The sequence below is a fragment of the Rhinolophus ferrumequinum genome, chromosome 25 (genome assembly GCF_004115265.2).
Source record: "Rhinolophus ferrumequinum isolate MPI-CBG mRhiFer1 chromosome 25, mRhiFer1_v1.p, whole genome shotgun sequence".
In the NCBI taxonomy this organism is placed as follows: domain Eukaryota; kingdom Metazoa; phylum Chordata; class Mammalia; order Chiroptera; family Rhinolophidae; genus Rhinolophus; species Rhinolophus ferrumequinum.
In genome coordinates, this window is record NC_046308.1 from 35677990 (window position 1) to 35822168 (window position 144179).

Here is a 144179-nt window from a genome sequence, read left to right on the forward strand (position 1 = left end):
CTGGCTCAGAGCTTTCCCTGGCACCCCTTCCATATACCTCCAGACTACAAAAATCCCACACTCCATATTCCCACTGTGTTTTTCCCATCCCTCTACTGCAATCCTTATCACAAGACAGGTACATACTACAGGAGTGTCACTTCCATATGTGTACTTCTGTCTCATGCAAGTTCCTTTGTGAATTCTTCTTGTTATTACATGAGGATAACATTGGTTTATATACTCTGAACTGCAAGAGAACTTAGAGGTGAATTATATCAGGTCCTTCATTTCTCAGATCAAAAAATTGTGACACATTTATTTATTCACATATTTATTCATTAATTGAATTCTAGCATGCTAAATATTTATTGAGAACTTATTATGTGGTTGTTTCTCGGTGCTGAATATGCACGCAAGAGTAAGACAGGAAAAGCCCCCACCATTCTAGGGCTAACAATCTTGGAATAGTGGTGAATAATGGCAGATAAATGAATGAAGAGTTAAATATAATAATTTCTGATAGTGATAATTGCTATGAACACATGACAAAACAATAGGATAGATAATGTCTGGGTGATTTTAGTTCTAGATGGTCAGAGGGCTCTCTAATATTACAGTATTTGAACTGAGATAAAACAATGAGAAGCTTCCAGCAACATGAAGTGAGAGAATAGCATTTCAGAAAGAGAGAATTGCAATTATATAGGCCTTGAGGACAGGAGCGGCTTGGCATGTTCTAGGAACAGCTCAAAGGTAGTGTGATAAGAGCATAGTGAGTGCAGGGGACAGTAGGTGTGGGGAGGAAAGACCAAGGTCAGATAACAGAGGACCTTGTTGACTATGATAAGAATTTTGATTCTCTGGTATCAAAATGCAAAGCCTCAAAAAGTTTTCTGTGAGGAGAATTAAGGAATCTCTAAGAATTTAAAAAAAAAAAAATAGGAAAAGATCATTCCTTACCCACGGTTACAAGTAGCCCTCAAAACCAGTTTGAAACATGTTCAATTTACCAAGCTTGTAATGACTTTAGTGAAAAATACCTTCAATTGCCAGACAGTCACAGATAGTCACTGAGGTAACCATGCTTCCATGGATGATGGGAACTCACTTTCATACCACCCTAAAACTTTTATACAGTCAGCACTTTCCCTGCTCAGCGAGAACATGCCTGGCTAGCATAACCCTCCCTTAATATAGTAAGCAGTAAATTCAACTTTGTCTTTTTATTTCAGATTGTGGATGTTGGACTCATCATCTTTGACAGTTCTGGAAGTTTCTCTCAGATTGTTTTGAAGACCTAGAATTTGTAACCAAGTAGGTCTTCATATAAGGTCATCAGACTTAAGTCTTTATATAAGGTACCTAGGACTATATATTTGTTTTAAGTAATTAACTTTGATTTAGAAGTAAACCAGTAAGTAAATAGACCCAGATCTTTGAGTAAGTCGGGGTTTCTCAACTTTGACATTATTGATGTTTTGGTGTGGCAGTTCTGGGAGGTTGTCCTGTGTACCACAGAATATTTAAAACTATCCTGGGCCTCTACCCAATAGATTACAGTAGCAACCCCAACCCAGATGTGACAAACGAAAAGATCTCAGGACATTGCCAAATGTCCCCTGGGGAGTAAAATTGTCCCCAATGTGAACTGCTGTTATAGGTTATTAGACCTTTTGTTTGGAGATATAATATTGGTAAATATTTTTTAATTAACCTGATTCTTTCCCCGTGGTTTGTATGTCATAAAGTCTTGTTGTTACATGGTGTTTCAGTTTGAATTATACTTTTTATTGTTGAATGTTAGAGTGTTTCATGGGAAATGTATGGAAGTATAAGCCTACGTCTCCAATCTAATACAAGTGGGTCCTGAGGGCCAGGGGCTAGGCATGAGGCCTGAAACATATTCATCAATAAACAATATTTCAAACTTTGCTTTGGTTCCTCCATTATGAGGGCACTCCTTGTCTTGCTAATTTGTGAAAGAAAATGATTAAAAGTCCATATTCAGGGTCAACAATTTTCAAGTTATTGACGGTGTGGCCCCCTCCTATCTTCTGTTTGGTTGAAGAACCCAAGACATCATTCACAAACACACATTGTTAATTGAGAATAGTGGTGTCTCTTTGTTTGTCAGGTTTTATTGATATCGGGGGTCAACAAACGTTTTCTGTAAAGGGCCAGGTAGTAAATAATTCAGGCTTTATGAACCATGTCATCTCTGGGACAAGTACTCAATTCTGCCTTTATAGCATGAAAACAGCTACAGACAATATATAAACAAATGATCTGGTTGTATTCCAATGAAACTTTATTTATCAACATAGGGGCAGATAAGATGTAGCCTGAGGGCAGTACTTTGCTGAGCTCTGGTCTATTAAAATCTTAACTCCCTCCTGGAAAAGCTTTTGACTCTCATATAAAGTTACACCATAATTTTTACTTTTATATTTTGTTGGTAAATGGCAAATAAAACAAAAACAAAATATAGACTTAATGTAACAATGGCCATTGAAGGGAAGTTTTGAAATGTTGAAATCATAAGCTTAGATGTTTACAAGGATTTCCAAAGATGTATGCATAAAAGTACAAAATATTCAGTTGTCAGCTTCTTAACTGGTATGCCAAGGTCTCAAAACTCTAACTCCAACATAGTCTGTCTCAAAGATGATATCACTTTGTTTAACCTGCCCTCATCACATCTCTTTATACAGAATGTGAAATTTTATTAGATTATTTTTGTTCTAGACTGTTTGTTTATTTCTTCTAGACAGTTCAGTTAATTATTACTCCCTCAAATGGAGAACATAGAAGACACAGGATTTAAATAAACCATATGTAGGAGAGAGTCCAAGATGGTGGATTAGGAAAACTGCTGCCTCTTATGATAACATCAAATTACAACTAAATTACAGAATAATCAACCATGAGAATCACCTGAAGGCTAGATGAACAGAACACCTGAAACTAAGGATATGAAGAAGAGGCCACATCGAGACTGGTAGGAGGGGTAGAGACACAAAATGGGATGACCCCAAACACGTAGGTAGCAGTTGAACACCAAGAGGGACACCTCTGTGATAGATGTCCCACTGAAGAGGGAGGGATCCCAGCCCCACACTGGGCTGGGAAAAGGAGTCCTCACATCTGGCAGTGAAAATCAGTAAGTACTCTGTCCATCTGTCCTGGTAAAATGGAAGGCAGCTGGAAAACCAGACATCAACTTAAAGGGACCACACACAGACACACTCACTTACAAACGCTCAACTGAACTCTGGGGGAGGGGCAGCAACTTGAGACTTGCCAGAGACATGTGGGGAAAGACTGATCTGTGTGGCTTCTGGGACAGCGATGTAGAGACAGCTGGTATTGTCCCGGTGAGGAGCCAGCCTCACAGGTAGCCTATAGGAAGGCACAATCTTTTCTATGTTGAACCCTCTCACAAAGGGCCAAATCTGAGACTGCATTGGTCTGGTAAAATCCGCATGTGTGCACCACTTTGATGATGCCTTGGATTCCCAAGGGTAAAGGAAATTTTGAAGGGGAAGACATTTTGATGACATTCAGGACATCAAGGATAATATGATAACAGCTCTGATGGCCATTCCAGAAAGAGTTCCAAAATAGCTTTAAAGGGTGGACAAGGCACTGGCATCGGTGCATAGCTTCCCAAGGGGAGTACTTCAAAGGTGACCATAGTGATATTCAGCAATGAGGTATGTAGCACTTTTTCTAGGATGAGTTTGCTAACCTAATTGTCAGAACTTGTATGTACCACATGTTCTTTATAAATCGTCTACCAAAAAGATCTTTGTTTTTTTTCCATGTCGTGGCTACCATGATAATGCTACAATGAACATAGGGGTACATATAGCTTTATGAGTAAATGTTTCCATATTTTTTGGGTAGATGCCCTGAAAAGGGATTATTGGGTTGTATGCTAATTCAATTCTTAATTTTTAAAGGAAACTCCATATTGCTTATTCCATAGTGGCTGCGCCAATTTACGTTCCCACAAATAGTGTATCAGGTTTGTTTGATTTTGGTTTTTTCCTCCACAACCTCTACAACCCTTGTTATTACTTGTCTTGTTGATAGTAGCCATTCTAACAGGTATAAGGTGGTATTTCATTGTGGTTTTGATTTGCATTTCCCTCAAAGCTAGTGAAGTTTAGCATTTTTTTCATGTATTTGTTGGCTGTTTGAATGTCTTTTTGGGAGAAGTGTCTGTTCAGGTCCTCTGCCCATTTTTTAATTGGATTGTTTTGTTTTGTTGTTGTTGTTGTTGAGTTACATGGGTTCTTTATATATTTTGGATATTATCCCCTTATCAGCAGTGTTGTTTGCAAATGTCTTCTCCCATTCGGGTGGTTACCTTTTTGTTTTGTTGATGGTTTCTTTTACTGTGCAGAAGATTTTTAGTTTGCTATAGTCCCATTCATTTATTTTTGCTTTTACTTCCCTTGGCTTTGAGGTCAAATATATAAAATCCTCTCCGAAGCCAAAGTCCATAAGTTTAGTAACCATGCTTTCTTCTATGCAATTTATTATTTCAGGTCTTACATTTAGATCTTTAATCCATTTTGAGTTAATTTTTGTATATGGTGACAGATAGCAGTCTAGCTTCATTCTTTTGCACACAACTTTCTAATACTCCCGGCACCATTTATTGAAGAGGCTTTCTTTTCTCCATTGTATATTTCTGCCTCCTTTGTAAAAACTATTATATCTGCCCATACACAAGGTCTGACAAGTAGGTTAGCGAACTCAGCCTAAGAAAAGTGCTACATACCTCATTGTTGAATAGCACTACGGTCACCTTTGAAGTACTCCCCTTTGGAAGCTATGCACTGATGCCTGTGCCTAGTCTACCCTTCAAGCAATTTTGGAACTCTTTCTGGAATGGCCATCAGAGCTGTCATCATATTACCCTTGATGTACTGAATGTCATCAAAATGTCTTCCTTTCAATATCTCCTTTATCTTTGGTAAAGAAAGAAGTCATTGGGGGCCAGATCAGGTAAGTAAGGAGGGTTAAAACCTCCTTACTCCTGACTAAAAACTCCCGCACAGACAGTGCTATATGAGCTGGTGCATTGTCCTGATGCAGGAGCCATGAATTGTTGGCAAAAAGTTCAGGTCGTCTAACTTTTTCACGCATCCTTTTCAACACTTCCAAATAGTAAATTTGGTTAACTGTTTGTCCAGTTGGTACAAATTCATAATGAATAATCCCTCTGATATCAAAAAAGGTGAGCAACTCCATTGCAAGAAGTTTGTGAACTTCATTGCCAGACCTCATATAGTCTTTCATTGTATTCTTGTATGATCTTTTGTATATCTGTAGCATCTGTTGTAATTTCTTTCATTTCCGATTTTGTTCGTTAGTGTCTTTTCTCTTTTTTTTCCTTAGTGAGTCTAGCCCACGTTTTGTCAATTTTATTGATCTTTTCAAAGAACCAGATCTTTCTTGCATTGATTATTTTTCTATTGCCCTTTACCCCTACATTTCACTTAATTCGGTTCTAATTTTTATTATTTCCTTCGTTCTGCTGGCTTTGGACTTTATTTGTTCTTTTTCTAGTTCATTTAGGTGCAATGTTAGGTTGTTTATTTGGTATTTTTCTTGTTTCTTGAGATAGCCCTGTCATGATGTAATTTTCCTTCTTATTACTGTTTTCACAGCATCCCAATAATTTTGATATGCTATATTTTTCATTCTCATTGTTTCTATGTATCTTTTTACCTCTCCTTTTATTTCTTTGACTCAGTCATTCTTTAGCAGCATGTTGTTTAATCTCCAAATATTTGTGGGGTTTTTGGCTTTATTTTTGCGGTTGATCTCCAATTTGAAAGCATTGTGGTCAGAGAATACGCTTGGTGTGACTTCAGTCTTAAATTTGTTACAACTATTTTTGTATCCCAACATGTGATCGATCTATTGTTGAGAATGTTCCATGTGCCCAAGAAAAGAATGTATAGTCTGGTGTTCTGAGATGAAATGCTCTGTAAATGTTAATTATGTCCATTTGGTTTAATATGTAATTTAAGGCTGATATATTCTTGTGGGTTTTCTGTTTGGATGATTTATCCATACCTTTCAATGCATTAATAGGTCTCCTACCAAAATTGTGTTTTTTTGAGTTTCTTCCTTTAGTTCTGTTAGTATGCTGTATAATGTTTTGGAGCTCCCTGATCGGGAGCATATTCATTGATTAGTGTTATGTCTTCTTGATGTATTGTCTTCTTTATCATTATAAAATGTCCATCTTTGTCTTATTACCTTTTCTATCTTGAAGTGTATTTCATCAGATATAAGTATGAATACACTTGTTTTTTTCTGGATGCCATTTGAGTGAAGTATCATTTTCCACCCTTTCACTTTGAGTCTATATTTGTCCTTGCAGCTGAGATGTATGTCTTCAAGGCAGCATATGGTTGGGTTTTGTTTTTTGATCCAGTCTGCAACTCTGTGCCTTTTTATTGGTGAGTTCAGTCTATTTACATTTATGGTGATTCTTGATATGTAAAGATTTCTGATAGCTATTTTATCTTTTGTTTTCTTGTAGTTCAGTGTCTGCACTGTTTCTTTGCCATTGTGTTTTTGTCTATTATTTTGTTTGGTGGTATTGTATAATTATTTTCCCTCTGTTTCCTCCATTTTTATGTTGTGTGTCTCAGTTCTGGACTTTTTTTTGAGGACTTATCATTAAATTTATATAAAGAAAAGTTTCACGTATACAGTAGTATCTTTTCTTCAGTATGTTTCTTACCTCCAATCAACTTTGCAAATTTAGATCTTTACCTCCTCTTTTCTAATGTTTTTGTTGTCACAAATTATCCCTATTTATTATGTGACTTTATTTCCAAGTAGCAGTAGCAAATTGTGTTTTTTCTTCTCTTGTTCTTTTTTATGTTTTTATCTCCTTTAACCTTTATGTTATATTTAAGTGTATAGTGGCATATTCTGATTAGGGATTGCCATTTTCTGCTTCTGTCTGTTAGTCATCTTACTTATAGTTTTATATCCTTTTGTCTTTTTGTTTCAGGTAGAATAACCTCTTTCATTATTTCCTGTAATGCATGCCTTGTGGTGGAAAATTCCCTCAGCTTCTATGTATCTGGAAAGGTCTTTATTACTCCTTTATATCTAAAGGATAACTTTGCTCAGTATTTTATTCTTGGCTTGTAATTTCTCTGTTTCAATCGTTTGAACAGTTGATTTTACTCCCTGCTAGCTTGTAATGTTTCTGCTGAAAAAAATCTGATGATAACCTAATGGGCTTTTCTTTGCAGGTTACTATCTTCTTTTCCCTGGCTGCTTTGAGAATTCTTTCTTTGTCATTGATTTTTGACCATTTCAATATAATGTGCCTCGGAGAAGACCTTTTTAGGATTCAGATAACTAAGTGTTCTCTTTGTGTCTTGAATTCGAGGATTGAATTCTTTCTATAGGTTTGGGAAGTTCTCACTGACTATTTGTTTGAATACACTGTCGGTGCTCTTCTTCCTCTCTTCTTCTTCTGGTATATCCATTATTCTTTGTTGTTGCTGTTGTTTTTTTTTTTTTTTTCAAGTTTATTGGGGTGACATTTGTTAGTAAAATTACATAGATTTCAGGTGTACAATTCTGTATTACATCATCTATAAATCACATTGTGTGTTCAACACCCAGAGTTAGTTCTCCTTCCATCACCATATATTTGATCCCCCTTAACCCTCATCTCCCACCCCCCTCTCCTGTTACCCTCTGGTAACCAATAAACTATGGTCTGTGTCTATGAGTTTATGTTTCTCATTTGTTTGTTTTGTTCTTTTGTTGTTTTTGATTTATATACCACATATCAGTGAAATCATATGGTTCTCTGCTTTTTCTGTCTGACTTATTTCGCTTAGCATTACACTCTCAAGATCCATCCATGTTGTCACAAATATTCTTATATCATCTTTCCTTACCGCCAAATAGTATTCCATTGTGTACATATACCACAACTTCTTTATCCATTCATCTATCAAAGGACATTTTGGTTGTTTCCATGTCTTGGCCACTGTAAATAAAGCTGCAATGAACATTGGAGCACACGTGTCTTTATGGATAAATGTTTTCAGATATTTTGGGTAGATACCCAGGAGAGAGATTGCTGGATCACATGGTAATTCTATTCGTAATTTTTTGAGGAAGCTCCACACTGCCTTCCATAGCGGCTGCACAAGTCTGCATTCCCACCAACAGTGTATGAGGGTTCCTTTTTCTTCACAGCCTCTACAACACTTGTTACTATTTGTCTTGTTGATGATAGCCATTCTGAATGGGGTGAGGTGATATCTCATTATGGTTTTTATTTGCATTTCTCTGATGATGAGTGATGTTGAGCATTTTTTCATATGTCTATTTGCCATTTGCATGTCCTCTTTGGAGAAATGTCTCTTCAGGTCGTCTGCCCATTTTTCAATTGGGTTGCTTGTGTTTTTGTTGTTGAGTTGCATGAGTTCCTTGTATATTTTGGATATTAACCCCTTATCAGAGGCACTGTTTACAAAAATCTTCTCCCATTCAGTTGGTTGCCTCTTTATTTTGTCGATGGTTTCTTTTGCTGTGCAGGAGATTTTAAGTTTCATATAGTCCCATTCATTTATTTTAGCTTTTACTTCCCTTGCCTTTGGAGTCAAATTCATAAAATGCTCTTTGAACCCAAGGTCCATAAGTTTAGTACCTATGTCTTCTTCCATGCAGTTTATTGTGTCAGGTCTTATGCTTAAGTCTTTGATCCATTTTGAATTAATTTTGGTACATGGTGACAGATAACAGTCCAGCTGCATTCCTTTGCACGTGGCTATCCAATTCTCCCAGCATCATTTACTGAAGAGGCTGTCTTTTCTCCATTATATGTTTTTTGCTTCTTTGTCAAAAATTATCTGTTCATATTTAGGTGGTTTTATTTCCAGGCTCTCAATTCTATTCCATTGGTCTATGTGTCTGTTTTTCTGCCAATACCATGCTGTTTTGATTATTGTACCCCTGTAGCACAAGCCAAAGTCAGGGAGGGTAATACCTCCAGTATTGTTCTTTTTTCTTAACATTGCTTTGGCTATTCGGGGTCTTTTGTTGTTCCAAACTAATCTGATGATTTTCTGTTCTATTTTTTTTAAAAAAACACCATTTGGATTTTGATGGGAATTGCATTAAATCTGTATATTGCTTTGGGTATGGCCATTTTAACTATGTTGATTCTTCCAATCCATGAACACGGAATGTCTTTCCATTTCTTTGTGTCTTCTTCAATTTCTTTCAAAAATGTCTTATAGTTTATAGCATATAGGTCTTTCACATCCTTGGCTAAGTTTATTCCAAGGTATTTTATTCTTTTTTTTCTGTAATTGCAAAAAAAAATTTTTTTGTATTTCTTTTTCCAAGATTTCATTGTTAGTACATAGGAATGCAATGGACTTTTGTACGTTGATTTTGTAGCCAGCAACTTTACTGTATTCGTTGATTGTTTCTAATAGCTTTTTGGTGGAGTCTTTAGGATTTTCTATATATAGCACCATGTCATCTGCAAAAGGTGATAATTTACCTTCTTCATTCCCAATTTGGATGCCTTTTATTTCTTTCTCTTGCCTGATTGCTCTGGCAAGGACTTCCAACACTATGTTGAAAAGGAGAGGTGATAGGGGACAGCCCTGTTGTGTTCCTGAACCTAGAGCAATGGGCTTCAGTTTTTCACCAATAATTATGAGATTAGCTGAGGGCTTGTCATATATGGCCTTTATTATGTTAAGGTATTTTCCTTCTATACCTATTTTATCAAGTGTTTTAATCATAAATGGATGTTGTATCTTGTCAAATGCTTTTTCTGCATCAATTGATATGATCATATGGTTTTTGTCCTTTATTTTGTTTATGTGATGTATCACATTGATGGATTTGCGGATGTTGAACCATCCTTGTGCCCCGGGATGAACCCCACTTGGTCGTGATGAATGATCTTTTTAGTGCATTGTTGTATTCGATTTGCTAGAGTTTTCTTTAGGATTTTTGCATCTGTATTCATCAGAGATATTGGTCTGTAGTTTTCTTTTTTTGTGTTGTCCTTACCAGGTTTTGGTATCAGGGTAATGTTGGCCACATAAAATGAGCTAGGGAGTACTGTCTTTTCTTCAATTTTATGGCTGATTTTATGTCCCAATATATGGTCTATCTTTGAGAATGTTCCATGTACACTAGAAAAGAATATATAGTCTGATGTTTTAGGATGAAGTGTTCTATATATGTCATTTATGTCCATTTCATCTAATGTGTCATTTAAGCCTGATATTTCGTTATTTATTTTCTGTTTGGATGATCTATCCATAGATGTCAATGATGTATTTAAGTCCCCTAGTATAATTGTGTTTTGGTCAATTTCTCCTTTTAGTTCTGTTATTAGTTGTTTGGTATATTTCGGTGCTCCCTGATTGGGAGTTCCCCAGCTTCTGTATGTCTGAAAGGTCTTTATTCCTTCTTCATATTTAAAGGATATCTTCGCTGGATATATTATTCTTGGCTCATAATTCTCTCTTTCAATAGTTTGAATATTTGGTTCCACTCCCTTCTGGCTTATAGAGTTTTGCTTTAAAATATTATGATAATCTAATGAGCTTCTTTTGTAGGTTATCGTCTTCTTTTCCCTGGCTGTCTTGAGGATTCTTTCTTTGTCGTTGATTTTAGACAGCTTCAATACAATGTGCCTTGGAAAAGGCCTGTTGGGATTGAGGTAATTAGGTGCTCTATTTGCTTCTTGGATTCAAGGATCCAGTTGTTTCCACAAGTTTGGGAAGTTCTCATTGAGGATTTTTTCGAATATATTCTCTGTTCCCTTCTCTCTTTCTTTTCCTTCTGTCATGGCCATTGTTCTTATATTGCTCTTCCTGATGGAGTCAGAAAGTTCTTGTAAAGTTCTTTCATTTCTTTTAAGTCTCAAGTCTCTTTCTTCTTCTATCCATGTGATTTCCAGGTTTCTATCTTTGATGTCGCTAATTCTTTACTCCATCTGGTCAACTCTACTACTTAAGCTGGCTATTTCAGTCTTCATTTCTTCTACTGAGTTCTTAATCCCCAGAAATTCTGTTTGGTTCTTTTTTAAAATTTCAACATCTTTCGTAAAACATTCATGTTATTCCTTGATTGTGGTTCTGAGTTCATTAAACTGCCTTTCTGTGTTTTCTTGCATCTCGTTGAGTTTTTTCAGACCTGCAATCTTGAATTCTCTGTCATTTAAGTCACATATTTCCATATCTTTAAGTTCCTTTTCTGGATACTTTTCACTTTCTTTCTGAGCTGTCTTGTTGCCTTGGTTATTCATGGCAGTTACTGATTTATTATTTTTCTTCCTAGACATCTACAGGAGTGCCTTCTGCAACAGGTTGATAGGAGGAGGTCTTTCTTTTGTTTTCCACTACTTGTTGGTATAATGTTTTATTTTCTCTCCTACTGCAGCCTTTTTTTTCTCTCTCACACGGTAGTGCTATGTTTTCTCTGCATTATTCCAGCTTCTCAAACAATGGGGGAATTCCCTGGGAGATGGGCTTCGCCTCCGTTAATAGTTCACCTGGGTCACAGGGTGCAGTGTCCATGTGGGTATGTGGAGAGCTTTTGAAGTTCCAAAGCTCTTCCTGTACCAGATTCAGAGCGCTTTGGTTTCAGCAGTTCTGTTTACTACTGCAGCGATCCTCTCAGACAGGTGGGGACAGGGATGGGGTGAGTTGTGAGAAGTGGCCCAGAACAATGGTGGCGCCCACCACCACAGCCAGTCCTGTTTCCACAGCTCCCTTCCCTTTGCCGGAACTAGTTGGGCTGCAAATATGTGTCTGAGGACCACAGTTCCTCAGACAAAAGAACCACAAATATTCTGTTCTTTTGATCTCACACTGCTAGTATTCCGCTTCTAGCACTAGGCAGGTGGGGGTGGGGCGAGGTCTGGGAGGGTATGGAGGGGCCAGCTAATCTCAGTGCCTAAGGCTTCCATTCTCTGCTCCACAGTAAGGGCTTAAACCACCATTTTCAGCCTTCTTCCCTCAGTCTTTTCTCTGAGGTCTCTGCCATGAGCATTGGGTTCAGCCTTGTTACATGCTGTCCCCTCAGCCCTGTGGACCATAAACAGAACCCTAGCAGTCCGAGTTCTTCCCTCTCCCGCAGCTCTGGTAGTTCAGGATGCAGCGAGGTCAGAGCACTGAGCTAAGTCTGCGTCCTGTGCCCGTGCGGCTCCATCCCCATAATTCTCCTTTCCCTCCTCCCCCGCTCACACGATTCGCCCATTTTAGGTGAATTAAGTAGTGGGTCTCATCGTCTTGCCTGTCTGCTGTGCAGGGAGTCCTTTGTGGAGTTATAGTTGTAGATTTGTTGTAGATTCCAGGGGAGATTTACAGAGGCTCACCTCACGCTGCCATTTTGATGATGTCTCTATATATCCATTATTGTTATACTGTTTTTTTTCTGATGGAGTCTGATAGTTCTTGTAAAGTTCTTTCTTTTTTTTTAACTCTTAAGTCTCTCTCTTCTCCCATTTACATCAAATCCATATTTCTCTCTTTGATATAACTCATTCTTTCCTCCATCTGATCAGCTCTATTTCCTAAACTTGCTATTTAATTCTACATCTCTTTTATTAAGTTTTAAGCTCCAGAATTTCTATTTGGTTAATTCTTTTTTTTTTTTTTTTTAATTTCAATCTCTTTGGTAAAATATTCATTTTGTTTGTTGCTATTTGTAAGTTCATTAAACTGCCTATCTGAGTTTTCTTTCATCTCATTGAATTTTTTCAAAACTGAAATCTTGAATTCTCTGTCATTTAAGTCACATATTTCCATGTCTTTAAGTGTGTTTCCTGGAGACTTTTCATTTTCTTTCTGAGATGCTTTGTTACCTTCTTTGTTCATGGTAATTGATGGATCATTTCTTCTCCTAGGCATCTACAGGATGAGTTCTGCAGCAGGTTGATATGAAGAGGCATTTCTTTTGTTTTCTAATAAGTGGCACTGGAACATTTTAGTTTCCCTTGTCCTGTTCCAGCTTCTCTGGGTGGAAGATTCCCTGGGGAGGTGGGTGTCTCCTCTGTGAGCAGGTCACCTTTGTCTCAGGGCACCATCCTTGTGGAATAATATGGTGGGTGATGGGGTTCTGAACCTTTGAAATCCCAGTGCTGCCCCTGCAGCCAAGTGTAGTGCTGCATTTCTGGAAAAGTTTTAGGTGACTTTACTGGAATCAGCTGGAAAGATGGGTGTGGGGTGTGTTGGGAGAAGGCACTGATGTGTTTGTGGCTTTGTTCTGTGCGTAATGGCAACTGCCAACCACAGCTGCCTCACCTCTATATCTCCACCCTTGTCACTGGTATTAGCCATAATGTTTGTCTGCTACTCAGTAACTGTCTATCCAATTCTCAGGGCTGTAGATACTATGCTCTGTAACCCAACATTGATTGGTACAGTTTTTTCCAGGGTCTGTTATTATCTCTGGGAGGGTGCAAGTAAACAAGCTATGGGACAAGGGTGGTGGCAGCCAGGCTCTGTGGCTTTGTTTTCTGCCTGGCAGTTAGGGCTGTCACACTTCTCTATTTGGTTTCTGTCCCATCACTGGGTTCAGACATATTATTTGCTGATCACTCAGCCAGGAATGCTCAGGGCCACAGAGAATACACTTGCAGCCTGAATTCTCATTTCTCCTGGGACCCACAGTGAACTTTGAGCTGCATCCATGGCAGTGAGCTCCAGACTGTGTCCTCGCATTTGTCTCTGCTCTTCTTCTTTCTCTCTTTCCCAATTCACCCACTTTCAGAAGTTTTAATCTGTGGATTTCTCAGGTGTGTTTGTGTGTTGCAAAGGAATTCTTCATTGAATTATAGCTGTTCAACTTGTTGTAACTTCAAGAGGAGAGATCAAGGGGAACTCCTCATACATCCATGTTTCTGACATCACTTTTATATATTGAATCCTTGCAGGGAGGCTTTAAATTGGTAACTGCTCCAGAATTCATGAGAAGACCTAATCCCAGACCTTGGCACATGTGCTCATCAAAATGATTTTAGACATAAACAATATTATTGTAAAATTTATATGAAAAATTAGAGTCATTATCATAGCTAAAACAATTTTAAAGTAAAAAAATAAAGTGAGAAGAGTCAGTGTACTCAATTTTAAGACATTATATAGCTATAGTAATCAAGACTGTATAGTATTGGTGAAGAGATAGAGACAAATAGAACAGATTAAAGCATCCAGAATTAGACTCACTTATATTAGTCCAACTGACTTTTGACAAAAGTGAAAAATTAATTCTATGAAAGAAAGAACCTTTCAACAAATGGTGCTTGAACAACTGAATATCCAAAAACAAAAACTAAAAAGACCCTCAACTTCTTGCCTATAGTAAAATTAACTCTGGATGTAGGGTAATTCTAGAGGTAGTTCAGCCACTAAATAATGACATCTTGGACTGCCCACATTCTTCTTTTCTGCATTGCCATTCTCAGAGGCTGCAGACACCTTCCTTCATGTTTGCAGTTTCCAGTGTCTCATCTAGGAGTGGCCCCATCTCTAATAAAGAAGAAGGGCATTTCCACTTTGGCAACCTTTTATCAAGGAATAAACACCGCAGAACTTCCCAGTAAGCTTTTAGCTCAGGTCCTATTGGTCAGCACACAGTGTTGTTCCAATGACGTATATGTAAGGGAGGCTTGGAATGGAATTTCTGGCATTTTTCTGCCTCTGTAGTAAGAGATACACTCTCCCTCAAAGGAAGGAAAGATGAATGTTTTTAGAGGGGAGAAGGTCATTTTGGGAAAGCCACCAGTCCTCACATTGAGGGCCTCAATATCCCCAGCCAGAGCCAGTTTTCAGTCTCCTCCTCTGTGCCTTTGCACATTCTGTTTTTTATATCTCCACTACCTTCCCCTTCAACACCCTTTTCATTCCTTGGCAAAATATTGCTTTTCGGTCTTGAAAGTTCTGCTGTCAACTTCTTCTATCCCTCAATTACAACAAGTTACTATATGAGGTTGAACTTATTGGGATGAATTATGTTAGTTTACATATAGTTTACTATATTATGAACTTCTTGATTTATGTCTTTATTACTGTATTCTCTATTTCTCTAAACTTTCTCCTTCTATCCCAGCACCTAGGACGGAAATTGCTAGTACGTGGCTTATAATCAATGCTTCTTACATTTTGATGAATAAATAATAAATGAATAAATGAGCAAGGAAACAGTTGCATAGGTTTAAAATATAACATAGATAACACTTATTTTCTTTGGGGGGTTTTGAAACACATGATGAAGAAGCATAGGATGATTGCCCTGTTAATAAACGGGGCAATAACTCCTTATTGGTTTGTTTGCATTCTCTCTGTTCAGAAGAAGAAAGTGATGCAGACTGGCTGATGATTTCCAGTAACTGAGTTATGTTTAATGTAGAGCAATGTAAGGGGTCTCACCTGTGTTTGTTAAAATATCACTGGAGGTTCTCAAAATTTGCACTGACAGTATTTTCACTTACATAATTTTATTTGAGACAGAGAGGTAGAATTTCACTAGGCTTCTATTTTACAGATTGTAATCTGATGCTCAGATTAAGAAACTGACCCCATATCACACACCTAACCAAGGACAAGCCTCAGACACCGGGGGTCATGTTCTTCAGGGAAGTTCTTCCTGCCAACAGGTGCCATTATTAAAGTTTAAAGGAAGTGTCCACATTTCTCCTCCCCAGAGATTGAAAAAGTATACAGACATGCACAAGATAAAGGAAAAAACTCACCTGAAGGCTGCACTTGGTGTGAAGGGCAGAAATTGCTGTCCCCCCTAACCCCCACCAGCTTCTCCTTGCCGTGTGAAAGTTTTGTAGAACCACTGCTCACCAAAAGGTTCTCAAGGATTGAGGATTGAGCAGGGCCTGGGGAGATGTCAGTATTTGCTACTGAGACCGGTTAGTTAGTATGTTGTTAGGTAAACAGGGAGGTCCCTGGTAGAATAAACAAAAGGCAGCCATATCCTGAAACTCCAAATCCTGGAATGTCTCCTTCACTCCAGGACAAAGACATGAGAACATGCCTTGAGGTTAATAAATTATCTCAAAATCCCTTTTGGCTGGACAAAGGAGCCAATCTGATAGATAGGAATGGGTTCATTAATCCCTTTAGGGTAGGCAAACAGGACAAACCTGATAGAATTTCATTAGAAGGTGGCAGCCCCCTTCCCCAAGCAGGCAAGGGAAGGTATAAAAGTAAAAAATTTTGCCTCACTCACTGGGCAACCCGGTAGGGATCCCCTCTCATTCTGAGAGCTGTGACTCTTTATTCTTTACTTTTAATAAACTATCCTCTTTTACAACTCCTCACCTCTCTTTGGTCCTTGCTTCCATTCATTGGTTTCACGAGACATGATCCTGGCATTCACTCGCAGAAAAAACTTCTACACCACTACCTTGTGAGGCACTGCACAAACATGCTCATTCAATTTAATCATTCAGTTTCACTGAGCACCAAGCCTCTTGGTCTGTGCTCAGAGAACTCCTATCTCCAGGGAGAAGGAATCTTTGTGCTGCGTTCAGTGGCAGGTATTCCTGTGTGTGTGTGTGTGTGTGTGTGTGTGTGTGTGTGAGACATTTCAACCTAGTTATGAATAACTAATGAATTGAATAAAAATTTTTGAAAAATTTAAATGCTGAAGTTCTGATATCTTCAGAAAATGTGTCCTGTAATCTTGTTATTAGAGAACCTACTGGGTTTTCTATTTATCTATATCCTGACGTATTATTACTGAGGGTCTAAATGCAGTGTTTTATGAGTTAATATCAGGACAGTGTTTTTAATTTTTCTTTTTTTTTAAAATAACATTTGTATTTAGACAAAATTTTTCTCAATCTTTGAGAATATTTACAAAGACTGAATTCTTGGGGTCAAAATTTCACCCCTAGCCTGTCAGAACTATTTACTTCTCTTAGTTTTAGTGCTGATTTGCTTTGGAATCCAGTGTTGTGTTGATATGTGAGAAGGAGGTCAGGAGAAAGTTTGGAAGGTGGGGGCTGAAATGGAAGGAGGCAATCTCATTATCACTTCCTTTTTGTTTTCTGTTTTCTTTTTACATAAATTACAGTCATTTATTTCTCACAGTTCTGGAGGCTGGGAAATTCAATGTCCAGTTGCCAGCTGATTCTGTTCCTGGAGGGACATTCTTCCTGATGGGCAGATAAATACTTTCTGGCTGTGTCCTTTGCAATGCAGAGAGAGGAGGCAAGCTCCTTTTTGTCTCTTATAAGGGCACTTTGGGGACAGAACCAGGAGTGCAGTTTCCAGGCTCTCAGCCTCATATGGAAAGGTGCTGCCTCAGGTAGTAAATGGCCATCAGCTGTGATTGGATGGCCTTCAGCTATGGCGAGTTGGCTGTCAGCTGTAACCAGTGAGCCATTGGGCACTAATATAACTGCTGTGGCTACGCTAGCAGCAAATGGAGGCTAGCAAGAAGATGGTGGCTGGCAAGCGTGGATTGCAGTTAGCACGGCGGAGTGCGGGTTGCGGATTGCAGAGAAGTGGAAGGCAGGTTGCGGATAGTGTGGCTCCTGCTTCCTGTGTCTCCAACCCAGCTGCCAGCGAGAATATAGTGGTTTGACTCCCTTATCTATGGCTCCATGGGTGTTTCTTTTTGACCTCACCATACCCTGCGTTCTTATATGGGGAGCGGGAGCTGAAATCCCACATGCCACCTGGCATGACAGGCACTCATCGTAAAGACCCCACCCTCATAACCTAATTACCCCCTAAACACCCTCACATCTAAATACCATAACTGGGGATTAGCGCTTCAACATAGAGTCTTCGGAGGACACAAATATCTGCGATACATGTTAATTAGCTTGATTGTAGTGATTATTTCACAATGTGTATGTATGTATATAAAGTCATCGAGTTACATACCTTAAATATATACAAGAAAAAAACACTTGAATAAAAAGCAAATTATTTTTGAACACTTAAATAGAAATAAAATGAACTGAAAAAAAGAAAGACAAAACATTTAAGCCTTCAAATTTAGTGCTGTATATTGAATGTTTGTGTCCACCTAAATCTTGCTATTTAGATCAGCTTCTGCACACTGTGTTGGTGGATCCATGGACTGTAATGTGAATTTTCTAGGAAAAAGTATGAGTGGGAATGAAAAGTTAGACCATTACCAGACTGGAATGTATTTGAGAAAGAAGTAGTGAAAACTGAAATCCTGACTAAATATCACCATTCTCCGTAAAGACATCAATTCTCAAAGAAACTTTGTGCTTATGGTCCACAAAAGACAAATGCACCTCCATGGGAACAGCATTACTTCAATAGTTTTATGGGGCCTTTTAAGCATGGAGTTCTGGAAAGATCTCTTCCCAGGAGTCAGTAAAAGCCTTACCTACAGTCAGGTGAAAATCTCAGAGATATGATTATGGATTCAGAATTGCCCAAGCACACAGAAACCACATATATAACACAGACACACACATACACACTTCATTTTCTTCACATAACTCATCATTAAACTCAAATTATTTTGTAAATTTACTGCTTTTATGGTCTCAGTCTCATTGTAGCATAGACTGTCTGGCTACTTATCAAGTCAGTGGTCTCTTTATTTTGGACAGAGATCTAGATGACATGACCCAGCCTCCTGCACAGTATAGGTGTGCTCACAGGAGAGATGTGAGTGGAAGTGATATGCATCATTGGCCTGAATCATATAAATTCCCCAATGAATGACCATCTGTGCTCTTTTTCTCCTTCTGTCATCTTTATACAATAATATACACAAGCAAGAATAAAAGTTAAAGTATGTAAATGAAGAATAAAACAGTCTTTATTCATAGACATCATGTTTGTTAATGTAGAAAATCACTGCATATCCATAAATACTACTAAAACTAATTAATGAGTTTAGCAAAGTTTCAGGACACACAAATCTACTGTATTTTTAAACACTAAAAGCTGAAAACAATATTTTAAATGTTGTGTATAGTAACATAAAAACTTAAGATTGGGTATAATGTCATAGAAATGGTGGCATGAGGTGAGCCTCTTGAAATCTCCCCTGGAATTTACAACAAATTGAACAACTATAATTCCACAAAGGACTCCTTACACAGCAGATAGGCAAGAATAAGAGGTACACAACATAAATCATCTAAAATTGGGCAAACTAGGCGAGCCGGGGAGAAGGGAAGTGGGAAGTGCAGAGACTTGGGCCTTGCTAGTGCAGGAGCAGACCAGAACTCCCTGCTCTGAGCTTCCTGCATTCCAGAGCTACTGCAGCCACAGGAGAGTGAAGAATTTGGACTGCTAGCACTCCCCTTATGGCCCACAGTTCTGCCTGAGGGATCAACATACAATACAGCTGAACCCAACACTGACAGCAGTGACCTCAGAACAAAGACTGAGAGAAGAAGGGTGAAAAGGGAGTTTTAAGTCCTCACTGCCAAGCAGAGGATGGAAGGCTTAGGATCAGAGCCTGGCTGATCCCTCCCACCCTCCCAGGTCTTGCCCCACCCCCACCTGCCCATTGCTAGAAGCAGAACAGTAGGAGTGTCAGATCAAAAGAACACAATATTTGCAGTTCTGAGAACTGTGGCCCATAGCCAAGGACGCACAGCCCAACTAGTTCCAGTGAACCAGAGGGAGGTCTGGGTGCAGGATGGGTAGTCTGGTGGTAGCCACCATTGCTCACAATGACCTCTAACAACTCACCCTGCCTCCACCCCCACCTATCTGGGTGGATCCCTGCAGGAGTAAACAAGATCACTGAAACACACAGGCCCTGAATGTGGTGCAGGAAGAGCTTCGGAACTTCAGAAGCTTTCCACATCCTCCAACAGAGGTAATACCCTGAGAACCAGGCAACCGGCTCACAGAGGAGAAGCCCACCTTCCAAGGGAATCCCCCCATTGTGTGATAAGGCAGAATAGTACAGAGAAAATATAACACTTCAGTGTGAGAGAGAATTAAAGGCTGCAGTTGAAAAGAAAACAAAACATTCTACAAATACCTATTAGAAAGAAAAGGAAAGACCTCTTCATACCAACCTGTTGCAGAAATCACTCCTGTAGATGCCTAGGAAGAGAAATAATAATTCACAAATTCCCATGAATAACCAAGGTAACAAGGCAGCTCAGAAAGAAAATGAAAAGTCTCTAGAAAATGAACTCAAAGACACAGGAAATATGTGACTTAAATTACAGAGATTTCAAGAAATTTTTGCAGTTCTGAAAAAACTCAATGAGATGCAAGAAAACATAGAAAGGCAGTTTAATGAACTCAGAAACATAATCAGAGAACAAAACGAACATTTTACCAAAGAGATTGAAACTTTAAAAAAGAACCAAATAGAATTTCTGGAGACTAAGAATTCAATAAAAGAAATGAAGAATGAAATAGCCAGCTAAGGTAATAGAGCTGAACAGATGGAGGAAAGAATCAGTGACATCAAAGATAGAAATATGGAAATGACAAAAATGGAAGAAGAGAGAGACTTCAGAGTTAAAAGAAATGAAAGAACTCTACAAGAACTTTCTGACTCCATCAGAAATAGCAATATAAGAATAATGGGCATACCATAAGGAGAAGAAAGGGAGAAGGGAACAGAGAGTATATCCAAACAAATAGTTGATGAGAACTTCCCAAACTTGTGGAAAGAACTGGATCCTCAAATCCAAGAAGCAAATAGAATACCTAATTACCTCAACCCCAACAGGTTGCTCCAAGGCACATTGTATTGAAGCTGTCAAAATTTAACGACAAATAAAGAATCCTCAAGGCAACTAGGGAAAAGATGACGGTAAACTACAAAGGAAAGCCCAATAGATTATCATCAGATTTTTCAGCAGAATCTCTACAAGACATGAGGGAGAGGAATGAAACATTCCAACTATTGAAAGAGAGAAATTATGAGCCAAGAATAATATATCCAGCAAAGATATCCTCTAGATATGAAGGAGGAATAAAGACCTTTCCAGACATACAGAAGCTGAGGGAATTTTCTAAAACACAACCTGCACTACAAGAAATACTGAAGGAGGTTATTCGACCTTAAACAAAAAAGCAAAAGAATACAAAACCATGAGTAATATTATGAACAGACAGGAGGAAGCAGGAAATGGCAACCCCTACACCAAATAAGACACTATACACTTAAACATAACATACAGGGTAAAGAAGAAGAAAACAACACTTAAAGAAAAAGAGGAAAAACACAATTTGCTACTGCAGTGCAGGAATCAACTCACAGCATAAATAGGGATAACTTGTGACAACAAAAACATAAAAGGGGGAAGAGTAAAGGTCTGAACAGACATAACGGAATGGAGAAAGTAAGCATGCTGAAAAAATTGGGATATTCTAAATATAAAACTTTCTTTTAAACTTAATGGTAAATGTTCAAAAAAAAAAAATCCAGAACTGAAATATATAAAATAATAAAAGAAAAAACAGATGGAAAAATCATAGAATACACCACACTGAAATAACAGACACCAACAAAAAGGCAAAGAAACAATGAAGACACAGTCCTAATAGAAAATCAAAGATAGAATGATAGGAAAGTCTCACATATAAATAATCACCCTAAATGTAAATGGACTGAACTCACCAATAAAAAGACACAAAGTAGCAGATTCGATCAAAAAACTAAACCCAACCATATGCTGTCTCCAAGAGACACAAATAAGCTACAAGGACAAATATAGACTCAAAGTGAAAAGGTGGAAATTGACACTCCCAGCAAATGGTATCCAGAGAACATCAGTGTAGCCATACTGATATAAGATAAAACAGACTTCAGGATAAAAAAGGTAACAAGAGACAAAGGTGGATATTTCATAAAGATAAAGGGGACTATACAACTAGAAGACATAACAGTCACCAAACATTCGAAGAGGATCTAATATCTGTCTTACTCTAACTCTTCCAAATAATTGAAGAGACAATACTTCCTAACTCATTTTATGAGGCCAACATCAACCTAATCCAAAACCTGGTAAGGATAACACACAAAAAGAAAATTATAGATCAATATCTCTGATGAATACAGATGCAAAAATCCTAACCAAATTCTAGCAAATCCAATGCAACAACGCATTGAAAAGATTATACATCACAACCAAGTTGGGTTCATCCCCGGGACACAAAGATGGTTCAACATACACAAATCAATAAATGTGATACACCACATGAACAAAATCATACGATTATGTCAATAGATGCAGAAAAAGCATTTGACAAACTACAACATCCATTTCTGATTAAAACACTTAATAAAATAGGTATAGAAGAAAAATACCTTAACACAATAAAGGCCATATAGGACAAACCCTCAACTAATATCATAATTAATGTTGAAAACTGAAGCCCTTTGCTCTACATTCAGGAACATGACAGGTCTGTCCCCTATCACTTCTGCTTTTCAACATAGTACTGGAAGTCCTAGCCAGAGCAATCAGGCAAGAAAAAGAAATAAAAGGATTCCAAATTGAGAATGAAGAAGTGAAATTGTCACTTTTTGCAGATGACATGATGCTATATATAGAAAACCCTAAAGACTCTACCAAAACCTATTAGAAACAATAAACCAATACAGTAAAGTTGCCAGCTACAAAATGAATGTGCAAAAGTCCACTGCATTCCTATATACTAAAAATGAAATCTCAAAAAAAGAAATAAAAGAAATATTTCTTTTTGCTATTGCAACAAAAAGAATAAAGTACCTAGGAATAAACAACCAAGGATATGAAAGACCTATATACTGAAAACTACAGGACATTTTCAAAAGAAATTGAAAAACACACAAAGAAATGGAAAGACATTCCATGTTAATGGATTGAAAGAATCAACATCATTAAAATGGCCATATTACCCAAAACAATATACAGATTTAATGCAATCCTCCTCAAAATCCCAATGGCATTTTTAAAAGAAGTAGAGCAAAACATCTTCAGATTTGTATGGAACCACAAAAGACACTGAATAGCAAAAGCAATCCAAGAAAAAAGAACAATGCTGGAGGTATCACAGTTCCTGACTCCAACTTATACTACAGGACAACAATAATCAAAATAGTATGGTATTGGCAGAAAAAACAGACACACAGAACAATGGAATGAAACTGAGAACCCAGAAATAAACCCTCACAAATATGGACAAATAATTTTCAATAAAGAAGCCAAAAACATACAACGGAGAAAGGACATCCTCTTCAACAAATGGTTCTGGGAGAATTGGAAAGCCACTTGCAAAAGACTGAAACTGGATTGCTATCTGTCGCCATGTACCAAAATTAATTCAAAATGGATCAAAGACTTAAGCATAAGACCTGACACAATAAACTGCATAGAAGAAAACATAGGTACTAAACTTATGGACATTGGGTTCAAAGAATATTTTATGAATTTGACTCCAAAGGCAAGGGAAGTAAAAGCTAAAATAGATGAATGGGACTGTATCAAACTTTAAAGCTTCTGCACAGCAAAAGAAACCATTGACAAAATAAAGAGGCAACCAATTGAATGGGAGAAGATTTTTGCAAACAGTGCGTCCAATAAGGGACTAATATCCAAAATATACAAGGAACTCATGCAACTCAACAACAAAAAAACAAACAACCCAATTGAAAAATGGGCAGACAATCTGAAGAGACATTTCTCCAAAGAGGACATACAAATGGCAAATAGACATATGAAAAAATGCTCAGCATCACTAATCATCAGAGAAATGCAAATAAAAACACAATGAGATATCACCTCACCCCAGTTAGAATGGCTATCATCAACAAGACAAATAGTAACAAGCGTTGGAGAGGCTGTGGAGAAAAGGAACCCTCATACACTGTTGGTGGGAATGCAGACTGATGCAACTTTTATGGAAGGCAATGTGGAGGTTCCTCAAAAAATTACGAATAGAACTACCGTATGACTCAGCAATCCCTCTCCTGGGTATCTACCAAAGAAATCTGAAAACATTTACACATAAAGACACATGTGCTCCAATGTTCATTGCAGATTTATTTACACTGGCCAAGACATAGAAATAACCAAAATGTCCTTCAATAGATGAGTGGATAAAGAAGTTGTGGTATATGTACACAATGGAATACTATTCAGCAGTAAGAAAAGATGAAACAGGACCATTTGTGACTACATGGATGGATCTTGAGATTATAATGCTAAGCGAAATAAGTCAGACAGGAAAAGCTGAGAACCATATGATTTCACTGATATGTGGTATATAAACCAAAAACAAGAAAAGAACAAGATAAACAAATGAGAAACAAAAACTCATAGACACAGACAATAGTTTAGTGTATACCAGAGAGTAAGGGGGGAAGGGGGAAGTAGATGAGGGTAAAGGGGATCAAATATATGATGATGGAAGGAGAACTGATTCTGTGTGGTGAACACTCAATGGGATTTATCGATGATGTAATACAGAATTGTTCACCTGAAATCTATGTAACTTTACTAATAATTGTCACCCCAGTAAACTTTAATTAAAAAAACAAAAATAAATAAAAAATAAAATAGTACAATAATAATGACATAATACTTTTAATAAATAATTTTCAACGACTAAGAAAAATAAAACTGAAAACTTTTACCCATAAAAACATATGTGTTCCAATGTTTATGCAATGTAATATATAGAAAATGTATTATAGAATTGAAACTTTGTTAACAGTTGTCACCCCAATAAACTTTAAAAAATACATAAGATACTTAGAAATAAATTTCATTCAAATATGAAAGATCTTTACACTAAAATCTCTACAAAGCTTTGCTTGGAGAAAATTAAGACAAACAAAATGGAGAAATATATAGGGAAACCAGCTCAGAGATGATGTAAATGCCTGATCACTGCACCATACACCTGAAGCTGAAGCTGAACAATAATGAATGTCAACTACAATTTTATATATATTCATAAGAAGTGGAGTACAACATTAGGAATAGAGACAGTGAAAATGTGATGGCTGTATGCAATGTCAGAGGGGTAGTAAATAGGGGCAGGGGGTTTATCACTCTGTGAGGGATATCATTGATAAATGTCTAACTATTACATTGTTTTGTACACCTGAAACTAATAATAATTTAAAAAAGCCCAACTTCCAAATATCATCACATTGGGGATTAGAGTTTCAACATATGAATTTTGGATTAACACAAACATTTAACATATGGCAGCAATAATATAAAAAATTCAATAATACATTATTTGCCTATAAAATGTCATGGATTAGGGATGTTAGAAACATGGAAGCATGAGGGGTTCCCCTTGATCTCTACCCTTGAAGTTACAAGTTGAACAGCTATAATTAAAAAATGGATTCCCTGTGTAACACACATAAATAAATAAATAAATAAATAAATAAATAAATAAATAAATAAATAAAACGGAGAAATATAACATGTCCATGAATTGGAAGAATCAATTTTGTTAAGCTGTCAAGTTTCCCCAAATCAACCAGAATTTGGATGCCACTTCAACCAAAATAGCAGCAATTCTTTTTTGTTATAGAACTAGAGAAGCTTATTACTAAATTTATAAAGAAATGCCGATATATCAAATACAGAGGGTGCCAAAAAGAAATGTATACACATTTTAAGAAAGGAAAAAAAAAAAAAAACTATTAAAATTGTAATACTTAATATATACTGTTAACAAAAGATGAATACAAGTCATATTTGACTTCTGCAATTGCAAGAGGTGATCAAAGTGGTTACCATCAGCATCCATACACTTCTGATTATGGCAAACTACTGCTTGAGCAACGTTGACCAAAGTGTCCACTTGTATACACATTTTTGGCATCTCTGGTATAGAACTAGAATAGCCAATACAAAAAACAAGGATCAAGTTGGCTAAATTGGCTACTTGACTTTAAAATTTATGTACTAATTTTTAATATACTACAACAATTAATAAGTTAAATTAGAATAGATGAATGGATCTATGGATCAGAATAGTATATCCAAAAACACACCTACACCTGGGTACCAAGGTAATTCAATGGGAAACAGTCTTTCCAAGAAATGGTACTGGATCAAATGAAGATCCTTTCAGAAAAAAAGCAAACATTTATCCCTATGTCATACAAATGTAGACAAGTAATTTGAGATGAATCACATACTGTGTTTCCTGAAAATAAGAGCTAACCAGACAGTCAGCTCTAATGCGTCTTTTGGAGCAAAAATTAATATAAGACCCGGTCTTATTTTACTATAATATAAGACCGGGTATAATATAATGTAATGTAATGTAATGCAATGCAATGCAATAATATAATATAATATAATATAATATAATATAATATAATATAATATAATACTGGGTCTTATATTAATTTTTGCTCCAAAAGATGCATTAGAGCTGATTGTCTGGCTAGGTCTTATTTTTGGGGAAACACGGCATCTAAATACAAACAATAATTTGGTTCCAGTCAAGATGGCAGAGTAGGTGAAAGCTGTACTGGCCTCCTCTCATGACCACATCAAAATTGCAACTAAAATACAGAATAACCATCATTGAGAATCGTCTGAAGTCTAGCTGAACATAAGTACTATAACTAAGGATATACAGAAGAAGCCACCTTGAGACTAGTAGGAGAGGCAGAGATGTGAATGGGTTGGTCCCATACCTGCATATGGTGGTTAATACTCAAGAGGAATATCTCAGCCATGATGGTCCTCCATGAGGAGCAAGGAGTCCCAGCCCTGCACCAGACTCCCCAGCTCAGGCTTCTAGTGCCAGGAAGAGAAGTCCGCATAACTCTGGCTTGAAAACCAGTGCAGATTGTGGCTGAATGAGATAGTGGGCAGCTGGAGTCCCAGGCATTCCTCTTAAAAGGCCTGCACATGGACTTGCTCGCTGATGGACTCACTCGCTCTGAGCTCCAGCACAGGGGCAACAGCTCAGAAGTTTCCAATGACATATGGGGAGGAACTTTGTTGTCTGGCTTCAAGTGAGGGCTGGAGGGGCAACTTTGTCCGGACAGATAAGGGCAGCCATCATATTTGAGTCTCCATCAACCTGGCTAACACCATTTGACCCATCCTGGTGACTCCCTGATACCTCACCCCACCCAACTTGCAGACAAACCCAAGCAACTTCCAGTGGCTTTTTCATAAAAATGTCATGTCTTAGCTCATGTAATGGACTGTCCTAAAATCTCTCAAAGATTTTCAAGCCCCAAGCAAGCAGCACTGGCCTTGGTATGATGTGTACCTCTTGCTAATCAGCCCCAAGACTGACATTAATAGTAGCTCTCCTTTGTTCACAGATTTGCCCCTTCCAGGCACCTCCAAGCCCAGAACTAGTGGCAACCATATTCAGATCACTTTGTAGCTCATACCAAGTGGCCCCAGGTAGAGTACAGGCAGTGGCTGACCTTGGACTGCAACAGCGTCCTTCTCAAGAGGCCCCAGGCCAAGATACTGCATGTTGGAAGTGGGGAGGCCAACAAAGGATGAAAATAATGCCTGCCTGAACAGAGTTGCCTTCTGCCCCTTCCTTGAAGCCAGACAACACTGTCAGCTGATTTCTCAACAGAAATGTTGCAGGCCAGAAGGGATTGGCACAAAATATTCAAAGTGATGAAAAGCAAGGATTTATAACCAAGATTACTCTACCCAGAAAAACTATCATTTAAAATTTAAGGAGAAAAAGAGCTTCTCAGACAAGAAAAAGCTACAGGATTTCATCACCACAAAACCAATATTACAAGAAATGTCAAAGGAACTTCTTTAAGAAAAAAGAAGGAACAAAAAAAGATAAAAATATTAGTAATAAAATGGCAATAGCTACATATCTATCAACAATCACTTTAAATGTAAATTGTAAATGCTCCAATCAAAAGACATAGGATGGCTGAATGGATGCGAAAACAAAATCCTTACATACTCCTTCCTACAAGAGACTCACTTCAGATAGAAAACCCAAAGAGACTGAAAGTAGAGGAAGGAAAAGTTATTTCTTGAAAAAAGAAAGAAAAAACTTACATAGGAATACTTATACCAGACAAAATAGACTTTAAAACAAAGGCTATAACAAGAAACAAAGAAGAACCCAGTAATCCCACTTCTGTGTATTTATCTGAAGAAACCCAAAATATTACTTAAAAGGGACATGTGCATCCATATGTTCATTGCAGCATTATTTGTAATAGCCAAGATATGGAGGCAAACTGGGTGTCCATAAATGGATGAATGGATAAAGAAGAGGTGGTACATATATCCAGTGGAATATTACTCAGCTATAGAAAAATGAAATCTTGTCATCTGCAACAACATGGATGAACCTCGAGGGTATTGTGCCAAGTGGAGTAAATAATACAGATAAAGACTAATGTCATATGATTTCACTTATATGTGCAAGCCTAGAGAACAGGATAAATGAATAAACAAAACAGAAACACGCTCATCAGTACAGAGAGCATTTTGATGGTTGGCAGATGGGGGGTTTGGGGGATGAGTGAAAGGGGAAGGGTATTAAGAGGTACAAATTGGCAGTTTTTTTAGAGTCATGGGGAATATAGTCAGTAGCATTATAATAACTATGTATGGTGTCAGACGGATACTGTACTTATTGGGGCAATCATTTCGTAAGTTATATAAATGTCTAATCATTGTGTTGTACACCTGAAATGAATATAATATATCATTTCAACTGTAATTAAAATATAAAAAAATATTTCAAATCTGTCATTAAAAAAATAAATACAAGCAATAATTTAACAAAATTTGTAGAATAAAACCTAGCAAAATATCCCTGGGAGCTTTGCATAAGTCAATATTTATTATCCAAGAACAACAACAATAAGAATAAAACAATTAATTTATAATGAAAGAACAATAAATGATAACTTGAATTTCATCAGAATTATAAACATCTGTTCTTCAATAAAAGACTGTTAAGAAAATGAAAAAACAACACTTGTTTCCAATATCTGTAAAAGGTCTTGTATCCAGAGTATAGAAAGAACTCCTACCAACTCAATAATAAACAGACAAAAACATTTTAATTGTCCAAAGATTTCTATACTTTAAAAGAAGAGATATTAATATTCATTAAGCATATAAAATGTAATCAATATCAATAATTAGGAAAATGCAAATTAAAACCAAAATGAGATACAACTTCAAACATACTACTAGCACGGTGAAAATTTAAAAGAATAAAAATAGTCAGTAATGAGGGTACAGGGCAACTGGAACTCTCATACTTTATTAGTGGAAATATAAAATGTCACATTTGTTTTTAACTGGCATTTTCTCAAATAGTTATACATCCATGTATCCTGTAATCTATTAATTCCTTTCCTACATATTTACCCGATAGAAATTAAGTCCTATTTCATATTTCAAAATGTTCATAGCAACTTTATTTAAAAATAGCCTTCACTGGAAACAACCTAAATTTCCATCAGCATGTGAAAAGATAAACTGTTATATATTCATAAAAGAATTCGTACTCAATAGTAAAAGGAATAGAGTCATAGGTAAATGCAACAACATGAATGAACTTCAGAAACAAGATAATGAGCAAACTATCTGCAGATATGTAAAGGACATACAGGGTGACTTCATTTATATGAATTTCTGAAACTGGCAAACAAGCTAAAGTGATAGAAATCAGAACTGTGCTCACCATTGAAAAATAAGAATAGGGTAAGGAAACACTGTGGTGTGATAGAAATGGTGGTGATTATTTGTATGTACACACATTTGCTAAATTTAATTGAACCCCATTGCTACAATCTGAACATGCTATCATCTGTAAACTATACTTCAAATTAAAAAAAAAAAAATGTGTTAAATAACCCAATGAGTGAACACACATTTTTTTTTAGTGGGTTTGAGTTTGCAAAATACTTTCACTAATAAAGTTTGAGTAGTGAATCTGAATCTGTTTAGTTCCTGAGTTATTTTAGAAACTTATTTCAAAAATATAAATCTGTTTGGTTCCTGATCTCAGTTAGTGAGATTTTGGACAATGCGAGTTTGGTTAGAGAGGTTTACCTGAATTTTAGTCCACTGGATCCTCATAATTGGTAAGACAATTATAGATGGTAATCCAAGACTTAGACACGTTAAGGGATTTGTCTCAAATCACAACTTAAAACTGGAAATTTCACTTCCAGTTGCCAGCCCTGTTGGAATAGCAGGAACTAGATTTACTTTGTCACTTAAGCTAAACCATTGGAAAATAGATAGAGCAATGATTGTCTGACATTGGATCCTAGGCACACAGGACAGTGATCCCTGTGGTTTTGGTCTGTTGTCTCTGAAAAGCAACTCAATATCTCCTTAAACACCGTGTTTCCCCGAAAATAAGACCTAGCTGGACAATCAGCTGTAATGTGTCTTTTGGAGCAAAAATTAATGTAAGATCCGGTATTATTATATTACATTACATTATATTTCATTATATTATATTATAGCATAGTATATTATATTATCTTAAAGACCGGGTCTTATGTTATAGTAAAAGAAGACCACGTCTTATATTAATTTTTGCTCCAAAAGACGCATTAGAGGTGATTGTCTGGCTAGGTCTTATTTTTGGGGAAACACGGCAGGATAGGACCATTTTGAGCTGATTCTGTGGTTACATTGTCAAAGAGATAAGGCGTGGTGACTGCAGAATCTGGCCACTTCTGAGTCATTCCCACTCATGCCTTCTTAGCCTCCCATTCCCCACTCTCACTTTAACACCTCAGTGTCCACCTCAGTTTAACACCTCAGGTTCTCCATCTCCCGGAAAACAAGACATTGTGAAGCTGGAATACAAAACTCATTCTGACTTCCTCATTAGCTCTCCATTATTGGAAAAAAGTCAGGAGACCTCCTGGGAGATATTTCCCTCTTTTCCAGTGTAATAGACTTCTAACGTCCTAACTTGCATGATATTGGAGGGAATGCAGGGCTGGGAAAGCTTTGGGCCACTGCTGCTTTTCTCATTCTACTATGAATCTTGGAGCAAAGACAGGCCTAGGTTTAGAAGTAATATTTGCTGTATCTGATAACAGGCAGGCAGGGCACTGGCCATCAGAGCAAAGCAGGTCATAGTGATGGAACATAGTCCTCTAGCTACTGCTCTGCCTGGCATTACTTCCCAGGAACAGAAAGTTCTGTGGGGCTCAGAGTAGGAGGCTGGTTGGTAACAAAGGTGTGTGTGTGTATGTGTGTGTGTGGGGTGTGTACTCAGTATAGCAGCTATTTAACAAATGAAACATGTCAATATTTTAAGGAACAATACTGCCATTCTAATGTCTGTTGCCTGAGTAACCAACCACACTGTACCTGGTTAGGGAGAGAATGGTATGAGTGGCGTTGAGAGGCTCTTTCCACGCCCCACTCAGAATACTGAGATGGGAAACTTGATCTTGTCCCAACCCTGTCAGCAGTTCCTAGGGTTGAGTGCTTGGAGGAGCAGGGGCTCTCTAGCTCTAGGCCAGTCGGGCATGGCTGTGCCTGCCCCCTGGTTTCTGGCCTGACCCTCTCAGACCTGTTGTCTGAACCTGGGGACAGAGAATTCTGGAGGGGCCAATGCCTGGCTGGTTAAGATGTGCTCAGCCTTTTAGCAAAGCTGCTTTCTCCCACCAGTTGCACCTCACTGTGAGGGGGAATGGACAAGCATTGGTCACTGAACAAGCTGCCCGGCCTGCAATCATGTCTGCTGAAAGCACAGACCTGGGGCTGGACCCCAGCAGCTCTTGTGTTATCCAGCACCACAAAGTACAGACTTGGGGCTGGGGCAGCCTAGAATGACCTCACTGCTCAGAGGTCCAGGCTCCAGAACACTTGCTTTCTTTTAGGCTATGAACGGTTTCCCACTGTGCTTTGTTGAAGTCTCCAAACCTGAAAGATGTGTCCTAGTAATGCTCTCTTGATCCAAAACCATTCTTGCATTATTCCAGGTTTTACTATAAGTGCAAGGAGGAAATAGTTCTAACTGGTTGTTGTGGCTATTTGATGGCTAAGTGACATCAATAACTGTTGTCATGCTCTAAAGATGAAAATGATTTCCAACTTTGTATGGACTTTAGTGTTTTCAAATCACCTTACTCAAACACTACTCTGATTATTCCCAACAATAATTCTAAGAACAACGCAATTCAATTTTCTCTATTTCTCAATTGAAGAAACAGATGCTTAGAAAGGTTAACAATTTGTCCCAGGTCATATGGTAGAAAATAAATGAATTGAGACTCAAATCCAAGCCTTCTCATTTAAAATCCCATGTTTACCAGGCTCTTGCACCCAAAGTAGAAGTTAATCTTTCCTTTCCAGGGCTTTGAAATGACCCAGAAGACAGAGGGAATAGCAGGGAGGATTAAAAGTGAGTGTGAGAATCAGAAGACTGTTGGTAACTAGGCCTCATCCCAGGCAGTGCTCTTTCTCTTTGAGGTGACACATGCATCCCCATTCAGCTGTAACCCTTCCCCCACCCCCAATAGTCTTCATGGAGCTCCATGAGCCTATGCCATGAAAGTATTATACTAACTCTGAAATGCTCTGGAGACATGTAGTCTTGTGGAATTGTTGTTCATGCATGCCCACTGACAAGAGTCTTTCTTTCTTTGAAGCAGAAATCAGTTACGATGGAAAAAACACCAGTGTCTTCTAATAGGTTTTTCCTCCCTTTAAAATTAAGAGAAAATTCAAGGGCTGCAAAACTACTGAGCTGTCAGTTTTCCTAGCATATCTTGTTTCCAGCCCAAAGTATCTGTATTAACATTTTTATAAATGTCCAATATTTGCATTATTTGTGTTAAACCAGTGGAGGGTCTTACCTCACTTCCCCATATACACATACATCTTTCAAACACAATAGGATCTGAATTATATTTACAAGAACACAAAATTATATCAACAAGAACACAAAATTAGACATGAATTTAGTGACTCTTATAGATAACTGGAAGATGGGTTTTCCTCCTTCGGAAATAGATATGACACTCACTTAGAAGCTTGGTACACACTTTGGAGATAAGGGAGATACTTCCACTAGTATTTTGTCTCTGTTGTCATTCCAGTCTTCACTTTCGCAAACTCAACCTGAAAATTCATTCTTTAGTTTGTCCTTCCAATGGTAATCAATAACCTCTATGCCCCTGGCACTGCTCGGGATAAAATAATCTCTGAATTCAAAATTATCACAGACTCTTGGCAGGTAAAACAATGACAATATAGCTATGGTTTTCAACTGGGGGTGATTTTGCCTCCCTGGAAACATTCTTGGTTGTTGAAACTCAGGGGGTGCTGCTGTCATCTAGTGGACAGAAATGGGTGCTGCTAAACATTCTACGATGCACTGGACAGCCCCCACCGCATAGAATTGTCTGAGGCTGTCAGCTGGGCAAAGGTAGAGAAGCCTGATAATACTGTGTGGTCAGTGCTATAGCAGGGGTAAGTCAAGAGTGCTAGTGTGAAAACACAGAGAACAGACATTAAATTTCATTCAATGGGTCAAGGAGGGTGGGCTTCCTGGAAGAAGAGGAAGACTAAAGAGGGAGATCTTCCCATTCTTCATCCTCTAGTAATTTACAAGCCAGCAATGGTGTCTTATAGCACCATCTGTATCCTGTTCATCTTATTTGTTCTTTTAAAAAGCAGAAAAACAAAACTCAAGGACCCTAGGCCAAACCTTTTCCCAAGAAGTAACTTTGGCAAGTTTCTCTCACTATTGGCCATCATCTTTGATCCCTTCCTCTTATTGTTTTCTCACTTTCTTCCCTGAGTCACATCCTGCCTCTCTGAGCTTCTCTCCCCAGACTGTGCCTTGGCTTGTTTCTAAGGTCCACTGTTCCACACAAGCACGTCCACTTCGAGACTTCTATGAGGTATTGGACCTTTTTAATTACCAGGATGGTCAGCACTGTTCACACGGACACAACCTATTGGCTACATCAGCTCTGATGAAATAATCCAGTCCATTCATACTTGTTTTCTAATTGATGAGGGTTCTAGCTGAAAGCATGGCTATGGAACCCCAGAGCAGGTCACTCACTCCTTGTCTTCTCACTTTACTTGGTCTCATCACCTCAAATTGCAGTTTTGTTTTTCTCTGTCTCTTTTCCATTAGAATGTGAGCTTCTTGAGGCAGAGACTGTATTCCATTTCTCCCTGTGTCCACAGCACAGATCTTGGTCACAGACATTGCTTAATAGATGCTTATGAATAACTTAAGAAGAGAAGGTGGGAAAGAGGGCCGGAGGGAGATAGGAGACTGGTACAACACTTATCTTTAAGATCAGTTGAAGAGCCTACCTCTGCTGAGCCCTTGGTGGGTTGTTGTCGTGCGGGGCAGCCTGCGGGGTCGCTGGTCCCACTCCCCACACAAGAACGCAGGACATGGTGAGGCCAAAAAGGAACACCCACGGAGCCATAGGTAGGGGAGTCATACCACTATACTCTCACTGGCAGCTGGGTTGGAGACACAGGAACCAGGGGCACCACAATTCTCAACCCTCACTGTGCTGCTTGCAGGCTCAGCCACCATCTTCTTGCTAGCCCCCATTTGCTAGTCTAGCAACGGCAGTTATATTAGTGCCCAATGGCTCACTGGTTACAGCTGAAGGCCAACTAGCCACAGCTGATGGCCATTTGATCACAGTCGACGGCCATTTACTACCTGAGCCAGCACCTTTCTATGTGAGGCCGAGAGCCTGAAAACTGCTTTTTGGGGCTCTGTCCCCACAGTTGTCCTAGCCATGCTGCACTTATGATCTCAGAGCATCTTCTAGAACAGGGGCTGAGGGGTGGAGGAGGACAGGGTGATATGGGAATAACATCTGACCTCTTCTGCTTGGTCTTCTGAAACTTTCTGTTCACTCCTCCATTCCTATTACAGAATTGCTCTGTTTCCATATCTATAGCATTTCTATTATAATACAATTTATCTGCTGACACATCAGTTCTCCTGCTAGAATGTGTAACTAACAATTGTCACCCCAATAAACTTTAATTAAAAAATAAAAAATAAAAGATAAAAATTCTGAAAAAAAAAAGAAAAGAATCTCCAAGCCCAGTATTATTTGTGGCACATTATAAGTCCTCAAGAATATGATGTCTTGGTGGTGTTAAAGAAAGAAATAAAAAGTGGAAATTTTACGCAGTCCAATCATTCAATAATTCTGCTCACAATCTCACGTGTTAATCGAGTAGGAATATAACTCTATTCAGAAATAATTACAGAGCTCATACCATGTACTATTTTTTTTTCTTTTTTATTGTGGCAAAATATACATAACACAAAACTTACTATTTCAACAATTTTCTGTGCACAATTCAGGGACATTAAGTACATTCACATTGTGGCACAGTCATCACCACTATTTATTTCCAGAACATTTTCTTCATCCCAAACTGAAACTTTGTTCCCACTAAACAAGAATTTCCCTTTCTCTTCCCCCAACCATCAATCAACTTTCTGTCTATATGTATTTGACCACTATAGATGCTTCATCTACCTCTTGTAAGTGTAATAATACAGTATTTGCCCTTTTGTGTGTAGTTTATTTCATTTAGCAGAAGTTTTCAAGGTTCATCCATGTTGTTTCAGGTATCAAAATTCAATTTCTTTTTTTAAGATTGAATAATATTTTTTACATGTACATACCATATTTTTTTATCCATTCATTTGTCAGTGAACATTTGTGTTGTTACTACTTTTCTATTGTGAATGATGCTGCTATGAACATTGGTATACAAACATCTGTTGAACTTCCTGCTTTCAATTCTTTAGGGTATATACCCAGAAGTGGGGTTGCTGGATCATATAGTAATTCTATGGTTAATGTTTTGAGGAACTGCCATACTACTTTCACAGTGGTTACATCATTGTACTTTCCCAGTAGCAATACACAAGGACTCCAATTTCTTCACATCCATGCCAATGCCTATTTTCTGTTTGCTTTTATATTTTAAAATAGTGTTGTTGTTTTTGTTTTTTTTACAATAGTCATCCTATCTCATAGCAGTTTTGATTTACGTTTTCCTGATGATTTGTAATGTTGAGCAACTTTTCACATGCTTTTTGGCCATTTGCATATCTTTTTTGGAGATACATCTCTTCAAGTCATTTGACCATTTTTGAATTGTGATATTTGTTTGTTTTTGAGTTGTAGGTGTTCTTTACATATTTTGGATAGTAATCCCTTAGCAGGTACATAATTTGCAAATATTTTCTCTCATTCTGAGAGTTGCCTTTTCACCCTCTCTATAATGTTCTTTGATGTACAAAAGTTCTCAGTTTTGATAAAGTCCAGTTTATTTTTTTCTTTTGTTGTGCTTTTGGTGTGATATCCAAAAAATCATTGCTTAATCGAACATTGTGAAGCTTTTCCTCTATATGTGTTTCTAAGTGTTTTATTGCGTTCCCTCATTTATTTAGATCTTTGATACTATCCAATCTTTAAGAAACTCATGAGAGAGTGATGGAAGCAGGTATGTAAAATACTCAATGGAAAGTGAGAAGGTGGTTTCATAGTGGCTAGTGACATAGGTATGGAATCACACAGATTCTGAGCAATTTAATTAATCAAAAGTCTCAGCTTCTTTATCTTAAAGTAGGAATGTTTTTCTTTGCTTCATAATGGGTATGGACAAGGGAGTGGAGGACAGAAAAGACCAAAGTGGTGGAATCTCCCCACCACTGAAGCTCCCCTCCAGTGAATACCCATGAAACTGACACACACGATACTCACTACGGAACACAGAATAGGGGCACATGTGTTATCGGCTCCATTTTACAGAGGAGAAAAGAACTGATGAAGAGAAATGAAGGGGTTGGTGATTACAAAGGCAGCACCCAGGTGTCCTAGAACCCAGGGCCCTTTCTATCACCCCAAGATCTAAAGCATTATGGGGCACCAGCAGAATTGCTGTGTATTTTAGGGGCTGGCAGATAAGCTGGACCTGGATAAAGCCTGGCCGAAGGGCACCTCAAAAATTAAAGGATATTGGGGTTCCCTTGTTGGCCAGCGGAGAGAAGGGAAAACTGAGCTGGGACAGCACAGAGACTCAGGGAGGAGAAAGGAGGAAAACGGTGCCCCAAAGAAACTGGGCAATAGGATCTAGTGCAGGAGCAAGGCAGAAGCTTCCAGAAAGGAGGGTACTCCAGGCAAAGCCTCTTTCTGAAGCTGGCCAGGGCCCTGAACCTACCCTAGAAGCTAAAGACCACCCACCTGGGCACAGCCCGGTGAATCCTCTCACCTGCAAAGGGCTTTGTCAAGAAATAAAGGGCTTTGTCAAGAAGATTTCTATTCATTCATCCAACATATGTTCATGAAATGCCAACTCTGGCCAGACAGAGACTGGCCCAATAACTGTGGCAGATGACAGCTGCCTGTACAAGGGGTGGAGGAGGCTGTGTTCCTCAACACAGCTGACCTCAGTGGACCCCAGCACCTCAGGGCTGGCAGTGGAAGCAGTGAGCCAGTGGGAGGTGTGCTGGGCCAGCCCTCCCCAGGGATTCAGAGGGCATCTTCAAGGACACAGCTTTGGGGCCAGTTCCCAGGCCTTCCTAATTCCTCAATAACCTGCACCTCAGCCAAATGCTGGCTGGGGTCCTGATGACACGGAGTCCAGAGGGAAAGTGAGCACGTCCTAGGTCTTCCCTGGGCCCAGCCTTCCCAATTCTCATAGTTTACTGTGCTGCAGAGAAATGAAAACCTAAAACTCAGTTATTTTTTTCCCTAATACTCAAGAGGAGGAGGAAGTAAAAAAAAATATATAGCAATGCATAATTAGGGAGTCACTGAGATTCTGTCTAAGCTAATGAATAAATAAACCCTTGACAATTTTCCCCAAATGCTGTTGACAGGATAATTAGACCTAATATTTTAATTTCAATGCTTTGGATGCATTTGGCTTTTGTTAATGAGATGTAAATATGCATTGCAGCATTCCAGGTTTGTTTGTTGCAGAGCAGCTAAACTGTCAGTGTCTAAAATGTTAGTCTTTTATTTATTTTTATTGATATATTGCCCTACATACTAAAGAAAATAAAGTTGAGGAGGAGTTATTTTGTTGTTACTTGGTTTGGTGTTATTGTTTACTTTTCTTTTTCTCATTGTCCTTGGGGAAATAAGAGGAAATCTGTTACTTTCAATGAGGCCCAAAGTCTTGGTGTATAAGGCAGTGGGAAGGAGCTCAGGGCTGCCGGAAGCTTCTCTCACCAGCTAACATGCCACTTTCCTCATTTACTAGCTTATGTGAATAATTTTCACCCAGCACCCTAAGAACAAGAGGAATTAGACCTGGACTAGGCTGTCTATCTAGAAAGGAGGATGGATTCAGATGAAAGAGCCCAGTGAGAAGACAATGACAGTAGCAAGGATGGGTTCTCTGAGAGCAGGCTGCACCCAGCAGGGGAAACGAGGATGGTGGGTGAGGGTGTCCAATACCTCCTACCTCTCCAGGCACACAACACAGAGTAAGGTGTAGAAGCAACAGAAGGGTCAGGGTAGAAAGAGCCCCAATTTTGAGTCAGCAGTCAGAGATTATGGCTTCAGCCAGCAGAAACTTTCTGATCCTGGCTTTCTAGTCTGCAAACTGATGAAAGACTTTACACCTAACTCATTGTGAAGGTCAAACAGTTCATGTCCATGGGGTACAATCATAGATGTCAGTGCTATCTAATGGGGGGATCATTCTTTTTGAAAAGGTGACCTGCCACTGCCAAGTTAAGGGAGCTCTGAGTCAAGGAATTCCCCAGGTCTCAGTGAATGTGAGAAGGGCTCTGTCTTCTACATGGTCACCTGGTGGGGAAGGTGGATTTCAGAGGCTGGGAACTATAGATCCAGAAAGAAACTCTGATCTGTCACTAAAACCCCAGAATAAAGAAGTGGCAATAATGATGTGATTCAGCCCTGAGTTGGCACATCACCTGAGTAGGAAACATCGCTCTTCCTCCTGTGTTTCTCCTTTACTTGACTACCACATTCACATTTCTGACACCAGAGGTATGTTTTCTTTTCCCAACACCAAGCAAGTCTCTGACACCAGCTGGGTGTCCTACAATTTAACTCGATTCTGACACTATCTACCAGGAGTTAGCATCAGATCCAGGTAGATAGTGACAGGTTAAGCCTTCAGTCCCATAAGACCTCCTTACTTTCCCTCCCTTCAGAGGCCAATAACAAATCCAGGTTGTCACCTGTGTCTCTGACCAATTGGCTGTAAATTGGAGATTTCCAGGACTGGCCTCCTACTAGGGTTTGATTAACTTGCTAGGGCGGCTCACAGAACCCAGGAAAACAGTTTACTTACTGTTTACCAGTTTATTATAAAAAGGTACAGATGAACATTCACATGAAGAAATACCTAAGGCAAAGTCCAGGAAGGCATCTGTCCCCGTGGAGTTGTGTTACTTCACCCTCCCAGTATGTGGATGTATCCACCAACCTATAAGCTTTCCAAACCACATACTGTTAGGATTTTTATGGAGGCTTCATCATGTAAGCATGATCAATTATTAATTCAATTTCCAGCCTTCTCCCTCTCTGGATGGTGAGGCATGGGGCTGAAAATTTCAAGCTTCTCTGCCATAAGAAAACATGAAATAGTGCCATTTGCGACAACATGAATGAATCTTGAGATTATTATGCTGAGCGAAATAAGTCTGACAGAGAAAGTCGAGAACCATATGATTTCACTGATATGTAGCATATAAAACTGAAAGCAGCAAAGGAACAAGACAAATAAATAAAGAAACAAAAATTCATAGACATAGACAATAGTTTAGTGGCTATGACAGGGTAAGGGAGGAGGGGAGGGGTAGATGAGGGTAAACGGGATCAAAATATACAGTGATGGAAGGAGAACTGACTCTGGGTGGTGAACAGACAGTGTGATATGTAGATGATGTATTACAGAATTTTACACTTGAAACCTATGTATTAGGTTGGTACAAAAGTAATTGTGCTTCAAAAGGTTAAAAATAATTGCAAAAACTGCAATTACTTTTGCACTAATCTAATAAATTTACTAACCATTGTCACCCCAATAAATTTTAATTAAAAAAAAAAAAGAAAATTTCAAGTTTCTGATCAAGTCTTCTGGTGACCAGCCACCATCCAGGAGCCATCCAGGAATCCACCCAGAGTCATCTCATTAGAACAAAAGACATTGCTATCATCCAGGAAATTCCAAGGGATTTAGGAATTCTGTGCCCGGAATCAAAGGCAGAGACCTATATGTATTTCCGTTATTACACATTACTCAATTTAAGAAACGTTGCCGATGCTGCTCTCAGCACCCTTGCTCAGCTGAAGTTTGCCTTAAAGTTCACAGCACAGAAGCAATAGCAGAAACATGCCTCCAATGGGCTGCAGCTCCCTAAGGTCCCTGGCCAGACTGGGATCAGAAGAGGTCCAGGCGCTTCCCAGACATGGAGTCCTCTCCAGTGACGGGCAGAGACCCTTAGCTTTGGCCACACCAAAATGCCCTGCAAACAGTTTAAACCCCTGTTGCTCCCAGAGGGAATCCAAAATTGCCTCAGCATTTCAGAATGGCCCATTATTACATTATCCCAAATATGGGGTGGAGCTATTCCACTGCGTTATACAAGTTTGGGGAGGAACAAAATTACATAATGTATACAGTTTAAATATTTTAACATAAGCTTTTTTATTGAAGTGTCACAGGCATAGAAAAAAAAGCACACATATCATAAACACACAAAATTTTCACAGAGCCCAGATCAAGAAGAAGCGCATTAACACTGCCCCAGAGGGTTCCCTTGTGTCCTAAACAACACCCCACTTCTGAATTGTAACACCATAGATTGGCATGAGTTGTTGTCAGACTTTATATGAGTAAAATCATATGTCATGTACTTTTTCAGGGAAAAATGTATGACGGAATGATTGTGGACAAATGCAAACATGAAATCCACACCTGTACTAAGGAAAAACAACTTCTTCATCACAGAAAGTTCTCTAGTGCCCCTTCACTGGCAACCACTTTTGCAAATGTTTAATCCCATGTCTTAATTTGTGTGGTCCAACTTCTTCATATACATGAGCCACAGTCTGCATTTTTGACAGGCTCCTTTCACTCATCATGCTTTCTGTGTGATTCTTCCATGTCATTGTTGTGTGTACTGGTAGTTAGATTTTACTGCTAAATAGTTTTCCATTGAATGTTTTGTTGATTAATCTGTTGGTAGGTATCTGTGTTGTTTCCAACTTGGGAACTGTACTATTTTCTTAGGGATGCTATAACAAATCACCATAAGCTTGATGGCTTAAAACAACAGAAATTTATTTAGAATTTTGGAGGCCAGGAGTCTGCAATCAAGGTGTTGCAGGCCTTGCTCTCGCTGAAGGCTGTAGGAAAGGAGTCTTTCCTGTCTCTTCCTGCTGCTGGTAGTTGCCAGGAATCTTTGGCATTCCTTGGTTTATGGATGTTTCACTCCAACCCCTGCTTCCATCTTTATCTGGGGTTCTCCCTGCATGTGACTCGTGTCCTAGGACACCAGTCACGTTGGATTTAGAGTTTACCCTAATCCAGTGTAACCTCATTGTAACTTAACTAATTCCTCTTACAAAGACCCTACTTCCAATTAAGATCACATTCCGAGGTTTGGGGATGGGGACACTATTCAACCCAGTACAGAACTATTATAAATAAAGCTGCTATAAACATTCTTGCACAAGTCTTTTTGCAGACATGTTTTCATTTACTTCTGGTTATATATTTAGGACTGCAATCCCTTGGTAATAGGGTACATCAGTGTTTAACTTTATAGGAAACAGACAAACTTTTTTCCTTTAGATTCATGAGGCCCTGTGTTTGAGTGTGGGGGTTCTCCTAGCTCCCTAAAGCCCACCTGGCAGACCCTTCCCTCTTCCTTCTCTGGCCTAACTCCTCAGCGAGGAGTTGGGGTCGGCAGCTGGCATCTTTTCCTTGCCAGAGAGTCCTAGGCCCCTCCTGGGCTTGAGGCTCTCACTCCCAGCCTGAATGACCTTTGCCTCTCTATCTTTCTGTCTGTAGGAGGCACTGCCCTGGGCACTGCCATGGGTCAGGTCTAAAACCTCCCACAATGGGACAAAGAGACACAGACACTGGGCAATGTCCTAGGTGCAGAGTCAGGGGAAGGGCCGATAGAGTCCTGTGCACGATTACAACTCATTCATGGGGATTGTAAATGACTGATGCCAGATTTTAATAGTACAAAGGAAGAGAGAAGGGAAGACCCCAGTTATCTAAACATGTGCACACGTGGAGGAGGAAATCAATGTCGAGAAAGATGTTCCTACATTTTATTTTTATTTAAAAAATCAAAATCACATGCTTCCCACTTTGTTAGTCGTGAATCTGCCTGCCTGTCCCAACCTCCCAGCTCACTGAGCCTATTCCTTACTTGTTGCTAAATCCCACAAACCCTCAAAACTGGTGGGTAGACTCTTTGGTTAGTGTGATTTCCTGTTCTAAGCACTAGCAGAAGTCAGCTGCTCCCAAATACTTTATCCAGAACCCTACCTGTGGCGAGAAATATATGCCATGGTGGCAGTGCACTGTGGCAATGTCAGCTCCCACCGCTCAGCAATGTACAAGGTACGAGCATTGTCAGGGGTTTCCTGCGTGGGAGCGGAGAGCCATAATGGAGCCCAGGGGTGGGCCTCAGTGTGGAGGAGTTGCGGGTAGCAGGCTGGGTCGGGTAGGAGTTCCGGGGCAGACATACTCTGGGTGTAATTGAAGTTTCCTCCTGTGTACCCTGGGATGACTGGGTCCCTGGGACTGGGGTTTTGGGAACAAGGTGGCATTTTTCTCTGCACCTAACATTTAGGATGGGACATGGCTCCTCAGGAAATGTGTTGAACTAAAGCATGACTCTCTGGCTAGCTGCCAGCTTTGGTGAGTGTCTTCACACTTGGGTATGTGCCTAACGGGACCAGAGGAGGGGGCAGAGTGGCTTCCCAAGGCATGTTTTAACACCTCCATACACCTTCAGAAGAGCCCTTGCTGGCTCCACCTCCCTAAAACTGAATTCAGCTGCATTGCAGAGTCTGAGCAAACACAGAGAACTGAAGGGCTCTCTGAGTATTTGACTTTACAGATTAATATCACAGATTATAATTCCCAAAGGACAGAGGCCCAAGACCAGGAATACATGTCTCTACACTAAAGCACTTTTGATTGAATTAGAAAGTCACCCCTGTGTGTCCAGATTAAAAAGACATGCCCTCTCTGGGCCGATGCATCTCGGTGGATCCGGAGTTTACCAAGTAGAGCGCAGATTGCGCTGCTGCTCCCACGTGTCCCCTCAGCCTGGTGACATCTTTAGTGAACAAGTGGATCTCACAACCCCTGGGGTCTGCCCAGGGTTCACAGGTGTCTAGTCAGACTCTGGGCCCTCTGGGGGAGATTTGTAATCTGCCGTGGGAGGCGAGCATCAGACTCCCGAAACCCGGCTGGGTTTGTGTCCTAGTTCTGTCATCTGCTGGCTGTGTGACCTCTGACAGGCCACCTACCGCTTTGAGACCCCTCCTAGTGTGAGAGGTAAAGCTGTGTTCCAGGGATTAATAGCCCTTTAGATAACACATATGAGGGCACTTTGTAGATTGTAAAGCTCTAGATAAATGTATAGGGCGATGATGGTGTTGGGGAGAAGTAAGGGAAAGATTGTGTCTCTAGAAACACAATTTGAGCTCTCTAGACAGCAGCCAATTTAGCTCAATTCACCTGTGTGGAAACTCCCCATGACACAGAACAAAAAGCGCATTTTTTTAGGCCCCCACTGGCCCTAAGCCATGGGAGTGAGGGAAATGTGACTATGAGGATTTGACTGTCCTGGATTCCAGGAACAAAAACAAAGGATTTCTCTTTCAGATCCTGATGCACCCTTGAGGTCCTCCTGACTTTCCCCTTTTCCATTTTATTCGAGGCATTTTAGGAGAGGCATTTTATTCAGCCCCCTCCTGTGCATGACACACAGCCTGGAGATGGAACCCCAGGCAAACCCCAAAGGGTAGCATCTCTGTTCATCTGTCTTCTCATCTATTTCCCTCATCTTTTCGAGAAGGCTTTCAGGAAGTGTTTGGGGGCCTCCCAGGGGACCCGTTTGAACAGGATATATCTGTAGGCAGATTCTGCTCTGAGTGTCTTGATTCTGATCTCTATCTCCACATCCCCCACCTCCTGGACAGACACTTTCAGACAATCAGTGCCCAGTTCAGGATATTGGTGACTAGTAGGGAGGGGATGCATGCATCACACCCATACCTTGGCAGGATGTCCGCCTAGGAGAGGAGCAGTTGCTGAGGGTGTAGGTGTCCACAGCTTTCCCAGGGTAGGAGCTCATGATGCCTGGGGTCATCATTGCTCCAAGGATGAGAAACCCTTCACTGCCTTCAGTCTTACCCACTGGTTTCAAGGGCAGAGTGCCAGACTACCTCAGCCCTGGGCAACAAGTCCCTAGGGTCAATCTGAGGATGTGGCTGGTGGCGCGGAATGTGACCTAGGTGGAGCAGTGCCAGGTGAGAGAATTTAAATGCATGCAGGAGCTTATGGGACAACTGTGCTTCTTTCTCTCCCCCAGGCCCTTCCTTTCCCTTTCCCCTCTCCCTCCATGATTTGTAAGGCTTCTACATAGTGGGCAGTAGGGATAGCAAAGCTTAACTTCTCATTTATGTTTCAAATAAACCCCTAATCTGCTGTATCCCTTTTAACTACATTTATAGTAGTTTTGAAACACGGAAGTTAAAAATATTGTATTTAAATCCATCAACCTGTCTTCTAATTACTTCTTCTATTGTCACGTTTGAAAAAAAAATTCCTCATTTTGAAAATTTTAGAATTATTCACCTATATTTTCAAAATCTTTATTGTATCTAACATTGACTTTAACAAATGGTACTTCCAATTTTTACATGATGAACGTATACAAGGTCTGACAATTAAGTTCCCAAACTTGTTGCAACAATATTACTAACTTTTTTTTATATCAGAGGGATTATTCATTATGAATTTGTACCAACTGGTCAAACAGTTAACAAAGTTTACTATTTGGAGGTGCTGAAAAGGCTGCATGAAAAAGTTAGACTACTTGAACTTTTCGCCAACAATTCATGGCTCTTGCATCACAAGAATGCACCAGCTCACAGGGCACTGTCTGTGGGGGAGTTTTTAGCCAGTAAACAAATGACTGTATTGGAACACTCTCCCTACTCACCTGACATGGCTCCCAATGACTTCTTTCTTTACCTGAAGATAAAGGAAATATTGAAAGGAAGACGTTTTGATGACATTCAGGACATCAAGGGTAATACGATGACAGCTCTGATGGCCATTCCAGAAAAAGAGTTCCAAAATTGCTTTGAAGGGTGGACGAGGCACTGGCGTCAGTGCACAGCTTTCCAAGGGGAATACTTCAAAGATGACCCTAGTGGTATTCAGCTATGAGGTATGTAGCACTTTTTCTAGGATGAGTTCGCAAACTTAATTGTCTGACCCTCTTACTACATTTATAATAAAAGAAACTATGTATGCTATATTTACTCCAAGTAACAAAAGGCACCTTTTAATAAAATTGACAAACAAAAACCCCCAGGCTCAGGGCAGGTGACTTCTTTTGAGACTTTAGCTGAATTTAACTTCTAAGAAGCTCATTCTTTGGGGTGGATTTTGGTAAAATGACTTTTTTCTTAACACAGGAGTGGAGAGAAGTTGGATGTTTTTTCCTCCCTTCTCTGAAGTCTGCCCACTTGTAGTTGCCACATAAAATAAGGGATGCACAGTTAAATTTGAATTTCAGGTAAACAAACACTTTTTTAGTGTGTCTCAAATATTTCACAGGACATTCTTATACTAATAGATTATCTGTTGTTTATCTGAAATTCAAATTTTCTGGAGAGTCCTCTATATCTTAATAATATGTTTTTTTAGATTTTAGAATAGTTTTAGATTTACAGAAGAGTAGCAAAGATAACACAGCGTTCCCATATACCCCCCGCCTTTATTATTTGCATCTTTAATTAGCATGACATGTTTATCATAATTAGCGAACACACTAACACATTATTAACAACGACATCATCTTATTAACTAAATGCACACTTTACTCAGACATCCTGTTTATCCCTTTCCTTTTTCTTTTCCAGAATCCCACACGACATTTGGTCATCATGTCTACCAGGCTTCTCTTGGCCGTGGTAGTTTCTGACTTGCCTTCTTTTTGATGACTCAGATAGGTTTGAGGTCAGGAGGTCCATACACTGTCCCTCACCTGGAATGTGTCTGATCTTTTCCTCATGGTTAAACTGGGGTTATGGGTTTTTTTTTGTTTTTTTTTTCTTTTTTTTCAGGAAAGCCACAGAGATGGAAGTGCCATCACATCACATCATATTAAGGGCACATACTATTGATGTGACTTATCACTGTTGCTGCTGGCCTTGATCAACTGGCTGAGGTAGTGTCTGTTAGGTGTCTCCACTCTAAAGTTATTCCTTTTCTTCCCCTTTCCATATTGTACTCTTTTAAAGAGTGCCACTACGCACAGCCTGTCAGCTTCGGAGGCAAAGACTAGGTCTTACCTGACTGCCTACCCCCCAGGGCCCTGGAGCAGAGCTGGTTGGCCCAGTTTGATGAACATCCTCACTCATGGCTTCATTTTTCTCTGCATGGAGCAAATGTTCAAGAGAGAGTCCTACTGGGCCAGGAGGCCCCAGGCGCAGGGCAGACAGTCTCTGTCAGGGTCAGTGCCTATTTGCACGCTGTATTCCTACTGCGTAGGAGACTTGGGAGGCCTGATTTCTGTTTGTTCCAGAGGGAAGAGGAAAGGCCCATCACAGACACTGTCCCACTCCTGGTTATTAGAGAGGCCAGCCAAGTAGCAGGAGGTGTCACTCACCCCAGGACCTTTACCACCCTGGTGAATCCCGTTAGGATGCTCAGTCCCAGCCCCCCTCTGGATGCACCTGTCTTGTCACAACCTCTACACACATGACCAGCCGAATGAGGCTCTGCATACTGTAGTGTATTCCGTCCCCTGGCTCTCCCAACCCTCCCCTTCAGGAAGGACATCCTATTTATGGAGGATGCTCTTCTCATCCTGGTGCATGCCTCTGCCCCTGCTCATGTGTGGGTGGGCCCTGGCCCACTGACCCTGAGAGCAGTAATGTCTGGCCTTGCGTCTCTCCAAGGGTGTCAGGACCCCACTGACACAGAGAAGTCTCTGGGGTGAGAACACAAACTTTTCAGAGATCATGTCTACTCACTTACTCCAGGTGGCTGGGGAGCCTAGAACAAATTCTGTGGCCAATAGTAGCCACTGGGTGGGGAGCATTCAGGCCTCCAGATCCTCAAAAGCAGCAGGAAGCAGATTCTGAGGCACAGCAGCCCCCCGCAGCCCTAGGGCCCAGCATCAGGTGGGGCACCACCTGCATTCGGTCTGACAGTGACTGACAAGGGTGGAGGAACAAAGGCTCCTAGGCTGCCACGTGGGGAATTGGGGTGTTTTGCCAGGGCTGTTCTATTGATAACCAGGCTCCCAGGCTTTGGTGAGGCTCCAGCCACTTACCTGGATCAGGAGACAAGGCCTGACAGGAGAGGCTGCTTTCCCCCCTCCTCCCTCAGTCCCAGGACAAGCAGATCGCCCCCTGGGCTGGGCCAGAAGGTCGTTGTGGTTGCTGAATGTTCTAGGTAGGCAGGAGTAGGTGGGAGCATGGGGACTGGAGGAGCCCATGGGGCACAAGAACCTACAACAGCTGAGGAGTCAGAGCCTGGTACCCATTACGACCCCAATATGCCGGAGAGTCACGATAAATCCAGTTGTGCCCACTGGCCTGCTACGTGGCTTTGGCATGGAAGCCTCGCCTCTCTGAGCTCCTTTTCCTCAAAGAAAAGCCAGGGAGCTGATCTGTTACCAGCTGCTTCCTGAGCTTACTTGGGCCTCAGTGCTCCGGAAGTGAGCAGTGTTAGAACCCTGGGCTGGTGTAACGCGGAGCCCTGAGGTGCTTCCAGGACACCAATAGGAGCAGACGCTTGCTGAAACCTTGCCTTAACCCTGAAGTCTTACTCTGACGGGGTAAGTGGAGCACTCTGAGACCCCATCAGTCACCCGTATCATTGAGAATTCAGAGGCACTTACCCTGGTGTGCCTCTGGAATCAGCTCAGCCTGAGGATAGGCTGCGAACTAGAGAGGGAGCCGCTCATGTCACTCTGCCTCTTCCTCTGAAAGGCCTTGGGCTGTGACTACAAAAGGAGAACAGTGAACACTTTCCAGGCTCTGGTGCACCAGATCGTCACACAGGCCTGAGAGTGCAGCAGGTGGGAGCTGTCATTCTATTTGCCAGAAAAGGGGCAGAAAGTGGGGCTGATCACAGCCCCGTGGTGAGCTAGCAATGGCCCTGGGCTCTGAGCAGGGTGCTGCCTCCTGGCTTTGCTGTGCTGTCTGCTTCCCCGTTGTCCATTCAATGCTGCAGTCTTCGGGAAACAGAGTCTGGGATGACCATTACAAGAAGCTCCCAAATTCTCAACCCCATTTTTCTTTCTATAAACTAGGGGTTATGACAACCTCCCCTCCCAGGTTTACTGTGAGGACTAAATACAATATTGCCATTGTGACAGGTCTCTGTGCAGCACCGGGCACACACCAAGCTACAGTAAGTGCTTGGTTTCACCCGCACAGCCACCACACTTAGAGAGCTGCTGCCCTGGCTCGTATCAGTCCCATGTTTGCTGTCCTTGAAGAGCATTTGCCAGGCAGGCCCAGTTAATTGTCAGCTTCTGCCACACATGGAAACACTGTTGTCTCTGCTGTTCTCACAAGGTAGAGGCCCTCAGATCCGGGTAGAGGAGTGTGCAGAAGAAAATGGGACTGGGCCACAGTGGAGTCGCTGGCTGTCGCCTCCATATGCAGGTATCCAGGCCCCTCCTGGACTCCTCTGCTGTGGGGGAGGAGGTGAAAACTTACCCCAGTGTCACACAGTCCTGAGTGCCTGTACCTGAGAGAAATAGTTAATTTTGGACACCTGTGGACTACAGGTAATGAGGATGTGAAAACATAGCAGGTGCTGGTTTGGGTCCTGCCAAGATCTTTAACTATTTTCAGTGCTGAGTGGAAGGATCAGGCTTTCATGGTTCATAGAAATGGCCCCAGGTCTCCCAGCTTCAAAACTTCAAGGGAAGGCACCAAAAGATGGGATCACAGAAAAATGAGGCCTTCAGCTACTCACCCTGAAAAAGATTTGGTCCTTGGGCAGTGTTCTCAGATCAGGAAAATGGGAAGCTGTGGGCAGCTTGTCTCTGGTTATTCTTCCTCTTCCTCTCTCACCAGGGCCCTGCAGGGGTATTTCAGGTGATGCAAGGTGTTTGGACAAACTTGAGTCCAACTGTGGTGTCAGTGACCAACCAGTTTCCCCAGAATTGTCCTGGTTTCAGCACTGGGAGTCCCACATTCCAGGATGCCCCTCAGTCCCCAGATCTCCTTACTCCAAAAAGAGGGCAGAGGGTAGGTGATGGCCAAGGCGGTGTGGTTGGCTGCATTCAAACCCACAACCAGTAGCATCTGTTCAAGTAGCATGTAACCTACAGTGAAGAACTCATCTCACCACTCTTATGCCCTGAAACAGTCTAACCGCTGACAAAGATCCTTCCTTGACCAAACCCTTGCCAGGCTCCTCTGAGCCCTCTTCTAGATTACATTTTAGGCTTTGTTCAACCTCAACCTGTGAGGACTGCAGACTTTCAGCACAAATGGTTTTCTCTACCCCCCACAATTAGGAGACTTGCACCAATACTCACCCAACTCCCTACAGCTCAAAGATGTGTCCCTGGGATGACCCAGCCCCTCCTTAAAGTTCCTGCCTGAGAAAGCTCAATATACCAAAAGAATTTCCTGTTATCAGAGCCAAAACCTGACTATGGGCCACTGACTCTCTTTCTCTTAGAGCATTTACTTTAGAAAACTTGCAATTATAATTTTTTTCTCTGCCTCTTTGAAATGTAAATCTCCTACAACCCAAAACTGTTTTTCTTAAGGGCCTGGGAGCCATCCCTTTGAAATGTAATCATCAAGAAGGATGTTTCCCAGTCTCTGCAGGAGGGTAGAGACCAAACTTCTCTAAGCCCCAGTTAGCAATCACATTGACTAACCTTCCCCAATTACAGTACTTTTTCTTTAGCTGATCCCAGCATTTAAAGTCTGCCAACTTTTGCTTCAACAGAGTTGACCTCAGTTTATATCAAAGTCTCTCTACCCTACTACAGAACCTGAATAAAATCTGTCTTGCCACCTTTCATAAATATCTAGTTCTGTTTCTCTTTGATGTTACTCCTTTCTCTAAGTTTTTCCACCAATCAGATGTCAGCAGTAGGCAGGACTTAGAGTGGGTAGGCTTGAAAAATGGACCAGGGCCACTTAGAAGAGAAAACGATGTGGAAGAAAAGTTTACCTTTAGGAGGTCATGTGGTTTGTATCCCTGTCTTGCAGCAGGCTCAGACAGCTACCTGCTAGAGAAGAACCTAAGGGCAGAAGGACTGGGTAAGGTGAGTTGGGAACTTGACCTGCCCAAGTGAGCACATAGGACCTAGGCTGAAATAGACAATGGGGTTATTGGCTGTCTACTCACACTCCACATACCCTGGTCAGCAAGAATGATCTCTATACCTGGTCTCCAAATCTTAGTCTGTTCAAAGACCACCGGATGGTCTCCACACTCCATCCCTGTCTGCCACAAGAGGGTTCGAGTCAGCTATGTGGTGGGTGTCACTTGGTGGCTCTTGTTGTCTGTGAGTCCTGGGAGTCTTCAGAATGTCCTTGTGTGCAGACAGGAGCTGTCATGTCACACAAGCAGCTAGGAACACTAACAGACACTAAGTTATTAAGAATTGATACCACATGCAGATGGAGGGCACTCAGCTAAGAAAAGCAACATCCTCAGCAGGAATAGAAGCAAAATCATTCACACTGGGTCTGACGTGGAAACTTCTGGAGAAGATCTTGCCACCCTGAGCCCAGCCTGGTTTTCTTCCTGCCTTGACCAATTTCAAAGGTTGTGGGTAAAGAAAGTAGATGATTCAAACTAGAACAAGTCAGAGCTGCTGGTCTCACAAAGGATCCAGGGAGCCCTGGCCTTGAGCATCAGTGTATATGCCCCAGGCCCGTCTGGCCACTCAAGGCTTGCCCTGAGGGCCCAAAGAAAAGGGGGTTAGGGCCAAGGGCAAGGGGTGGAGCTATAGAGTCATGGAATGAGACAGGGTCTCCTTCATCTGGTCTGAGGAAGGAATACAACAGTGAGACCCACTGAAGCTGAGCATGGACAGGACATGCTTTGAGAGCACCTTGTCTGATCACCTGTGTTATACTTCACAGTTGAGAGCCCAGGTCACATGACAAGCACATGATTGGAGAGGCAAGATCACCTGTCTACTGACATTCCCTGCTCCACCTGGGATATGACTGAGGTCAGCAGTCTCAGGGACTGTCCTGGTTGGGCCCTGGCGGTTCAGGCCACGAGGCTTCCAGGTTCTTGGGACAAGGTCCCAGGCAGCAGTCTTCTCCCTGGGAGCATCTCACTTGCCCAGCACCCCCCACAAGACCCTTTCTCTGCCCAGAAAGGGCAGTCCCCCATCTTACCCTCAGTCCTCCCTGGGGTAGTAATTGTGGGATTTCCACTCTTTATTAACAGCCAACAGAGCACTTTAGACATTTCTCAGCCTTGGAGCATGGGCCTGGCAGGCAATTGGTGAGGCAGAGGCCATGGCCATAGACCCCAATGTGGGGTGGGGAAAAGGCTATTCTCTCTGTGAAGAGTAAAGAGAGGCTGGTCTGAGACTGAATGAGAACCCTGCCCCCTTTTATGTCCATGACAACCCCTCTGAGTTGGGCCTTTCCAGCCTTCAATGATAATTGTTATTACAAAGTTGTTCTATGCCCTTTGTTACCTTGCAACTGTTGACAAAATGTAATAATCATTTCTTCATTGAGGAAGTAGTACACGTTGGCTGGTGATGGAGGATGGCTCTTTTTGACACAATCAATGTAAGACACAGGAGAAGAAAAGCACACCAATCATGTAATAGGGCTACAGATTGGCTGAGAGGTCCATGGCCCCTGGAAATTTGATGCTCATCGGTTTGTTGTCACCTCCAAAAATTGCCAGGAGGTCAGAGTGCTCTGCAATGAGAATCATAGAATAGTGCGAATGACATATTATCTTGTCAGCCCTCTGATTTTACTGAGCTGAGGCCCAGAGAGGCTGTGCAGCTGGCCAGAGTCACTGGGAAACTCTAGTGGAGAGGCTGTGGTGAGAGGAAGGGGCTACATGGCTTGACATCTTAGGAGTCTTGCCTTTGCATTGCAGCCTCCAGCCCAGGTCTTTATACAGAGGTTCAGGGTCTCTGCTCTCCTTTGTAACTTGTCCTATAAGTTCCCATCACTTCAGCAATCTTGAACTCTAATTTCTGTTTCCTTTACTCAACAAGAAGGAAATGGTGTTGCTGAGACTGAGTCTCCCTGGATTACAATTGGGAAAATGCCATCCACAAAGGACCAAAGGGAACGTGAAGCCACCTCTTACATTCTCATGTTTCCTTTCTCTCCGGATGTGGAGGTCTGCCCAGCCTGTTTTCCAATGTCCAAAACATTTGCTTTATATATTCTGTTCAGTTTTATATTTGTCTGTGATGAGGGCACGAGTCATTGATCCCATCATTCTTGGGGACAAGAGTCTGCTTTCCCCCACTCAGGTTCAGACTTGGGTTAATCATTCGCCTCAGTGCATCTGTGGTGTGTGTAACCCCCTCTTGCCACACTGTACTTTTTTATTTTCCTCCAATTTCAGCCATCTTTTCATAAGAACCCAACGGGTATAGAATATGATACTTGTTTAGATATGCACGTAACTAAGTAAAATGTCGTTTTGTTCTAAATTATATTTTTTCTCTCACTTTTTTTCTTTACTGAACACCATCTGCATTGCTTTGTGTACACATTACTTTGAATTCTGTGTGACCTTCCCTAATGTATATCAATTGTATCTTAGCTATCCATTAGTCCACTGGTGGACCTCTATGTTGCTGCTGGCTCCTGAGGCCACCAGAATCAACACTTCATTGGACATCTCCATGTACGTCCTCGTAGAGACTCAGAGTTATTGAAGTGGGACTTAAGACAGAATCCAGATGATAGGGTTGTAGACATTAGAAAGCACTTTTGAGGGAAGGAATGAGATTATTATTCTTGGAGATTTGTAAGACTGACAAATGAGTGTGACAGAGAGTTACTGTTAATTCCTTGTCTTATTCTCATCCCAGCACTCAGAAAATTATCAGTTACTTTTCTAGTATATGCTAAATTATTAGAAAAGTATTCTAATTTTTCCATTATAATTTTTATATTTCTGGCAAGGCAAAGATTTGATCTGACAGACACGTGCCATTTGGTCCTGATAACTGTGATTATTCATCTTCAGCTCTCTCTCCTTGGAGGGTTGACTCTATAGAATTCTCTCTCCTCCCTTTTCTATAAAACAGTCACTCTTTTGCCAACATGGACAGACTCTTGGTATCACTTCTTTATGGGTCCAAAATTTTGTAATAGGTAGGAATGTCTGTCAAGTTCTGGCTTCTTTTTTTTTTCTTTCTTTCCTCAAGAACCGTACCTGAGTGAAGAAAATGGAAGTATTAAATACTCTAATTCCCTGCCTGCATTGGTGATTGAGACAGAGAAAATATAGAACAAACACAAAGTAATTAATATTTATATAAATTATTTTTCTTTAAGGAGTAGTCATGCATGGCAGAGATGTGAAAGGAAAATTCTGATTGTTGGATTTAGAGAAATCTGTATTTAAACCTTAAAATGGTGCAAATTTGCGCCAGTTATTTATCTTCTCTGAGCCTTCATTTTTGTATATACAAAACAAAAGTTACTTTTTATATACTTAGGACTGTTGGAGGACTAAACAAGACAGGGTATCTTGAAATACTCAGTGTGTGGTTTCAGGCACATATTAGTTATTTGATCTTTGTTAATCATCCATATACTACAAATTGTACTGGTGAAGGTCAACGTGAATACACCTAAAAGCTGAAAGTTCTTGGTGTTTATTTGCAAGATGGCATTATGGCCGAGGCCATGGTCATTTTTGGCACCTGTACTGAGGGTAGATTTCTCTGAGGCCCACTGCAGACCATTGGCACAAGCATCCAGCTTCCTACTCTCACCTGGCCCTCCTGTGCCTGTGAGCTCCAGGCAGCTCTGTACTAAGTAAATCTAGAGATCCAGGAATTTCTTAAAGCAATCACACAATTATATTTTATTCATGGAAATTCCATTTTGTTGCATCTTCTGGGAAGCAGTCTGCACAACGCCTCTCCACTGAAGCCCTCCAGATGCTCACCCACCCCATGACCATGCTTCACTGAGAGCAGTGTTGTGGTCACACCGTGGGGGTGGGGGGGCTGCAGTTCCTCTTCCAGGTCACACTAGCTGAAAGCCAGAGTGATGCTGGAGTAGATCAGACAATCACCTGGTAGTGAATATCTTTTCCATCTTCTATGGCATGATTACTAAGTGTGTCCTGAGGGGGAAGAGAAGGAATTAATAAAAGTATTCTGTGATTTGTTTAAAAATTAGCAGATGGAAATGTGATGAGCAATGCTGACTTGGCATGATGTTGCTTGGTGCTCCTGTGGATTGACTGGATTTTCAAACTCGTGATTCAGAACTGACTCTTGGAAATGAAACACAGGGAATGATTGAGGGCTGATGAGAGCAGACTTGCCCCTCTGATGCCAGGCTTGGAGAGGCTCAGAGAAAGAGGCTTTGAGAGATGGAGAAGGATCTGTGTCAAGAATGGCACAAGGGTCTCAGCAAACTGACCCCATCCTTTCTGGACCATCCCGTCTCCTATGCTTCATCCTGAAGGATGAGTATCACAGGATTATTTCCCCAAAGTCTATAATTGCCAATGCTGGCAACTGATATAGCCATACGGGCAGAGCTGACATCATGGTGAGATGTTAACCTTCCAGAAGCAGGATAGGTGGTGATGGGCTGAGGTGGACTAACGTGCTTGTAGAGGGATGGAGCTCTAAAGAGGACTGGAGAGAGAGTGCAGGTCAGACGAGTGCCAGTCAGCCAGGAAGCATTTATTGGGCACCATTTGGCCATGAACTATGCTGGGTACTGTCGCGTCCGGCACGACAAGAGCAGTGGGAAGTGAGGAGAGCGGTACAAGGTTAAGAAAGACAGTAGACAAGAGTAGAGTGCGAGCAAAGCAAGGGACTCAAGTCTCAAGGACTGAGCGCCAAATCGGGCCAACACATGGCTTTTATTAGTTAGGTGTGGAAGTAAAAAAAGTAAAGATTGTCAATCTCAAGATCTGTGAATCCCATACATTACAATGGAAACTGATTTAAGCCAATCACCCTTGCCTGCAGGCAGCAGAACTGTAAGTCTCACGATTAGTACTTCCCCAACGGACAAAATCTTTATGCATAGGAATAAATGGAAAGCTCATCATTGAGTCACTTCCCCTGCAGGTTTGTGGGAAGGAATGCAGCCACAGAGGCAGAGGCTCTCCTTAGTCAGGGGAAGGTGAGGGTCTGTGCCCACCTCTATCGACCCCGTGAGTTCCCCAGATGGTCGCCACATGGCTGCATCTGGCTTGGGTTGCCCCCCCACCATCCACCCCCGCCGTGGGGAGTCGTACCCATTTTTGACTAGCCAGCCATCTTTCTGGGGCCAAACAGGGAGACATAAGGTGTAAGCACAAAGGTGAAGCAAAGTTCCTGAAAGGATCCGTCTCACAGACTCTCCTTTCTTTAGGGACAGGTAGGAGTAGGCTGCTGTGTGGCAACAGGGTACAAACTAGACTGGGGAGTGGGGGTAAAGTAAAAGGAAATGAAGAGTCTCTGCACTGGGGAGAATAAGACCCATCCTGGAAAATCAATGGATTTGAGAATCGAGCAGAGGATGTGTGTGAGTCCAAGAGTCCAGAAAATGTGTGTCCTGGATGCTGAGGCCCTTGGCTGCCTGACTGCACAGTCCACACAGATAGGGCAGCTCAGAGTGGGATGTGTCAAAAAGCCCACCCAAGGTGAGAATCGCAGCATTCATAATCTTACTGTTGGTAGGAACATTACAATTTATTGACTCTATTTGATGCTGAATACTCTTTTAAAATATTTTTATATTTTCAATTTAAACTTAGATGTAGTCAGAACAGATGGTTTTTATTTTAAAGATACGTGTGTGTGTGTGTGTGTGCACCTCTAGGAACTTGTGCATGTGTTCTGTGTCAAAGGATGGGTATAATATGGTTTCCACTCTTCTGGCTGCTTCAAAGCTTTGACAACTCAGCTGGGGTGGTGCTGGTGCTCCCACACTCCACCTCAGTTCCCTGTCAGTTCAGTCTTGGGAAATGGGTAGTGTGGTCCTTTCCTTCTTATCTATGATCGGTTACTGATGGCACCTGAGACTGCAGGATGGATATAGGGGTGATAGCTTTAATGACCAATTAGGAGACCTGGATTCTCATTTCACCTTTGCTCCATCAACTGTGTGGTCTTGAGAAAACTCTTAATGGCTCCAGCCTTGGTTTTCTTTTGATTGGCATAAAGGGTTTGGTGTGGGGGCTGGACTATGATCATAAGGTCCCTTCAAGTTTGACATTTTGTTAACCATGCCGGTTATAGCATTGCAATTCTGAGGGGTTTAATAGGAGCTAAAGTTTCAAGGTTAAAACATATTTTAAATGAAAACAATATTGAGAGAAATATATTTTAAGTTCACACTTGGAAATGGTCACAATTTATAGGCCTGTGGTTGAATGTGAAAGTCAGCTCTAAGAACCAAGAAGATTAAAAGGAAAATGCCAGGGCAAAGAGATCAGAGAGCCAGTAGGTGTGGAGAAAGAAAAGGCAGTGTCTGCTCCACAGAGCACAAGCAAAGCATCACTTGTTCTCTTCAGGGGCTGCTGGGTATTTATTCCCTGTAGCTCTCTGGACTGGAACACACAAAGGAAAGGAGTGTGGTTGCATCTCTTTTTTCTCTCTTTCTCCCTCTCTGTTTGTGTCTCTGTCTCTGTCTCTCTCTCTCTCTCTCTGTGTGCGTGTGTGTGCTTTTCTCTGTCTCTCTCACACACACATGTATACACATGCTCACACACACACCATCAGATGTGCTCATTATGAGCTGAATATCAGTGAGAGGGAACCTCTGAAAGGACATGAGTGTCTGGACTTAGCTCTTCTCAACCATCTTCCTGAGGGTCTATAGGATCATGACATTTGACAGGAGATGAATTTTATACTTTGAGGATTAGAAGATTCTAGAAGAACTAATATTGTATTTTCCTAGATGAGAAATTAGACATTATTTTTGCTTAGAAACGAAAAGCCTGAAGCATAAATACATCAAAAAGATTCTGCACTGTGTTCACTGCTAATGATCCATTCACCTTGAGTTAAATTCTTTGGTGCCTGTTTAAAACAGAGTGAAAGGACACAAACAAGCACCTCTGACTGTAGGTAGACATTTTCAGAGAACAGGAAAATGATGACTTGGTTCACATTCAGTCCTTATTAAGTCCTACAACAAAGAGGCAGTTCTTTTGGCTCGAGAGTTAGGAATCTTGACTAGCCCAATTTCAAACAGATTTTATTCTGTGTTTTCTTCTTGGTTTTATAATTTTTAAGTTTTACATTTATTTTTGTGTTCCACTTTGAGTCAAGTTTTGTATATGGTGTGAAAAAATTCGTTAAAAAAATTGATAACTGATTGTACCAACACCATTTATTGAAGATACCCACTGAACTGCCTTTGCACGTTTGTAAAAAATTGGTTATCTACATACATATGGATCTATTTGGGGGCTGTCTATTCTCTTCCCATGGATCTGTTTGTCTATATTTATGACAATACCATATTGTTTGATTATTGTAGTTTTATGGTAAGCCTTTTTAAACATTTTAAAATTATAGTTGGCATATGATGTTATATGAGTTTCAGGTTTGCAACATAGTGATTCAACATTTATATACCTTATGATGTGATCACTGTAGTAAGTCTAGTAATCATCTGTTACCACACAAAGTTATTACAATATTACTGACTTTATTCCTTGTGTTGTGTAATACACCCCTGTGGCTTATTTTACTTAATTTGTTTTTATTTAAATTTCTTGGGCATCATTGGTTAATAATATTATATGTTTCAAATATAATACATCATCTGTATATTGCATTGTGTGCTCACCACCCAAAGTCAAGTCTACTTCTGCCATCAAATATTTGACCCTTTTTACACATTTTGTTCTATCCCCTTCACATCTGGTAACCATCATACTGTTGTCTGTGTCTATGAGTTTGTTTGTTTGTTTGGTTGTTGCTTTCTGTTATATATTCTACATATGAGCGAAATCATGATTCTTATACTTTCCCAACTGACTTATTTTGCTTAGCACAATACTCTCAAGATTCATCCATGTGATAGCAGCCTTAAATGACACACTACAATAGATAGATTTAATTGATATTTTTAGAGTATTTCACCCCAGAGCAGCAGAATATACATTATTTTCAAGTGCGCATGGAACATTTTCCAAGATAGACCACATGTTAAGCCACAAAACAAGTCTCAATAAATTTGAGAAGATTGAAATCATATCAAGAGTCTTCTCTGACCACAGTTGTATGAAACTAGAAGTTAATTACATGAAAAAAAAAAAAAAACCCTGAAAAACACACAAACACATGGAGGCTAAATAACATGTTACTAAATAATGAATGGGTTGACAATGAGATCAAGGATGAAATCAAAAGATACCTTGAGACAAACAAAAATGAAAACACAATAACCCCCAAAATATGGACATAATGAAAGCAGTCTTATGAGGGAAATTCACAGCAATGCAGACCTACCTCAAGAAGCAAAAAAAATCTCAAATTAGCAGTCTAACTTTCTACCTAAGGGAACTGGACTAAGAACAGCAAACATAGCCCAAAGTGAGTATAAGGAAGAAATGATAAAGATCAGATTGGAAATAAATGAAATAGTAAAACAAACAAAAAACAAACAAACAAACAAAATCAATGAAATCAAGAAGCTTTTTTAAAAAGATAACAAAATTGACAAACCTTTAACCAGATTCAACAAGAAGAAAAAAAGAAAGGACCCCCCCCCCAAAGAAAGATCCATTTGTGTACTCACAAATGACAATATTTCATCTTTTTTATGGCTGAGTAGTATTTCATTTTATATATGTGTAACATCTTCTTTATCCAATCATCCCTTGAATAACATTTAGGTTGTTTTTCATGTCTTGGATACTGTGAACAATGCTGCAGTGAACATAGGAGTACATATATCTTGACAAATAAGTATTTTCAAATTATTCAGGTAAATACCCAGAAGAGAGATTGCTGGGTCATATGGTAGCTCTATTCTTAATTTTTTGAGGAACGTCCACATTCTTTTCCAAAGAAGCTGCACCAATTTAGATCCCCACCAGCAGTATAAAAGGTATCCTTTCCAATAAATGGTGTTGGGGAAACTGGAAAGTCACATGCAAAAGAATGAATCAAGACTACTATCTGAGACCATACACAAAAATGAACACACAATGGATTAAAAACTTCAATATAAGACCTATAACAATAAAATACATAGAAGAAAACATAACTTATGAACCTTGGTCTCAGAAAGGTTTTTGTGAACTACCTCAAAGGCAAGGGAAGTAAAGATAAAAATAAATGAATGGGGAATGGGACTACATCAAACTGAAAGACTTCTGCATATCAAAATAAACAATCAATAAAACGAAAAGGCAACCAAACCAAATGGGAAAAAAATTTGCAGTGATGCCTCTGATAAGGAGCTAATATACACAATACATAAAGAATTTACACAACTCAACAAAAAACAAAAAGAAATCCAATTAAAAAATGGGCAAAGGATCTGAACAGACACATTTCCCAAGAAGACATACAAATCGCCAGCAGATATATGGAAAGAAGCTCAACCTCACTAGCTATAAGGGAAATGTAAATACAAACCACAATAAAGGTATCCAAGATGGAGGATTTGGTAAATGCTGTGCTTGCCTCCTCCCTGGACCACGTTAGAATTACAAATAAATTATAGAACAATCAACCTGGAAAACTATCTGAAGTCTAGCTGAACTAATGTACTATAACTGGGAATATAAGAAGAAGCCACATCGAGACTGGTAGGAGGGGTCGAGATGTGAAATGGGCCAGCCCCAAACCTGCATGTGGCAGTTGAGAATTGGGAGGGATATTTTGGCCATAGAAGTCCTCCCTAGAGGAATGAGGTACACCAGCCCCAAACTGGGCTCCCCAGCCCAGGATACTGGTGCCAGGAAGAGGAGCTCTCACAACATCTGGTTATGAAAAAAAGTAGGAATTCTGATCATCCAGGTGGGAAGGAAAGCTGTGGGTAACACAGATGTACTCTTAAAGGCCCCACACATAGACTCACTTGCTCACAGGCACTCACCCTGAGTTCCGTAGGAGTTACAGTTACAGGGAGGAGTCAGAGACATTCGGAGAAAGACAGTTGTGTGGCTGCAGGTTGAGGACTGGAAGGACAGGTGCCATTTTCCCTGTGTAGAATCCTTCTCCTGTGCAGCGGCAGGTGGATACCATCTTTCCAGAGTTGAGCCCTCTCTCAACATGGCAAAATCTGAATCTGGTGAGCTAATCTCACTCCACTCTGGTAACTCCTTGGGACCCTGCCCCACCCAATTCACTCAATGCCTGAGGCACACTCTCAACAAGCAGCAAACTTTGCCCACATTGCACTTTCTTGGACAACTCTTGGGGGATTGCGGGCCTCAGGTGGCTGGCAGCTGATCTTGGTGTGCTTTGAGACTTGCTGAGTAGCTCCAGGCTCAGCACTGGCACCAAACCAGAATCTACATTAACCTCGTGAATTCCACCCATCTTCCATGGTGACTCTCATCCAACTCATGTACCATATGAGGCTCTATAGCAGCTGAAGCTTACGGGAGCTGGCAGGCAGCAACAAGCCTCGGGATGGCCTGGGTATTTTGACAAAGTTACTCCAGGCCCGGTACTGGTGGCAGCTCTCCTTGGTTTGCAGAATGACTGCTTCCATGCTCCTCAAGATCCAGCAAAGTTAGCGGCCAACTGAGGATTAATTTGTAGCTCCAACCAGGTTGATACTGACCAGTCACAGGCAGTGGCTGACCTGGGCCTGCACCAGAAGCCCTCCCAAGAGGCCAAGAACCAACATACCTGGAGGTCAGCTTCAGACCACCACCCAATTAGCTTGACAACTGACACACCTAAGGGTGGTTCCAGTAGGTACTAGAGTCCACAGGGGCAAAATCTCGTTGGTGGGGAAAGCTCCCTGCACAGTCACCCATAAGCTGTGGACATGGCAAAAACCACATAGGCCAGTCAGACTGAGGTCAATCTCACCCACTGATGTGCCAATAGACTCTAGGCTCAACTACAACAAGAGGGCACACGTAACCCATATAAGGGACACACTTGGAGAACATGGTGCAGCTGACCAGGAAGACTGTGCCACTGGGCCCCACAGAACAACTACTATATAAGGCCACCTGGCCAAGAATTGGAGATTGTAGCAGGATCTACCTAATACATAGAAACACAGAGAGGTTGCCAAATTGGGGGGGAAGGGGGTAGAAATGTGTCTCAAATGAAAGAACAAAGAAACTCCAGAAAAGAACTAAATGAAATGGAGGCAACCAAACTACCAGAGACAGAGTTTAAAACCTGGTTATAAGAATGCTTTAAGGAACTTAGAACAAAGAAATGGTAAGCATAAAGAAAGACATATAAACCATAAAAGAAGGACTCAAAAATATAGAATAACAATAACTGAAATGAAGAATACATAAGAAGGAATCAACAGTGGATTAGATTAAGCAGAGGATAGAATCAGCAATTTAAAAGACAAGGTAGCAGAAAACGCCCAATCAGAACAACAAAAATATAGAAATAAAATGATGATAGTTTAAGGGACAACTGGACAACATCAAGCATAACAACATTTATATCATAAGAGTATCAGAAGGAGCAAGGGAGGGAGCAAGGGAATGAGAACCTATTTGAAGAAATACTTTGTATATGTTATTCTTTTTTCTTTCTGTAATTTATTTTGGATAGTTTCTCCATGTTTACTAATCTTTTCTTCGGAGATAACCTATCTGCTATTATACACAATCCAATATATTTTGCATTTCACACACTTTCATTTTTATCTCTAAATGTTTGATTCGGGTCTTTTAATATCTTTTTATGTGTCTACTTACTTTAGAATACAAATATAATAAATGTTTCAATGTTCATGTTTACTAATTCTAATATATATGCCATTTTTGGTTGATTTCTATTCCTTTTTCTCATCATGGATCAGGTAATGTATGCCAGGTAATGTTTTATTTGATGCCAGGCACTGTTAATTTTACCGTGTTGGATGCTGGATAATTTTTCACATTCCTGCAAATATTATTGGGTTTTGTTCTGGAATGCTGTTATGTTACTTGGAATCAATTTGGTCCTTTGGATTTTATTTTTAGTATTTCTTAGTTTGCAATAAAGCTCTAATCATTCTAGGAGTAATTGTTTTCTGCTACTGAGAAAAGACATTTGTGTGTACTATAGCCAATACACCATGTATTATGAGATTTTTCCAATCTGGCTGGTTGAAGTAGGCACTATTTCTATTTTGCATGAGCACCGGGCACCATTACCTCACTTTTGGATAGTTATTTTCCTGACCTTGGGTCATTTTCTTATACCCACACTGATCAGTGCTTAATCACTAGGTTTTATTTTTAACACTACAATGTGTAAGTCAAATCTCCTGGAATGACTTTTAACTTACTCTTTCCAAAGCCAGATGCAAATGTATTGGTTTCCCAGCCCTTTAGGATATGTAAGACTTGACTCCCTTTCCCTGATAACACAGGTACTTGAGAACTGGTGGAATGTGTTAGCTGGATGTATCCTTTTCTCACAGGTGACTGGACAGAAAGACAGAGCCTTAGACCACAATTTCATCCTTGAGACTTATTGTCACTAAGGTGTGAGACTTACACCGCTGTGTGATGAGCTGGTTCCAAGTAGGGATCAGTCTTACCAGGAGGAAAAGGTGTCTTCTGTGACTTAACGATTTTAGATTCTAGTAGTTTTTTTGGTAGATTCCTTCTCTATTAAAGCAATAAGATAGTTCCTGAATAAAGATGATATATTTTTTAATATACAATCTGTATATCTTTTCTTTTTCTTGCCATAATGAACAAACCAGGACTTTGGTACAATGTTAAATAAAAAGAGGTGATTCTTGCCTTACTCCCATAATTTTTCGCAATTAAGTAAAATGTTACATTTAGATTTTTGATTGTTTGCTTGTTTGTTTAATTAATTAATCTGAGAAAAAATATCTTCCAGTCACAGTTATCTGAGACGTTTTGGTTTGTTGGTTTGTTTTTCCATGAATAGATGTGGATATTTGTGAAATTCTTACTTTTTTCTTCCATTAAGATGAGTATGTTTCTCCTCTACTTGGTTAATGTGGTGAATTATATTAATTTATTGATGAATGTTAAACCATGCTTACATTGCTTAAATAAATCCAAATTTGATTTCTTTGTATTTGTTGTATACCATTTGCTAATATTTTGTTTGACTTTTGTGTTCACTTTATGAAGATATCATTCTGTTGTTCCTTTTTAAAAAATTTTTCAATATCTTTGTGATGTTTAATAATGCTGGCTTCATATAATGAAATAGGGAAATGTTTTCCCTCCTCTATTTTAAGAAATCATTTGAATAGTAGTAGTTATTCCATACTTAATGCTGGCATCTTATCAGCCCAACTTTATCTGAGTCTAAGTTTTATTTGGGCGCATTTTTTATTATTTTTTTTTAATAGACATAGGACTATTCAAATTTCTTTTTGTCAGACTTGGTCTTTCTCGTACTTTGTCATTCTTCGTAATTTATGTCCTCCCAAAAATTCATCTATTTCACTTACATTGCCAATTTTTAGCCTGAGTTTTTCCTCATAAATATGATTGATGTGCTATGTCTACATTATCTGAGCGATTTTCACTTTATCTACCTTTCCTCCTTCCTTTTACTTTCTTTGGGTTTACTTTGTCTTCTTTTTTCACCTTAGAAATTTAACTAGTTGAATTTTAGGTCTTCTTTTTCATATAAGCATATAAATCATAAAGTTCTGTTCAACATTATTTTAACTGCATAGCACAGATTTTCATACACTGTGTTCTCATTTTCATGTAGTTCAATATTTTTCTAGTTACACTTGTTTTTTTCTTTGACAAATGTGTTACATAGAATTATGTTGTCTACTTTTTTATGTTTGTATATTTTGAAATATATTTTTGTTAATCGTTTCTAATTTAATTCTCTTGCAGTCAATAAATATTCTTAGTGTGATTCATTTTATTTTTAGATTTAGGGCCTGACAAAGGCCTATCAAAGTGAATATTCTCCATGTAGTTAAACAGAATGCATTTTTGCAATTGTTAAGTGCAGTGTTTTATACATTTCAATTAGATCATAATTGATAGTGTTGCTCAAGTAATCAATGTACTTATTGATTTTCTATCTAATTGTTCTATTACTAGGAGAGAAATATTAAAATTTCTAGTAAAATTATACATTTGGAAAGACAATAATGCTGGGAAAATAGAACGCATCAGGAAGACAAATATGAGATAGCTTGACTCCATGAAAGAAGCCATAGTCATGAGTCTATAGGAGCTGAGCAGAGCTGTTGAGAATAGGACATTGTAGACATCATTCATTCATAGGGTCACCAGGAGTCAGAGCCAACTCATTGACAGTAACACAGTCTATATAACTTTTCTGTTCTGATCATTTTTGCTTCATATATTTTAGAAAATTTTAAAATCTATTTTTAGGTGCATATGTATTTAAAATGTCTTCTTGATGAATTTACCATTCATTTTACATTTATGAAATGTCCCTCTAATTCCTTGCTAATATTTCTTGTCCTGAAGGCTACTGTGCCTGAAAACACTAATCCTAAAACAAAGTAATATTTCTACTCTTTGTTTTAGGATTAGTGTTTTCATGGCATGTAATTTCCCACACTTTTATTTTTTAATCTATCTGTGTCTTTATATTTAATATGCATCTCTTTTAGACAGCATTTAGTTAGGTCTTGCTTAGTCATTCAGTATGATAATCATTGTCTTTTATTGATGGCAAATCACTTATAGTTAATGCATGTATTACTTTAAGTTTATGTATCCCATATTACTATTTCTCTGAGTCACATGTTTCTTTCCCTTTTCTTTTCTTAACTTTTTCTTAATTAAAAAATATATTAATTAATTTTAATATATTAATTTTAAATTAATTTAATTTTAAATTAATTAATTTTAATTAATTTTTAATATATATATTTTAATTAAGAAAATAATATATATATATATATTTTAGACTTACAGAGCTTTTGCAAAAGTAATACAGAGAGATCCCACACACTTCTCACATAGTTTTTGGTGATATTGACATCTCACATGACATGCTTATCAAATTTAAGAAATTAATATTTGTACAATGTCTCTAATTAAACTACAGATCTTGTTCAGATTTCACCATATCCACTGATATCCTTTCTCTGTTCCAGGACTCAACCTAGGATCTCACATTGCATTAAGTTGTCCTTCATTTTTAATTTTCTCCAATGTCTGACATTGCCTCCTCATTTGCTTTTATTTCATAACCTTGGCACTTTAGAACAGTGCTGGTTAGGAAACTTGTATGATATCCCTCAGTTTGGATTTGTCTGATTTTTTTCTCATAGTTAGGTTGAAGTAACAGGTTTTTTTTTGTTGTTGTTGTTTTGTTTTGTTTTGTGAGAAGAAAGGATGATGTGCCCTTTTGTGCAATAAATCAGGAAGTACACATCAATAAGTCCCTTTACTGATCATATTAAGCTTGATTATGGTAATGTCTTACAGGTTTCTCCACTGTAAAATCATTATTTATCCCTTTATAAATGAGCAATATTTTGGGAGGGAACTTCAATACTATGCAAATATTTATTTCTCCATAATTTTTTACTGACCAGTTTTAACATTTATTGTTGATCTTGCTTGAAGCAATTATTCCTGTGATGTTGTAACAATTTCTATTTTCCTCTTTTCATTTTACATTAATTGATTGTTAATTATTTTGTAAGGAAGATTTCTCTCTTCTCCAATATTTATTTATTTAGGGTTTTTTTCTGATGTCTTTATGTTCTTGATTTCTAGATTAATTCTGTTATGATCTCAGAACATATATTTTTTTTTATGATCCTGTTGTTTCAAATATATTATGGTTTGTTTTATGTGAAACAAAAACAAAAACATGGTTTATCTTGGTGAATATGCATGTTAAAAGAATGTGTATTTTACTCTTATTGGATTAAGGACTCTCCAAAATTCAACTAAGTCATGTTGGTTGATAGTGTTATTCAGGAGATCTGTATATACCCTTACTGATATTCATCCTACTTGTTCTTTTATTGACTTAGAGATTACTGAAATCTCCAAATATAGTCGTGGAATATCTATAATTCCTTGCTATTCTGTCATCTTTTTCTTCATGTATTTTGAGGCTCTGTTTTTAAGTGTATACACATTTAGTAGTCTTGTCTTCTTGGAGAATTGACCCCATCATTATTATGTAATATCCTTTGTAATATTTATTTTTCTGAAGACCACATTGTCTGATGTTCTTGTAGCTACTTAAGTTTTCTTTTGATTAAGGTTGTATGATAAATCTTTTTTAAAACCTGTTCATTTTTAACCTATCTATGTCTTTATATTTAAGGTTCATTTCTGACAGACAGCATTTATTTGGGTGCTGCTTTATTTATTTTTTAATCCAATCTATAAACTTCTGACTTTTAACTGGTATGATTAGGCCATTTACATTTAATGTGATTATTAATATGGTTGAATTGAAATCTATCATCTTGCTAGCTGTTCATTATTTGTTATTTTTTCCCCTTTTCTGCTTTCCCTTAGGTTATTTGAGCTTTTCTAAAAATCGTTTAGTTCTCAATTTATTTGTATTTATACCATATTTGTATATATGGGGATATGTTCTGACATAACAATGGAGATATGTTATGACATAACAATGGGGAAATGCATAATTAGGTGATTTCACCATCATGAAGTATATTTACACAAATCTAGACTGTATGACCTACTATAAATCTCAGCTATATCGCATACCACCATTGTATATGCAATCTGTCTCAACTGAAATTTCATTATGTGGCTCATGAGTGTATATGTATGACATATATGTATATTATATAAGTATATATGGTTACCCTTAGAGCATTGCAGCACTTTAAATTTGTTTAACAATACCTGGTGTTTAGGGTTAGCGTTAGTGTAGAATTTTTTCCAGTGCTTGTTGCATCCTCACAGAGAGGATCGGTCTCTTGCAACATACTTGTAGTCCATGCTTCTTATTCTAATAGGGTCTGGGGAATGAAAGAGATATTGTTGATCTAATTAAGCTACATCTCAGCCATAGACAGACTGTATGCCCTAGGTCTTGGGAGGACAGCCTTCTTAGGTGTGTGGTGATTCTGCTTTTCCCTTGGTGTAGTTCTGAATCTGACACTTGTTTCTGGCCCTCCCTCAGGGTTGATTTTTTTTTTTTTTTTTTCTGTTCCTTTTCTCCAGTGGCAATAAGATTTCACCGGTGCCCTGAGACTGACAGTGTTTTTTGTCCTTCTCCTTAAACATGTCTTCCTGGTTTAGTAAGATATAATTGACATATAACATTGTGTAAGATTAAGGTATACAATGTGATCATTTGATACACTTACATATTACAAAATGATTACCACAGTAGGGTTAGTTAACACCTCCATCACCTCACAAAATGACATTTGTGTGTGTAGTGAGATTTATTTAAGATTTATTCTCTTAGCAACTTTCACATAATACCATATTGTCAACTATAATTACCATGTTGCTAACTAGATCCCCAGAACTTATTGATCTTAGACACTGGAAGTTTGTAAACTTTGAACACTATCTCGCCATTTCTTCCCCCCTCGCCCCCCCCAATCCCTGGTAACCACCAATTTATTCTCTGTTTCTAAGAGTTTGGCTTTTACAGATTATACATATAAATGATATTATAAAGTATTTTCATTTTCCTGTTTGTCTAATTTCACTTAGCATCATGCCCCCAAGTCCATTCATGCCCATGCTGTTGCAAATGTAATATTACCTTCTCTTGTTGAATAATATTCCATATATATAATATTCCATATATAAAAATATTTCACATGTATATATAAAATCCATCTTCTTTACTCAGGTATCCATAGATAGACACTTTTTTCCATACCTTGGCTATTGTGAATAATGCTGCAAAGAACATGAAAGTAGAGATAGCTCTTTAAAATTCTAATTTAATTTCCTTTGTATACTCAGAAGTGGGATTGCTGAATCATATGGTAGTTCCAGTTTTAAATTTTTGAGACTCACCATACCATTTTCCACAGTGACTATACCAATTTGTACTCCATTTTGTCCACATTCTTGCCAATTACTTGTGTCTGGTTGTTTGTTTGTTTGTTTTTTGGTATTTTGGTTTTTTTTTGTGGTATTTGTTGTTGCTGTTGTTTTTTATTATAAGTATTCTAACAGGTGTGAGGTGATATTGAAGGAGGAATATGTCTCTGTGAGTTCCCAAATGATGTAGGGGACTTTGGAGTCAGTGAGTGAGTGAGTGAGTGAGTGAATGAGTGCCAGGATCATGTCTCATGAGACCAAAGAGTGGAAACGTGGACTCAGGAGAGGCAAAGAGTTTTAAAAAGAGAATAGTTTATTGAAAGCAAAGCATCAGAGCTCCCCAGCGGGAGGGGGTCCCGAATGGTGGTGCCCGGTGACTGAGGCAAAAGCTCTTACTTTTATACCGTCCCTTGCCTGTTTGAGGAAAGGGAGTTGTTTGAAGAAGGGAGCTAGTGCCTTCTATGAAATCCGTTTACCAGGTTTGTTCTGCTTGCCCATCCTGAAGGAATTAGCAAAATAACTCACTCTTATCTATCAGATCTGCTCTATTTGTCAGGCCAAAAGGAATTTTATGATTAACCTCAAGAACTTGTTACATTTTGTCCTGAATCGAAGGAGTGGTTTCAAAACCTGGAGTTTTAGGATATAGCTGTCTTTGTTTATTCCACCAGGGACCTCCCTGTCTACCTAAACACATGCTAGCTAATCTGTCTCAATATCTCACTGTGGTTTTGATTTTCATTTTCCTGATGATTACTGATGTGAATTTTTAGGCCATTTACATGTTCTCCAATTAAAAAAATTATTAAATTCCTTTGTACGTTAAAAAAAATCAGATTTTTTATTTGTTTGTTTGTTTGTTTATTATTGTATTGATGGGAAAATTGACCTTAAAATGGTTCCCTGCCACATGGAACTGAGCTAAAATGGTGGCCCCAACGGACAGAGAAGTCCCCAGCCTAAGCCCTAGCCCACTTCTGCATAAGCCCCTCCAAGCCACACATTGAGCCAATCACCAGATAACACCTACCCCTTCCCCGACTCAAGGAAGTCCCCAACCCATAAAAACCTGATCAAAACCTTGCTGGGGGCTCATACTTTTGGGAAGGATCCAGCTGAGCCCACCGGCATAATAAAGCTGTGTTCTCCCTGATCTCTGTGTGCCGCTTGAGTTTCTCAGTCCTTGCCATTTTTCTGCAACAGTATTAATTCCTTATATATTTTGGATAGTAATCCCTTATCAGGATAATGATTTCTAAATATTTTCTCCTATCACATAGGTATAACAGGAAGAAAGCTGAAAAATTCATGAATATGTGGAAATTAAACAACACACTCCTGAACAACCAATGGGTAAATGAAAAAATCAAAAAGAAATTAAAAAAATCTTTAAACACAAATGGAAACAAAACATACCACTGAGGCAGGTAGTTAGCTTGTCCAGGGAGGTCCCTGGTGGAATAAACAAAGACAGCTACATCCTAAAACTCCAGGTTTTGAAATCACTCCTTCACTCCAGGACATAAGGTAACAAGGCCTTGAGGTTAATCATAAAATTCCTTTTGGCCTGACAAATGGAGCAGATCTGATAGATAAGAGTGAGTTATTTTGCTAATTCCTTCAGGATGGGCAAGTGGAACAAACCTGGTAGACAAATTTCAATAGAAGGCGCCAACTCCCCTTCTCCAAACAGGGAAGGGAAGGTATAAAAGTAAGAGCTTTTCATTAAGAATATAGACAGTGGAAATGTAATGGCTGTGTGCGATGTCAGAGGGATAGTGGATGGGGGGAGGGAGGTTAACACAGTGTGAGGGACATAAATGATAAATGTCTAACTATTACATTCTTTTGTGCACCTGAAATTAATTTAAAAAAATGTTATTAAAAAAAATGAAAAGTGGACATCATCAAAATGGCGGCGTGAGTTGAGCCTCTGTAAAGCTCCCCCAGAATTTACAACTAATCGAACAACAATAACTCCACAAAGGACTCCCTGCATAGCAGACAGGCAAGACAAAGAGGCCCACTACTGAATTCACCAAAATGTGGGCGAATCGCGCGAGTGGGGGAGGAGGGAAGGGAGAAGTGCAGAGACGGAGCTGCGGGCGGGCGCAGGACGCAGACCTAGCTCGATGCTTGGAGTTCGCTGCATCCCGGAGCTACCGCAGCTGCGGGACAGGGAAGAACTCGGACTGCTAGGCCTCCGCTTATGGCCCACAGGGCTGAGGGGACAGCATACAACACGGCTGAACCCAATGCCCAAGGCACAGACTTCGGAGCAAAGACTGAGGGAAGAAGGCTGAAAACGGTGGTTTAAGCCCTCACTGCTGAGCAGAGAACGGAACCCTTAGGCACTGAGACTAGCCGCCCCCTCCCGACCCTCCCAGAGCTCACCCCGCCCCTACCTGCCCAGTGCTAGAAGCGGAACAGTAGCAATGTCAGATCAAAAGAACAGAATATTTGCTGTTCTAAGAACTGTGGACCACAGACACAGATTCGCAGCCCAACTAGTTCCGGCAGAGGGGAGGGAGCTGTGGAAGCAGCACTGGCTTTGGTGGTGGTCACCGCCATTGCTCTGAGCCACCTCTCACAACTCACCCTGCCCCGGGCCCCACCTATCTGGGCGGATCCCTGTAGGAGTAAACAGAACTGCTGAAACAAAAGGGCTCTGAATCTGGTGCAGGAAGAGCTTTGGAACTTCAAAAGTTCTTCCCATACCCACACGGACACTGTTTCCTGTGACCCAAGCGAACTATTAACAGAGGAGAAGCCCATCTCCCAGGGAATCTCCCCATTGTGTGAGAAGCTAGAATAGTGCAGAAAAAACATAGCACTACCGTGTGTGAGAGAGAAACAAAGCTACAGTCGGAGAGAAAATAAAACATTCTACCAACAAGTACTGGAAAACAAAAGAAAGACCTATTCCTATCAACCTGTTGCAGAAGCCACTCCTGTAGATGTCTAGGAAGAGAAATAATAAATCAGTAATTGCCATGAATAACCAAGGCAACAAGACAGCTCAGAAAGAAAGTGAAAAGTCTCCAGAAAAAGAAATTAAAGATATGGAAATATGTGACTTAAATGACAGACAATTCAATTGCAGTTCTGAAAAAACTCAATGAGATGCAAGAAAACACAGAAAGGCAGTTTAATGAACTCAGAAACACAATCAAAGAACAACATGAGCATTTTACAGAAGAGATTTTAAAAAAGAACCAAATAGAAATTCTGGAGATTAAGAACTCAATAGAAGAAATTAAGAATGAAATAACCAGCTTAGGTAGTAGAGTTGACCAGATGGAGGAAAGAATCAGTGACTTCGAAGATAGAAACCTGGAAATTACACAGGTGGAAGAAGAAAGAGACTTGAGACTTAAAAGAAATGAAAGAACTCTACAAGAACTTTCTGACTCCATCAGAAAGAGCAATATAAGAATAATGGACATACCAGAAGGAGAAGAAAGACAGAAGGGAACAGAGAATATATTCAAACAAATTGTTGATGAGAACATCCCAAACTTGTGGACAGAACTGGATCCTCGAATCCAAGAAGAAAATAGAACATCTAATTACCTCAATCCCAACAGGCCTTCACCAAGGCACATTGTATTGAAGCTGTCTAAAATCAACGACAAAGAAAGAATCCTCAAGACAACCAGGGAAAAGTAGATGGTAACCTACAAAGGAAAGCCCATTAGATTCTCATCAGATTTTTCAGCAGAAACTCTACAAGCCAGGAGGGAGTGAAACCAAATATTCAAACTATTGAAAGAGAGAAATTAAGAGCCAAGAATAATGTATCCAGCAAAGCTATCCTTTAGATATGAAGGAGGAATAAAGACCTTTCCAGACATACAGAAGCTGAGGGAATTTTCTAATACATGAACTGCATGCACTACAAGAAATACTAAAGGAGGCTATTCGACCACCATCAACAGGGACAATTTGTGGCAACCGAAACATAAAACGGGGAGAGTAAAGGCCGGAACCGGAATATGGGAATGGAGAAAGTAAGCGTGCTAAAGAAAATGGAATACTCTAAATATCAAACTTTCTTTTACATAAACTTAAGGGTAACCACTCACAAAAAAAATCCAGAACTGAAATATATATTGTAATAAAAGAAGAAACAGTGGGAAACATCATAGAATACCACCACACAGAAATAATAGACAACAACAAAAAGGCAAAGAAACAATGGAGACACAGTCTTACCAGAAAACAAAAGATAGAATGACACGAAATCCTCACATATCAATAATCACCTTTAATGTAAATGGACTGAACTCACCAATAAAAAGGCACAGAGTAGCAGATTGGATCAAAAAACTAAACCCAACCATATGCTGTCTCCAAGAGACACATCTCAGCTACAAGGACAAGCGTAGACTCAAAGTGAAAGGGTGGAAATTGACACACCAAGCAAATGGTACCCAGAGAAAATTAGGTGTAGCCATAATGATATCAGATGAAACAGACTGCAGGGTGAAAAAGATAACAAGAGACAAAGATGAACATTTCATAATGGTAAAGAGGACTATACAACAAGAAGACATAACAGTCATCAATATTTATGCCCCCAATCAGGGAGCACCGAAATATACCAAGCAACTACTAACAGAACTAAAGGGAGAAATTGACCAAAACAATTATACTAGGGGACCTAAATACATCACTGACAGCTATGGATAGATCATCTAAACAGAAAATAAATAACAATATAGCAGCCATAAATGAGACATTAGATGAAGTGGACATAATTGACATATATAGAGCACTTCATCCTAAAACATCAGACTATACATTCTTTTCTAGTGTACATGGAACATTCTCAAGGATAGACCATATATTGGGACATGAAATCAGCCTCAGCAAAGTTAAGAAGACTGAAATCATACCAAGCATATTCTCTGATCACAAGGCTTTGAAATTGGATATCAACTGCAAAAAGAAAGCAGGAGAAAACACAAATACATGGAGATTAAACAACATACTTTTAAAGAATGACGGGGTCAAAGAATAAATTAGAGGAGAGATCAAAAGATACATAGAAACAAATGACAATGAAAATACATCCTACCAAAATTTTTGTGATCCAGCGAAAGCAGTTTTAAGAGGGAAATTTATATCATTACAGGCCTATCTCAAGAAACAAGAGAAATCCCAAATAAATAACCTCACGTTGCACCTTAAAGAACTAGGAAAAGAAGAACAAGTGAAACCCACGGTCAGCAGAAGAAAGAAAATAACAAAAATCAGAAGAGAACTAAATGAAATAGAGAACAAAAAGACAATAGAAAAAATTAATGTGACAAAGAGCTGGTTCTTTGAAAAGATTAACAAAATTGACAAACCCTTGGCTAGACTCACTAAGATAAAAAGAGAGAACACACTAATTAACAAAATCAGAAATGAAAAAGGGGAAGTTATCACGGACACCACAGAAATACAAAGGATCATCCAATAATACCATGAAGGACTATATGCCACCAAATTCAATAACCTAGAAGAAATGGACAAGTTCTTAGAAACATGTAGCCTTCCAAGGCTGAACCATGAAGAACTGGAAAATTTAAACAGAACGATCACCAGTAACGAAATTGAATCAGTCATCCAAAACTTTCCCAAAAGCAAAAGTCCGGGGCCAGATGGCTTCACTAGTGAATTCTACCAAACCTTCAAAGAGGATCTAATACCAATCCTGCTCAAACTCTTCCAAAATATTGACGAAGAGACAGTGCTCCCTTACTCATTTTATGAGGCCAACATTACCCTGATACCAAAACCTGGTAAAGACAACACAAAAAAAGAAAACTACAGACCAATATCTCTGATGAATACAGATGCAAAAATCATAAACAAAATTCTAGGAAGTCGAATATAACAATGCATTAAAAAGATTATGCGTCACGACCAAGTGGGGATCATCCCCGGGGCACAAAGATGGTTCAACATCCGCAAATCCATCAATGTAATACATCACATAAACAAAATAAAGGACAAAAATCATACGATTATATCAATTGATGTAGAAAAAGCATTTGACAAGATACAACATCAATTTATGATTAAAACACTTAATAAAATAGGTATAGAAGGAAAATACCTTAACATAATAAAGGCCATATATGACAAGCCCTCAGCTAATCTCATAATTAGTGGTGAAAAACTGAAGCCCTTTGCTCTACATTCAGTAACACGACAGGGCTGTCCCCTATCACCTCTGCTTTTCAACATAGTGTTGGAAATCCTTGCCAGAGCAATCAGGCAAGAGAAAGAAATAAAAGGCATCCACATTGGGAATGAAGAAGTTAAATTATCACTCTTTGCAGATGACATGATGCTATATATAGAAAACCCTAAAGACTCCACCAAAAAGCTATTTCAAACAATCAACGAATACAGTAAAGTTGCTGGCTACAAAATCAACGTACAGAAGTCCATTGCATTCCTATATACTAACAATGAAATCTCAGAAAAAGAAATATAAAAAACAATTCCTTTTGCAATTGCAGCAAAAAGAATAAAATACCTAGGAATAAACTTAACCAAGGATGTGAAAGACCTATATGCTGAATACTATAAGACATTTTTAAAAGAAATTGAAGAAGACACAAAGAAATGGAAAGACATTCCGTGCTCATGGATTGGAAGAATCAACATAGTTAAAATGGCCATATTACCCAAAGCAATACATAGATTTAATGCAATCCCCATCAAAATCCCAATGGCATGTTTTTAAAGAAATAGAACAAAAAATCATCAGATTTGTTTGGAACCACAAAAGACCCCAAATAGCCAAAACAATCTTAAGGAAAAAGAACAATACTGGAGATATCACACTCTCTGACTTTAGCTTGTACTACAGGGCTACAATAATCAAAACAGCATGGTATTGGCAGAAAAACAGACACATAGACCAATGGAATAGAATTGAGAACCCAGAAATAAAACCACGTAAATGTAGACAAATAATTTTTGATAAAGGAGCAAAAAACATACAATGGAGAAAAGACAACCTCTTCAATAAATGGTGCTGGGAGAATTGGATAGCCACGTGCAAAAGAATGAAACAGGGCTGCTATCTCTCACCATGTACCAAAATTCATTCAAAATGGATCAAAGACTTAAGCATAAGACCTGACACAATAAACTGCATAGAAGAAAACATAAGTACTAAACTTATGGACCTTGGGTTCAAAGAGCATTTTATGAATTTGACTCCAAAGGCAAGGGAAGTAAAAGCTAAAATAAACGAAGGGGACTATATGAAACTTAAAAGCTTCTGCACAGCAAAAGAAACCATCAACAAAATAAGGAGGCAACCAACTGAATGGGAGAAGGTTTTTTGCAAACAGTGCCTCCTATAAGGGGCTAATATCCAAAATATACAAGGAACTCATGAAACTCAACAACAGAAAAACAACAACCCTATTGAACGATGGGCAGACGACCTGAAGAGACATTTCTCCAAAGAGGACATACAAATGGCCAATAGACATAGGAAAAAATGCTAATCAACATCACTAATCATCATAGAAATGCAAATAAAAACCACAATGAGATATCACCTCACCCCAGTCAGAATGGCTATCATCAACAAGAGAAATAGTAACAAGTGTTGGAGAGGCTGTGGAGAAAAAGGAACCCTCATACACTGTTGGTGGGAATGCAGACTGGTGCAGCCACTATGGAAGGCAGTGTGGAGCTTCCTCAAAAAATTACGAATAGAATTACCATATGACCCAGCAATCCCTCTTCTGGGTATCTACCCAAAAAATCTGAAAACATCTCTGCATAAAGACACGTGTGCTCCAATGTTCATTGCAGCTTTGTTTACGGTGGCCAAGACATGGAAACAACCAAAATGTCCTTCGATAGATGAATGGATAAAGAAGTTGTGGTATATATACACAATGGAATATTATTCGGCGGTAAGAAAAGATGATATAGGAACATTTGTGACAACATGGATGGATCTTGAGAGTATGATGCTAAGCGAAATAAGTCAGAAAGAAAAAGCAGAGAACCATATGATTTCACTGATATATGGTATATAAACCAAAAACTACAAAAGAACAAGACAAACAAATGAGAAACAAGAACTCATAGACAGACAATAGTTTAGTGGTTACCAGAGGGTAAGGGGGTGGGGGCTGGGAGATGAGGGTAAGGGGGATCAAATATATGGTGATGGAAGGAGAACTGACTCCGGGTGACGAACACACAATGGGATTTATAGATGATGTAATGCAGAATTGTACACCTGAAATCTATGTAATTTTACTAACAATTGTCACCCCAATAAATTTAAAAAATTAGAAAAAATAAATAAATAAATAAATGAAAGTAAGAGCTTTTGCGTCAGTCATGGGGCACCCCCATTTGGGAACTACTCCAGCTCGGGAACTCTGACCCTTTGTTTTCAATAAACTATCTTCTTTTTAAAACTCTGCCTCTCCTGTGTCCGTGTTTCCATTCTTTGGTCTCAGGAGACATGATCCCGGCAACTCACTCACTCACTCCAAAGACCCCTACATCATTTGAAGACTCACAGAGACATATTCCTCCTTCAGTTACAACTGATACAACAGAAATAATAAGGATCATAAGAGACTTTTCCGTATATATTAAGACTTTTGTTTCATAGAGGAGAATTCTTGGGTGGAGTTTCTTGCTCTTCATAGAGTGGCAGGGTAGCTGATCCCTGCCCCCAGCTGTCCCCTAAGGGAAACTACATCAAGACTTTCAATCTTTTTGTTAGTGCTCAATAGGTTTCAGGAGAAAGAATCTGTAAAACAAAGTGTGTTTTTGCAGTCCCCAGGGGCTTCACCCTCTCTTGTCAGAGCACATGCAGCTGACAGCAATTCATCAACTACCCTGGATTAACTCTTCTTACTAGTAACCCAGTACATCTTGTCCAAGTAAAGTCAGTGTCATGTCTTGTTTCTAACTGCAGGAGCCTATTTTCTCTAAAATCCGGACAATTTTGAGTTTGCCTTGCAAACCTCAGTGTTCCAATGTGATTAAAAATATACAAGTATGACCTTGTTTCTTTTGGATTTTTTAATTTTAAGTTCGGGAGCAATCGCCTTTCCAAGTCTATAAATTTGCAGTCAGAAAATGGAAAGCCTTTGTATTCTTTTGGAGCATTTTTCAGTATCCTTTTATGTTCCTAATCATCTTTTTATTTCTTTAGTGGTTGCCTTTGTGTGTGTGTGTGTGTTTGTGTGGTGTGTGTGTGTGTGTGTGTATGTGTATACATATACATACATATTTTTTTAAATTAGCAGTCTACCTTCTAATAAACTATAGATATGTTAAAATTTAGAACCTTATGGCATTATATTTTTATTTCCCCCTGTTTTTTGTACTGTTGCTTTTCAATATTTTGTAAGTATGTTATAAATCTCAAACACATTGCTGGTATTTTGGTTTTCAGCAGGTTATAGCTTATTAATTTTTAAATCAAAAGTATCCGTAATACATACCTTATTTTGTATTATTTTCCATATTGTTTTTTTTCTTTTTGTAAATACCAGTAACATTTGCTATAATATCTTTTAGCCCAAAGAACTTTAAACAAGTAGGTGGCAACTCATCTCCTCAATTTGGTGTCTTAAATGTATTTATTTCACCTTTAATTTTGAAAGATATTTTTGCTCGATGCAGGTTTTTAGTTTTATTTATTTATTTTTTTTTAGTACTTTTAATATGTACTTCCACCAAATTTGGACATACATTGTTTCTGGTGACAATGTGCAAATATTCTAATATTTTCCTCTTTATAAAATGAGGTGGATATTTTTGCCCTGCTTTTAGAAAGATATTCTCTTTATAATTTTTTTTTTCTTATTGCAGTGGGAATGGTTAGTAAAGTTACATAGGTTTCAGGTGTACAATTCTGTAATACATCATCTGTGCATCACCTTGTGTGTTCACCACACATAGTCCCAAAGTTCTCCTTCCATCACCATATATGTGACCCCATTTTCAACAACTTGATTGTAACACACAACAGTGGTTTCTATTGGAGATATATATATATATATATATATATATATATATATATATATATATATCATGGTGAAATTCGGTAAATCAATAACGCAATTAGACTTAACTAGTTTGCAGTTTAACTCACCACATAGCTTGCTATCTAGCTACCTGTTATTGATGGAGGAATATTTTCCTGTGAGTCCCCAAATGATGTAGATGATGTTGGATCTGCCAGCAGTTTCTGGATGTAGGCCAGGATCGTGTCTTGTGAGACCGAAGAATGGAAACGCGGACTCAGGAGAGGCAAAGAGTTTTAAAAAGAGGACAGTTTATTGAAAGCTAAGGGTAGAGCTCCCGAGCGGGAGGGGGTTGCGAATGCGGGTCGCCCTGTGACTGAGGCAAAAGCTCTTACCTTTATACTTCCCCTTGCCTGCTCAGGAAAGGGGAGTTGTTTGAAGAAGTATACTGTTTGAAGAAGGGAACTGGCGCCTTCTAATGGAATTCGTCTACCAGGTTTGTTCTGCTTGCCCATCCTAAAGGAATTAGCAAAGTACCCACTCTTATCTATTAGATCTGTTCTGTTTGTTAGCCAAAGGAATTTTATGATTAATCTCAGGCTTGTTACATTATGTCCTGGAGCAAAGGAAAGATTTCAAAACCTGGAGTTTTAGGATATGGCTGTCTTTGTTTATCCCACCAGGGACCTCCCTGTCTACCTAGGGACATGCTAACTATCCTGTATCATAATTAGACTTGGTTTGTTTGCAGTTTGATCCATCTTGATATTCATCTGTTTCCTCTTTGTTTCTCCCCTCACCGATTAACTTAAGAACTCTGTCTTGTTCCCTTTCTCAAGGCTACCCATACGTTCTTAATTAACAACATCCTAACCTGAAACGAGCCATTTCTTAACCCTCAGGTGCTCGGACACTGAAAGCCAATATACAACTTTCTTGCAGTATTTACTGGTTGTATAGAGCATATAAAATGTATTATATATGTTGGACTGAGGTTTGCAAAACAAGTTGTTTACTAGGAGGACAGGACTATGGCCGCACATGTTTGACACTGATATGAGTGAAGTGAAAAACATGTTTTTTGTGTGAAACTGAGCATAACAAAATTGAGTAATAAACACATTTACCAAAACAACTTCTGGTTCTTTACCTCTTATCACCTCAGAGATAAACAACTCTTGGCAAACAACTTCTGGTTATCACCTAAGAAGTAAACAAGTCCAAGGAAAAGAGGATAAAAGCAGAACTCCAGAGCAATATGCTGTGAGAAGTCTGACTGGGTACTCCGGCTAAGACCCTCTGCGACGTGCAAGCCAACCATGCTCCGGGACTCTCCAAAGCTGTTCTTTGCAAGACCAGCTTACCTCAGACCCCTCGAGGGCCCAATCTCGTCTCCCAGACCAGGGACCTTCACCACCTCAATTGACTCTGGGACTTGATTCATTATTAAATTCTATTCTATTCTGTATAACCTTCAGTGCTTACCAGAGCATTGGCCTCTGGAAGGATATTGGCTCCCAAATAAAGCTGTGTTACTCACTCTATCTGAATTTGTGTGCCGGGACTTTGTTCCCCACTTGCGTCAGGAGTACCATGCAGGACGTAGGGCCCTGTCCAGAGGTTAATGTCCCCTTGGCTTCCAGGAGAGACTGAAATGTTAGCGACTTCCCTTACAGGTGCTCGCAACATTGGTGACACATAAAGTCACAGGCCACAGTGGCCAAGTCTGAGTCCGGAGTCCGGAGATAACTTCGTCTTCAAACAGACCAGTCCCCAGGAAGCAATGTCAGCATTCAGACCTGCCTGCCTGACTTCCCCTTTCCTATATAAGAAAAAGCTAACCTGAAGTTAGCGGCAGCTGTCTATTCTAAGAGTCTGCCCCGGCACCCTCCCACCCCCACCGCCGCCAACGCCGCCAACGCCGCCGCCAGGGTTTCTCTCCTTACTACCTGGCTGCCACTGACTGTGGGTTTTCGTATTGTTTGGCTTGTATCTGGTAATTTTGAGTTGCTCACAGACTCCATTGGATGAGTTCCTGTCGCTGTCACTGCCACATGCCCAGTTCTCCATTTGGTCACTGAGACACCCTCCCCTGAAAGGGGCTGATCTTTCCTCACTTTGGTGAAATATAATCTCCATCCAAATCCATGCCCATCAAAATTACCTAGATTTAAGTTGGCCCTTGTAGTCACAGACCCAAATCCTTCAGCAGAAGCCTCAGTCTGATTTTTGTCATCTTGTATCTGGCGTGGTGAGCTCTCAGGGTCAGTATGAATGAAGGAAAAGGCAAGGAAAGTAGACAGCTTAGATTTATGGTTGATTGTGGTGATAGATATTTTTTGAAAGTCTGCCCTGAGGCAGGCACAGAGGTGGTACTGGTATACTGGTATGTTAGACAAATGAGGTCTCTGACCCTTTTTAGGATCTAAATATAGTTCAAATAAACTAAAACAACTTTAATATCATTTGTCAATAAAATTTTACTTTGTATGGATTAGTAAATGTAATTTGCCCTCTATAAAAATGTTCTTTTTGTGAATTAGACCATGTGGTGTAATTCTCAAAATCACCTGAAATGTATTGATAACGTATGCTTCAGTAGACTCTTAGTAGACTAAATGCACAATTGATTCTTAAAGCACATCTCTAGTTTATCTCTGGAAACAAATAGATAAGAGCGCTAGATTACAGAACATTAGAGGACTGCAGACTCTATGTGTCAAGGAACCCTGAATGCTTTTTAAAGAATACTCTATACTCCAGGAAGCATTGTGGCCATCATTTTTCTGCTCTGTGTCACTATCCTAGGACATTTATGCAATGAAGCCATCTGGTTTATTGTAAAATCCTTACTGCTCAGAGTAGCATTTGATGGTCTTCCACTGTTACCAGTTAAATGTCACAACTTTAGGATATTCAGTGTTCTGTAAAGCCAACAAAATTTCAATTTTAATAGTTAAGAGGTTTTATTTTCCCACTACAGGTCTAAAGTAATTTTTGAAAATCATGGTAAAAGTGTTTTATTTTGTCTTTTAATTAATTTAGCTTAAATACAGAGGGTACCTTCTAACAGGAAAAAACAAGAAGCAACCCAGTCTTGTTTTTGAGCAACAAGTACATTTTCCTGTCTCTTTCTTCGATTCTGAAAGCCAAATGCCTTTTCAAGATGTACATAATGCTAAAGCAAGAGACTAACAAGTTCATGAAGAAAAATGTGTGTTTTTATTTAAATATATTGTGTGTTTTTATATTTTCTTTCTATATTTCACAATCATCTCCTAGTGGCTTATGTATCTTTCCTTCTTCTAATGTTCTCCTGCAGCTTTTCTCTCAAACTGGCTGATATCTGTCTGTTGGGAGTCTACAGCTGAGCAAATGTCACATTACATATCTGTATCTCACGATATCATTCATCAAAATTGGTTTTCCATGACCAGACCTCTTTTTCTCATTTTGCTAAAGAGGGCAAGCTGCAGGTATTAATGGAATTGACAGTTTTCTTCCTCCCTGCCTTCCTCTCTCTTTCTCCCTTTTTTCCTTCTCTTCCTTCCTTCCTTCCTTCCTTCCTTCCTTCCTTCCTTCCTTCCTTCCTTCCTTTCTTTTCTTTTCTTTCTCTCTCTCTCCCTTCCTTCTCTCTCTCACTCCCTGCAACCCCGTTCTTCCTTTCTTATGTCATGACTAAGAACTGGATGGTATAACGCATTTATCACTTTTTATCTCTCCTTGTTTTTCTGGTGTGAAATTGTTTTCCAGGTAGTGATTAATTCAGGCAAAATGTCCTTCCTTGTTATGTAAATTGCAACATTTGTGAAGAAGATACTAATTTTGCTGCCTGTTTTCAGAGTTGTCATTAGAGTTTTGTCAAACATCAATTTTAATATGGTCTTCTGTAACTCGTGCAAGCCCATGCTCCATTATTCATTTTTATTTGATGTTTTTCTTGTGGGGATGATCAATGAATTTAACAGCTTCTCTGAGATTAAACGTGTGACACTGACGGTATAAAATATGCAGAAAAATGCAAGGTTGTGGGTCTAGTATAGACAAGCCTAGACAACATATAGTTCCCAAACAGTCCTCTATCTCAATTCTTCATTAAAAAACAAACAAACAAAAATTTTAAAAGGCAGAATGTCTTAAAATGCAGGACTAGGGCATGTCAGGGGCTCTGTGGTCATGTTTAATTCGAAAGATACTCCAGGTAACTAACTGTCCAATACCTAGTGAGGCAAGTATACTTTATCTGGCTGTCTCATATGACTAGATCTTACCTTATCATTCATCAAGATTAACATTTAGAGCAAGACTTAGGGGAGGGACTGGTAAAATATTTTAACAGCCTTTCCCACCCAAGTGAGAAATGATTGGTTGCTAATACAGATGGAGGATTCCACCTGGCTGAGAAAGATGACATCCAATTGGAGCTGAAGAAGAAATAGCAAAGGATGGTCTAGCACACAGTATGAATGGAAATTAGAGGTACAGGCAGTTTGGTACGAAGGAATTATCTCCGCAGGCTCAGGGCCCCAGGCACTAGCCTGGAATGTAGGATACAGTTCTCAGGAGGAGGTGGGCCTCAAGATCAAGAGAACTCAGGGCCATTAAGACATTTGATAAACAGCATATAGGGTACAAATACAGTCATGAAAATTAGGATCAGAATAGGGACTGGGGCTCAGAAATTGAGTGATAGTCATATTATCAAGTCCAGGCACAGGATCACGTGGTGGGCCCATCAATGCTGAACCCCACGTACCCCAGGTTTTCTTTTGCAACTGGCAGAGTATTAGATTTTGTGCTACACTCAAGACTGGTCCTGGAGACCAGGTGAGACAATACAGAACCTCATTTTGGGGACGAGTGGCTGCATGTGGAGGTTGGCTACACAATGGGGTCTGGCAGTTTGTATCACTGTTCATGAGAGCAGGGCCATCAGTCTCAGTCTCTGTGAGGCCCTTAAATTAGCACCATGCCATAGCATAGACTATATAGCCAGTATTTGCTAATTCACGTGCAGTGAGGGTGGACACTGGTGATGTTTAGGATGTTTCAAAGCAGGACCAGGAGTCGCTTCTGTCAAAACAATTTGTTAGCAAGGTGGCATTCAGGGAGTCAGCACCAGTGACTCTATAGCCAGAGCTTCTGCATATGACACTGGGGCAGAAGCTTTTTGTTTGGTACAATGTGGGCAAGCCTTTGTCCCCAAATACAGATTCAAGAAATGGGTCAGAAGCTGGTTTATGTTTAAGGCAGGAAGAGAAATTCCAGGCCTACCCAGTTGTATTTGGTCCAAAGGAAAATTGAGCTGTGAGATCTCATGGACTGGTTTAATAAACTTTTTAATATGATGTTGTTTATAGGTAGCATAATATATTGTCCAAGCTGGGCAAATTTTGAGAGTCAGAGGACCTGTGGGATTTTTGCCTGAGAACACAGATCTCAGCAGTCCCAGGCAGTCCCAGCAGTCCCTATGTATGTTGTGCTGACCTCACAATGCCAAAAGGGTATACAGAGCGTCCCTCCTCACCTGGGAGAGGGCAATAGCCAGTTTCCTTGTGGGCTCCTTCAAGTCTGTGTGTAGGAATCACACCCACTACTTGTGCAAATTCAGGAAGCCTAAAATAGACCTCAGACCTTCGGGTGTTGAGGACCAGAACTGAGATTATTTTACATTTTATTTTTAAGTTAGAAGACCTAATTTCTTGGTTCCAGTTCTGTTAGTAATTGGCCTTAGGCCATCCCCATTCTTTCCTAAGTATCACTTTGCTTGTCTGTCAAATGAAAATTGTAACCCCTTCCCTGTCTACCCAACTCAGTGTTTTTTTCTGAGTCAAATGAAACAAAATGTGTTAAAGTTTCCCATGAAATTAAGACTTGTCAAAGGTAAGAGCTCATTTGTGAGACATCACTTATTCTTAGTAGTAGAATCAGCTGAAAAGAGTGAAAGTAGTTCTTTTTTCCCCCTTTTCTGTGGCTGTGAACTCTGTGGACTTCACTGAGAAGAACCCGGCTCTTCAGGTTGAGACCATTTTTTTGTGAGAGGGCACTGAGGAAGAGAGGAGGGTCAAGGAAATAAGGAAGGTGCTCTCCCTGTGACTTGTGGCTATTGAAGGGACAATGCAGAGAAAGCACTGCAGGAGCCACAGACACACAGACAGATGCCCTGTTGGTGCCTGTATTTTGTACCCTAGCCTGGTAGCAAATAAACACATATCCCAGAAATATCCTTCTCCCTGTCATAGAGATGGTTGGGGGAGGCATCATTTCTCCCTTTTCAGGTTTTACAATGCAGCAGGGAGTATTATGAGGAATTCTGTGATCTGCACTAGGACCAGAGAACTTCAAAAGTGAACAATGTGCAGGAAAGTCAGAAAACTTCAAAGGCCAGAGAAAAAAAGGGCCAGAAAACAAGGTTCAATGATGAAAAAACGAGAGGCTAGAAATCCCTGCCTCCTTTAAAAACTAAAGGCAAATTTATATTAGAATGTCGTGTTAAACATTGTTGTACAAGATGCTGTTTCATTAAAGCATGGATTTTTTAAAAACAGTAATTATTTAGACTGAGACAAGTTGTAAAGTTTTCAGCCATTGCTGAGAGAAGAGGCCTATTGCATTTAAATATTCAATACACTCTTTTTAAGGTCATTAGTTACTTTTTTCCTTAATTGTAGAGTTTTAATTATCAGTGTATGTGTGCCCTACAAGATTATTTTTTTCTTCTCTCAATGTGGAAGATAAGTTGGAAGAATCTGTAAAAACTAAAGCTTGAAGGGATCAGAGCCTGAGAGGCAGTCACAGTAACACCAATAAAAATAAATCTCTTAAACTACAATGCTCATGGCCAGGATGAGGTTTTTATACTAAATTGTTCTGAAGCCATGGACATGAGGTTGCAGGAGGTATTTGTAACTTGATAGACTTTATGGCAAGTTGAAACAAACAAAAATAACTGGGGGATGAGGTGACAAAGGGTTGGACAGGGGATCATTGTAGTCAAAGTCTGGCCTTGAAGTTTTGGACTATATTAAGTGGTGACTGATAGACTAATAAACACTTACTGAGTTCTTATTACCTGGCAAGCTCTGTTAGGTGTTCTTTATATATATTAATTCACTGGATCTTCCCAACAGCCCCAGGTGGTATACCCATTATTTGCCCATTCTTAGCAGATGAGAAAACTGAATCATTCAAAGAGCAAGTAAAATTTCTAAGGGCAGAGAGCTAGTATATGGTACGACTGGAATTAGGAACCCAGAGACCATATTATTAATCCCTATAATAGACTGTCTTCCATGATGGAAACCTAAACAGAGAGAGAGAGAAAAGAAAGGAAAGGATGCATTAGATTTGTTACATTTAAATCTGTATTTAATTAAATTATACCATCTTTAGATATATTATTGTCAAAATTATTTATGGATACTTACACTAATAATATGTACTTTTAAAATAATAAATAAAATCCATTTACTTAATCTGTTCTTATATAAATTTAGTCTTTTAGTTTAGATTTTGAAGCAAGTGCTTGTTTCAGATTTTGTTCACTAATACTTTAGGATTTTCAAATCAATATTTATAAGTGATATTAGTCTACAATTTTATTTCTCTGCTATATTACCAGATTTACATCAACATTATACTTGCTTCATAAAAACAGGTTAAACATTTTTTTCATGCTCCTTGGTTTGCAACTATTTCTATCATGTTGGGACTATCTAATAATCTTTGACGATTTGGCACAATTCACCTGTGAAAGCATCAGACCTGGTACTATTTTTTTTTTTTAAATGGAGTAAGACCGGGAAACCTTCTGTATTTTATTAAAATTATAAACTTTCAGAGACGTCATCAAAATGGTGGCGTGAGGTGAGCCTCTGTAAATCTTCCCTGGAATTTATAACTAATCAAACAACTATAACTCCAAAAGGACTTCCGCACAGCAGACAGGCAAGACGAAGAGGCCCACTACTGAATTCACCTAAAGGTGGACAAATCACGTGAGCCGGAGAAGAGGGAAGGGAGAAGTGCGGAGACGTAGTCTCGCAGGCGCAGGACGCAGACCTAGCTCAGTGCTCCCAGCTTGCTGCATGCCGGAACTACCGCAGCTGTGGGAGAGGGAAGAACTCGGACTGCTAGGGCTCCGTTTATGGCACACAGCGTTGAGGGGACAGCATATAACACAGGTGAACCCAACGCTCGTGGCAGAGACCTGAGAGCAAAGACTGAGGGAAGAAGGCTGAAAACAGTGGTTTAAGCCCTCACTGCCGCAGAGAACAGCAGCCTTAGGCACTGAGACTAGCCGCCCTCTCCCTACCCTCCCAGAGCTCACCCCGCCACCACCTGCCTGGTGCTAGAAGTGGAACTGGAAAATGTAAACAGACCGATCACCAGTAACAGAATTGAATTAGTCATTCAAAACTTTGCCAAAAGCAAAAGTCCTGGACCAGATGGCTTCACTAGTGAATTCTACCAAACCTTCAAAGAGGATCTAATACCAATCCTGCTCAAACTCTTCCAAAATATTGACGAAGAGACAGTGCTCCCTTACTCATTTTATGAGGCCAACATTACCCTGATAGGAAAACCTAGTAAGGACAACACAAAAAAGAAAACTACAGACCAATATCTCTGATGAATACAGATGCAAAAATTCTAAACAAAATTTTAGCAAATCGAATACAACAATGCATTAAAAAGATTATTCATCACGACCAGGTGGGGTACATCCCCGGGACACAAGGATGGTTCAACATCCACAAATCCATCAATGTGATACATCACATAAAGAAAACGAATGACAAAAATCATACAATTATATCAATTGATGCAGAAAAAGCATTTGACAGGATACAACATCAATTTATGATTAAAACACTTAATAAAATAGGTATAGAAGGAAAATACCTTAGCATAATAAAGGCCATATATGACCAACCCTCAGCTAATCTCATAATTAACGGTGAAAAACTGAAGCCCTTTGCTCTATGTTCAGGAACACGACAGGGCTGTCCCTTATCACCTCGGCTTTTCAACATAATGTTTGAAGTCCTTGCCAGAGCAATCAGGCAAGAAAAAGAAATAAAAGGCATCCAAATTGGGAATGAAGAAGTTCAATTGTCACTTTTTGCAGGTGACATGATGCTATACATAGAAAACCCTAAAGGTTCCACCAAAAATCTATTTCAAGCAATCAACGAATACAGTAAAGTTGCCGGCTACAAAATCAATGTACAAAAGTCCATTGCATTCCTATATACTAACAATGAAATCTCAGAAAAAGGAATATAAAAAGCAATTCCTTTTGCAATTGCAACAAAAAGAATAAAATACCTAGGAATAAACTTAACCAAGGATGTGAAAGACCTATATGCTGAAAAGTATAAGACATTTTTGAAAGAAATTGAAGAAGACCAAAGAAATGGAAAGACATTCCGTGCTCATGGATTGGAAGAATCAACATAGTTAAAATGGCCATATTACCCAAAGCAATATAGAGATTTAATGCAATCCCCATCAAAATCCCAATGGTATTTTTTAAAGAAATAGAACAAAAAATCATCAGATTTGTTTGGAACCACAAAAGACCCCGAATAGCCAAAGCAATCTTAAGAAAAAAGAACAACTCCCTGACTTTAGCTTGTACTACAGGGCTACAATAATCAAAACAGCACGGTATTGGCAGAAAAACAGACACATAGACCAATGGAATAGAATTGAGAAACCCAGAAATAAAACCACATTAATATGGACAGATAATTTTTGACAAAGAAGCTAAAAACATACAATGGAGGAAAGACAGCCTCTTCAATAAATGGTGCTGGGAGAACTGGATAGCCATGTGCAAAAGAATGAAACTGGACTGCTATCTGTCACCATCTACCAAAATTAATTCAAAATGGATCAAAGACTTAAGCATAAGACCTGACACAATAACCTGCATAGAAGAAAACATAAGTACTAAACTTATGGACCTTGGGTTCAAAGAGCATTTTATTAAATTGACTCCAAAGGCAAGGGAAGTAAAAGCTAAAATAAATGAATGGGACTATGTGAAACTTAAAAGCTTTTGCACAGCAAAAGAAACCATCGACAAAATAAAGAGGCAACCAACTTAATGTGAGAAGATTTTTGCAAACAGTGGCTCTGATAAGGGGCTGATATCCAAAATATACAAGGAACTCATGAGAGTCAACAACAAAAAAACAAACAACCCAATTGAAAAATGAGCAGAGGACCTGAAGAGACATTTCTCCAAAGAGGACGTACAAATGGCAAATAGACATATGAAAAAATGCTAATCAACATCACTAATCATCAGAGAAATTCAATAAAAACCACAATGAGATATCACCTCACCCCAGTCAGAATGGCTATCATCAACAAGAGAAATAGTAACAAGTGTTGGAGAGGCTGTGGAGAAAAAGGAACCCTCATACATTGTTGGTGGGAATGCAGACTGGTGCAGCCACTATGGAAGGCAGTGTGGAGTTTCCTCAAAAAATTACAAATAGAATTACCATATGACCTAGCAATCCCTCTCCTGGGTATCTACCCAAAAAATCTGAAAACATCTACACATAAAGACACTTGTGCTCCAATGTTCATTGCAGCTTTGTTTACGGTGGCCGAGACATGGAAACAACCAAAATGTCCTTCGCTAAATGAATGGATAAAGAAGTTGTGGTATATATACACAAAGGAATACTATTCAGCGGTAAGAAAAGATGATATAGGAACATTTGTGACAACATGAATGGATCTTGAGAGTATAATGTTAAGCGAAATAAGTCAGACAGAAAAAGCAGAGAACCATATGATTTCACTGATATGTGCTGTATAAACCAAAAACAACAAAAGAACAAGACAAACAAATGAGGAACAAAAACTCATAGACACAGACAATAGTTTAGTGGTTATCAGAGGATATGGGGGGTGGGGGGTGGGAGATGAGAGTAAGGGGGATCAAATATATGGTGATGGAAGGAGAACTGACTGGATGGTGAACACACAATGGGATTTATAGGTGATGTAATACAGAATTGTACACCTGAAATCTATGTAATTTTACTAATAATTGTCACCGCAATAAATTTTTAAAAAATTGTAAAGTTTCTATCTTTACTGGGATGAATGTTGGAAACCTTTATTTTCCTAGGAAATTATTCATTTCACATAGTTTTCTTAGTCAGTTTTAAGATTTCCTCTGTTTCAATGATGAGTTCCCCCTAGTCATTTATTATTTATTTATTTATGTATTTATATCTGTGCTTTCACCTTGTCTCTTGATTAGTTGGTCAGTAGTTTATTTGTTAATTTATTATTTTTTTGTTTTCTTACATAATTAATTTCTGACTTTGTGTTCAGTATCCCTTCATTTAACTTATATATATGAATTACTCTTGTGTTATTTTTCTAGCTATTTAAGTTGGAAATGTAATTCATTTATATTCAATCTTTAAGTTAAAATGAATACTTTGAGAAAGTTCAAGAATGTGGAAGGAGATTAGAGTCTGAAATGGGATAGCTGGTATGAAATTCTTGGTGAAAGAAATAACTACAGGATTGTGTAGTACAGACATATTTAATGCACATTATTAATTAAATAATTAATTGTGTTAGTATGTTTATTTGTTAGTTAGTTCAGCTATGTTGTAACCTTCCTGAGTGTCCTGATCCTCAGTGAAATTCTCTACACATAACTGTCTTGTGCATTTGTTTTGGGCATGTGTATTCCATGTGGAGGGCAGTATGTCAGAAGTCAGAGAAAAGCAAAGAAATTTGAAAGACAGACAGACAGCAAGGAGAAAGCATTCTGTAGGAAGAAGAAACCAGAGGGGGAAGAAGAAATCCTGGGAGCATGAGTCTTGGGAATTCACCACAGTGTTGAAGGCTGAGCATTGGACATCGCACAATAATTGAGATAGAGGGTGGAGGGATTTTTATTTAATTATTATATGTATTTGGTGACCTCATGGAGACATCTAGGTTACTAGACACTGTCCTTCACAAAACTTTTTCTCTCTCCAAAATGGGAAGTGTTGTTTACATCCATGGCATTGAGATTAAGAGTCTATGGACAATCTAATCCTGGCTATCTTTCCCCTACCTCCACATTGTGGTAGAAGAGGTCTGAGCTGCCTCCCTCCAACTGCAGAGAGAGACTGTGAGACATTGTAAATTACTCGAGAAATTGGCATTTGTCAGTACTTCTGAGATCACGCACAACATTTTAACATAGCCTCTTTGGTGATTGTAAAGTTGAAAAGTACTGGTGTATTTTTCTTCTTCTGATTACTCACATCTCAGTTCACTTATTTGAAAACAAACAAACAAATACATAAATACTGCCTCTCTGAACCTCTATATAATATTCCCACTTACGTAAGCCCTGACTTATCTTTCTTAAAAATTGGTACTTATCTGTGCTGCTGGGTGATAAGTGGAAATAAAGAACTGGACTACCTGAGGTGCTAACTCTAGCTATCATAACAAGCATCACCTACTTTACTTTCTGCTGTCTACTTCTGGCACCAGTTTATAGGCATTAGACGCCTCCATTAGATGGGTCCAAAACCATTGTCAGAAGGGTAAGCAGATGAGTACTTGATTCCAGATCGCCTTGATGTTTCTTGCAATAAATCATTGCTTGGTATCTTTAATGGGCCTGAAACCAGGCAGATCATCTAAATTCTTAACTTTACCTCTAAGCCAAGCCATGGAATCTCTGCAAGTCTCTGAAAAAGGAGCACATGAACTATTGGCATTGCTCCACATCCATTTTCCCTAGACCATAATTCCCATAATTCCCAATTCATATTTTTATGCATTTTTCCCCTCCCAATGTTAAACTGAAACACATGCAGCCTATCTCTGGACATACATTTAAGGTTTTTTTCCTTGTTTATATGCCCTGGGAAGTGTATTTATCTTGAATTATATATGTTCTTAGTGATACGTGCCTAGTGCCTGGGTAATTCAGTTGGTGAACACCTTTTCTTTGGCAACAAATCCAGGCTGATCTCAAATTTGTTTTTCTTTTCACATGGGAAAATTTTAGTTGAATTTCAGGAATGAAGTCTGGCTGATAAGGCTGATAAGAATCCAGAGTTCCGAATCGTAGCTGTTGCTGAATTATTGGTTTGGAGTGTGATCCTGTTGTCTTTAAATGGACATTAGAACCTCAAGGGAACCAAGGCCTACTTCTACTGTGAGATCTCCCCATTGGCAGGACTTCCGTTGTTATTCTCATTCCAGGTGGCATTGCTCTCCCAGGAACTTGGGTACAGGGCAAAGTCATAAGTGATGGGGACACTGGAAAGGTGAGAACTGGTTGTCATTCTCCACTGTACCAGCTGTTCAAACAAATCCATACAGGACCTGAGAGCAGGTGAGCTAAGATTCTGCTAAGATGAGTCTATTCTGCCATACTGCCAGAAAATGCTGGACAAAAGCCTGCAATGCAAGCCAGCAGGAGGATAATAGAGGGATGTGGGATGGGAGCTGGAGCAGAATGTGGTTGGAGAGAACATTCTGATGGGCTGAGCAGATTGATTCTGATAGGGTTATGCTGCAGTCCATTACTCAACGTGCATTGCTGTGGAATTTCATATAAGGCTTCTCATTCAGCATTTTCCTCTGTTAGGAGAAAAGCAGTTACTCCTGAGCAGGAATATGTGAGGTTGTTCAGAGACAAAAAGCTCTAACTACAAAACTGTCCAGATTTTCACTGTTGAAATCGTACCCATACTTCAAGGTTAAGGTTGGGAAGCTGGTCATGATGACACATTGATTGCATCCTTCTTTGAATTCCTATATTATTTTTCTATAAGCCATTTATTTTGATTTAAATTGTAGTATGACTTGGATTATTTAGGTGCCTGGTTCATTAACTTAATTTCACTCTCTAGATCACTGGCTCCTTTGGGCAGGTAGCATATGCTATCCTTCTTATGCAGCCCTCCCCTTTATCCCACACACACCTCTTAGCAGAGTGATCATGATTAGGCAGAGTTTGATAAGTAAATATTTTTATATTAAGTTGGATGATTGTTTAACCAATGTGATCACTGAGTGAAAGGGGAAGACGGGACATCCTCCTGGGGAAAATCACTCAACTCACTGGAACACATCTCAGTGGAGGTGCTGTGGCCCCTACACTTGATATTTGGTAAAGACAGCACTGTTTTTTTTATTTTATTTATTTATTTATTTATTTATTTATTTATTTATTTATTTATTTATCTATTTTTTATCAAGAGGATCTGCTCTCTAGCATGACATGTATGTTTCAATATCTCTCCTACCTAATTGCTTGTTGAAAGCTCCTTGCCTAACCATTGGGAAAATATGGGTAAGCCCTCTCCCTAGGAGCTGAATGACTTACTCTTGCAGATTTCAGGATCCATAATAAAGCAAAACTGGTTTAGGCAGTATATTATTGGTGCAAGGGCAGACAATCTGCACAATGGAACAAAATGAAGAGTTAAGAATGAGATGTGTGAGTATATGATCACCTGATTTATGATAAAAGCATCACTCAATGTAGTGGGGAAAAATAATCTTTTTAATATATGTTGCTGAAACAATCAGACATCTATACAGAAACAGTGGACTTGCAAGTCAAAGACATCTCCATATTATCAGAAAAATATGATCCCTATCTCACCATAAACAATTATAAAAGCAAAATGCCAATTCTGGATGCACTGCAGACCTAAATATGAAATGTCAACCAATAAAACACTTAGAGACAAACATAGGAGAATATCTTTATGACCTGAAAACAGAGAAAGATTTCCCAAAGATTACACAAGATTTTTTAAAAGGAAACTAAGAAAAAAAAAAAGTTAATTTTAGTTAAACTACAATTAAAGACTTCTCTTTATATTAAAAATAATAAAAAAAATCATTAAGAGGATGAAAAGACAACTCAGATATGTAATACCCATATCTAAAAAATAGGTGATATCTAGAATATCAATAGTGGAAACACAGATGACTCTTAAAAATGGGCAAAAACTATGAGAAAGCTGTTCATCAGAGGATATTAAGAGTATGATACAAGAAAGTATTCATACTCATTAGTCATCAGAGGACTTAAAATTAAAGCCATAATAAAACACCACTACATCCCTACCAGAATGGCAAAAAAAAAAAAAAGCAAGCAAACAAAAATTTAAAAAACAAGAATAGTAAGGATTCACTGCTCAGTATAACTATAACTTCCTTTAGTATTTTTCATACTTTATCTCGCCATGAAAATTTTTGAGTAGTACTAGTAGTTGCTAAGATGTAATTTCCAAAATGTAAAGTCTCTCAAATACTACCATTTGACTTCTTCTTGGAGCTTTCCAGGTCAAACTCTCAAATAATTGTTACTCACCGTGTTATTATGCAAAATGTCTGGCTGCTTGCCGAACAAAAGCCAAAATTCTAGAGGCAACATTGGTGGGAAGAAAAATGGGTTTATTCAAAATAAATCTCCAGACATTCTGGGAGGATGGCAGACTCCAGTCGAAAGGCCATTACCGGCCTCCCTCCCCAGCATGGCCAAAAGATTTTATAGGCAGGTAAGGAGTGGCAGAACAAAGGAAAGGGGAAGTTCGTCAGGCAATTTCTGGAAAAGGCATTTCCCAGAGGCTAGTTTGTTTCAGAGATACGAGTGGCTCTTATACAGATGAAAAAACTTCTTTCAAGTCATTGAGCCAGGTATGCATACTGTCTGCAGTAAACAGAATCATCAAAACTGGTATGCACAGTAAATGTAGTAAACAGGCTCATTAAGATTTTGAAATTTTCATCATGGAAATATTCTTGTGGAAGCCTTAGCACTTCTCTATTTCAAAATTATGAAATCTCTTTGATGTTTTGTGCTTTATTTTGAAAGGACGTTTCGTCAAATATTAAAAATAGTGTTTTTATAGTTAGTATTGGTGTTTTGACTTAGCTGTGGTTATACTGTATGTGCATGCTTGTGTTCAGCCTCGCCTTCCCCTTGGTATTGTAGAACACTGTCTTAAAGCTAGCAAAAAAGCTTTGTTTCCCAAATATCCTGTTAGAACTACTTTTCAATTAAGATGACTCATGATAATCCTCTGATTTCTCATACAACATATTGCTAAGTAATCTTGTGTGTACGTGCATCACAGTTTGTGACTCATAATATTAATCGACAAAATTCTTTAAAAAAGAAAAAAAGGAATAGGAAGCAATCTTGTCTAGAACAGACTTGAGAGTCAAAAGATTGGAGCAGAAGGCCCTGAAGGGGGAGCTCAGTTCCTTTACTAAAGATTCTAGAAACACCCTGCACTTACAAGGAAGGGCCTTCTCAGGCTGCACTTCACCATCTTTGAGATTCAAAAAAGTGACCTGCATTCTAAAGACACTGCTCAGGTAAATCACCTCCCCAGGTCATCACAGGCCATACACCAGAACTTTGGTCATCTATTGTAGATACTCCACTTTCTGAGTACCAATTATTGAAAAGACTGTTTCGTCCTCCATTACATTGAATGATGTTTTTATCATAAATCAGGTGCCATGTACACCACTAAAATTAGTGTGCTGCTTAAAGTTGTATTGATTTATAATAGACCTTCAGGTCTGCAAGAGTAAGTTATTCATCTTTGTTCTTCAAAATTACTTTGATTTGGTCCTTTGCATTTCCATATGAATTTTTGAAATGGCTTGTCAATTTTACACACACACAGGAGCACAACTGCTGAGAATTCAATTGGGATTATATTAAACCTGTAGGTTAACATGGAATGATGGCCTTGGTTTTGTGCTACCCTATCTCATATCTCTTTAGAAAACACAAGTTAAAGCAAAGGAGCTGTTATATTTGTTTACAGGCCCATTACTACACCATAACCGTGAGCTTATTAAGATAAACAGATATAAGATCAATGTGGCTTTGGACCTGTTCATTCTGTCACATGACTGTCTGTCTAAGGCTCTGCTGGCTCCTTATTCTCATCCTCTGATTTCCTTCATTTGCCAAATCATTAGGGGGACTTAGTGTTTCAATGAAAACACTGAATTTAATTTAGCAAGGCCTCCAAAGTCATTTTAGAATCTGTATTGAAAATATTTAATTGTTCGGAGTGGGCACCCGGGAATGCAGGGCAGAGCGACTCTGGCTACCCCTGACAATGCGGTGCCACCCACGGGGTTGCAGCTCTGAAGCTGCTGCGGATGCTGGAGCCTCTAAAGGCCTTTGATGATGAAGCCAATGCTTTTTTGGACATGCTTGGACTGTGTGATTCTCGAGTCAGGGGATAGTTCATGTTGGATTCTTACCTTCCTATCTTTTTTCTTACTGTCATACGAGTATGTCTACTTTAAATATGACTGGGTAATAAATATATGAAGCACAGACCTGCTCTTTCCCTTGGTGGTATCCTCACCTTGTATAATCTCCGAGTCACACTTCACTCCATTATATGTTGGCAGAGGTTTTTGTCTCCAGTTAAGAAGGAGGTTACAATTTATAGGGTCAGCATGTTGCCAGCACAGGGAAAACAGATATCCAGGTAGCCAAGGAGTTATGGTGGTACTACATCTCCAAATTATAATAGAGTTCCTGGACACGATTTTCTTTGTTTTGCAGGGGGGGAAAAGATTGCTTTTCTTCATGTATGCCTTCATGCCTCTATGTTTAATATTTGGTGGTATGTTTTGAACTGGATACCTTGAGGGCAAAGTTTCTTTTACTCACCATGAACAGTTTTATCCACATCCTATGTACTCCTGCTATGAACTGTCTGTGTTTCCATCGAAACACAAGTATCTTTTGTGGAAGAAGTATCCCACACAGGCTTAGCTGGTGCAGTTTGTGCTCACCAGCATTACCCACACCTTTAGTGCTGTCATGAAACCATGTGGCTTCTCCTTCAGGTGTCTTATATTCCAATCTTCTTACACACTTACATTAATCATCCTGTTCTTAAATTTGTATTTCTAGACATCAAAAAAGTCAATGAAGAAAGATGGAAGAGTCACCAACAGAGAAAGAAGTTAAAAATGTTTTTTCCAAAGCCGGCTTCACTGCAACTAATGGAATAATAAGCAAGAACGTATACTAAACATCGAGTAAACAGCCAAAGCATATATAATAGCATAACAGATTTGCTTGTTTTAAAACATGGACTAAATTGAAAGTTACATATGTTTTAGCATAAACTAATTTATTTTGAGTTTATAAATCATTTGTACCCAGAATGCATTAATATCTTGCTATTAACTTAATCTGTTAACTGAATGCTTCTGTCAGCATTGAGGTGAGGTTGAACTCTGCAGACCTCAGAACTGGTGCAACTTCTCTCTCCTTCCCCCATGCCTCCCCACCCCAGGCTTAACCCCTCACCAGAAACTGTCTTTATAATGCCTTATACACATCAAAGCCAAAAAACATGGAACATTGTTTTTCACAGTAAGTCTTCAAATTAAAAGTCAACAGTTTTGTTCACATTAAAAAATGTATAACTGATTGTTTTTTTCAATCCATTTATAAGTAATTTATGATGAAAACAGAAGAAAAGCTCACCTCAAACATTAAGGAGGCAGATGGATTATAATTTTCTATAAGCAGGGCATCAGAAAGAAACTTAATAGCCCCATACTCTTCCTTACAAATGACCTTCTGCGCCTGCTTTTTGCTTTGTACAATTGTTACTTTCCCTCATCTCTCCCTTTCCTTTTACTCCCTTTTTAGACAGGCCACTGAGATTAGGTGAATCTGCAGTATCATTCATGTCATCCAAACAGGAGCTGGTGGAAATGGAGATGGAGGAGGACTAAGTAGTGACACATTTTTTATCTCTAAGGTCTTCACCCTCAGAAAACAGGAAGCAAAATGCTCCAGCCAGTCAGATTTGCCCTCCATTAGAACCCAACTTTGGAACTTCCTCGGTAAAAAATAATTTGCACAGTGACCTCCGAAGGGCATGCAGTGGGTGGCCCAGCTAGATCCAAATCTAGGCTATAACCATTGTTTTTTCAACATTTTATCTTTTACATTTTTCAAGTATTGGAAATTGAAAGACTTTTACAGTGAACCATCATATACTCAAACTCAGATTTTTATCACTGACATTTTACTATCTATGCCCTACCACATATCTATCTATCATCTATCTATCTATCTATCTATCTATCTATCTATCTATCTATCTATCTATCAATCATCTATCTATCTTCACGCGTTCCATTTATCAAGTCAGCCTGTTGTATTTCAAAACTAATTGCAGATGCTGAGGACTTGCCCTGCTGACAAGATAGAGTAACAGGGACTGGCCACCCCTCCTGACTAAAACATTAAAAAAATAAATGGAGAAACATCTGAAATAAAGATTTTTAAAGCACTGTACAGAAGGCAACACAGAATAATGACTTCTGAGAGATGTAAAACAAAGAGGTGAGCTCTGCAGTGGATCCAGCTTACCACCTTGAAAGTGCTTCCAGGCTGCAGTGCAAAGTGACCGAACCCAGGCCGAGACTGACTGTCTCCCTGAGTTACAGAGATGACATTGAGAGTCTGGGGAGAAAACACAGAGTACACAGAACTGAGTGCTGTAGAGGAAAGAAATATACAGATATAAAACATCCAGAGATGCACAGAGGGTCCTCCTCAAAAACTCAGGTGAATGCTACTCAGTACATGCCTGTGAGTAAACTATTCAAGACCACAGAAAGAACAATCCACCCAAAATCAGAGATAACAGTGCTTATAACTCACACAGAGCCAGCAGTATTAACCAGTCCTACCAGTCAGACTAGAAAACCTCATGGTTCCCAGAGCACTGGGAATACAAAAAAGTTTTTTTTCGTGTGTGTGTGAGTTTTTGGATTTTTTAAATTAAAATGTATTGGGGTGACAATGGTTAGTAAAATTACATGTGGTCCGATGTTCATTGAAGATTTATTTACTGTGGCCAACACACGGAAACAACCAAAGTGTCCTTTGATAGATGACTGGATAAAGAAGATGTGGTATATGCACACAATGGGATACTACTCTGCCATAAGAAAAGATGAAATAGTGCCATTTGCAACAACATGGATGGATCTTGAGATTGTTATGCTAGGTGATATAACTCAGACAGAAAAAGTCGAGAACCATATGACTTCACTGATATGTGGGATGTAAAACACAGAAGAGTCTTGCCTCAGTAATTGAGAATACTCAAACCTAGATTCAGCAACTGTCTCACCCCACCCAACAATATTAAAAGGAAAGTCCGAAAGGAACAAAATGTTTTCAAGGTAACTTAATTGTGATCCAGAACACAATCCAATGCAATCCAATAAAAAGCTCAAGAATGTTTATTATAATACAAAGTTATCTAACACTTTAAAATAGGAAAAAGTCCACAATGACTGCATACAATCCAATAAAAAAAATTACCATGAATAAAGAAAAAGCATAACAATGGGGGGGATATCATAATAGGAAGAATATCAATAAAGGAAGACTAACCTGGAAGACAAACCTGTTAAAGGCATAATAGGGGGAACCCATAATAGGGGAAATATCAATAAATGAAGACTAACATGGAAGACAAACCTGTTAAAATTAGCAGAGAACACAGTTACTATAAATGTTGAAAATGTTAAATACACACTTGGATGATATTAAAAAGCCACATCAAACTTTTAGTGTACAAAAAAATAATGTGAGATTAAAAATACACTGAATGGAATCGACAATAAATTAAATAATGCAAAGAAAGATTACTTTGGGAAACTCTTTATCTGTCCTTTGATTCTAAATGATAGCCTGCCTGGGTAGAGTAATCTTGGTTGTAGGTCCTTACTTTACATCACTTTGACTATTTCCTGCCACTCCCTTTTGACCTGCAAATTTTCTGTTGAGAAACAGGTGACAGTTCTAGGGGAGCTCTCTTGTATGTAACTAACTGCTTTTCTCTTGCTGCTTTTAAAATACTTCCTTTGTCTTTAACCTTTGGCATTTGAATTATGATGTGTTTTGGTGTGGGCCTGTTTGGGTTCATCTTGTTTAGGACTCTCTGTGCTTCCTGGCCTTGTATGTCTATTTCCTTCACCAGGTTAGGGAAATTTTCTGTCATTATTTCTTCAAATAGGTTCTCAATCCCTTGCTCTCTCTCTTCTCCTTCTGGAACCCCTATGATGCCAATGTTGGTATGCCAGCTATTGTTTCCGAGTCCCATTAAACTGTGCACATTTTTTTGGATTATTTTTTCTTTTTGTTGTTCTGATTATGTGTTTTATACTACCTTATCTTCTAAATTGCTGGTTCTATCCTCTGCTTCATCAACTCTACTGTTGAGTCCCTACAGTGTATTCTTCATTTGAGTTATTGTATTCTTTGTTTCTGACTGGTTCATTTCTATATTTTCTATTTCCATTTTTATGTTTCCTATCTCTTTGTTGAAGTTCACCCTGAGATCATTAAGCATCCCTATAACCACGGTTTTGAATTCTGTATCTGGTAGATTGCTTGTCTCCATTTTGTTTAGTTCTTTTTTTCTGGAGCTTTGTTCTGTTTTCTTATTTGGGAAATATTTCTTTTTCTCCCCATTTTGGCTGCCTCGCTGAGTTTGTTTCTATATATTAGGTATAGGTATGGCTGCTACGCCTCCTGGTCTTAGTAGACTGGCACAATGTAGTAGGTGTCCTGTGGGGCCTAGTGGTGCAATCTCCCTGGTCACCAGAGCCAGGTGATCCAGGTGAGTCCTCTGTGTGTGTCCTCCTGTTGTAGTTGAAGCTTGGTTGCTGTTTGCACATGAGTGGTAGGGATTGACCTTTGGGCTCATTAGCTGTGAGGACTGACCATTACCATAGTGAAGGAGCTGTTGTGCAGAGGCTGACCTTATGGAGCAGAATTTGCTTTAGCAGGGCTCTGGCGCCTGCCCAGTCTGCCCTTTGGGTGTGTTATCCTTGGAGGTGGCCAGGTGATACTCCAGCTTGGTTTGAAGCTGGCCACAGGGTGTGCCAGCCCCAGAGCTACCTGGGAAGGGACCCACTGCAGGCCAAGTTCAGCTACAGCCTGTGCCCTGCCTAGGGCCACCTGGAATGAGTCAAAAAGCAATCTGCAGATGGCCACCACCTGTGCTGTGCTTGGTGGTGCCTTGAGAGACCAAGCCACAAACCAAGGCTGGCTGCCACTAATGCTGTGCTTAGGGCTGCTCAGCCGGGGGTATGTGGCATGCTGAAGCCACAAGCTACTTGTGAGGGTATTGTGAACCTTTCAGAGAGAAGTCTGCAACATGAGCCAAGGCAGGCATATGAAAAAGCCACTGACAGCAGTTAGGATGTGCCTGAAAGTTGGGTGGGGTATGGTCTCAGGGAATCACTAGGATGGAGCAGATGAAAAGTGACAGCCACTTTGATGGAGACTCAGATATGGCTTCTGCCTGCATCTGCACACCAGGAAGAGGGAGAGCTCAACAAAGAAACAATGGCTTCTGCCACTTCCTCTGTCTGAAAGAAAGATGCCCCTCTAGCCCTCACTCTGAAGACAGACAGCTCAGCACCTCCCTGAATGTCCTTATCACCTTTCAAGCTGCTATCCCAGGACTGGGGCTCAGAGTGCCTGAGTCCATTAGCAATTAACTCCTTGTACAGGCCCTTTAAGAGGAGCACCTGTGACTGCAGCTGACTTCTGTCTCACTGAGCCACAGACTCTGTTGGTTTTCATAACCAGAATTTAGAGGACTTCTCTCCTCGACACTGGAACACTGGGCTGGGAAGCCTGGTGTAATGCTGGGACTCCTCGCCCCTCCAGGGCAGACCTCTTCAGCTAAGATATACCTTCTGATTTTTAATGGGCACACTCGGGTGTGGGACCAGCTCATTCCATGTCTCTGCCCCTTCTACCAGTCCATTATGCCTGTTTTATTTCTAAATCTTTACATTGATTGATTTTTTCATCTGGTTATGGATTACATTTTCCTAATTTAGTCTATTTAATAATTGTTTTGTTAGCTCCAGGTGTGCAAAACAATGTAATGGTTAGACATTTACACCCCTCACAAAGTGATAACCCCCCACCCCCAATCTATTACCCCTCTGACATTGTATATAGCTGTTACAATTCCAGCAACTCTATTCCCTGTGCTGTACTCCACATCATATGAATATATATATATATAATTATAGTTGACATTCAATATTATTCAGCTTCAGGTGTACAGCGCAGTGGTCACGCATCTACACCATCAATAAAGTGGTCTCCCTAATAAAAGAAGTACCCATCTGACACCCTACAAAATCATTTTAACGTTATTGTTTATGTTCCCTGTACTGTTTTTCATATCCCTGTGGCAATATTGTGACTACCAATTTGTGCTTTCTAATCCCCTCATTTTCTCCCCCCTCCCCACCCCCTCCCAACTAGCAACCATCAGTTTTTCCTCCGTATCTTTGAGACTACTTCTGTTTAGTTTTCTCATTTATTCAGTTCTTTAGATTCCACGTAAAAATGAGATAATATGGTACTTGTCTTTCTCCAACTGACTTATTTCTCTTAGCAACATGTTCTCTAGGTCTATCCATATAGTTGCAAATGATAAGATTTCATTCTTCTTTGTGGCCAAGTAATACTCCATTGTTTAAATGTACCATAGTTTCTTAATCCAGTCATCTACCATTGGGCATTTTGGTTGTTTCCATGTCTTGGCTATTGTGAAGAGCACTGCAAGAAACATAGAGGTGCATATAGTTTTTTTAATTAGCATTTTAGATTTCTCTGGATAGATACCTAAGTGTGGAACTGCTGGGTAAAAAGGTACTGTAGTTCCATTTCCAGTTTTTTGAGATAAATCCATACTGATTTCCGTAATGGCTGCACCAACCTGTAATCCCACCAACAGTGCACAATGGTTCCCTTTTCTCCACATCCTTGCCAGCACTTGCTGTTTGTTGATTTATTGATGATAGCCATTCTGACTGGAGTGAGGTGGTATCTCATTGTGGTTTTTCTTTGCATTTCTCTAATGAGTAGTGAGGTTGAGCATTTTTTCATATGTCTATAAGCCATCTCTATGCCCTCTTCAGAGAAATGTCTCTTCATGTCCTCAGCCCATTTTTAAATTGGGTTGTTTGTTTTTTGGTGTTGAGTTGAATGAGTGTTTCATAAATTTTGGATATTAACCCCCTATCAGATATATCATTGGCAAATATGTTCTCCCATTCAGTAGGACTCCTTTTTGTTTTATTGATGGTTTCCTTTGCTGTGAAAAAAACTTTTTAATTTGATGCAATCCCACATGTTTATTTTTCTCTTACTTTCCTTGCCTGAGGGGATATATCAGTAAAAATATTACTCAGGGTAATGTCTGCAAATTTACTGCCTATATTTTCTTCTAGGAATTCTATGATTTCAGATCTTACATTTAAGTCTTTAATCCATTTTGAATTTATTCTCGTATATGGTATAAGGAGGTGGTCCAGCTTCATTTTTTTGCATGTGTCAGTCCAGTTTTCCCAGCACCATTTATTGAATAGACTGTCTTGCTTCCATTGTCATAGATTAAATGACCACATAGGAATGAATTTATTTCTGGGTTCTTAATTCTGTTCCATTGATCTATGTGTCTGTTTTTATGCCAGTACCATGCTGTTTTGATTACTACAGACTTATAGCATGATTTGATGTCAGGTAATGTGGTACCTCTCACTTTGTTCTTATTTCTCAAGATTGCCATGGCTATTCAGGGTCGTTTATGGATCCGTATAAATTTTAGGATTATATATTCTATTTCTGTGAAAAATGTCCGTGGTAGTTTGATAGGAATTGCATTGAATCTATATGTTGCCTTAGGTAGTATGGATATTTTAACTATACTAATTCTTCCTATCCATGAACATGGTATGTGTTTTCATTTATTTGTATCTTCTTTAATTTCTCTCTTCAGTGTCTTATAATTTTCTGAGTATAGGTCTTTTACTTCTTTGGTTAAATTTATCCCTAAGTATTTTATTGTTTTTGAAGCAATTATAAATGGGATTGTTTTCTTAGTTTCTCCTTCTGATAGTTTATTATTGGTATATACAAATGCAACTGATTTCTGAATATTAATTGTGTATCCTGCTACTTTACTAAATTCATTTATTAGTTCTAATAGTCTTTTTGGTAGAGTCTTTTGGGTTCTCTATGTATAGTATCATGTCAAGTGCATACAATGACAGTTTTACATCCTCCTTTCCAATTTGGATGTCTTTTGTTTCTTTTTCTTGTCTAATTGCTGTGGCTAGAACTTCCAGCACCATGTTGAATAGAAGTGGAGAAAGTGGGCAACCTTGCCTTGTTCCTGATCTTAAGGGGAAAGGTTTTAGCTTTTCCCAATGAGTACGATGTTAGCTCTGGGTTTATTATATATGGCCTTTATTATGTTGAGATATGATCTCTCTACTCCCACTTTGCTCAGTTTTTTTTTAATCATAAATGGCTGCTGGATTTTGTCAAATGCTTTTTCTGCATCTATTGATATGACCATATGATTTTTATTTTTCATCTTGTTAGTGTGATATATCACGTTAATTGATTTGCGGATATTGAACCAATCTTGCATACCAGGAATGAATCCCACTTGATCATGGTGATGATGTATTAATGTATTGCTGAATCCAGTTTGCTGATATTCTGTTGAGGATTTTCACATCTATCCTCATTAGGGATACTGGTCTGTAGTTTTATTTTTTTGTAATGTCTTTCCCTGGTTTTGGGGATCAGAGTAATATTGATTGGCCTTGTAAAATGTGCTTGAGAGCCTTCCTTCCTTCTGGATATTTTGGAATAGTTTGAGGAGAATAGGTGTTAATTCTTTTTTGAATATTTAGTAAAATTCACCTGTGAAGTCATCTGGTCCAGGACTTTTGTTTGTTGGGGGCTTTTTGATTACTGATTCAATTTCATTGGTAGTAATTAGTCTGTTCATATTTTCTGTTTCTTCTTGATTCAGTCTTGGAAGAGTGTATGTTTCTAGAAATTTATCCATGTCTTCCAGATTGTCTAATTTGTTGGCATATAGCTGCTGGTAGTATTTTCTTAAAAGTCTTTGTATTTCTGTGGTATCTGTTGTCACTTCTCCTTCATTTCTGATTTTATTAATTTGGGTCCTCTTTTTCTTGGTGAGTCTGGCTAAAGGTTTGTTGATTTTGTTTATGTTTTAAAAAATAAATAGCTCTTGGTTTCATTGATCGTTTGTATTTTTTTTTTTTTTTTGGTCTCTATTTAATTTGTTTCTGCTCTGATCTTTATTATTTTCTTCCTTGTACTACCTTTGGGCTTATTTTGTTGTTTTTACAGTTTCCTAAGGTGTAAAGATAGACTGTTGATCTGAGATTTTTTTCCCCCCTTTTTCCACCTCCCTCCCCCCTACTGCGGTTCAAGTCATTGTTTTCTCAGTCTAGTTGTGTAGTGATCTATGCTGGTATTATGAGCCCTGTGCTCCCCCTGGCTGAGACAGTTGGTCGCCAGTTATCGGTTGGCTGCTCAAGCAGCTCATGGCAGCTCTCTCTGGCTGCTGCCCACGCATGCTGGCTGCCGGCCACTCTCTCTGGCCACCGGCCACTCCTGGCAGAACACAGTAACCCACGACAGCCCATGGGAGCTTACGCTGACCTCCGGCTGCTTACAGCAGCCCGGCTCCAGGGAGAGCCGTTGTTCACAATCTTAGCTGTAGAGGGCGCAGCTTACTGGTCCATGTGGGAATTGAACCCGTGACCTTGGAGTTAGGAGCATGACAATCCAACCAGCTGAGCCACCGGGCCAGCCCTAATCTGAGATTTTTCTTGTTTCTTTAGGTAGGCCTACATTGCTATGAATATCCCTCTTAAGACTACTTTCACTGCATCCCATAGATTTTGTGTTGTTGTGCTTTCATTTTCGTTTGTCTCAAGGTATCTTTTGATTTCTTCCTTGATCTCATTGTTGACCCACATGCTATTTAGTAACATGTTATTTAGCTTCCATGTATTTGTGTGTTTTCCGGATTTCTTCTTACAATTGATTTCTTGTTTCATAGCACTGTGGTGAGAGAAGATGCTTCATATGATTTTGATCTTCTTAAATTTCTTGAGGCTTGTTTTGAGGCCTAGTATGTGGTCTGCCTTGGAAAATGTTCCATGTGCTCTTGAGAAGAATGTATATTCTGCTGCTTTGAAGTGAAATACTCTAAAAACATTGATTAAATCCAACTGGTCTAATGTGCCATTTAAGACACTGCTTCCGTGTTGATTTTATGTCTGGGGGATCTGTCCATTGGTGTCAACAGGGTGTTGAAGTCCCCTACTATGATAGTGTCACTGTTCTCTGTATTCATGTTGGTCAAATCTATTTTATATATTTAGGAGCTCCTATATTGGGTGCATAGATGTCTACTGGGGTATGTCCTGTTGTTGGATTGATCCCTTTATTATTATGTAGTGCCCTTCTTTGTCTTTTATTATAGTTTTCGTTTCAAAGACTATTTTGTCTGTCCCTTCATTGTGAATTTTAAATAGTGCCAATTTTTCAGGGTTAAAAATTCTCAGGTTCTGAGAATTTTACAAACCATATAGTTTTTTTCTTCAGAATTTTTTTTTTTCTCCGTAGACTCACGGTATTTTACCCAAAGGATATGCAGATTGGTATTTAGCCAAATATTCGAGGGGCACACTACACAGATTTCTGAGATCGTTTCTCGGCAAACCTTTTTTTTCCTTTTTTCTTTTCTTTTATATATATATATATATATATATAGTCTTTTTGGTCCTGTGCTCTATAAACTCTAGCTATTCTGGACTTCTGGACTTTCCAAACTCCGATCTCTGTCTACGCAGTGTAGTGAGTTTTTCAGACTCTGATTCCATTTGCTTGTGCAGTGGTCCTGAAATTGCCTTCGGATAGAAAGCCAGGGTGATTGTACTGCTCAACTCATGTGTTTCCTTATCTCAGGAATCAGCCATCTATTGCGGTTGTCTGGTGCATGAAATTTGTTTTATATATGTTTTGTGTAGTTTTATAGTTGTTTATGGGTGGATGCTAAGTCCAAGGTATGCTTTAAAAGTATAAGATACTTTTAAAGAGGGAATTTAATCATCAATTCAAAAGATCTGTTCTAGTCTCAGTTTTTTCCCACAATCACAGGTGTATTACCATTTTTCTGGGCTTAGATGTCCCATCTCAGGAGGCCTTCCCTGACCATATTGGATTGGCCTAATACCTCTGTCATATGCTTTCCTTGTATTATGGATTTCCTGTTTGGTATCTCCATCATAATTGTAATTATGTGTTTAATGTCTGTCATCTCTGAGAGACTGAAAGTTCTTAGAGGGCCGAAGATGTAATGTCTATCTTGTTCACTACTCTGTCTGCAGATCCTAAAACAGAACCTTGAATATATGTTTTCAATAAGTAATTAGGGGACAACTATGTGCACATTTAAAAATAAGATTATAATATCAATTATTATTATTATGACATTTATTTGGGTGACAATGCTAGTAAAATTACATAGGTTTCAAGTGTACAGTTCTATAATACATCATCTATACATCACATTGTGTGTTCACCACCTACAGTCAGTTCTTCCGTCATCATATATTTGACCCCCTTTCCCTTCTTCTATCATCTCCCCTCCCCTCTTATCCTCTGGTAAACACTAAACTGTTGTCTGTGTCTTTGAGTTTTTGTTTATTTGTTTGTCTTATTCCTTTGTTGCTTTCTGTTTTATGTCCCACATATGAGTTCAAATGGTTCTTGACTTTTTCTGTCTGACATATTTTATTTAGTATAACAATCTCAAGATCCATCCATATTGTCACAAATAGCACTATTTCATCTTTTCTTATGGTAGAGTAGTATTCCATTGTGTATATATACTACATCTCCTTTAACCAACCATCTATAGAAAGACAGTTTGGTTTTCTCCATGTCTTGGCCACCATAAATAATGCTATGATGAACCTCAGAGCACATGTATCTTTACGGATAAATGTTTTCAGATATTTTGGGTAGATACCCAGGAAAGGGATTGCTGGGTCATATAGTAATTCTATTCTTAATTTTTTGAGGAACCTCCACACTGTCTTCTGTAGCAGCTGCACCAGTCTGCATTTTCACCAACAGTGTATGAGGGTTCCTTTTTCTCCACAGCCTTTCCAACACTTGTTATTATTTGTCTTGTTGATGATAGCCATTCTAATAGGTATGAGGTGATAGCTCATTGTGGTTTGGAAATGCATTTTCCTAATAGCTAGTGAAGTTGAGCATTTTTTTTTCATATATCTGTTGGCTGTTTGTATGTCTTCTTGGGAGAAGTTTCTGTTCATGTCCTCTGCCCATTTTTTTAATTGGATTTTTTGTCTTTTTGTTGTTGAGTTGTATGAGTTCCTTATATACTTTGGATGTTAGTTCATCATGGGAGACATTGTTTGCAAATATTTTCTCCCTTTTGGTTTTTTGCCTCTTTGTTTTGTTGATGGTTTCTTTTGCTTTACAGAATATTTTAAATTTGATATAGTCTCATTCATTTATTTTAGCTTTTACTTTCCTTGCCTTTGAGGTCTAATTAATAAAATCTTCTTTGAACCCAAGATCCATAAGTTTAGTACCTATGTTTTCTTCTATGCAGTTTATTGTTTCAGGTCTTATGTTTAGGTCTTTGATCAATTTTGAGTTAATTTTGGTACATGGTGAGTGATAGCAGTCTAGTTTCATTCTTTTGCACATGTCTTTCCAATTTTCCCAGCAACATTCACTGAAAAGGCTTCCTTTTGTTCATTTTGTTTTTGGCTACTTTGTCAAAAATTAACTGTCCATATTTATGTGAGTTTATTTCTGGATTTTCAATTCTATTCCGTTGGTCTGTGTGTTTTTTTTTCTGCCCATACCAGATGAAGTCAGGGAGTGTGATACCTCCAGCCTTATTCTTTTTTCTTAGGATTGCTTTGGCTATTTGAGGTCTTTTGTGATTCCATACAAATCTGATGATTTTTTTGTTCTATTTCTTTTAAAAATGCCATTGGGATTTTGATGGGGATTGCATGAAATCTGTATATTGCTTTGGGTAAAATGGCCATTTTAACTAAGTTGATCCTTCCAATCTATGAACATGGAATGTCTTTCCATTTCTTTGTGTCTTCTTCAATTTATTTTAAAAATGTCTTATAGTTTTTAGTGTATAGGTCCTTCACATACTTGGTATTTTATTCTTTTTATTGAAATTGCAAAGGAGTTTGTTTTTTTCATTTCTTTTTCTGAAATTTCATTGTTAGTATATGGGAATACAATGGATTTTTGTACGTTGATTTGTAGCCAGCAACTTTACTGTGTTCTTATATTGTTTCTGATAGCTTTTTGTTGGAATTTTTATGGTTTTTCTATATAAAGAATCATGTCATATGCAAAAAATGACAGTTTAACTTGATTCCCAATTCAGATTCCTTTTAATTCTTTCTCTTGCCTGATTGTTCTGGGTAGGACTTCCAAAGCTATGTTGAATTCAATTATTATTATTAGCTCAGAAACCTTGAAAAATATATCATAAAACATCTGTACCTCAATTTCCCTTATTTGGAAATCAAAAAGATGATTGGATACTATCAAGATCTCTTACACACTAAAATTCCCTTTTTAAAATTTTATTTGGTTCTCGCAACTAGATGGTAAAGGTGAAAACAGAAGCATTTTAATTTTCAGATTATAAGTTAGAAAAATATTTTCAAGATTTACCAATGTGTGAAAGATTATATAACTAATTAGTGGTTAGTATTGAAGGTGTAACTCATATTCATTTGGCAATTGATTGTACCCTATTTTGAGACACCCCTTTTATTATAACTTAATCTCTCCATTACATTTTTCCCCGTGTGTTTATGTCCTGCTTCCTCAACCTAGATTGCAAACTTCTTGAAGGCCAGAACTATGCATTATGTATCTTTGTGATTTCCAACAAAGCCCTGCATGTGGCCTATATAGAGTAGTGGGGGAAAAAATATTTGTTCCTTTGATTTAATTATCTATTGGAAACTTGAATTTGGGCTGCACACATGAAAACATTTCTCCTAAATGTCTCTCTGCCCCATATGCCATATAGGACTTAGCGTGTGGTAAGTGATCAATGCTGGTTGTTAGAAAAATAAATCATTGGTATAGCAGAGTAGAGTTTGAACCCATCACATTGGTACCTTCCAGCCTCAAGGCTGCAGCACCACAGCCCAGGTTCTATGCAGAAGGATGGTGCTAGGCAGCCCAGGTCTAAGTATGTAAAATTGACCTCTCCTAACTTGTTTCTTCTCTTAATCTTTATTACATCCTCTATCCTAGCAACAAATTAATTTTTCCAACACTTTACTCAATCATCTGTTAAAATTGCATATGCTTTCTAGGGTTAGACAGGTAACATAAATGTGTAAATCTGTGGTTATAAAACAGTAGAATAGGTGTTCCTTGTAGCAAATTGGAACTAAGTAGGCGCTACCTATAAATAAATTATTTTTAAGTGATAATAAAACACTTTTATGAGCAAATTAAATACCCGTTCATTGATCACAGTGTGTGGTCTGAGTGTGTGCCCCTTCTGTGGATAATGTTATACCTTTGCTCAAATGTCTTCAATGTCTTCTACCTAGTTATTTGGAAATATACAGATTTCTCTGGAATCTGGGCACATAACGTCCCTCAAAATCTAGTCCCAGTCTATGGTCCCAGTTTCTAGTTTGCTCTGCTTCCTGATATAGTCTTCCACATTCTTCTTTAACTCTACTATGATGGTTCGTTCAAGCAGGCATCACTTTATTATCTGGTTCTGCTTATGTCATCCCCTTTGCCTGTAATATTATCTCACTTTGTCTACTGCAATCTGACTGCTGGAATTCAGGACTTGTCTCAGCAACATCCTCCACAATTAGACTTTTTCTAATGACTCCTGCAGAATATATGTATGCCTCTTCCTTATGTTTGAATAGCTCTGTAGAGAAAATTTGATTTACTCCTTAAAAACATTTTATGTACCTTTACCACCAGTTAATAGACGAGGAAACTAAAACATTGAAAGCTAAGTGAGTATGTGGTTATCAGCATGACAAAGGGCCTTTCCGTGAAATTTTACCTGGACTTGCATATCCAGTATTTGTATACTTTTTTTTATTAGTTTCAGGTGCACAAGACAAAGTAATACTTAGACATTTACAATTTATATCCCTCACACTGTGTCAACTCCCGTCCCCCCATCCACTATCCATCCCTCTGACATTGCACACAGCCATTACATTTTCACTGTCTCTATTCCTAATTCTAATTCTGTACTCCGCTTCTTGTAAATATATATTTATATATATATAATATATATATATATATATATATATATATATACATATATATATATATATATATATATATTATATATATATATTATATATATATAGTTTCAGTGTGGAGATCAGGGACCCAAGGCAGCATGTGCATGCGCCTGCACCTATTCCACCAGACCAAAGCGGTCTTGAACTTGACCCCCTGTGGGAGGGCTTAACCCTGAAAAATTGGCACTATCCTGTAATCCACTCGTGTGCAAGCTCCACACTGGGGGAACAATGGCCCCAGAACCTTACAGCTCCTACGCCAAAGGTGCACAGTTCAGTGCTTTTCCTGCAGGCTCCTTGGAACCCCAAGGTGCTACTCCCTCCACCAGAGACTGGGTGAGTGCTCTCCAGTGAGTAAGTCCACGCACCATCTGCACAAGAAGGTGGCTTGGCCTCTAGCTGCCTTCCACCCCACTGGATTGAGCAGAGTCCTCGCTGATTTCCACTACCAGCTATGGTAGGTAGGACTCCCTTTCCAGGCACAGGGCCCCTGGGCTAGGGAGCCTGGTGTGGGGCCGGAGGGCCCTCCCTCAACATGAGAGGCCTATGTCATTGAGGTGACCCTCTCAGCATTCACCCTCTCTCTGTGGGCCTGGAGTCAACCCTCCTCGTGTTTCCGCCCCTCCTACCAGTCTCAATGTGGCGGCCTCTTATTTAAATCCCTAGCTTTAGTGTTTCTGTTCAGCTAGTGTTCAGATGAATACCAAGGTTAATTATTGCATAATTTATTTGTAATTTTGGTGTGATCCTGAGTGGCAGTTCGTACAGCAACCGCTTATTCTGCCATCTTAGCTCTCAGACCTATTTACTAATTTTTTTATTGATTCCTAGAATTTTTATATGTTTGAGTACTGTATTTTATTGTATTGCTTCAAAGAGTGGTGTGGTTTGTTTGGACAGCCAGTTAGATTACTTGCATATTACTTTGATCTTCTCAGGGATCATTTTTTAAAATGTATAGAACAAATATCAGGTAAGCGTTCTCCTACTGAATATCACATGTATTTAATGAGGTCCCTTCATTGACATTCATTATTGTTCAGCTTCAGCTTCAGGTGTACAGTGCAGTGACCAGGCATCTACATCATCCCTGAGGTGGTCTCCCTAATGAGACAAGTGTCCATTGGATACCCTACATAATCTTTGCAACATTATTGATTATATTCCCCAAATTAATTATCGTCACCCTGTGGCAATCTTGTGGTTACTGACGACTTTCTAATCCCCTCACCTTCCCCCTTATCCCCACCCCTCCCAATCTAGTAACCTTCAGTTTTTCCACAATGTCTCTGAAACTGTTTCTGATTAGTTCATTCACTTATTCTTTTCTTTAGATTCCACATATAAGTGAGATCATATGGTATTTGTCTTTCTTTGTCTGACTTATTTCACTTAACATAATGTTCTCTAGGTCCATCCATGTTGTTGCAAATGGTAAGATTTCTTTCTTCTTTATGGCTGCATGATACTCTATTGTATCAATTTACCACAGTTTCTTAATCCAGTCATCTACCGATGGGCATTTCTGTTGTTTCCATATCTTGGCTATTGTGTACAGTGCTGCAATAAACATAGTACTGCATAAATTATTTTGAATTAGAGCTTTGGATTTCTCCAGATAGATACCTAGGAGTGGAATTGCTGGATCCTAAGGTCCATTCTCAGATTTTTGAGATATCTCCATACTGTTTTCCATAGTGGCTGCAACAATCTGCAATCCCACCAACAGTGCACAGGGGTTCCCTTTTCTCCACATCCACGCAGGACTTGTTTGTTGATTTATCGATGACAGCCATTTTGACTGGGGTGAGGTGGTATCTCATTGTGGTTTTTATTTGCATTTCTCTGATGGTTAGTGAGGTTGAGCATTTTTTCATGTCTGTTTGCCATCTGTATGTCCTTTTTAGAAAAATGTCTCTGCATGTCCTCTGCCCATTTTTTAATTGGGTTGCTTGTTTTTTTGGAGTTGAGTTGAGTGAGTTTTTTATAACTCTGTGATATTAACACCTTATCGGATATATCATTGGCAAATATCTTTTCCCATTCAGTAGGATCCCTTTTTGTTTTATTGATGGTTTCCTTTGCTGTGAAAAAACTTTTTAATTTGATACAATCCCACATGTTTATTTTTTCTCTTACTTCCCTTGTGCGAGGGGATATGTCAGTAAAAATCTTACTCTGGGTAATGTTTGTCAAGTTTCTTCCTATATTTTCTTCTAGGAATTTTATGGTTTCAGATCTTACATTTAAGTCTTTAAGCCATTTTGAATTTATTCTTTTATATGGTGTAAGGAGGTGTTCTAGCTTCATTTTTTTGCATGTGTCTGTCCAGGTTTCCCAGATCCATTTATTGAATAGACTGCCTTTACCCCACCATACATTCTTGCTTCCATTGTCATAGATTAAATGGACATATAGGCATGGATTTATTTCTGGACTCTCTATTCTGTTCCATTGATCTATGTGTCTGTTTTTATGCCAGTACCATGCTGTTTTGATTATTGCAGCCTTGTAGTATAATTTGATGTCAGGTATCATTATACCTCCCACTTTGTTCTTATTTCTCAAGATTGCTGAGGCTATCCAGGGTCTTTCATGGTCCCATATGAATTTTAGAATTATATGTTCTATTTCTGTGAAAAACATCGCTGGTAGTTTGATAGGAATTGCGTTGAATATGTACATTGCCGTAGGCAGTATGGACATTTTGACTATATTAATTCCTCCTATCCATGAACATGATATGTGTTTCCATTTCTTTGTGTCTTCTTCAATTTCTTTCAAAAATGTCTTACAGTTTTCAGCATATAGGTTCTTCACCTCCTTGGTTAAGTTTATTCCTAGGTATTTTATTCTTTTTGCTGCAATTGCAAAAGGAATTGTTTATTGTATTTCATTTTCTGAGATTTCATTGTTAGTATATAGGAATGCAATGGACATTTGAACGTTGATTTTGTAGCCAGCAACTTTACTGTATTCGTTGTTTCTAATAGCTTTTCGGTGGAGTCTTTAGGGTTTTCTATATATAGCATCATGTCACCTGCAAAGAGTGATAATTTAACTTCTTCATTCCCAATGTGGATGCCTTTTATTTATTTCTTTTGCCTGATTGCTCTGGTGAGGACTTCCAACACTATGTTGAAAAGCAGAGGTGATAGGGGACAGCCCTGTCATGTTCCTGAACGTAGAGCAAAGGGCTTCCGTTTTTCACCATTATGAGATTAGCTGAAGGCTTGTCATATATGACCTTTATTATGTTAAGTTATTTTCCTTCTATACCTGTTTTATTAAGTGTTTTAATCATAAATGGAGGCTGTATCTTGTCAAATGCTTTTACTGCATCAATTGATATAATCATATGGTTTTTGTCCTTTATTTTGTTTATGTGATGTATCACATTGATGGATTTGCGGATGTTGAACCATCCTTGTGTCCTGGGGATGAACTCCAATTGGTCGTGATGAATAATCTTTTTAATGCATCGTTGTATTCAACTTGCTAGAATTTTGTTTAGGATTTTTGCATCTGTATTCATCAGAGATAGTGGTCTGTAGTTTTCTTTTTTTGTGTTGTCTTTACCAGGTTTTCGTATCAGGGTAATGTTGGCCTCATAAAGTGAGTTAGGGAGTACTGTCTCTTCTTCAATTTTTTGGAAGAGTTTGAGCAGGATTGGTATTAGATCCTCTTTGAAGGTTTGGTAGAATTCACTAGTGAAGCCATCTGGTCCAGGACTTTTGCTTTTGGGAAGGTTTAGGATGACTGATTCAATTTCGTAACTGGTGATCGGTCTGTTTACATTTTCCAGTTCTTCATGGTTCAGCCTAGGAAGGCTATATGTTTCTAAGAACTTGTCCATTTCTTCTAGGTTATTGAATTTGGTGGCATATAGTCCTTCATAGTGTTCTTGGATGATCCTTTGTATTTCTGTGGTGTCCGTGATAACTTCCCCTTTTTCATTTCTGATTTTGTTCATTAGTGTGTTCTCTCTTTTTATCTTAGCGAGTCCAGCCAAGGGTTTGTCAATTTTGTTAATCTTTTCAAAGAACCAGCTCTTTTTTCACATTAATTTTTTCTATTGTCTTTTCGTTCTCTATTTCGTTTAGTTCTGCTCTGATTTTTGTTATTTCCTTTTTTCTGCTGACCTAGGGTTTCACTTGTTCTTCTTTTCCTAGTTCTTTAAGGTGTAACATGAGGTTATGTATTTGGGATTATTCTTATTTCTTGAGATAGGCCTGTAATGATACAAATTTCCCTCTTAAAACTGCTTTCGCTGGATCCCAAAAATTTTGGTAGGATGTATTTTCATTGTCATTTGTTTCTATGTATCTTTTGATCTCTCCACTAATTTCTTTTTTGACCCAGTCATTCTTTAAAAGTATCTTGTTTAATCTCCATGTATTTGTGTTTTTTTTCTGTTTTCTTTTTGCAATTGATATCCAATTTCAAAGTCTTGTGATCAGAGAATATGCTTGGTATGACTTCAATCTTCTTAAATTTGCTGAGGCTGATTTTATGTCCCAATATATGGTCTATCCTTGAGAATGTTCCATGTACACTAGAAAAGAATGTATAGTCTGATGTTTTAGGATGAAGTGCTCTATATATGTCAATTATGTCCATTTCATCTAATGTGTCATTTAGGGCTGCTATTTCGTTATTTATTTTCTGTTTGGATGATCTATCCATAGCTGTCAATGATGTATTTATGTCTCCTAGTATAATTGTGTTTTGGTCAATTTTTCCCTTTAGTTCTGTTCATAGTTGCTTGGTACATTTCGGTGCTCCCTGATTGGGGGCATAAATATTGGTGACTGTTATGTCTTCTTGTTGTATAGTCCCCTTTACCATTATGAAATGTCCATCTTTGTCTCTTGTTATCTTTTTCCCCCTGAAGTCTGTTTCATCTGATATCATTATGGCTACACCTGGTTTTCTGCCTTATGTCTCTTGATTGGAGCATTTAATCTATTTACATTTAAAGTGATTATTGATAGGTACATAGTTATTGCCATTTTTTAGATTGTTTTCATCATTTTTCTGTTTAAAGAAGTCCTTTTAATATTTTGTGCTGCTGGCTTGGTGGCAATAAATTCCTTTAGCTTATTCTTTTCTGGGAAGCTCTTTATCTCTCCTTCAATTTTAAATGATAGCCTTGCTGGATAAAGCAATCTAGGTTGTAGGCCTTTGTTTTCCACCACTTTGAGTATCTCCTGAGACTCTCTCCTGGCCTTCAATGTTTCTATAGAGAAGTCATTTTATAGTCTTATAGGAGTCCCCTTGTATGTAACCCTCTGTCTTTCTCTTGCTGCTTTTCAGATTCTCTCTTTGTCTTTAAGCTTTGCCATTTTAACTATAATGTGTCTTGGTGTGGACCTGATTGGGTTTACTCTTGTTGGAACTCTCTGCACTTCCTGGGCTTGTATGTTGGTTTCCTTCACCAGGTTAGGGAAGTTTTCGGACATTATTACTTCAAATATATTCTCAATCCCTTGCTTCCTCTCTTCACCTTCTGGTATTCCTATGATGCGTGTGTTGTTGCGCTTGATGTTATCCCAGAGGTCTCTTAAACCATCTTCATTGCTTTTTATTCATTTTTCGTTCTGTTGTTCTGTTTGGGTGATCTCTGCTATCTTGTCTTCTAAGTTGCTGATTTGATCCTCTACTTCATCTAACCTGCTGTTGATTCCTTCAAGTGAGTTATTTATTTCAGTAATTGTATTCTTTAGTTCTAACTGGTTGTTCATTATGATTTCTCTATCCTTCTTTATGTCGTCTCTAAGCTCCTTTAACATTCTTATCATCAGTGTTCTGAACTCTGTCCCTGATAGGTTGGTTACCTCTATTTCATTTGGTTCCAATTCTGGAGGTTTCTTCTGTCCTTTTATTTGGGACATGTTTCTTTGTTTCCCCATTCTGGCTGACTCTCTGTGTTTGCTTCAATGTATTAGTTAGATCCCGTAGGGTTCTTAGTTCTTGCTGGGTTATCTTATGTAGTATGTGTCCTTTATATTTGACTTGCACCACTTCCTTCTTCTCCTCTGTGTGTGCTCCCAAGGTGACTCTTGTGTTGTGTATATTGTCCTGTTAAAGTTGATCTTTAATTGCTTTTCACTTGAGAGTAGGTGGGGTTGACTCCTAGGCTGACTTGTTGTGAGACTTGGCTCTGCCCACAGCAGGGTGTTTTTCTGTGTGAGAGTTGACCACTTAAATGAGGCTTGGCCTCTATGAGCTCTTGTGCCTATAGAGAATTCCCTCTGAGTGTGTCACTTGTAGGTCAAACCCAGTTATACTCTGGTTTGGTCTGGAGTTGGCTTCTGGATGTGTTGAATCTTGTGCCTCTTGAGCTGGGCCCTGGCGTAGCGCAATTTGAGAACAAAGCAAATCACCAAGCACAACAACAACAACAACAACAACAAAGAAAAAATTGAATACATTCACATGTAAAAACAACCTATAACCCAAACTCAACACAGGCAAAGATATCAAAGATATAAAAACAAAACAAAAAAAGCAGGGCCAGTCTTGGCTTAAGTCCACCAAGTAATCTTCAGGTTGTCCTCTGCTGTGCCAAAGAGTCCTCTGCATATTGTGCAGGCAGAGCTGGTCACCTGATGCCCAGAGTGACGTTGGGACTGCAGATTTAAATGAGTGGGCCTCAGGGGTCTGGATGGTAGTTTCTACAAAGTCAGTGCAGTTTCTGCCCTTGCCTGCACATATGTGCACTGAGAGTAGCACCACCAGCTCTGTGCCCAGTTCTCCTGAGTCTTAGGGCACTTCCTGTGTGTGTGTGTGTGTGTGTGTGTGTGTGTGTGTGTGGCAGGCGGGAAATTTCTGAGCTACTGAAAGCCCAGAGCTGCGTCTGCTGCCTACTGCTGATCCCTGGGAGTGCCTCTGCAGTTGTAATTGCCCTGCCCTAAGCAGGCCAGAAAGGGTGGGGCTGGGGATGGAGGGGTCTTCTCTCTCCCAATCCAGCCGTGTCACACTCTTCCCGCAGGCCAGAAAATGTGGTGGATGGGGTGGAGGAGTCTCTTCTCCCCTAGCCCAGCAAAAAATCACACTCTTTCTAGCCTCTTCCCTGGGTCAGAGCTCACGCTGGTCTTCCCAGAGCCTGAGTACTAAAGCTCCTCTGTAATCTGACACTACTCCTCAGTTCAGGGTCCAGTTTAAGTCTCTGGAAGGGCGGGTAGGGTTGGGAGAGCTGGGGGAGGACCCAGGTATGGAGTTTATGTCCTTTGTCTGACCTAGGGCTCAGCTGGAGGTCTCAGCTGAGGTTCCTGCCTCAAATGCTGGATATGCTGCCCCTTCGGCGGGAGAGATCAACTGTGGGATGCAGGGAAAGAGCCCACCTCCTGACTTTTGTGTTCTCTGTTCCATCCTGGGATCCCCTGCGTCTCTGTAGTCACAGATGCAGGCCGCGTCCCCACAGCCGCAGGTGCAGCTGTGTCTCCATTCCGCTCCCTTCCCTCTTTCCCTGCTCGCCCAATTTGCCCACCTTCAAGTAATCCTTGTAGGAGTCTCTTAGCTGTTCTGCATGATGAACAGAGAGTCCTTTGATGGTTTATAGATGTCCTGTTTGTGATAAGATCCGGAGGAGAACTCAAAAAGTGCGCCCCCCTGTCGCCATTCCTATGACATCACTTTTATATACTTTTTAACCTTTCCTTTTACTTTTAAATTATTTGTGGGCATGAGCCTTATCTTTTCAATTTTTGTATTATCCTTAGAAATTCTCACAGTGCTTGGTGCATAGTAGATGATAAATAAATATTTGAGACTTGAATAGTTTATGCTAATAAATGTGAAGAAATATGTTTTAAGTAACACATTATCATCATTCCTGCATGCTCGGCATTGGTAGCTGAAACTGGAACCCAGAGTTGGTTTTCCCCAAACTCATCCTTTTTCATCTCTAATTTCCTCATTAATGGTGACCACCTGCCACCCACTGGCCCATCTCTATCTTTAACTTACCACTGGAGCCACCCGTCTCTTCTTGTTAATCTGCTTGAATGCAACCAAAGCCTCTGATACAATAGAAGCTTTTTTTACACAGATAATGACAGTGATGTCATGGTTTCCTCAGCAACAATCAATCTACTTTATGAAAACTCTAAGGGAAAAAAGACATTACAAGGACTGGATGTGTGTGTGTGTGTGTGTGTGTGTGTGTGTGTGCACGCTTATGTGTGCCTAAAACCACACACAAGTGCCAGTGCACATTCACTCATCAGTTTTTTTCCAAAGGATAACAGCAACAAAATTCCACTGCAGAATCAGTGAAATGAATTCTAGCTGATAAGTGGTTTCCATGGAAATGATTTAACATGCTTTGTAAAAATAGCTTGTTCTGCACATGAGAAAAAGTGAAATAGTAGCTTAAATTCTATAAGATGTCACCCCACTGCAAATTTAGCCTATGGTTATCTGGGACATGGTTTAGTTAGGAGCAGAGATTTAGGAAAGAGGGTTTATTCCAAACATGTTCCATTGCAAAGGCAAGAAATCTGCATGCCTGGAATTTGGCTCCTGTCATTTATTTGTTTCTTTTGCCAGAGACCTCTGGAGCTGTAATGTTAGTTGTCAGGAATGGACAAATGTTGACTGGACCAGAGAGAAATGGACTCTTCCCATTTCTCTGATATCCCCCACATCGATCTCATCTCAGAAAACCCATGGCTGAGTTAGATGATGAGGTGAAAATAAGTGGAAATTCTTCCTACTTCTGGTCGAGTGTCAGCCCCAGATATAGCGCTTTATGCTGGGGGGGCAGTCTGCTGTGTGATTAAGAAACCCAGAGGCTGATTTTTCAACTTGATGTGTCTCTGGCATAGGACTCATCCAGGACAAGCCCTTTCATGAAATTAAATTGTGGCTATGAGGTTCCAGGACCACCTTGTTTAGATGAGAGTGCCTTCCTTGCAGGCTAATGTCCTGAGCCTGACACTCTAGCTTAGAAGTAAGTGCACCTGAATGAGCAAGGACACTCTTTTCTGGGCAGAGTCTCGCTTTGGTTTCCTCCCTTAGCCTACATTTTAGGGCTAAATGCCCAGCATTGTAGGAAGATGTTTGCTACACCACTAACATTAATCTCAGAGGAAAGACTTATAATAGGGACAAAAACCTTAGGAGAGGGTCTGGAGGGGCCATGAAGTGAGACAATGTGTTCTGAACACTTGTATACCAACGGGTCCTGATCTGAAAGGAAACTGTGACATGGTGTTAATCATTGGTGCATCAGCAGAAAGGCTTGTGAGTAAGAAGGCACAAGCTTGATTATCTTCTCATACAGGTGCCAAAATTCCTGTATGAAAATCATTGGAGTTTTCTGTCATTGTCCTTGCACATCCTGAGGAGGACTGCAGTCTGACAATGCAAAGTGACAGGGACCAGCTTCTATCTAGACAAGAGATCTTTAGAGTGGGGTTGCGGACTCCAACAGTCATCAGATGCAGTCTACTGCCACCATCTGGAACCTACACCCTTGGGCTAGGACAGACAGGAGAGCATAGCTCAGGGAGAAGGTGAAGTAGGAACACTAGAGCTCTCAGGAATACCTTTCTATTGTGTGCCCACCAAGCCATTTTATCCCCATAAAATAGCAACCTTTGTTATAACTACAGAGATATAAATATTAAAGGAATTTCAGACATCAGTTCTCTCTGGATTTGTCGTTACAAAACCCATGTTTGAGTTCAAATTCTTCCTTTTGCTAGTGGGATTACTGTTATTGAGTAATTACTTTTGTTAAGTGACATAATCTCTCTGGACCTCAATTTCTTCACCTATAAAGTGGTGTGGATGATGCACACCCTGTAAGCTCACTGTGGAAATTAAGAGCAATATAAATCCATTTTCAACACCCTTCTGGTATATAATCGGTGACAATACATAAAGCTTTTTATCACTGCTATCTATAAAATACCTAATGGTTCAAACACTAATTCATAAAAGTCATATTTCAGTTAGCTCAGAGAATCAGAAAGAAACAATTCCTTCATTTTGAAATACAGTTCTATGCTGTATTTATACACACACACACACACAGCATTTATTCATACTCTGCATCCCAACATGCAGTAGGCAGGTCTTAAGGCAACTGTGTAGCTTAGGAAAAGTCCTTGGTAATAGGCTGCTTCTCCTGCGATAGCAGATTTCATTCTCCCACTCCCTCTCCACTTGAGTGAATAAAATTGAATCAATAGAATTCAGCAGATTAAGAAAAGTGGAGTCTTCCCACAGCTTCATTACCTTATAAAAGATAATGGAAACTCCCGATCCCAGAGGGTAATTACTAAACTATAAAACATCATTTTTGAGTAAACCACACACATCCACCCCCTTCCTGAGCTGATTCCCTGCCACTTTCCTCACTGAAGAACACACTCCCATCAGAAAGCCCATCTTTGCCTAGGAATGCAGTGAGCCTCTCTTCTCAACTACTTTTTACTCTGTCAGCCACAGACCATGCAGACTCACTTAGTGAATAGCTGCATGTCAAATGTCTGAACCCAAAATAGATAGCCCCCTTGGAAAAGAATGTAGTTTATTGTCTTAAAGATCCAAACTCCATAAGGGCTGAGATGCAGCTGTGCCTCATGAATGACTTAATCCAAGATGTTGCTGGCCACCAGGGCTATTTCCGTACATCATTTATGCTTCTTGAAGTTTAGCTTCTGTCCTTCAGACAGGCATCTTCCACATGGCTGAATTCCACCTGGTCCCTGCACATGTGCCGCTAGCTGTGAGGTACACAACAAAAATGTTATCATCAGTGAGGGAGTGAGGCTTGCTCTCTTATGTCTTGAGTTAAAAAAAAAAAAGAACAAATGTCTCTAACCTATCCAGCTTAGGTCAAGGTCCTGATTTTAGATCAATGACTGTGATTATGTTCAAGGAAGTTAGATTTATGTATATGTGTGTGTGTGTGTGTGTGTGTATGTACATATGTATATATATGTGGTGCGATCAACAAATATGGTGAATGTTTAAATAAAAAAAAGATTATAGTAAAGTACACATTGCCATTAATCTCTTCAAAATACTCCTCCTCACTCTGAACACACTTAGCCCATTGTTTTTGCCACTTTCTGAATCAGTTCTGGAAGTCTTCTTTTGTGAGTGTCTTTAGTTGTGCTGTTGTGGCTGCCTCGATGTCCTGAATGGTCATTTTGACTTTGGGGAAGAGCCAGAATTTGCACAGTGCTAGATCCGGTTAATAAGGTGGATAAGCTGTAATGGTTTTACTTGACAGAAATTGCCGTGTACCTGAAGCGATGTGTGACATGGAGTGTTGTCATGATGGAGGTTGATTTATGGCACATTTTAAACAAAACTTCTCTCAACCATAGCTCACACCTGACTGACTACACTGAACAAGTTGAAACTTGTCAGATACTGTTACTAAGATTCAAAGCTCCTCTCCCTGTGTTGAAGATCCTTGCGTTTCCATTGGATGGCCCTAGGCAGCAGCATTCACCATATTTTTGGATCACAATGGAAAGGTTTTGTGCCACACATCACTTCTGGTATGGCAATTTCTGTCAAATAAAAACATTATGGTGTGTCCTCGTCTACCCTATTCACTGAACCTTGCACCGTGTGACTTCTGGCTCTTCCCCAGTCAAAATGACCATGAAAGGTAAATGTTTTGAATCAATCCAGGACATTAAGGCAGCCATGACAGCACAACTAGAGATACTCAGGAAAGAGAACTTCCAGAACTGCTTCAGAAAGTGGCAGGAATGATGGGATAAGTGTGTTTGAAAGGGGGGGGGTGGTTAATGGAAGTGTGTATTTTTACCGTAATATATATATTTTTTAATTTAAACATTCACTGTATTGTTTGAGCACCCTTTGTAGATATAATGGCAGCTCTTGTGCAAACCACAATATTGGAATGATGGGAGAAGGATCTACTCCCAGTAATAAGGAGAAGGTAAAATATATTTTCCTGGATACACAAAGACAAAGTGAAACATATCTATTATGACAGTGCAATGATTTTCAGCAGCAAATCTAATGAAGACAGTTGCTCTTTATATCAGGCCAAGCTAAGTGGGATTTTCTGCTTTCTCTGCCCTCTCTCCACTATAATTATAAAAGCTTAGTAGTTCCTTTGTGCTCAGTGAGTGTTGATGTTGGGTGAGTTGGAAGAAAAAGGACAATAAGTAACTCACCAACTGAAGACATAGCTACTCCAAATTTGAAAACTCACTCTCCTCTACATAAACTTTAATGATTGAGATCCTTCAAGGATGAGCTTTAGGATCTTTTCTCTGCCTCACTTTGTAAAACCTTTCATTGAGGATCTCATTCAAATAATTATATACTGTTATAAATATATGTAAATACCACAAATATATGTCTTCAGTACAAACTTTTCTTCTTAGCTCTGGATCAATATATTTGCAAGTGCCTTCCTGATTCATCTCCTTGGATGTTTACTAAAGTATATCAAATTCATCATGTCAAAACTAGATTAATGACTCTTCACTGACCACTCCCTTAACTGTGCCCTAACAGATCAAATATAGTGGTTTCTCATCTAATGACATGAACCTGAAACATGGCAGTTACATTTGACTTCTTCTCCTTTAGCTCCCATATCCAATTCATTACCAAGACACTTATGAATTAAACATTTCTTAAAGATATCCATTTCTCTATGTTTCAAACACAATTTTAGTCCAAGTTATGATCATTTTCATGAAACAATGTACTTCTATATGCATGGACGTTGTGCATATCCATGTGAATAATGAGGAAGGGTATTCAAAGATAATCAGTAGCTCATATGAATTTCAAGCTCCCTAAAATAATTTTGATGTTAGAGTTTCAGAGAAGCAAATATTAATTATTTACCAAGGTGCTTAGCATAATGGTTAAGAACATAGACTCAGGATCCAGATTACCCATCTCAAATCCTGGCTCTGCTACCATTTACTGTTGAACTCTGGGCAAATTACTTAACCTACCTGTGCCTTAGTTTCCTCAATTATGAGAGGAATAATAACAATAGTACCATCCTCATCAGAGCTATTGAGAGGGTTAATTAAATTATGTATACAAAGTACTTAAAATGGTACCTGGTACATAATAAGTACTATGGGTATGGACCGTGTTTCCCAAAAATAAGACCTAGCCGGACAATCAGCTCTAATGAGTCTTTTGGAACAAATGTTAATATAATACCTGGTCTTATTTTATATTGTATTATATTATATAAGACCCTGTCTTGTATCATAGTGAAATAAGACCAGGTCTTATATTAATTTTTGCTCCAAAAGACACATTAGAGCTGATTGTCCGCCTAAGTCTTATTTTCGGGGAAACATTGTAGTAGGGAGAAGAATATCCTCTTAAAGGCTGTCCCATGTCCCAAACCCTTGAATCCATGAATATGTTATCATATGGCACAAGAGACTTTGCAGATGTGATTATGATTAAGTAGACCTCGAGATGGGGAGATGTGAGATGATGCATTTGAAATAGGCCTTGATAATGACATATTTCAGGCCTGGAATGGCAAACACTTTTATATATGCTTCTGCTCCCCTATCAACAATTTATTGTAGCCTCATTCCCACCTTCCTCATCTACCTTGAGTCAAGACAGAGACACTAACTCTTTCTCCTCATTCCTCCAGATAGCCACCACTAACCAATTGTTACTGGAACACAAAACTAAACTAATTTTTCTTCTCTGAGTTTGATATGGCTAAAAGGCATTTCAGGTGTTGGAAAGAGCATGGACCAAACAGTAAATGCCCAGCTATGATGAAGCCTGAGGAAGATAGGTTGGAATTAGGTGTAGGCTAATATTGGTAGAAAGTTACATTGGACAAGCAATAGTAAATATTGATAATACTAATAGATATGCAGCATTAATTTTCTGTTTGTTATTTTAAAGGCACTAGACAACTTACTTAATTCATACAACTCTATGACATAGATACTGTTATTATTTCTATGACACAGATATGAAAACTAAGCTATGGAGCAGTAAGTATGTGCAAGGATTCATGCCTAGTAAGCAGTACATTTGGTAGATCTGGTTTTCAAATTTGGGCAGTCTTGCTCCAGAGCCTGCACCCTTAGCTTCTCCCTTACACTGGGAATAGATCTGGGTTAAATTGTGGAGCATCTTGAATGACAGGACCTATTCTATAGGCAAAGAGTAATTATAAAAGATTTTTAAATAAGATGTGATCCTTTCAAAGCTGTGCTTCTGGAAGACTGATCTGGCATCAGTGCATAAGTAGATTTAGTAGACCACAAGAAGGGGAGCAAAATTAGGAGGAGGATTCCCATCAAAGGATAGGGATAAAGAGACACGAAGGAGAGTTTTGAAGGGGGCGGTGGTATTAGGTTTGGAAGAGATACCTAAGCTGCTTATCTGGGAATGACTTCAGCAAATTATCAAGTGAAGTTTTGAACTAAAATCAATTTATGTAGCTCTAAAAGCCCAATGTGGGGGGATGAGTTGGTTGCTTTAATAGTTTCTAAATTGAGTAATGCCATGTAACAAAAAGAGTTGTAAAGATGCCTCAGCGATGGATGGATTTTATCTGTAGTGTCTTTTTCAGGGTGTAAATGTATTTGTATTAGTTTTATGTATATAGCCATAAGAAATTAGATAATGACAGAGAAAAAGTACCTCATAAAATTGGCAATGATTTCCTAGCACAGATCCTAGCAGGATGTCAGGGGACCAGAGCACTCTAAGATGATTTACTTCAGTATCCCTTCCCTCTCTGTGGATGGCTACTCTAGAGAAGGCCCATAGACAGGATAGGTCAATAATTAAAATCATGATAGCTATAATGTTGCGAGACAAAGAAAGTTTGGGATGACATATTGTCCAGTTCAGTTTTCTTTTGTTTGTTTTTTAAGAATCTTTTTTTCTAAGATAGAGTATGCACTCTTTTACTTAAGTCTATATGAAGAATAAATTTCACTCTGTAGTAACATAATCCTAAATGTCAAATATCTATTTTCTCAGTATGGCTTAACTCCTTTAAGGTACAATATACTAGGCATTGGAAGAGCAGTAGACAGAAGACCACACTTGGATTTATGGGTTGTGAAACTCACTTAAATTTACTTAAAGGTCTCTCAGCCTGTTTCCTCATCTCTAAAATAGACACAATTATTTGCTTTGTACTATTAAAAGATGAAATGAAAGACTGGCTGTGAGAGTGTTTTGTAAACTATAGAGCACCCACATAAATGCTAGTGTTGTCATTTTTGTTGTTGTCATTACTCCCATAAGACTTACATAAAAACTCCTTTAATTTTCTCTCCCATAAGCTAAATAATCTCAGGATACTGATTTCTCTGTTACAATCTTCTTTATTCCCAACCAAGTACCTTAGCTATTGGGCCAAGGGCTGATTCTGAGGCCTGGGACCACCAAGTGTCTCATCTCATGGAGATTATTTACCAAAGGCACCACCAACAATAACAGTCTGTTAGAGAACTGATTTGGCTTATTGTTAAATGCCTTCAACTTCATTATTAGAAGCAGCTGCTGCAAATATTAGTCAATGTTCTACTATGTGCTTTTGGAAAAAAATAAAATGACAATTCTTAGATCATAATTTAAAAAGTAGCAGTAGTAGTAGCAGTACTAGTAGTATAGTGGTAGTAGTAGTTGTAGTAGAAGCCACTGCCGGTCAGCAATCCTTTAACCTGCCTAAACCTTTTAATAACTGAGGAGCCTGTGCATACAAGTGCCTATGGCCCACCTTAGGTCAGTTTACTCAGAATAGCTTTGGCTGAGGTTTGTGTATTAGTATTATTTAAAGTACTTCCTGGTGAGTCTGATATGCATTTAAAGCTTAAAAAAAAAAAAAATACTGTGACTCTTATACAGATACAACAGTTATAAACCATGATTCCTCTCCACAAATAACACCAGCCAATTGAATAAAATAGAACTTATGTGCATAGGAATTATTAACGTCATAGGATAGCAGATGTCAAAAGCTCATCAGAGCTGTCCCTAAATATAAATAGTAAGGAGAAACAAATCAAATATGAAGTCATGAAAAAAAGGCTTCATGGAAGTGTTGAGACTTGTGCTGGGAGGGAGAACAGGTTTTGAACTTAAACAAATAAAGGTGCATCCTTTATGAAGGAACCCACATGAGCAAATCCACTAACGTTGGGTATATAAGATGTAAGTGAAAAACTGACCCTTAAACCCACTTTTGGTGGTGGAAATACAGTTCAGTGATTTGACAGCAGTTTCTGTGTTGATGGGAATCTTAAGAGATGAAAGAGTCTTATTATTCAGACATAGATAGATTATTGGTTCCACTTCTTGCTCATAGATTTTCTCCAAAGGACTTTGGGGTTGAAAAATGCCAACCCCTCTTTCCTCTAGGGTAAATGAGAGCATAGAAGAGATGAAGATGGGTTAGAGTTGAGGAGTCAACCAGAGATGTCACTGGACTGGGCCCTCAGAAATGGCATGGGACAGAACAGGCTAGGTTTGAGAAAATGGTTAGCTATTGTGGCCCCACAAGCCTTCAACTAGTCCATCTGCTTGTCTTTGAATCCTTTGTACTTTCTTTAGCATGGTGGTTCTCAAACTGGAGAGCCACAAATCAAATCCCTGAGCACCACTCTCGGGATTTCTGATTTGATATATCTGCGGTAAAGCCTGAGAATTTGGATAACTCACAAGTTTCCAAGTGATAATGATGCTCTGGTCTAGACGTACACTTTAAGAACTATTGGGCCAGCATTTCATGTTGTGTTCTGTGTTAATATTTAGGAAAGGTCTATATGAAAGTCTCCATCTCAGCTGAGCTAAAGGGAAATGAGGATAGAAATGTTTGCTGACACCTAGATAATCTGGATCTAGAAAGGTGATCATATAATCCTGGGGGGTGACATAGTGTTGGCTGCAAGAACCAACATAAGATAATTCCAGGGGTAAAAAGATCTGAGTTACACCATAGTGTCATCACACCTCGGAGAATTTGATGCTTTGCTTCGGTTATGGAAACAATTTTCTTCTCATGTGTCTGGGAATCCAGGGTGCTTATTTGTGTGCTGAATATGGGGATCTTGGTTAAGGAGAAGGAGATGTACACAGGAGATGTAGACTAAGGCCAGATACACTGGAGAGTTCTGAACTTGAAATTAAAAGGCATAGATTTGAATAAATGCTCTAATACTTGTCAATAGTATGCTTTTAGTCTTGTAATTTAACCTTCTTGAGCCTTAATTTATAATGTATGAAATTAGCATTATGATGACAATAATGATTATGACAAATGGGCTTTGCCTACACAAAGAATAGCACAAGAGACTATAAACCCTGGAGCAGGTTTTGTGCCTCCTCCTAAAGCAATGTCCCACACCTGGGACACACTGTTCTGGTTGGCAGGAGAGCCAGCAGCAATAAATGTCCTGTGTCTTCTCATAGCAATGATTAGATCCTCTCAGATATTCAGGATGAAGCATAAGCAGTTCAATGTGGTTACTGTCATATGAGAAGGATGTTCAGGAACTTGCAGGGTCCAAAGGAGGAGGAGAATGGCAGAGGGAAGGCTTCATGGAGTAGGCAATTTGGGGCTAAGTCTTGATGAGTAAATGACAGTGTGCCAGTCAGTCAATAGAGAAAGGACATTGTGCACAGAAAGAACATCATGTATAAATGCATAGATATTGAAACAAGATGTCATGATCAGTGAATATCCAATAGTTGTGTGAAATCATGGTGTGAAATCATTGCTGGGGAGAAGAGAGGAGGGGTCAGTGTAAGTCAGTCAAGGACTGATGTTCCCTGTCAGAAAGCCACAAGGTGTTGAGCTGAGCATTGAGTATTGCCCTTTATCTAATCAGGGAACATCCTGGCCATGCCAGCCTGACACCTGGGTACAGAAACAAAAACAAAAATGTGAGTTCAAAAAATTAGCATCTCTCTTCATGTATAGCAAGTCTGTTTTTTATACTTCAAGAAGTACAGCTCATTTAAGAAAAACTTGAATAGAAGTTGTACTAGGGAGATAAATGGAGGATAACAAAGACCACATGTGAAACTGTGGGCAATCTTGCAACCTCTCCAGACTTGTTTTCTTGATGTTAAAATTAGGGGATAGAAGGTCTGACCTCTGGTGATATTAATGATTTTTAGTCCATTGATCACTGAAGCTCTCTGTTCTCTTCCTCTAATGTCCATGAACTCCTCTGACTGCTGCTTTGATCAGTTGCAGTACAAGAAGGTAGGTGGTGCAAGACTAGGAGGGCGATTTAACTACATTCTTGGCTTCTGGAGAAACCATGTCCTCAGGCTCAGTGAGAAAGGGGGATGGACCTGTGGATTATAAATAGGCTTGGGATTATCAGTGAGTATCCATTATTTGAATCCCTTTATCTATAATAAATGGTTTCAAATCTAACACTTATCTGTTCTAGGCTTTGTGAGTTTGTGGAAATCCTTGCAAACAAAAACACTTATTATTTTCACTGGGAAGATATGGTGAAATATATATTTATTTATTGTCTCATTACTATGTCCCAACATTCAGAGGGAGACTCTGCCCACAGGGAGCTTTTCTCCTGAGTAGTACTTTTTAATCTTGGATTTCTGAAGTACAGATGGATTTGTACTGTTTTCAGCATCTTCCTCCTCACTTGTTTTTGTCACAAAATGAAGGAGTTGGATGGGAGAGAGAGACCCATTCATGGAACTATTGAACAAGAGATGGATTCCTAAATTATTTTTAGTTGAGAGTTTAATAACATTCACTGAAAATGAGGGAAAACAGTGCTGAGACTTCCTTCCCTTCTGCCAAGAGCATACTAGGGTTTGTCTGTTTCTGGTGGAATATAAGGATGTATGAGAAAACACACATCTGTGGGCTCCTGAGAGTTAGGCAAACCCAAAGTCAATGATATTAGGTGAGGTGGCAGGCATCTTGGCAGGTAGGCAGTAAGTCAGACAGGCACTAGATCAACAGGTCAAGGGGAAATGTTAAATGAGAAATCTGGTAAATGTGTATGTATATCAGTAATGGCTAGAACAAGGAGGAGGCAGAAAATACAACCTGCAGGATAAGTCTCCCCTGAATGGTGATACCAAGCCTTGGGGCAATAGGGGGGACAAGGTCATGGTTAAATTATTCAAATAAGAAAACTGTGGATAAGCTTAAGTACCGGAGTACTACTGGGTGAGGGGCATACAGGAACTCTCTGCATTATCTTCATAATTCTTTTGAAAATCTAAAACTGTTCTAAAAATAAAGATTATTTTAAAAACAGCAAATATCTTGAGCCTTTATTATGTGCTCTATCACTATCTAAGCCACTAAATCTTAGATGAGGAAAAGGTCATGGCTGAATTATTCAAGTGAGAATACTGTGGAGAGGCGTAAGCACCAGAGTACCATTATCCTGAAGTTAGAGAGTGCCCCAGGTCTGTTGCTTAAACTCAGCACAAATTTGTTCTTGATGAATTCTTTACCATTCTATCCCCAGTGCCTACCTGATATACAACAAAATTAAGGTTTCTAATTATAATACACTGGACGAATTTCTTATTAAGTTTGCAGAGTAGGTAAAAGCTGTGTTTACATCTTGTCATGACCACAGCAAAATTACAGCTAAACTATCATTGAGAATCACCTCAAGTCCAGCTGAACAGAAGTCCTACAACTAAGGACAAGCAGAAAAAAAAACCTTGAGACTAGTAGGAGGGGCAGAGGTGCAGAATGGGTTGGCCCACACCCATGTGTGGTAGTTAAAAATTGGGAGGAATATCTTGGCTGTGCAGGTCCCCCCAGAGGAGCAAGAGTTCCCAGCCCCATACCAACCTTATAAACCCAGGGTTTCAGTGCCAGGAAGAGAAGTCCCCACAACTTCTGGCTGTGAAAACAAGTAGAGATGGTGGCTGAGTGAGACAGAGGGACGCTGGGGTCAGGTGTTCCTACTGAAGGGCCCATGTATGAACTTACTCACTGATGGACTCACCCACTCTGGGCTCCAGTGATATGGCAGCAGCTCGACAAGTGCCAGGGACATACAGGGAGGAAATGAATTGTCTGGCTGCAGGGTGAGGGCTGGAGGGTCAGCTTTGACCAGAAAAGAAGTTCTGGAAGAAGCCATTATTTCTTCTTGGGTCCTCCCATTCCAGGCATGCAGACAACCATAACTCAGTCTCAATCAACCTAGCTAACAATGTTTGCCCCACCCTGGTGATTCCCTGATACCCTGCCCCACTGAATTTGCACAAACTGCTTCCATGGGCTTTTTCATACAAACGGCCTGTCTTGGCTCACGTTGCAGTTTTCCTAAAATCTCTCAAAGGTTCACATAACCCAAACAAACAGCATATGGCCTTGGCAAGCCCTGTAACTCTTGCTGAACAGCCCCAGGCTAGGCACTAGTGGCATTCAGTCTCAGTTCATGGCTTGACATCTTCCAGACACCTCCAACCACAGCATGAGGGGCTGCCATTTGTGCACTGCTTTCTGGTCATGTCAGGGCAGGGCAAAGGCTGTGGCTGAACTTGACCTGTGTCAGTGCCCCTCCCAGAAGGCCCCAGTACCTGCATGCCTGGTGGCTGACTTTGGACCCACCCAGCCAGAGCACCACCCAGCTGCCTCTGCAGGTGACAAACCCAAAGGGAAGACTGGATAGGCACCAGAGCCCTGCTAAAGTGAATCCTGCTCCATAGGGTCAGTCCTGCACAACAACTTCTTCACTGTAGTAGCAGCCAGTTCTCACAGAAAATCAGCCCAAAGTTAATCCCTCCCATTGACTTGAAAACAGCAACCAAAACTCAACTACAATAGGTGGGCACACACAACCCACACAAGGGATACACCTGGAGCACCCAGCTCAGGTGACAAGGGAAAATGTGCCACTGGACCCCACAGGACCACTACCGTATAAGGGCACTCTACTAAGACTGGGAGACATAGCAGCCCTGCCCAGTACATAGAAACAAACACAGGAAAGCAGCCAAAATGGGCAGACAAAAAATCATGTCACAAATTAAAGAACAGAACAAAGTTTCAGGAAAAAAAATAAACAAAATAGAGACAAGTAACTCACCAGACACTGAGGTCAAAAAAACTGGTTATAAAGATGCACAATGAACTTAGAGAAAAAGTAGATGAGTTCAGAAAGAACTTTCACAAAGATATAGAAGACATAAAAATAGAGATAGAAACCAAAAAATATCCAGTCAGAAATTAAGAATGCAATAGCTGAAGTAAAGAGTACACTAGAGAGAATTAAAAGTAGATTATATGAAGCAGAAGATCAAATCAGTGATTTGGAAGACAAGGTAGGAGAAAATACCCAATCAGTAAAGCGAGAAGAAAAAAGGAACTTCAGAAAATGAGGATAATTTAAGGCACCTCTGGGACAACATCAAGTGTACCAACATTTGCATTATAGGGGTACCAGAAGGAGAAGAAAGAGAGCAAGAAATTGAAAACCTATTTGAGGAAATAATAATGGAAAACTTTCTTACCCTGGCAAAGGAAATAGATATACAAGTCCAAAAAGCACAGAGTCCTAAACAAGATGAACTCAAAGAGGCTCACACCAAGACAAACCATAATTAAAATTCCAAAAGTTAAAGACAGAGAGAGACTCTTAAATGCAGTAAGAGAAAAGCAGTTAGTTACATACAAGGGAGCTCCCATAAGATTGTCAGCTGATTTCTCAACAGAAATTTTGCAGGATAGAAGAGATTGGCACAAAATATTGAAAGTGATGAAAAGCAAGGACCTACAACCAAGATTACTCTACCCATCAAAGCTGTCATTTAGAATAAAAAAAAACAGATAAAGAGCTTCCCAGAGAAGAAAAAAATAAAGGAGTTCATTACCACCAAACCAGTATTACAAGAAATGTTTGAGGGACTGCTTGAATAGTAGTAGTAATAATAATAATAATAATAATAATAACAACTACAATAATAATAATAGAAGAAGAAGAAATAAAAATACGAATAATAAAATGGCAATAACTATATATCTATCAACAATTACTTTAAATTTAAATTAATTAAATTCTCCAATCAGAAGTTAGAGTGGCTGAATGAATAACAAAACAAGACCCTTACATATGCTGTATACAAAAGACTCACTTCAGATCCATAGACACACAGAGACTGAAAGTAAAGAGATGGAAAAAATATTTTATGGAAATGGAAACAAACAAAAAAACAGGATTATCAATACTTACACTAGGTAAAATAGACTTTAAAACAAAGAGACAAAAAATAAGAGATAAACAATGACCTATAACCCCAATTCTGGGTATTTATCTGAAGAAACCAAAAACATTACTTTGAAGGAACACGTTCATCCATATGATCATTGTAGCATTATTTACAATTGCAAAGATATGAAGACAACTTTGTTGTCAATCAAAGTTGAGGATTGGATAAAGAAGATATGGTACATATGTGCAATGAAATATTACTCAGCCATGAAAAAGGAATGATTTCTTGCCATCTGCAACAATATGGATGGATCCAGAGGGTATTGTGCTGAGTGGAATAAGTCAGACAGAGGAAGACAAATGCCATAAGATTTCACTTATATGTGGAATCTAAAGAACAAGATAAACAAACAAACAAAATAGAAACAGACTGATATATACAGAGAACACTTTAATGGTTGCCATGGGGGTGGATGAAAAAGGGGAAGGGATTAAGAAGTACAAATTAGTAGTTACAAAATAGTCATGGGGATGTAAAATATAGCATAAGGAATATGGTCAATAATATTGTAGTAAGTATGTATGGTGTCAGGTGGGTAGTAGATTAATCAGTGTAATCACTTCGTAAGTTATAAAAATGTCTGATCACTATGTGGGACACCAGAAATAAACGTAATATTGTATGTCAATTGTAATTGAAAAATAAAACAATTATTAAAAATAATGATAGTCTAAACTTTAAAAAACATTGGATGAGTAAGTGAAGGAAGAAAGGTTAATGCTTACGAACATTATTAATGTTAATGTTGCATATTCTAATCCTAGTGCTCTCCTCATTTCTCTGTCCTGTTCTCTGTTTGCCTGAGTCTGTATCTTGATGCCAATGCTGATACTGTAATACTGTCTCCTTTTGGGACTGCCCTCTTGTTTTTATGCTGTTGTAACTGAGCTTTGTTCTGGTTAAGTCTTCATTCTGCTGTCTGATCCCTTTGAAGCCAATTTACTGCAAGTGGAAATAATTTATCTTCCCCCCTCTCTTCTCCTTGCACTTTCCCAAGAGGAAGACATGTTGATATGATTGGTCAAAGGCAAGATTACCGATCAGGACATGTTTAATAAACTATGCAGGGTCACTAAGCATGTGTAAAGTGGATATTCTCTTTTCTTCTCTAGTGAATTTCTCATATCCATCTCTATTTAATCTCTCACTTCCACCTTATTTTGTTTCACAGGTATTTTTTGAGCTTTGTCTATGTGTCAAGTACCTTTCTGAGTGCTAAATATAGAGTGGAAAATTAACAAAGTGAGCAAGAACAAGATTTGGGTCCTGCCTGCTATAGTCTAAAGGTTTGTCTCTTCCCAAAAATCCATGTTAAACCCCAGTGCCCAACATGATGATATTCGGATGTAGGCTTTTGGAAGGTTATTAGGTCCTGAAGGTGAAATCCTCATGAATAAAATTAATGTCTTTACAAAGAGGACTCAGAGTGCTCCCTTGCCCTTTCTGCCATGTGAGAATACAATTAGAACTCTGCAACCCTTACCCTATCATGTTAGCACTCTAATCTCAGACTTCCAGCCTCCAGAACTGTGAGAAACATTTTTTTTTGTTTGTTTGTTTGCAAGCCATATAATCTGTGGCATTTTATTATAGTAGCTGAACAGACTAAGACACTGCCCTCGTGGAGATTTTAGTCCAGAAGGAGAGATATACATTAAGCCATTAAAATAAATTAAAATTTTATTTTACATTAAAAATTGCTCATGGGAATGATCGATGAGAGAGACAGAAAGAAGAAAGATATAGAAGGGATGATTGCTCAAGAAACAAAATTTCTAAGAAAAGTAGAAAAGATTGGTTCCAGAACATATAAGTAGAACTGGCAATATACAGCAGTGATCGAGGGAATAAACTGTGAGATGAGACAACCTGGTTTTAAATCACAACTCCAATATTTATTAACTGCATGATTGTGGACAATTATTTAACCTCATGATAATTCCTTTGTCTTCATCAGTAAAAATTAAACTAACAATAATACCAACTTGATAAAGTTGACTATTTGGTGGCTTAGAATAGTAATAAGCACAAAGTAAAAGCTCAAGATGTTTGCTATTTTTAAAATAAGCTATTTTTAGAAGAATTTTAGATTTGCAAAAAAAAAGAAAAAGAAAAAAGAAAAGAATACAGAGAGTTCTTGTACATCCCTTGCCCAGTTTCCTCTATTATTAATATCTTACATTAGTATGGTATATTTGTTACAATTAATGGACTGATATTGATACATTATTAACTCAAGTCTATGATTTATTCAGATTTACTTAGTTTTTATCTCATTCCTCTTTTCTGCTCCAGGATTTCATCCAGTATACCACATGCATTTAATTGTCATCTCTCCTTAGGGTCCTCTTGTCTGTAACAGTTTTTCAGACTTTCCTTCTCTGTGATGTCCTTGACAGTTTTGAGGAGTACTAATCAGGTATTTTTTTAGAATGTCTTTGTATTGGATTTTTTTCTGATGATTTTCTCATCATTAGACTGGTTTGGGGGAGGAAGACCACAGCAGTAACATGCCATGCTCATCACATCATATGAAGAGAACATACTATTAATATGACTTATCATTGTTGATGTTGACCTTGATCACCTGGCTGAAGTGCTGTTTATCAGATTTCTCCACTGAGAAGTTTCTCTCCCTTCTATACTGTACTCTTTAGAAGAGAGTCACTATGAGCAGCTAAATTTAAAGAGTGGGAAGTTATGTTCCACTTCATTGAGGGCAGAATATTTACATAAATTATTTGGAATTCTTCTGCATGAAAGATTTGGCTATTTTCCCTCTCTATTTATTCAATCATTTATTTTTACCAGTATATACTTGTGAGTATTTATTTTATACTTTGTGATGTAATTCAATACTACTTCACCTATTTAGTTGCTCAAATTTTTCCAGCTTTGACCATTGGGAGCTCTTTTAATTGGCTCATGTGTCCTTTTGAAATACACCCACCATTTTGTGTGTGTGTGTGTGTGTGTGTGTGTGTGTGTGTGTGTGTAGCACTTTCTTACTTTGTGACATTATAAGATGCTCCAGATTGTTTTATATTTCTGGTTTTAGTCATACAATCAGCCCTTTCTACAAGAAATCCTGGTTCCATTTATTGAAGACTGGTATGAAAATCAAAGATCTGAGATCTAAGTATGCTCCTTGCTCCTGGGATGTCATTGCTTCTAGGCTATCTCAGCTGAAAGAACAAGAAAATACAGAGCTCTGTAGTACCATGTGCATATACACATACCTGTAAATATTTCTGTATGCAACTATCTGTGTCTATATTAAACTAAACATGAGTTCATACTGATGTTTCCAACTCAAATTCAGTATCACATAAATCAGCCTAGCCTCCCTCCCCTTGCTTATCTGTATCTCCTATTACAACAATGAGACACCTGGCTTCCAGCATACACCATCTATTTACTTAATTGTTCAATGCCAGTATACATGTGTTTGCTATTTTAATAAAAGAAAGACTACTTTCTTTATTTTTCTAGAAAGAAATAAAAGTTAGATAAAATGCAGAAAATTGAATCTCTGCTCTCCTCTGGGACACAAAAGGAATATATTTTTCTAGAACCCACTCTAAAAACTTATTATAAGATTATATAAGTAATGCAAGAAATTCTCTCCTTAGTCATCATTAGCGTCTTAGATGGGCTGTCATCTTCTTTGATAAGTGTCCTCTGACACCTAACCCTGAAATGTAGGCTAGATGAATCCCCTCAGTGCTTCTCCACACCTTGTACCCATCTATGCAGTTATCCAGTGTGAACATAACCCCCATCTTAGATTGTGAGTTCCCAAGTTCAGAAATGCTGCCTCCCTTCTCTTGAGACCCTGAACACCACTACAGTCCTCACTCAATAAATGAATAAATGAATATTGAATGAGTGAGTGACATAGAAAATGTGCATGGTCTTTGGCAGGAATAAAGAGTTCTATGCATGTCAGCAATTATGAATAGTGAAACAGCTATACTCAATTCAGGTGCTGGCTAACTTTGTGGATTTCTAAAGCAATTCCCATCCCCCAACCCCCTCCTCTTGGCAACTATCAACTTGTTCTCTATATCTATGGGTCTGTTTTTTCTGTTTTGTTTTATTTTTTTTTTATTCCACATACAAGTGAAATCACACAGTATACGTCTTTCTCTATCTGACTATTTCAATTAGCATAATACCCTCTGAGTCCATTCATGTTGCCACATTGGCAAGATTTTATTACTTTTTATTACTGAGAAATATTCCATTGCATATATGAGTATGTCACATCTGTATTCATTTATCTATTGACAGACATCTAGGTTGCTTCCCATTTTGGTTATTACTAGTAATGCTGTGATAAACATAGGTATGCATATACTTTTTCAAACTAATATTTGGGTTTTTTTTTTTTGATAAATACCCCACAATGGAAATGCTGGATGATATGACAGCTATATTTTTAATTTTTTGAGGAATCTCTATATTGTTTTCCATAGTGGCTGCACCAATTCATAATCACACCAACATTGCATGAATGTTCCCTTTTCTCCACGTCCTCGCCAGCACCAACCTGTTATTTGTTGGTTTATTGATGATAGCCGTTCTGAGGCAATATCACATTGCCATTTTAACTTGCATTTCCCTAATGATTAGTGATGTTGAGCAACTTTTCACATGTCTGTTGGCTATCTATATGTCCTCTTTGAAAGAATGTCTATTCAGGTCCTCTGCCCATTTTTAAATTGGATTTGTGTTTTGGGTGTTAAGTTTGTGAGTTTCTTATATATTTTATCGGATGTATCATTTACCAGTATTAACCCCTTATTGGGTGTATCATTTGCCAGTATTTTCTCCCATCTGTAGGTTGCCTTTTTGTTTTGTTGATGGTTTCATTCCCTGTGCAAAATCTTTTTAGTTTGATATAGTCTGATTTATTTTTTCTTTATTGCCCTTGCCTGAGAAGACATATCTAAAAATATATTGCTAAAACTAATGTCAAATAGTTTACTGCCTATGTTTTCTTCTAGGAGTATCATGGTTTGGGTCTTGCATTTAAGCCTTTAATCCATTTTGAGTTTATTTTTGTATATGGTATAAGAAAATTGTCCAATTTCGTTTTTTGCATGTATCTGTCCTCATTTTTCTACACCATTTATTGAAGAGACTATCTTTACCACATTGCTTATTCTTGCCTCTTTTGTCATAGATTAATTGAGCATATAAGCAAGGATTTATTTCTGGGCTCTCTATTCTATTCCACTGATCTATGCCAGTGCCATACTGTTTTTATGCTAGTACCATACTGTTATTGTAGCTTTGCAGTATAGTTTGATATCAGGATGATGCCTTTAAATTTGTTCATTCTCAAGATGTTTTGGCTACTTGGGGACTTTTTTGGTTTCATACAAATTTTATGATTAGTTGTTCTAATTCTGAGAAGGATGCCATTGGTATTTTAATAGGGATTGCATTGAATCTGTGTATTGTTTTAGGGAATAAAGACATTTTAACAAGAATAAATCTACCAACCCATGAGCAAGGTATAATCTTTCATTTATTTGTATCTTCTTCAATTTCTTTCTTTAATGTCTTATAGTTTTAATGTCTTACAAATCTTTCACATATTTGGTTAAATTTATTCCTAGGTATTTTATGCTTTTGGATCCAATTGCAAATGGGATTGTTTTCTTTTTTTAAAAAAATATTTTTTATTGGGAAGGGGAACAGGACTTTATTGGGGAACAGCGTGTACTTCTAGGACTTTTCCAAGTCAAGTTGTTGTCCTTTCAATCTTAGTTGTGGAGGTTGCAGCTTAGCTCCAGGCCCAGTTGCCATTAGGTGAAGGGGGTGCACCATCCCTTGAGGGAGTTGAACCAGCAACCTTGTGGTTGAGAGCCGGTGCTCTCAACTGAGCCATATGGCCACCCAGGAGCTGACTGGCAGCTCATTGACTTCAGTCTGTTGAAGGTGCAGCTCCCTAGCACATGTGGGAATCGAACCTGCGGCCTAGTTGCCCAGAGCTCGAGCTCTAACCAACTGAGCCACCCGTCCGCCCTGGATTATTTTCTTAATTTCTCCTTCTGATCATTCATTATTACTATAAAGAAACAACAGATTTCTGCAAATCAATTCTGTATCCTGCAACTTGACTGAATTTATTTATTAATTCTAACAGTTTTGTGGTACTCTTCAGGTCTTTCTACATATAGTATCATCTCATCTGAAAATAATGAGAGTTTTACTTCTTCCTTTTCAATTCAGATGTCTTTTATTTATTTTTCTTGCTCAATTGCTGAAGCTAGGACTTCTAATAATTTGTTGAATGGAGGAGGTATAGTCTTGTTCCTGATATTAGAGAAAAGGCTTTATATTTTCACCATTGAGTATGATATTATTATCTGTCGGTTTGCCATATGCAGCTTTTACTAGTTGAGATATAAATACTCGTTTTTTTTGAGTTTTTCATTAAAGGATTTTGAATTGTGACAAAAGCTTTTTCTGCATCTATTAAGATGATCACATGTTTTTCATCCTTTATTTTGTTAATGTGATATATCATGTTGATTGATTTAAGGGTGTTGAACCATTTTTGTATCTCTGTGATGAATCCCACTACTTGGTCAAGGTATATAATCCTTTCATGTATTGTGAATCTGGCTTGCTAATATTTTCTCGAGAATTTTTGCATCTATGTTTCTCAAGGACATTGGCCTGTAATTTTTTGTTTTTTTATTTGTTTGTTTTAGTAATGTCTTTTTCTGGGTTTGGTATCATGGTGATACTGGCTTCATCAATCAAACAAGTTTGGAAGTGTTCCTTCTTAAAGTTTTCGAAATAGCTTAAGAAAGACTGGTATTAATTCTTCTTTGAATGTCTGGTAGGATTAACCTGTGAAGCTGTCTGGTTCTGGACTTAGATTTGATGGGAGTTTTTTGATTATGGCTCCAATTTCATCACTAGTAATAAGCCCATTTAGATTTTGTATTTCTTCCTGGTTCACTCTTAGAAGGTTATATAATTCTAGAAACATATCCATTTCTTCTAGATTGTCAAATTTCTTGGTATATATTTGTTCATAGTATTCTTTCACAATTCTTTGTATTTTTCTGGTGCTGGTTGTAACTTGTCTTTCATTTATGGTGGACACTTATTTGGGCTTTCTCTCTCTGTTTCTTGATGAGTTTGGCTAAAAATTTGTCAATATTATTTATGTTTTCAAAGAACTAGGTTTTAGTTTGATTGATCTTTTATATTATTTTTTTAATATTTCTGTTTCATTTATTTCCATTCTGTTCTTTGTTATTTTCTTCTTTCTATTACTTTGAATTTTGTTTATTCTTTTCATAGTTCCTTTAGGTGTAAAGTTAAGTTGCTTATTTGGGATTTGTCTTTTTTCTTGAGGTAGGTCTGCATAACTATGAACTTCCCTCTTAAAATTGCTTTTGCTACATCCCATAAAGTTTGAAAGTTTTGTTTTCATTTTCATTGGTTTCAAGACAGTTTTTGATAACCTGTTTCATTTACCCATTGGTTGTTTAGTACAATGTTGTCTAGTCTCCACATATCTGTATCTTTTTCCAGTTTTCTCACTACAATTGATTTCTAGTTTTATGAAATTGTTGTTGGAAAAGCTGCTTCATTTGATTTAAACCTTCTTGACTATAATGAGACTTGTTTTGTGGTATAATATCTGATTTATCCTGGAGAATGTGCACTTGAAAATTGTGTATTCTGAAGTTTTAGGAAGAAATGTTCTAGAAATACTATTAACTCGATCTGATCTGGTGTGATATTTAAGGACAATTAGTCCATTAATTTTCTGTCTGTATGATATTCATTGATGTGAGTGGGGTATTATAATCTCCCACTATCATTGTATTACTGTGGATTTCTCCTTTATTTCCATTAATAATTGCTGTATATATTTAGGTGCTCCTATGTTCAATGTGTAGATATTTACAATTGTTATATTCTCTTCTTGGATTGACCCCTTTGTAATTATGTAATGTCCTTTCTTTTATTCTTTACATTTTATTGTTTTAATTTCTGTTATGTCTGAGTGAGTATTGCCACCCCAACTTTCTTCCTATATTCTTTTTTTTACTTTCTTTTTCTATTTTATTATTATTATTATTATTATTATTATTATTATTATTATTCATTTCAGGTGTATAAAACACCCTAATGATTAGACATGTGTCCAACTTTCTTTTCATTTCTATTTTCTTTCTTTTTTTCCAATTAAAGTTTATTGGGGGTTACAATTGTTAGTAAAGTTACATAGATTTCAGTTGTACAATTCTGTATTACATCATCTATAAATCACATTGTGTGTTCACCATCCATAGTCAGTTCTCCTTCCATCAACATATTTTTGATCCCCTTTACTCTCATCTACCAGCCTCCTCCCCCCTTACCCTCTGGTAACCACTAAACCATTGTCTGTGTCTATGAGTTTTTGTTTCTCATTTGTTTCCTTGTTCTTTTGTTGTTTTTGGTTTACATACCACACATCAGTGAAATCATATGGTTCTCTGCTTTTTCTGTCTGACTTATTTTAGTTAGCATTATAATCTCAAGATCCATCCATGTTGTCACAAATCGTCTTGTTTCATCTTTTCTTACTGCCGAATAGTATTCCATTGTGTACACATATCACAACTTCTTTATCCATTCATCTATCGAAGGACATTTTGGTTGTTTCCCTGTCTTGGCCACCATAAATAAAGCTGCAATGAACATTGGAGCACAGGTGTCTTTATGGATAAATGTTTTCAGATTTTTTGGGTAGATACCCAGGAGAGGGATTACTGGGTAATATGGTAATTATACTGGTAATTTTTTGAGGAACCTCCACACTGCCTTCCATAGCGGCTGCACCAGTCTGCAATCCCACCAACAGTGTATGAGGGTTCCGTTTTCTCCACAGCCTCTCCAACACTTGTTACTATTTGTCTTGTTGATGACAGCCATTCTACCTGGGTTGAGGTGATATCTCATTGTGGTTTTACTTGCATTTCTCTGATGATTAGTGATGTTGAGCATTTTTTCATATGTCTATTTGCCATTTTTATGTTCTCTTTGGAGAAATGTCTCTTCAGGTTCTCTGCCCATTTTTCAATTGGGTTGTTTGTTTTTTGTTGTTGAGGTGCATGAGTTCCTTGTATATTTTGGAAATTAGCCCCTTATCAGAGGCACTATTTGCAAAAATCTTCTCCCATTCAGTTGGTTGCCTTTTTATTTTGTCGATGGTTTCTTTTGCTTTGCAGAAGCTTTTAAGTTTGATATAGTCCCATTCATTTATTTTAGCTTTTACTTCCCTTGCCTTTGGAGTCAAATTCATGAAATGTTCTTTGAACCCAAGATCCATATGTTTTCTTCTATGCAGTTTATTGATTCAGGTCTTATGCTTAAGTGTTTGATCCATTTTGAATTAATTTTGGTACATGGTGACAGATAGCAATCCAGTTTCATTCTTTTGCACGTGGCTTTCCAATTCTGCCAGCACCATTTATTGAAGAGGCTGTCTTTTCTCCATTGTATGTCTTTGCTTGTCAAAAATTATCTGTCCATATGTATGTAGTTTTATTTCTGGGTTCTCAATTCTATTCCATTGGTCTATGTGTCTGTTTTTCTGCAAATATTATCCTGTTTTGATTATTGTTGCCCTGTAGTGCCAGCTAAAGTCAGGGAGTGTGATACCTCCAGCTTTGTTCTTTTTTCTTAAGATTGCTTTGGCTATTTGGGGTCTTTTGTGGTTCCAAACAAATCTGATGATTTTTTTGTTCTATTTCTTTAAAAAATGCCATTAGGATTTTGATGGAGATTGCATTAAATCTGTATATTGCTTTGAGTAATACGGCCATTTTAACTATGTTGAGTCTCCCAATCCATGAGCATGGAATATCTTTCCATTTCTTTGTGTCTTCTTAAATTTCTTTGAAAATGTCTTGTAATTTTCAGCATATAGGTCTTTGACATCCTTGTTTAAGTTTATTCCTAGGTATTTTATTCTTTTTCTGCAATTGCAAAAGGAAGTTTTTTTTAATTTCTTTTTCTGAGATTTCATTGTTAGTACATAGGAATGCAATGGACTTTTGTACGTTGATTTTGTAGCCGGCAACTTTACTGTATTCGTTGATTGTTTGTAATAGCTTCCTGGTAGAGTCTTTAGGGTTTTCTATGTATAGCATCATGTCATCTGCAAAGAGTGATAATTTAACTTCTTCATTCCCAATTTGGATGCCTTTTATTTCTTTGTCTTCCATGATTCCTCTGGCGAGGACTTCCAAAACTGTTGAAAAGCAGAGGTGATAGGGGACAGCCCTGTCGTGTTCCTGAATGTAGAGAAAGGGCTTCAGTTTTTCACCGTTAATTATGATATTAGCTAAGGATTTGTCATAATTGGCCTGTGTTGTGTTAAGGTATTTTCCTTCTATACCTATTTTATTAAATGTTTTAATCATAAATGGATGTTGTATCTTGTCAAATGCTTTTTCTGCATCAATTGATATAATCATATGATTTTTGTCATTTATTTTGTTTATGTGATGTATCACATTGATGGATTTGCGTATGTTGACACTTCCTCGTTCCCCTAGGAAAAATTCCAGTTGGTCATGATGAATAATTTTTATAATGTATTGTTGCATTTGATTTACTAGAATTTTGTTTAGGATTTTTGTATTCATCAGAGATATTGGTCTGTCGTTTTCTTTTTTTGTGTTATCCTTACCAGGTTTTGGTATCAGGGTAACGTTGACCTCATAAAATGAGTTAAGGAGTACTGTCTCTTCTTCAATTTTGTGGAACAGTTTGAGCAGAACTGTTATTATGTCCTCTTTGAAGATTTTGTAGAATTCACTAGTGAAGCCATTTGGTCCTGGACTTTTGCTTTTGGGAAGGTTTTGGATGACTGATTCAATTTCATTACTGGTGATCGGTCTATTTAGATTTTCCAGTTTTCATGGTTCAGCCTATGAAGGCTATATGTTTCTAAGAATTTGTCCATGTCT

The 144179-nt window shown here is 38.7% G+C and overlaps 1 pseudogene; it reads left to right on the plus strand.

Moving 5' to 3' along the window:
• The first annotated feature begins 47696 nt into the window (after window positions 1-47696).
• On the plus strand, window positions 47697-96568 carry LOC117017359 (elongation of very long chain fatty acids protein 2-like; annotated as a pseudogene).
• The last annotated feature ends 47611 nt before the right edge of the window (window positions 96569-144179 follow it).